General features: G+C 39.8%; 4 protein-coding genes across 24 annotated transcripts in view; 3 read left to right on the top strand and 1 right to left on the bottom strand.

Annotated features, from left to right (window-relative positions):
- Positions 1-16,633: 16,633 nt before the first annotated feature.
- Positions 16,634-80,419, top strand: PPM1B (protein phosphatase, Mg2+/Mn2+ dependent 1B). Of its 16 annotated transcripts, none has more exons than XM_052806358.1 (10): positions 33,326-33,444; positions 35,649-35,761; positions 43,487-43,631; positions 44,113-44,205; positions 48,501-48,658; positions 54,976-55,839; positions 57,651-57,768; positions 66,567-66,678; positions 70,725-70,782; positions 76,750-77,843. In XM_052806358.1, exons 5-10 carry the CDS (start codon positions 48,626-48,628, stop codon positions 77,053-77,055), a joined length of 1,491 nt encoding a protein of 496 aa, XP_052662318.1. In that variant the 5' UTR covers positions 33,326-33,444; positions 35,649-35,761; positions 43,487-43,631; positions 44,113-44,205; positions 48,501-48,625; the 3' UTR covers positions 77,056-77,843. The 16 variants fall into 16 exon arrangements, with proteins under 16 accessions (XP_052662320.1, XP_052662325.1, XP_052662316.1 ...); XM_052806366.1 differs by lacking the exon at positions 76,750-77,843 and adding an exon at positions 78,581-80,419 and having other exon boundaries at positions 33,330-33,444; positions 35,664-35,761; XM_052806355.1 differs by having other exon boundaries at positions 33,330-33,444; positions 35,664-35,761.
- A 12,820-nt stretch (positions 80,420-93,239) lies between these two features.
- Positions 93,240-111,247, top strand: SLC3A1 (solute carrier family 3 member 1). Its single transcript, XM_052806352.1, has 11 exons — positions 93,240-93,810; positions 95,032-95,211; positions 96,909-97,063; positions 98,117-98,242; positions 101,602-101,721; positions 102,739-102,863; positions 104,144-104,342; positions 105,163-105,309; positions 107,724-107,840; positions 108,666-109,513; positions 110,092-111,247. The coding sequence occupies exons 1-10, from the start codon at positions 93,384-93,386 to the stop codon at positions 109,104-109,106; spliced, it is 2,037 nt and encodes a 678-aa protein (XP_052662312.1). The 5' UTR covers positions 93,240-93,383; the 3' UTR covers positions 109,107-109,513; positions 110,092-111,247.
- Positions 111,248-111,367: 120 nt separating this feature from the next.
- Positions 111,368-134,266, bottom strand: PREPL (prolyl endopeptidase like). Of its 5 annotated transcripts, none has more exons than XM_052806346.1 (15): positions 134,137-134,266; positions 133,357-133,599; positions 130,466-130,666; positions 129,873-129,939; positions 129,003-129,206; positions 126,867-126,990; positions 124,346-124,562; positions 123,577-123,762; positions 121,939-122,142; positions 121,011-121,186; positions 119,348-119,564; positions 119,013-119,162; positions 117,917-118,043; positions 116,744-116,850; positions 111,368-111,476 (listed from the first exon to the last, which is right to left on the bottom strand). In XM_052806346.1, the coding sequence occupies exons 2-15, from the start codon at positions 133,573-133,575 to the stop codon at positions 111,396-111,398; spliced, it is 2,280 nt and encodes a 759-aa protein (XP_052662306.1). In that variant the 5' UTR covers positions 133,576-133,599; positions 134,137-134,266; the 3' UTR covers positions 111,368-111,395. The 5 variants fall into 5 exon arrangements, with proteins under 5 accessions (XP_052662306.1, XP_052662305.1, XP_052662304.1 ...); XM_052806345.1 differs by having other exon boundaries at positions 129,003-129,209; positions 130,466-130,663; positions 134,137-134,265; XM_052806344.1 differs by having other exon boundaries at positions 129,003-129,209; positions 134,137-134,265.
- A 162-nt stretch (positions 134,267-134,428) lies between these two features.
- Positions 134,429-143,842, top strand: part of CAMKMT (calmodulin-lysine N-methyltransferase) — a 235,838-nt gene continuing 226,424 nt past the window's right edge. Inside the window, exons 1-2 of one of the 2 annotated variants that reach the window (XR_008238007.1) lie at positions 134,429-134,803; positions 140,630-140,796. Coding sequence is in view for 1 of the 2 variants with exons in the window: in XM_052806375.1 (XP_052662335.1) it covers positions 134,705-134,803; positions 140,630-140,796 (266 nt within the window). In the remaining variant the exon portion in view is untranslated. The remainder of the gene's footprint in view (positions 134,804-140,629; positions 140,797-143,842) is intronic. The other variant, XM_052806375.1, reaches the window with a different exon arrangement.

Below are 143,842 nucleotides of genomic sequence, written 5' to 3' on the forward strand. Positions count from 1 at the left end.
GCAGAAACTGCCAGAGCACTCGGGAGCTTCCAACCTCCACTACCCAGGTAGCTAAGATACTAAACACAGACAGTGGCTCTGTCTGGTGGCCCAGAGATTTGTTTTTAAATGCACCTGAAAGCATTTAAGGGTGGAAAGGAGATAAACACACCTGTGGTTTTCCCTCTTGTATGCCTACTTAGTGGATTACTCGCACGGTCTTCATCTGTGTAGGTCTGGCTGGAAGTTTTTAGGTGTGAGTCTGTGAACTTCAGTTTTGAGGTTTCTCCTGGGAGAACTTGTGGTGAAAGAAAAGGAAATTCCATGCACCTTCTCCAGGCTCTGATAGCCTCTGCTAAGAGATTCTCCCTCAAAGGTAACTCAAGAATTATTGTTCGGTATGTCATCTGCTGCAGCCAAGTATTAAATCATCTTTGACAAATCCTTTGTTCTGAACCTGTTGTATGGTTACCAGAATGGATTTTCCCTACTCATAGCAAGTTTGGAAATAAACTCCCCCTAAATTACAGAAAATGTTAATTTCAGTAGCTGATGGGAAGCATAAGGAAATGGGAATTTGCCTCATTTTTTATAATTTAAACTAGTGTTCATCAACCCACTTTAATTGTAAGGAATGCTGAAGAAAAACCAATGTCTCAGAAGACTGTTGCTTCCAGCAACATTTGATAATGAGTTTACTAAAATAGATGCTACTTTACATTTTTGTATAAAATACAGCTTAAAATACACAAAGCATATTGAATATTGACTTTCTGTGGAAAGACTACATGCTAAGAATATATTCTAAAAAGATATGTGTATGTACCTAAGTGTATATTGCCTATATATATCTACAATAATTAGTTTTTCTGCAGAAGATGTTTTCCACTCTCCACTGTTTACAGTCAAAAAGCAGCAATGTCCTACAAGATTTGACTTAGAGTAAAATATTTGAAGTAAAGCCATTATTGAATGGTATTATTGAGTGAACATGGTTGAAGAAAAGTATTTCTGGTTTTCTTTGTGTGTATTTTTTGCAATATGCTAGCTATTATTAATAGATATGTTGCTAACTGATCTTATTTACAACTTGGGTTAAGTGCTGAAGTCTTGGGGCTGTGTGTGGGGAGTTGGCAATCCTGATTGCCCAGTGAGTAAAACAGCATTGGCATTTGGTAAACGTGTCTTTGAGTTTGTCCTTGTGGCTGTACTTGAAGACTGGAAGCCCAAATCCAGCACTAAGATGCCTCTGACGCTCACAAAACACTTTGCCTGCAGAACTTCTTGCAAAACCTTCAAGGGACTTATGCTCTTCTGCAAGGTGTGCCTAGGGTTACCTATCCTAATGACACTAGTTCACTCCTCAGTTCAACAAGATTCGCAAAATTGATGTTTCCTCATCCAGCCAAAAGGCCCAATCCAATAGACAAGTTCCAACTGTGGTTACTGCCTTACAAAAATAGGCAGAGGCAGCAGCACTGGCAAGTGTACCCTCCTTTACTCATTGTATAGGAGTCAATATATAATTCACAGGATTAAAAAAATAAACAAGTTTTTACTAAGACTGCGAGCACATAGCAATAGCACATGAAGGGCAATATTAATTGCCTGAAATACTAAGTAGGTGATATAGAGACAACATACCTGGGAAAGGAATTAGTTAATAAACCAAAACATAATAGTTAGGAGTAAATCCAGGAAACATCCTCCCCCTGAGAATGATGAGAGAGCAAATTCAGAATGCATTTACTAAGCTATGGGGAGAACAGGAAACAAGAGTCTAAGGCCTAAAATAAGAGGTTAAGCCATTTCTATTTACACAGATTTTAATATATCTGATAGAACCAGGCCCTCTGTTTTGTAACTAGATTAGCTGATGTAGATCTGGCTGCAGCTGTGTGGCATCACTGTAATAAGTGGGATCCAAGTGGATGACTAATTGTGGCAGTGGATTTGGTTTCCAGACTGGGCTGTGAGGTGGTCAGTCGGCCAAATAGCTGTGTACTTATATGCCTATGAGCAATCCTAGTCCATTCACTGGATTGTACACACAGCCATATTACTTGTGAAATTTCCCTAATCTTCAGCAGAACTAAAGAAAAAGTAAATATTAAAGCTCCCGAAATTAATATAGAAGGAGTGGAAAATGCTTTTCCTATGTAGCTGTACAAATTGGGGTATGCTGGGTAATTATATATTGTATATGGAATGACAGGCTGGAAAAAAATGAAATCTGTTTCAGAGGAAAATGAAATATTGAGTCAACAATTTAACTTTTCCATAGAAATTAAGAAAAGTGGAAGAGGAGAAAGCAGAAATAGTTTCAGCCTTACAAATGCTCATCTACTTTGTGTTCAGTCTTTCAATAAGATGCCACAATTAAAAAGTCCTTCGGAACAAAATTGACACTATTTTGCTTATTACACAGTTGGTGATGTCAGCTAAATAACTTCATTTGTCATGGCATCTTATTACCCCCTTGAAATTTTGAGTGATGGAAACAATTAAAATTGGAAGAGAGAAAAAGAAACTCGTGCTTCAATCAAGTAATCAGAAATCCACCTGAAAAGTAGCTGTTGCTCAGTTGTTTGTCAGTGTAATGCGACTGTGTAAATGATTTTATTTACAACCTGAGGCTTTCCTAACAGCTTTTCATATTTGTGCTAGCTTTGCTTAATGAAAATACCAAAGTAGAGAGATTTTTTTTTTTTAACTTCACATGTTGAGCTGAGAACACCTACAATATTTTAAGAAAGCTGGGGCTGTCATTAATGTCATCTAGACAAAAAGCAGGAGGATGGCATTATTTTGTTACTGTGAAATGTTTCTAAATGTACCTTGTGGATTCATATAACCGTAGGATGGTATGTCTGCTGATGACTCATGCTGACTCACCTACTGAGCCAGAATTTACTGAACCTTCTGTGCCCACACACAGTTATATGATTTCCAGTCTGAGTGAATTCTTTAAAATTTAATTTAGTAGGCTTTAACTACAGAGACAGATACACTTCTTCAATGGTTGCCTTAATTTGTATTTATGTCTTATTACATGTGTGTTCAGATTATGTTTTGCAGAATCCCTTGAAATCAATTTTTAAAATAATGTGGATAAGTGCAACTGTACTTTCCAAATATGAGTCTCTGTCTGAAAACACTGCAGGAATATAGAAGCAGTGATAACTTCCTGATGCTATGGACCTAAAGGCCTAATACATAATCACTGCCTTTTTGCTATGGCTTTAGAGCAGTGCAAGTGGGCCTCAACTGCAATAGGTCACTAGGCTTAGGCAATGAATAATTAATAAAAAGACAAATTGACCTGATTCTGTTTTTATTTTTAAGACTGAAAAACATATATTACCCCACTGAAGTCAACAGAATAAAATGGTATAAAACTAGGTGTGAAAGCAATTCTTTAAACGCTACTACAAATACCTTCAGACTGATTTTGCTTTTTCTGAAATAAATAGGAATTGTATGGCAGACTTTAATGGGAGCACAATCAGTCCAATTATTTGTCTCTCTCCAAGTTCTGGTCAAACTGATATGATGTAGCAGCCTGAAAAGTAATTATTGTTGTTACAGTACAAGCTGCAGTGACTGAAGAGATGAATACCAGTGAGATTCTCTCTTGGAACCAAATAAATCCTTCTCTTCAATCTCGTACTCTTTGATACAGACTCATATATTTGTTAAATCAGGATTTATGATAGTCTCATCCTCACTCCAGGATTCTTTCCCCTCCACACAGAGAGAAAAAATATTTTGCTTGGACTACTCCTGCATGATTTGCTTTTTAAACTCTTCTGACAAATGACTAATGAATGTTCAGGCAACAGAAAATGAGATGCATGTATCTTCCCTCAAAAGAAACACAATCAAATGCCTCAGTAAACTGATCGAGGTCTCTAGACTTTTCTCCACCTTTCCAATATTCTGAAAGAACAGTTGATGCCCCCAAGCCATGTACCCTTCCCTCTTTCTCAGGGAATTTAAGTCATTTCTCAAAAGTATGTCAGCTTTGACAGTGTTTTGGGGCTGTGTGTTTTACTTCTCTTGCTCCTGCAGTCAGTCAGGCATGATTCCTAATCTGCAAGAGTTTGTCTATGATTCTGTCTTCTCATCTCTGGGATTCACTAAATTGCCCTGTCCTCTAAATCTGAAAGTGCTGGATGAGTGGATACTTCATCCCCTGTGTTTTCTGCTTCACTGACTTCCTTGTACTTTGGGTATACCGTCCTTTGTTTTGCTTTTGGAAAACAAAAATCCCAGACTTTAAGTCTTTAGTCACACCTTCCTGCCCGCATCATTGTTCACACAGGGCTTTCTTGTTAATTCTGCGACTAGAATTCAGAAGTGGTTGGTTTTGTGGTTTGAGTTAAATGTGCTTGAAAATAGAGTATAACTTCTTCTTTTTGTTACTTCAACCCTCAGCAGTCATTAAGATTCTGTATGTAATGGGGCATGATACAAGGAGAACCACACAGCTGTATGACAAGGTTTGAATAGAAGTTGAAATACGTCTTTCTACCTCAGTCCCCGTATGTTCCGCCTATTAATGTTCCATCTCTTGCTGTTGCACTGCTAGTAAAGGTCTACACTTTATCTGAGACCATCCATGATTTCTATCAAACAGGCATGCACAAACGACTCTGCTGAACTCCTGTCGGATGCTCTGTAGTAGAGATGCCCACTTCTGAGATGCTACACCTTTCTCTAGTGACAGGAGAGGGCCATATACTGCAGTCCATCCTTTGCTGCAGGACACAGCAATTTCCTGAAAGTGCCCTCATTACTGAATATATACAACAGGTTGCTTGCAGGAAGTTTCCCATGCTGAAGAGATGAGTGGCCAAGAAATACAGCAGCTGAGAGTAGATTAGTATTGCCAAGTAATTCAGACAGCTCACTGTTGGTCTCCTTCTTTCCAAGTAGTGCCATGGACCTGTGGGGAGAAAAGAGTGATTACTGGATTAATTGTTCTGACAGTAGCTAATTTCTAAAAGCCCTCTTTCTCAAGGGGCTCTGGTCCTTTCTGTGTTTTATTGCTGGGCAGGGAAAGGGCCTCTGGAAGAAATGGTGGTAAGAAGTAGGCTACTGCCACTACCAGAGCAAGTCTTCTTGCCTACAGCCTATTCCAGAGGGCCACAGACTGAATAAATAAACTTGGAAGTCATAGCCACTGGAGACTGAATGCCCCTGCTCTTTTCAATGTCTCTGCAAGTACTGTATCTTCCTTCCTTTTACTCCTGATTTGCAAAAAATATAATGATAATGTCATAGTGACGTGCTATAATTGAAAAAAGTAGCTTTTTTTTCAAGGAGTGAAAATTCCCAAGCCCCATCTAGCAATGCAAATAAGCAGTTTACGGTGTTTCAGCTAACACTGGCCTATCTTAGATAAACATACATGATTGCAAAGCCTGTATCCAAAGGTCCCTCTCTAGCTGAATAAACTGGCATTGAGGTTTTCTGTATCTCTATAGCTTATACACTGCTGGCATCCAGTTTTAAGCATCCTACTGTGATGTGACAGTGCCAGCAGTGCGTTTGGCAGTGTCCACTATGTACTTACTTTTGCACTTATTACACTTCAGCTGTGGAGCCTCTCAATTTTTTTTTCCAAACTTTTTATGGAAAAGCTGAGCTTGTTACCATTGAAGAGCTTTGCACAGTAGTGCTCACCAGTTGTCATTCTTTCTTTTCCAGCTTTCAGAATTTTGTTGTTCTTATACCCCTTTGCAATGGAATGTAATATTTACATTTCTTTAATCTTTTTCTAGATGCAAGATACTCACTTGGCTTATCCTGGCAGCCATACACTCTGTGGTTCCCTGCGGCACTCTCGCTTGACTGTCTTGGAGTTCCACCTATTCTTCTGCCTCACCCCTCCTTCCCTATGATAAGTTGCATTCTCGGTAGTGCTAGAGCACTGTGTAACCTCCAAAAGATTTAATCTCAGTTGGCACCTGCAATTGTGCAATCTCACGTGCTCAATAAATGCTGCACTGGAAAGACTTCTCCCCATAGTGTAACAGTGACTCTTGCTATTTGTTAAGAAATGCCTTGGTTTCTCAAATTTCTCCCAGGTTGTGAGTATCCTAAAGGTACATGTGCCAACTCATTTATTTGGACTTGATCCTTGCTTAGAAATAATGTTCCTTGTGCTTGCCAGTTACTTGAATTCACTATTATTACCAGGCAAAGTTAAATAAGGAAAAAAAAAGATTATACTAGCAAAGCAAGGGCTAAGTTTCTGTTTACAAAATGGAAACAAACTTAAACACACAAACAAAAAGCACAGAAGCAAGAAAATCCAATTTCAATATGTACCTTGTTCTGGCAGTCACTCACAGCTTGCCTCTGGGAACCAAGGAACCAGTACAACTGTACTTCAGGATGTACTTCTCAGTTGGGTTTTTGCCTGCCTCCACCCAAAATATGAGGGACTTCCCTACTGCAAGGGAGGGTAAACCTCAGAACACTTATTTGGACCATCTCCCTTCCCTTGCTTCCTTCAATTTAGAGAAAATTCTAATATATTGTATGGTAGTTTTGATCAACCTGAGCTATTTAGATGAATGCAAATGAAATTTGTTTACCCTTGTCTCAAACTGAATTCTCTCTGATCTGCAGTGATCCTTTGACACACTGATTTCCAAACTTAGATTTACCTTCCTGCTTAGATAGTCAGTTGAATTATAATTTGATTTGGATCTCCATTTCCCAGACAGCATAACTTCTATTATGAACCTGTTTTTCATGGCTTTTTAAGATCTTACAAATGACATATCATAAAACTATCAACTGTACATCAGACCCTAACCTTGCAGTTTGACAAATGGATTACTTTATTCACAGGGTTCACACATGAGATGTCACTAATAATGATGATCAGTTTAGGGTTTGGAGCATTTTCTCAAGTAATTTTCATTCCTCTTACTTCCTCACTTTATAACATCAGAAGCTTTGCAACTATCATAGTAACTTCCAACTCTAATTCCCTTAGCCACAGTTAATTATAGATATCCCAGCAGTTTCTCTCGGAGTTATTTATTCCAGAGTTTCTTGATAGTTAGCAGGCTAATAAGAGGTCTTCTGGGGGCCCTTTCACTTTCAGAAATACAGCTTTTAAAATGTCAAGTACTATCACCAAGACTTTGTTGGTTTTGTTTCATTTTTGTACTGCAGAGTGTAAAATTCATGAAACTGCTCATTTCTCCAAAGTCGAACATTCACATTTAAAATCCGCTGTCCTCTTGTCACTAGCTTTAAATTATCTTTGAAATCAGAAAATCTTTTCTAATCATTTGAAATACACTTATTTAGTTGGGTAACAGCCTGTTAAAAAGGTATGCATTACACATTTCACTGACTTAGTAGTTCTCCTGTTGACAAAAACAACCTTTGCAACATGCTTATTTTAACTGCAGTCCTTTGGTGGAGTGTGGGAATAGAGTTCATAACACTCATTGTGCAGAGAGACAACATGCCTATTCTTTATATTTTCTCTTTGATAACTGCAACTACTGATTTATTTTTGTGTTTCAAAAACACCACTAGACTTTACTTTCCCTTTGAGGGGTATCAATCCTCTACTTCTTACCTGGCTTGTATTCTTACCAAGATTAGCGGCACTCTGGCTTGAGCAGAGATGAACCCAAAGGCTGTGATCGTGTTGCTAGTTTCCCTTTGCTGAAACAGGAGGGAGTCAGAGCACTTGGTACCTCAAAGGAAGTACACAGCATGCTTAATGTTGACACTATTATTATGGTTGGCATATTTTGATCATCTGATTTTCTCTTTGATACTGATGTACAGTAAAGTGTGAACATTATCTTTAAGCTGCAATCTGATTTTACTGAGCTTTAAGTGCAGCGGAGGGCAGTGTATTTTCTCTTCAGCAACAACATGAACAGCAGGAGCTCTGGAAATTGTAGTGGCAACAGCAGCCTTCTGTTGTGACAGTTCTCTCATAGGTCACCATGGTGAGAATGTATCTGAGTGTTTTGGGGTTTTTTTCTGTCCAGACACTAATATAATTTCTAGAAGCCAGAATAATAGCTTATATAAATTAATACCCTTGTCATGAATAATTTCCATGTGGATATGCTAGTAAGAAATACACACATTTTCTTTTTTAGGAAGGATTTAATAATACTTTCAAAGCTAAATACAACATTTACCTTAAAACAGTTGTTCTGTCTGTTAGTATATAATTGGGAAAAAAACCCACCACTATTAATTGAAAAAAAAACCTTAATAAATAATGACATGGAACCTGGCCTACTTTCTGCTTTGCTTTTCTTTGTGAAGATTAATTATGTGCTTATATGTTTTAACATTAAAAATGTTAATTTTTATACTGTGGGTGCAGCAAGACAATGCAGGGAACGCACCTGGATTTAGCATGCAGAAGGCTAAGTTCTTTCTTTGCTCAGAGCTTAATATTTAAATGGCTGTAATGTGACAAAGTCTCTGACTCGGGCCACTTTGATGGTCAGGGATAGCACTTATCAAACCACACTGCAGAAATGCAGAAAAGGAAGAACTAACTCTTTTTTTTCCTAACAACTTCATGAGGGGCTCCATTTGGAGTCAGTGTTATTCCTCTTGCCAATCATGCTTATTGGCTTTACCTCCCAGCAAGCTGGTGTGCAGCCTGTTCTTACTGGATGGGTTTGCTATTGGTGACTCTTTTAACTGAGTCACCACCAAGTGTTTCCATTAGCAAGTTCACAACCAGTCATGTCTGCAGCTCTGGCCTGCTGGGCCACTTCTGGGGTTGTGCACCACTGGGATGGATACCAGAGAGCACTGCTTAGACATTACAAGACTGTAAAGAAAGAGAGGCCCTTCTCTTGCTGTGGCCTTACTTTTCTTGGATTATTTGATTTCTTGCCACCTTTTCTTTCTACTTAAACTGGTATTCATCAGTTGCATGCATCTATAAATTACTCTACAGCCCCTGCTGCAGTTCAGTTCTTTAGGAAAAGGTTCAGTGACCTACTGAACATACATGAAGTTTCTGTCAGAAGATGATGTTGCCCCCCGTCCTTCAGTCTTTAAAATAAATAAATAAATAAAAAAACTTCTCAAGACCCACTTTGCTCTTCGCTAGTGTTTCAAGTGTGTGTTAGGGCAACCCTTCACGCTGTGCACAGTTTGGTTGCTGGTGGTTTTCCCCTCAGAAGAGTGATGGGTCACATCCATTCCAGTTTAACAGCTCAGCTGATCTTAACAGAATGCCCTCACCAGAAACATCCTTGAATAATATAAGCCACTCATAGATCAGATTGCTTCTGCCTGATGCGTTGCCCCATACTAGGCAGCTTCTCTTACCCATGGGTATATGAGAACAGCGTGTGTTATAGCTCCCTCTCTCACTGGGGCTCTCAAGCTGCTGTTTTCCCTCAACAATGGGGTGAAAAAGAAATGATGGTGAATGGAAATGTGGGAAAGTATTTTTACAGTGTTACTGATTTTATGAAGCAACCTTTGCCACTCTCCCAGGCAATTACTTCTCATAGTTAAAGTAGGAAGGATAAAATAGTGAATTAACAGTAATGATGATTCCATATGAATTAGGAAAATATCACAAAGATTAAGTAGGAAGCTGTTAAATTGTTGTCATTAGATTACTATTAGAGACATGCTTAGGAGAGAAGTGTAAGTGGGCAGGAAAAGGTAGCAATGGAATTGAATCAACAGTAATGTATCTCAGTTCATAGCTGCATATTTCATGATAATCTCTTCAGATTTAATTTTTTTCTTTTTGAATCTCATGCTTATTTTCATTAGAATAGTCTGTACTATATCACATTGTATGTATACAGAATTTGAAAGATGTTTGAAAATTGAGAAGAGTTACCAGAATTCATGTATTTTATGGAGCTTAAAAGCAAGCTTGCTAGCCAAACTTGATCAACTTCTTCAATAACATAACCTTAAAAGATAAGAACATAAGTACTTTACAGTTGATTACGCTTAAGATTTGAACTCTTTTAAAGCGTTTTAAGCTCTCTTAAAATGTTCTAAGCTCTCATAAAATACTTCAGTCAAAGGGTAGAAAAAGTAATCTGAAGTCCAGGTAGTCAGTGAAGAACCAACCAGGGCAGTAATAATGATGAAGACACAATAGGGATGACAGGTGAGAATAGTCTAAGCAACAATTGGTATTCTAACATCAAAGTAAAATGTTTAGCAAGATTTTAGACTGCAAAAGGAGACATATCAACAAGAAGTTAACAAAACGAATGCTGATAGTTTATCTCCCATGCTACCTCCAATACTGCATTGAGTTCTGACCTTCCCAGTAGCATGGAGGAAAAGCGTGAACATATGCTCACAACTTGATTGGGTTACTAAGGCAAAATATTGCTTGTCAGCTAGGATGCTATAGCAGTGTATAGTAGCTTAAACTAACACATTTTACTTCAGCAGCTGGACGAGCTGGGAGCATGCACACAGGCAGTTATTACAGCTTGTCTGTGGAGTAGTAACTTATTAAGCCATGCTACGTCATGGCTTAATTACAAACTGGCTTGACAGCTTGTGGCTGTCTGTCCCTACCCAATTTAACAACGTGAACAAAGCTCAAATGAAGGCAACAGAAATAATCATGGCACATCAACCCCTTCAGTTTGTTACATCTCAAAGCCAGCTCATGGCTGCCTGTGTGGAGCTGTGAATAAGTACTGCCACACTGCCAATTAAGTGCCTGTGTGAAGGCACTTAACCTGTTGCCCAGCCATGCTTAAGATTGCATTTGTCATTCTAATGCTGAAACTGAATGGCATTTCATATCACGCTGTGATAAACTAGAATATTCTGTCCTTCTTTGTCATCCTTTTGAAGTGACGAGCTCCCAGCTGCTAGAGGAAATTTCTGATATTAATCCCCAAAGGTTTTGCTTTTATACTCTTGAGTTAACTGCATTTCTATTTCTCCATCAGTTTAATTGTGTATGGTTTCCTAGTTCTCCTTACTGTTGGTACTTCTGAGCACTGAGTCATCTACAAATTAATTTCCCACCACTTTCTTGCATCAGTGCCATTAAGGAAAATATCTAGTAGGTTTAAGCCCAAAACTGATCTTGGGCAGGGTGGGGGGAAGAAAAGAGAACAACCTTTACTCAGATACTTCACCTCTGATCATTAGATTTTGCTTTATCCTCTACGGATAGTCCATCACCTCCATTAGTCTCTGGTACTGCTCTGCTAATTCCTATCATCTCCTCCTTTATCTAGAAGTTGAATGATATCATCAAGAAAGATGCTAGATTAATCTGGTAATGCCCACCTTTTGTAAACAAACATTACTCTTTCTCATTTCCTGCTATACTTACTTTAAAGAGCTTATGATGAGACAAGTGATTTCATTTGACAGTTTTCTGATTTCTGGAACGGGCATTATCTGTTCTTTCTGCCCAGAGGCTGTAGACTGTGTTTTATTTTCACCTTATATGTGATACTAGCAATTCCTCTCCCTCTTAGCTATTAGCCATCCTGCCCTCTAACCCCATGTTCAACATGACCATCTTTACTGAAAATTGAGACAAAATATGCATTTAGTTTTAGAATCAGATGGAGACTGTCTCTAAACCCACTTCTTCCTCACTGGGAAGTGACATCACTTCTTTCTTACAATATTATGTCACAGCTGGATAACATCCTGCTGGTTTTCCAGGTGTCATATGTAAGGTCTAAATTAACCTGATTTTCCAGATAAATTCTCCCTTCATTCTCACATTTATTGATGTTTGAGATCTTTCCTGAACCAGACCTTTTTTTCTGTTCTGTTATATGCTCTCTGCTTATAATTCTTACCTCTCTCTTGATGCCACTTCTCTTCCACTTATGCCTTGAAGCCTCTGCCCGTAAACCTTTTTGCCTTGTGTGAGATATAGGATCCCAATGGAATTAGCAATTTTGGTTTTAAGATGCCTAAGGCTTCTTCCACATTCAAATTTCTGTTTTCATTATACAAGCTGATTTTATTGCCAGGTCCCTTCATTTATCACAGTTTACCTTTCTGAAATTGAGAATGTTCTACTTTCTTTCACCTCTACCTTTCATCACACAACTTGTGATCACCTACTCCAGGGTTATTATCTACAGTCAGGCCTTTGAGGGCATGTTCTTGAACCATCCAAAAGCTTTACTTCTTACAGGCTCAGTGACAGTTTGGAGGAGGAATTCATTGACTACCACAGTCCAGAATGTCTGGCCCCAGCTAGAAGTAGCATGTATTCCCCAAACTATTAACTGGGAATTTGAAATCTCACTGGCTGGTTCTTTGTATCCAAGTGGTACCATCTCTTTAAGAACAGGGAGTTTTCTAGCTGCCTCCAAAACTTCCACCCAGGGGCCTGTAATGATCTCACAGCCCTCTCCTCTCAATACACTCTGTAACCATGTTTTCCAAAAATAAATTGGAACTAAATTATGAGCTGTTTTATTGCCTATGTTTTATCTGCAGAACATTGCTTCCTTAATATAGAATGTTACTACACATCTTTATTTTTACTTCTGTATTTCCTCAATGGCAAATCCCCTCTAATCCACATGTCCCAGTTAGGAACTCCACAAGTTGTGGGGTTTTTTATTGCAAGGGGGGTAGCCTGAGCTGTTTTGTGAAATTCCTCCATTTTTTTCCCCAAATGCTGGAAATAGGATAGCCACTTTTCAGTTATTACATTTTGACACAGTAACATTACTTGTTTTTTGCCTTTCTCTGTATCTGTGCCTTTTTCTTTGCTACGCATTGCACATTCTTCCTATTCCCCATTGCTGTATTAGCATTTAATCTTCCTCTTGTTGAGCAAAACCAAGGTGAAATATTACACAAATCTTTCCAAATTTTCTCTACTCATTTCTTAATATGAAGATAACCCTATTATCTGTGGTGATTTCCTTCCTTTCTTTACACATGGTGTAATCTAGAAGGGGTATGCAGGGAAGTGGTGAAGAACTTAACTACTGTTGTTTAGTCAATTAATTTCCATGGGAAGTTACTCAGCTGAAAATGAAAGAGCTTGTTTGCTTTGCAGATAAAAAAATATTCATGTACCATGAATATTTTCAGTGTCTGAGAATGCTTTCTTGTGAAACTAGAGCAGTTGCCACTTGTGGTCAAACCAGTGTGAAGGCCAGTTCAAACACCAGATGGATACATGATTCCAATGAAAAGCTAACTTTTTCAAAAACAGAGGTAAAAGTTGAGATAACGATGTGAAAATGCTGTCAGATCGAGTAGCTTCCCAAAGTTACTGATATTTAGTCAAGACCTGTTTTACACTCATTCATTTGAATGTGAAACAAATTTAATTATTGAGATTCATGAACAGCTACTCCTAAAAGGACAAATCTGTTCACCAATAGAACAATAGAACATTAAAAAAAAGGGAATTTTAAAAACTCTATATGGTAAGAACTCACTTTCATTCCTCTTAAGTGCAGTATCAAATAAAGTTGTTTGCAAATTACCTTTATCCTGTACAATCTATTTCCCATTTATTGGTTAGCATTTCTATTGTTCATAGTTATTTTCATCACCACTAAGAATCAGATGGACATTGCATGTATTAAAAAATGCACACACTTTCAGGCATGCATTACTGCCAATCCAACACACATGTATGCTCACAAGCAAATATCCTTCTTTAGTAATCCTACATGAAGCTTAACTGGGGCCAGCCACGAAAAGGCACAAAATCCCTAGATTAGCCATTAACTCCACATTGCCACATACAACCATTATTTCACCTACTTATTACTTCACCCACCGACCCTGCTGCCTGTTGCTGTGCTGCTTGCCTCTTGCCACACACACACCTCTTGAGCAATCCCAGCATTTAGTTTTAGCCCACACAGACCAGCCAGATATGCACATTTTCTAGTGATTAGGAATGTGCTGTTTACGCTGGGTTAAGGACTCGTGTGCATGGTGTAGATTTTTAGTTAATCTCTAACGTTTAAGCAGGTCATATTTGAGAAGCAGTAGGGGATATGATTTATTACATTAGAGATAATGTAGGGTAATATTTATTATTTTGGGAAGTCAATTCTGTAAAGGTTGTACTGGTAGTGAGGTGATACGATAATGAAGTATTTTATTTTTTCTAAATTTATTATAAAATGATATATTCAGTTAGAGCTGAAGGTGAAATGAAGGGGACAAGAACGAAAGCGTCGAACCTAGAAGCAAGAAGAAAGGCAAGGTCTGAAGGTTTGAATGACAACTGAAAGACTACCTTGTAATTTCCTTCAGTATTTCTGTACAGTTTTGTTTTAGTAGTCACTGTGGGAAGAATGGCTGCTTAAATTAGTAAATTAGATGGAAGAGTCAGTAGCAGCTGAGTATACCTTGGTCATACTGAGCAAAATTATCTAATGCTACCTATGGTAACTCTCTGGCAGATAGCCAAGAAGCAAAGTAGAGGGTGTAAACAGAGAACTGATAAAATTACAGGCCAGTTCTGTACCTGGTGAAATCTGTGCAAGATTTGCCATTACTTTAAAGAGTGACAGGCTCTCAAAAAATTCCTGGTGAACCACATTAAATAAAAACTATTTCAAAAGTTCAGTAAGTATCTAGGCTGAATGAATTTTACATTCATCAACCTGAAGATATAGCAATTTTTAGCCAGATTTGTCATTGCTTTAATAATACATGAATTGTGTTTAAATAGCTATGAGATCTAAGCCTGAGGGGGAAAAAAAAAAAAAAATCCCTAGCTAGATGTATAAAAGTATCTTGAGTCCCAGATCATGTGGACACTGCATAGTTAACTAGGTTGATTGGCAGCTGGGTCTGGGTGCTTGAATTAGCTTGTCTATGAGCAAGTTTTCTATGACAGAAGGCTAACTGCAGGCTCAGTGTTCTGGCTGTTTCTGAACTTGCTCTCAAGTGCCTGTGCTGAGGCAATCTAGGTTTCATTCTCAATCACTCTTATCAACTGGCAGAGAGCTGTGGGAAGCAGCACTGTCACGCTGGAGTGACCTTTCCCATCTTCTCGTTGCAGAGTACATGCACTTGAACCCACAGAAAGCAAAGCTTCAGCTCTTAGAAATGCAGTCGCATCAGTTACCTGAGCTCAAAGTGCTCCAGAGCTCTGTGTAAGGATTTTCTAACGTGAGTGGTGGTGCTGATGACCTTAAAGCTGCATAGCGTTTTCTGTACTGTGGACATAACGCTAGAGAGCCTTGGAAAAATAATCCCATAGTGTGCCTTTATTGAAGACTGGGAGAGAATGCCAACTCCAGAAGGGAAAGTTCCCATCTTTTTCAGGGCCAGCTCCTTTGCAAACACTCCAGAAAAGACAGATGGATAAATAAAAATCCTGCATAAACTGTGTTTCAACCTATGATCTCAAGTCCTGCATACAAGTGTTCATTCATACTGATGTATATAGTGTATGGGGAGGAAACACCTCAACAGAAGCGGACGAGGGCATCAGTAGACTATCATGTGAAAATTTGTATGTCATTCGTACGGATGGTACACTAAAGTTTGGGCGCTCAGGAGTGTAAGGGAAGGACACCCCTTCTCAGTCATTAGCTTACAAGGAAAGACTATAGTGTCTAACTGCAGCCAGCAGAACTGCTGTACAGGGCTGCAGAGCAAGGCAGGAGTTGGGTCCCGTTCCTGAGTGATGAACCCCAGCTGGCTACAGCCCATTGATTGGGAAAGATGGGAATCTCAAGGGATTATGAAGCATCTGGCAGATGTTCATGTTCCTTCCTGAATAAACATTTTGGTTTGGGGTGAGAAAGAAGTTAAAGGGTAGGTGAGCCCATGTAGGGGCTAATTACACCCTCCCACGGGGAGGCTCTCGGTGGAGCCGGAGGGGCCGACGGCTGAGAGCAGTTGCCACTCGCGCCCTCCGGCAGCTGCCGTTACTTTTCAGGCGGGGCGTCCTCAGCGGGCCCGGTGCGGTGCTCGGTTCTCTCCCCCCAGGCCGGCGGCGGAAAGGAACGCCGAAGACGGAGGCACCGCCAGCCTCACTCTTCACTGTGGGGAAAACGGCACCTCCGCCCATCGGGCCGTGAGCCGCCGCCGGCTTAACCTCCCGCCTCGTCCCCCCCGGGCGCGTGAGGCTCAACGGCTCCCACGGGCTGCCGCGAGGCCCCGCCCTCCGGCAACGAGGAGACGGGCCCCGCGCTCCCTGATTGGCTGGCGGTGATGTAATCGCGCGAACATACGGGTAACTCCTTGCCGCCCCCCGTGGGACAGGGGGAAGGCCGTGCACCTCTCCCCCTCCCCGCCCGCCCCGCGACCAATCGCTGTGCGGAGCGGCGCGCGGGCCGGGACGCGCTCTACGGCTCCGCCGGGGCCCGCCGGCCCCGCTTTATTGGCAGGGGCGGCGGCCAATCAGGAGAAGGCAGCCACCGGCCGATTCACGCCCGTTTCGCGAAGCGGCGGCCGGGGCGAGAGAGGCTGCGGGACTGGCGGCGCTGAGAGCCAATGGCCTGCAGGCAAACTGCGCCGGGCGGGAAAGGATGTGGCGGGGGGGAGGGAGGCTGGGAGGGGCAAGGGCGCTCGCTGACAGCCGCTTTCGTCAGTCCTGCCCAGGCTACGAGGCCGGATAAAAAACAGTGCGGAGAAAGAGCGTCCGTGCGCTGGCACCTTGACTGACAAGAGCCGCAGCCAATAGTTACCAAAGCAGAGGGAAAAGGCCCAATCAGGAAAAAGCTTTCGGGCGGGGCTGGCGAGTGAGCGGCGAACGGATCGACCAATGACGCTGAGGAAGGGTAGAGTCAGCAGGACGGGCGGCCAGTAGCCGCCGGGAGGGGACGGGACGGGATGAGCGACGGGCAGCGGCAGCCAGTAAGCTGGGAAGGACGCGAGGCGGCCCGGCCGGGAACGGCAGCGGGGCGGTGTGGGCGGGGCAGGGGGCCGTGCCCCGCCCGCCCCTCCCCTCCCGGAGCGCTCTGACGTGGGCGGTGGGGAGGGCGGGCCGAGCGGCGGCCTTTGGGACGGGGGCTCCCAACATGCCCGCGCTGCTGGCGGCGCTCGGAGTGCGCGAGCGGGCGGCGATTGCGGCCGGCGGCGGCCAGCGCGGGGCGGCCCGCGCCTGAGGCCGAGCCAGGCGCCCCTCCCCTCACCCGGGCCGGGCCCTGCAAGGGCCGCCTGGGGCCCGGACGCCGGCGCTCGTCCGCCGACAGGTACAGGGGTCGGGGCCGGCCGTAGGGCACGGGCGAGCGGGTCGCGTCCGCGCCGGGCCGGGCCGAGGCAGGCAGAGAGGGGGAAGGGGCCGAGAGGCCGGGCCGGGCCTGGGCGCGCGTGTTACCGAGCGGCAGGGCCTGCGCGCCTGCCGTGGGAAGCGGGGGCTGGCAGCGCCGGCCTGCTCCGTGGGGCCGGAGGGGCGGCGGGTGAGGCCTGCTGCGTGTGCCTCCAGCGGGGAGCGGGCAGGCGCCGCGCAGGCCCAGCCTTCGCCTCTGCCCGCCGGGGGGGGAAAGGAGGGCCGGGGGGGGGAAAGGAGGGCCGGGGGGAGAAAGGAGGGCCGGGGGCCGCGCTGACACGGCCTCCCGGCGGCGGAGCCGGGGCTGCCGGGGCAGGCGCACGGGGGAGGGACGGCGGGGAGGCCGAGCCCGCCGGTGTAGCTGGGGCTGGGGGCCGGCGGGCCCGCCCTCTGTGCGCCGCGGTGGGGCGCGCCGGGGCGGCGGCAAGGGGGGCCCGGCGACCTAGGCCCCCGCACGCCAGCCGCTGCCGGGAAGGGGGCGGGGAGGGGAGAGGGAGCCGGCGGGACGGCCGGCCCGGGCCCCGTGCGGGTAGTGCGGCGTGCGGGGCGGGGAAGGGGCCGAAGGCGGCCGGCGTGCCGGTAGCTGCGTGCGGAGCGCGGTTAGGGGGCGGCGGGCCGGGCCTGTGCACGTGCATTGGCTGGGTCCGGGGGAGTGGCGGGCCGGGGGCCGGCGGGGCCCGGTGTTGACTGACGGGGTGGGGTGGTGGGAAGTGGCGAGCTGCGGGTACGGCCCTGGTGTCGGAGGGGGAAGCTGTCGTTAGGCCTGGGTGCTTGCGACGAGCTGGAGGTGTGCGGAGGGGATGAAGTCACAGGCAGATGGGCAGTGCCTGGGCACCTTTAGCCTGGAAGGGGAAAGAAGTTGAAGGTGCTTCTCTGTTGTAGTTTGGAGCTTGCTAGCTCTGCGAACCCAGTGGAGGTAAATGTGGATATACTTTTACTATAACCTGTAGCTAGTCGAAGGGAGGGAGTCGTTTTGGTGGGCTGGAGGCAGCTGGAAAAATCTGTCTGTGTGTTGTTTTGTGTGCTGTGGTAGGTAGAGGGATATGCTTATGCCGTGGGGATGCAGATGGTGCGTGAAACCACATGTTTTGAGGAATAGTGGTGCATGAAGGCCTATGAATTTAAGAGTGGTAGGTAAACAATCTTGCGTGTGTTGTGAGAAGCAAGGTGATAAGTTGGCTGGCTTCTAAGTTGTGGAGGAGGGAGGCTTTGGGTGGTAAGCCTATGTACAACTTACAGGCACAGTGGTAACAGGTTGCTACAAGGTTCTGAACTTGTTTTGTTTGGTGGCCAGTGTGGTTAAACTTAATGTGCGAGACCTTCGTGTGTAATATGAGATGGTATGTGGACAGAAAGGCATGCATGTTCTTACTGTGTGTAAGTTGGTTTGTCTGTTGCTTGTGCTGAGCGTTGAGAGATGCCTGGCTGTCACCAACTCAGTGAGCTCTGTTTCTTGTGTGTTGAGATGGACTAGGGCAGCAAGCAATGTGGCTTGTGTCCTGGGAACATGAGAGAAGCTCTGAATTGGTCTCAGCTATGATGAAATTGAAAGTCTGGATGTTTGTTGTTTAAGCCATGGGATACAAATTGGAGAACATCTAGCAAATGCCACATGTTGGGGACATGATAGTGCTGTTTGGAGAAAAGTCTGTGCATGTCCTGGGGAGTTGTAGCACTGTAGGTATCTATATTTGTGACAGGTGTCAGGTATTGTAAATTCCTGTCTGTAAGAGAATCAATGCACTTTTCTTGTGGGTAAATTTCTGGGGATTACCATGGATTATAAGAAAGTGAGGGGGCTTGGGTGGATATTTAGAAGTAGAAGTGAATGGTGGAGTCTTTGAAAGGTTTGTGTGCATTTGGAAAGGGGGGGTAGGATGAATTTGTGGGGATTATGCATATACAGGGTAAAGATTATGTTAGGCTGTGTATACATGTGTGTATCAGGTGAATGGTATTTGTGCAAAAGGGAAACTGGAGTTTTCGTATTGCTGAGTTAGTGGGAACTCTAGTCTGTGTATGGAGAGAGTAGGCAGGCATTTTTGGCTGAGGCTATGAAAAGTTGAAATGGTGTGGGGGAGGGATGATGAACTGGGTCCGGGGTCCCAGGTGTGTCCTGAGAAGGTGGGAGGCTCTGGGGATTCTTTGCTCCTCATGGTATGGAGAGAAGTATTTTATAGTTGTGACAGCTGGTGGAAAGTAAAAAAAGTGAATGAAGATGAGGCAATTTGTGACTGTTATGAATATTATCAGATTAAAGGTGGTTACAGAATAGTCAGGGGGGTTCTGTTAAAGGCGCTTTTTTGTTTGTTTTCTTCTGTTTGTTCCACTGGGTAAATTGTCCATTAACTTTAAGGGTAAACTTTTGCTGAAACTAGCACTTATAATGGTGTTGATAGGTCAGCAGCTAACTAAAAGCACTTAATGTGGTGTAGACAAGCCTCATGTATGTATGTATGGGTGTCTATTATATATATTTATTATATTCATTATATATACCTTAACACTTTAACTGAGTGCACGTGTCCAGAAGGTATGGAGTCTTTTGGACTGGATGTATGCTTGTGTTTGAAAGAGGGTTAGTGCATAAACATTTGAGGGTCAGAGATCTGTGAGAAGACTGTCTGTTTAGAATGGAAAGATGTTTGGCTGAGGTGGAAATGATGAAAAATTGCATGTGTATCCCATGTTCTGTGGGTTTGTGATAGTATGTATTATTTGTTTACACAGCCCCTCATTTCTTGTTCTGCACAGATATTTAGAGGAGTTTGTTATATAGGATAGTGATTTAATTAAGGAACATAGTATCAAGATGAGGGGAACGGAATTAATGTAGTATGGAGAGGGCTGTATAGAGAGTGCATAGAACCCATTTTTCTTTTATTGCGGTAGCTGTGAGATGGCCAGTTACTGAGCTAGGGAACTAGAGAAAGAAAAGGCTAGTCTCATAGTACTTATCCTGGATAATCCAGTTCCCTTCTTGTCTCTGGAATTATCATTGTTCACTTAAACTTTTCCAAGGGTGGTCACTAGTGTGTGCTTCTGACTTACTAAACTTGACACCATGTCTTGCAGAAATGTCACCCCATCACGATTGAAATTAAAGCTTGTGAAATCTGTTTGTTGAACGTAGTCTTTTAAGGTGCTCAGTGTCAAGAACTACCACTCTCAGAGGGGGTGATTGAGAATAGTGAGTATTTCTTACATGAATGTGTTGCCTCCATATTAAAAAAAGGGAAAGGCAGTAAAAATCCACTCAATATTAGATGTAAAAATCTGTGTCTGTGAAGCATTTGTATTATAATAATGACTATCACTCTTGGAGCAGGGTTTATTTAGACTGCAGCAAGGGATGGAGTTGTATATAGAACAATGTTCAGAGAATACCGTCCATCTTGAATGAAGCAAACTGCAGAACACCTAGCTGAATGCTACTACCATAATGTTCCTAAGGGAGGTGCATGTGGGTTGTTTTTGTTAGTGTGGTTTTTACATAGTTGGTTTTGGTTTTTTTCCCTCCAAAAAAATCTTGAGAATTGAAATTGATCATTTGGTAGTGTCTTGGATCATCAGTCCAGTAGGAATGCTTAAATCTGCCACATAGGCCTGCAGCTGTAGCTTAGTAACTAGTAAATAGCTGTTCTTTTCCAGTCAGCACTGGAAGATAGCTAGCTAACCATTGGTTTTTGCAAGCACAGTCCCTTCCAAGTGAATGGGAAGGCCTTGGTGAAAGAATCCAAGCTGTAAACACTGTGTGGGTTGTAGAGAGTGATTACTGTAACAGGTCATGCATATCTTTGTGTCCATAGTTGTTTTTTTCCTCTAATACCGATTCTTTCTGCCTGCCACCTTAATGGTATCAAGTATGCTTTTTTTTTTTTTCAATTCTTGCCACCTTGTCCAACAAGTTTTCTCATCTCTCTGACTTAAGTGCTGCACTAGTGTTTCTCCACTTCTCTGTGAAAATGAAGAAGAATCCTTCAGATCTTGGCCCTTTTAGCAACCCAAGTGATTTTATCTGAATATTGGTCCTCTCAGTAAATTGGAGGAGAGCAATGGTGATTTCTTTGGAAAACTGTTAAAGTAAAAATTTTTGTTATCTTGGCTCCTTCTCTATTTGTCACTCTTTTCATTCTGTGCTTCAGTTGTTTATGCTTGATCATCTTCAAAATTTGGCTTATAGATGTACAGGGTGTGAGCTGTGGCTTCTTCCTTCTCACTGTCTGTTAGCAGTGTGAATGCAGGATAAATGTTATATGAAACTTCAAGAGGGGTCTGGTTTAGCCCTGGTCTTCAGCCTATCTAGTATGTATATAATCTTCAGGGAATTTAAATTCAAAATCTGGACAAGTCATTGCAGGTTCTTAATTTAAAAAAAAAAAAAAAAAAAAAAGGCCACCCAAATTCAAATAACATCAGACCATAAAAGTCCAGAAAAGAGAAGTTGTTTGCATGGGCAATGAAAGATGTGTCCCTGATGCAAGAACAAGGATGCCGAGTTTCCAAAAAGATCATCAAAACTGTTTTTCTTTAACAGACAACCTTGCAAACTCCTCAACTATTTGGCTGACATCTTTCAGTCTTGGGCAGATATCTAGCATGGGAAACTTTGGTCAAACTGCTTAAAATTTTATATTTGTATTTATATCATGTGCTAAAGCCAAACAAAAATTCCGAAGAATTAATGAGTGTCACTCCAAAAGAACACTGGTCTGAAAAGCTTTGCATGAGATGGTAAGAAATAACTAAGCTGGTGTAGCTCATCTCAGTTTCTTGAAATGAGCAGTTCAGCTCATCTCAACTTCTTGAGATGTGATTGGCATCATGAAATGTAAGGGTTGCCAATCAGTGTAGGTTAAATTAGTCTTCTGGCTCTTAGAAAAACCTGCATTGGGAGAGAAGGCACAAAGATGTTTTAATGTAGAAAAAATGATAGAAGGGAAAGCCCCATATCTCAGCGGACAACAGCCTTCCTTATAATTTCAAAGGAAATTATTCATGCCCTGGTATTGTTCTACTAGGAAGAATGTCACCCACAACTCTTTTTCCCTATGCACCATTAGTTTCTCATTAACATTACTTCAGTACGTCATTTTATGGTGTTACTACATTACTATCTCGTGGCATAGGTTCTCCCCATCTTTGATGGGAAGTAACCTTTTCATTGAGGTTTCTTTCAAGTAGTACAACTAGGTGCTTAAGTCTGTGTTCACAAGTGTTAACAGGAAATCAACTCAAAAACATTGCTTGAGGATGTTTCAGACTAGGATACTGGAGAGCCTAAGATGGCTCTTTAGTGTGTATGGTAATGACAAGTCAATGACCACAAACTTCCAGATAAGTCACAAAGGAAAGCATCAGTCTTTCCTTGCAGTTTTCAGGGGATTAGTGTGTTAACAGAAAATGTTGTCTTCAATAATCCTACTTCTGTGTCTGCACCCCAGTGTAGGAAGTTGACCTTTACTGAATGTAGAGCAAATATGGCTCTGCAACGTTAGTATATGAATTAATTGTTTTTATTAAGGAGGTAATGAAGTAAGATGATAATGATTTGTTGAGTAGGGGAGGTAACACTTTATTGTCATTTGTTCATACAATACTGCTTTGGCCTGTTCTCACCAGCTTGTCTGTCCTGGTAAAGCCAGGTATTATTTATTCAAAACTCATGATGATGTATTTAAAATTCTGTATAGCAAAAGAAAAATTGGTGACTAGAGAGAACAAATATCAAATGATAGAACTGTTTGTAAAGAACTGATATTTTGATTCAAGTGGAAAACTGAAACAATGAATATTATGTTCGTCAGCTTATTCAAAAACAAAAAACCCTTTTCTGGGCAGCTTTGTTGGTTAAGCTGATGTGCAAGTAATATAAAGCATTATCGAGCACATGCTGCTCTTCCTTTCCTATTACTAGCTACAGTGGAGCCATTGATGTGGGTTACTGGGTTGTGTTTTCACTGTTATTTAAAAAGTTTTATAAAACAGTAAATGTAGGTGATGCATGAAGTGTGTAGATCTTGAGGGTTTTTTAACTTTATTCAGAGAACTTTCCTAGATGTATCCCACTAGCTTTGGATACTCCTAACTGTAAAGGGGTGGAAGCAAAAGTGGATGAGCGGTGAGACACTGCTGCTATAGTTACTCCAGCAAAAGGAACACTCAAATTCACAGTGCAGCCGTCCTTTTTAGGGCTAATGAGGAGTGCATTGGCAGCTTAAGTCTGTGGGTTTAGTTACTGCTGCTTGAGGCTCTCTTAAATGAATGGGCAGTATCTGCCACATTGATTATATTTACAACAGCAAGCAGTATGCTGCAATTGAAGATGATTGTAGAGTGAAGCTGTAAGTTAGGCAGGCCCAGTGTCTACGGTGTGTGTACTTCACGAGGCTTTATTTTAGATGAGTTTTGGTCTGGTTCTGTGGACCGAGTATAGTCCAAACATTACTGGGTATTAGGTGTTTTCCCAGAGTTTTGGTTTAGGTTAATCTGAGAGATGTCCAGATCATGTGTTCAGAAACTTCTTTGAGATGTGAACAAAAGCACAGTAAGTGGGGTGACTCAGATTTACTTCAGAAAATGCGCTTCTGATCCAAACTAAAGTGCTAATATAGATTTACCAACTGGGTCTCTAAAAGGCACCTTGGAGCATTGCAGAGGGTGTTGAGCTATGTGGGGGACTGGATTCTGCTTTCTCTGTTCCCAAATTATTGTCCCTAGTTTTGAAATTGTGTATGAAAATGACTGGTGTTTAAAACTACAATAAATTCTGGAAAGTAGTTCTTTCATGGTTTTAATTCAGTTAATCAAGAATGAAACTAGCTGTGTGAGCAACAGGTTGTGAAGCCTGACTTCCTGTGGCTTTGTGTCTTGTGGTTGGATTTTTCTGGGTATGCTGTATTGTAAGCTCTGAAAGTACTTTCATGTGTTTGGGGCACTATCTGTCCTGCTGTCCTGTATGGGAAGTTGTTTTTGGTGACATAGCTGAGCTCCTGCTGCCCTTGTCCTCAAGGGGCACTAGTTTGGATGTCTTTCCTTGATGTGTTTATTTCTACAAAACTCATAGGATCTGATTATCTCTGAAATATTTACCCTTGTGTTAACTTCCGAATTGTGGCCAGTTTCAATAAAACTTGAAGGGGGGAGGGGGAGAACGACACACACTGTAGCTTGGCTTCCTAAGGTTGTAGTTTATTTTTTTTTCCACTAATGCTATTTCTTGTTTTACTATCTTTTTATGTTTACCACTATTTAAAATTTCTTCCAGAAGAGTTAAAAGTATTTCCCCCCACATTTCAGGCAACACATCTAGAAGTAGGGAGTTGTGTTCCTAATGGCAGCTTCTTAAGGGATGCTAAAAATCTCTTCTCTATAGGATAGATAAAATTCTTGAGAGTATCCAAAATGCTTATTAAACCACCCCCACATAAATACAGACAGGTCTAAAATTGCCTTTGATATGTATTGTAGCCTTCTGTAATACACACTGGTACCACATGCAGTAGTTTTGGACCATGATTCTAAGAGAAGTGAATGAAGGTTTTGAAAATGAATGATGCATTGAAGCCTCTGGAGTATAGCTAGATTGGATTTTGAGGGTGGTAGATTAGGAATTGGAGGGGGCAGGGATTTGTGTTTGTGATGGCCCTTGTGACCTTCAAAAGCTGCTGAAGTTGTAATGTGCTTTCATATGTTTCAAATGAGAAGTACTGTACTGAAGCTATGTGGTACAGCAGGCTGAGTTCTGAGAGTTCTGTCTTCAGTGTATAAAGCTAAAGAAATTGTTCCTTTTGCTTCTGTTTTAAGTGGGCCTATACTCAAAGCACTGACTTCAGAGAGCTTCTGTAAAGGTATGAAAGGTGAATCTAGCACACATGTTACTCAATTTCTTTCTGTGTCCTTTCTGTTCCTGCTCTCCATTTCCCTAATATAGTAATAAAATACTTCTTTTATTTGTTCTAGTTCCCAACAGGAAAATCTCATCCTGGTCAAAAGGTACTCTGCATACCAGTTTGTGCATAAGACCTCACTTCAGATATGGTACTAGTTGCAGGCACTGGTTTCTACTGTCTAACATTAAGTTTGATTCTCTGTGGGGCATTTGAGAAAAATTGTTCATAGCTGATTTTTCAAGAAAAGGGTACTCTTCTTTAGTGTGTGTATTCAAGACAAACATGAAGTGCTTTTCTTATTTCAGCTGTTGTAAAACTTGAATCCAGACCTAATAGAAGTAGTCCATTGACTCCCCTAGGTAGTGATCAGTCCTACATCTTAAAAGGCAAAGAAGCTCCATCTATCTCAATAGAGCCCCAGTGCACAATACAGTCTAAGACTCTCAAATGTCTCACTTCAGGTGTCCTCAGTAAGAACTGAAGTGACACCTCTAAGGAGGTTATTAACATTGTCTAATTACAGGTGGGATTTACAGGCATCTTTAGTGTTATCCAGTAATTGTGGGACTACTGTCTATAGGTGTGTCAAACTGACTCCTCAATTGTGATGTTTATCCATTTGCTAGCTTGTCATGTTTTCTGCGTCTTTACCACTTTTCCAGGAGACATACTACAGCAAGGGATTTTTCGTTTCACTTTTCCTTTTCTCTGAGATGATTGATGTCATCCTGCTCTTTTCCTTACTGATTGCTTAGGCTGGTGGATGAATTTATTGGAATCATCCAAAGTCTAGGTTGTGGCTGATTATGTTACTCTGAGGAGCACTTTTTCTAAAGTAGTGGGGGGTTGTGCATAAAACTTCAGATAGTAGGGGGTTTATACATAAGCAAAATGAAAACCATCTTGTGAAAACAATAGCTAGAGCTGGGGGTAAGGGGGTGGGTAGAACCTGTTCTGTAAATTCTCTGTAAGCGTATCATAATTCGAACTGCCTAGAAGTTTATAGGCATTCAGTCATTTAAAAGATGCTTTAATAATGGCAATTACTTGTTTTGTGGGAGGTTTTCCGGCCAACCCTCCTTTAGATTCTATGCATCTCTTCCAATGTAAAGAAACTGGAAGCAGTTTAAGGTGACTCTTTCTTGTAATAGTCATTTGTGGGATCAAGGAAGAGACAAGCATACCACTTTTGCAGATGATTATGTTGGAAAGAGAATGTTTCACAGCGTTTGCTGGAGTCAAATAGCTGTGCAGTCTTCTCTGGAGGCAGGCCTTGAGAGCTCATCTGCTTTCTATAAATGGTAAAAACTATAGTTTAACATTTTCCTATGTTTTAAAATTGAAATAATAATTAGGCTTGTGTGTGATGGGGAAGAAAAGCATTGTTAGAACTCTGCCATAGTGACACTGGTGTTTTGTATCCTACTTTTAGATCATAGTAGACAATAGAATTTATTTCACTTCTGTTTCCCCTGTGGTTTGCCTTATGCTGAACCGTGTCTATGCTTCTGTATGTTTTATTACTATGTTTGAGTATAAGAGTGATGGAGGTTAAGAGCTGTTGAAGATCAGTAACTAGCTTGTAACATTAAATCCAATAGAGTGACTTCACACTTTCTTAACTAGAATGCACCAAACACAAGCAATTCTAGGCCAGAGAAGAAGAACTCTAAAATATTTAATGAACTCAAAATAGTAGCTGTTGTTAACCATGACAGCTTACTATTTGGTTTTGACTATTGTTGCGGTATTGTTTTAATTTAAAGAGAAAAAGGAATGCTGTCAACATAGAATATCTGGCTTTTGGAGGGAAGGGGATAAGGTTACAGACTGTCAAAACAATTTCTGATTTCTTTTTTTTAACATGAAGTGAAGTGGGGCTTGACTTACGGAGTCAGAGGGGAAGAAATAAAATTCCAGTATAGTTCAGGATTCTTGAAATGAGCTTGTGCGCTGCTGTTGCCAATGGTAGGGAATAGAATTTAACATGGTCAGAAAAATGTCACTGGAGAAAGCACTCTGAAACTATTTTTTAAACCCTTTATTAATTTATATTTGGAAAACATTTTCCTTGAAGAATACTGTATATTCTCAGATGTATTTAATGACCATGCTATTTTCAGTCTAAAGTTTTCCAGATTTCTGAATCTTTACAGAGGTAAAGTGGGACTCCTTCTGGGAAAAGTACTGGTCAGTTACTACTTGAAGTGATCTTTTTTCACTGTTTTCTTCAGGGTTACCAGATTGAAATGTGTTTTGTATAAACAAATGTAGCAATTCCATAACTGAAGTAACTTTTTTTTTTTTGAAAGGTGTCTTAAGGTTTCTCCAGACTTGAAATGTGGTTATGTTGTCAGTTTCACAAAGAATATGAAGCTAATTTGGAAAACTTCTTGATTTGTCTCTCCATATTGTCCCTTCCTCCATAGGTCTTGTTTGTTTGTTTATTGAAGCACTGATTAAAACAGAAGCTATTGCATACAAAGCCGACATGACTGCTTAGGTCTGTCATGAATTGTCAGATTTGTGCTTGAAGCCTTTCTAAAGTAAGTAATGGTCCTGGAACACTGTATTGGAATCTCCATCATCCTTTTCTGCTAGTTACCTTCTTTTTAGTCTTATGTTACTACTAATACAAAAAGAATCAGTAAACCTGGACTACCTGCGAGCAAACTTTCTTCTGCACAGTTTATTTGGTCCAGTTTCAGAACTGTTGATACTTTCCACTTAGTGTTTATCCTTTCCTTTCCTTGTGTCAGAGTGTGATACTGTTACTGCAGGATTGAAACTGAAGTGAGGTGGGAGAGGAAATGAAAAGTAGTGTCCTTAGTAAGGAAGAAAACTACAATGCCTTCTAAAGAACTGAAGTAATAAATTCACTGAGAACTTAAGATAATCCAGAGAATACTTGAGTAGGCAGAGCACACTATTTGTCGAGGAGTATTCTTCCTTATTCTCTTGTCACAGGGTTCTGGTTTCTGTTCATTTGTCTGTTCATAATGTGAAAGATTTTTATCAGCAGATATGCAACCTTTTATTACCAAGTTCTGCTGTCTGCCACTAGCCTACTGGAACTATTTGCCTTTTAAGGGTAACATGACTCTTTGATACTGGCATGGGTAAAAACCAACAGATACAAGTTGACTGACATCTGTATTGCTGGGTGGGATGGGGAGGAGCTTTTTTATGTTAGTCTTCATTCTGTCTCCTTATTTTTGTTGGTGTGGTTTCTTTGAGCTCATTTTCTCCTGTTGTGTCCCTTAAGAAGAGTTGGGAGAGAGTGGGAGAAGATTTAGTCTATAGTGCTTTTTCCTGAGCTGTGTAAAAAGTTTGGGATTTTTTTCATCCTGAACTGTGCAACAAGTCCTGCAGATAGTGCATGGCATGACCTAATCTTATTATGGATTTAAGGTATCATGGAATTGGTAGACTTGCATCACTGTTGCTGAGGAAGCAGAGATTCCTGGAAGGTCTTTGGGTGACTGAAAGGATGTACTTGGTCTAAACTGCCATGTTCAGAGAAGGAAAGGAAAATTAGAGTGGGCTGATGTGACCCAGAATAATTTTTCCATGAAGAAGGGAAAAAGCAATAAAGCTTGTTTGGTTCAGCTGCCAAAGGGTAGTGCCTTCAAAACCCTAGAGACTGGACAAAGGTAAACCCAGCACAGTTAAAGAAGTAGCTAGGCTGTAATTCAGTTGAAGCTGAGTTTTTAATTCTGAATTTCTTCCGTGTTGGTTTGTGGTCATTAAAACTTATGCTACCGCAGTGAGAGTGCTGGGCACTAGATATATTTGCTTCCTTTGTCAGCCAGGCACTGTTGTTATTTCTTTGCAGCTGTTTAAAAACAATGGATGTAACATCTTGGAAGCTGGTTAACAATGTACACAATATACCTTTGGTTTTGTCTCTTCATTACCAGGAGTTCGTTCCCTCTACCCAAACAGCTTTCTGCTACATGCTGCCTAGGTGGTGGGCATCTGATATTCCTCTTTTTAGTTAAAAGTCCTTAGAATTGTTTGGTTTTTTACCACTTTTCAATGTTGATAAAGTACAGAAAAGAGATTTCTTGTTAGGCTTCTGCATGCACTCAGGCATTTGCTTCTGGAACCCACTCATAATCCTGACTGTTTCATTAAGGAAGACGTTCTTGTATAATTACCTAAGTATGTTAGTACTGCTGTATTTCTGCAGTCTTCTACCTCTGACCATGTGCTCCTCTTCCTCCTCATGCTGACACTTGGCGGTGTCTCATCTCATGGTGAGAGAGAGTTACGTGATGTATGTATGTTGGGTATCTATTGCTGAGGCTAGCTTTCTTTTAGTTTAGCTTCTTGAATCAGCTTGCTACATGAGGATATGAGAGCAACCACTGATGCAAAAATTGGAGTAGAAGGTACATATGGCAGGAGGAGGGTTTACAGCAGTTATCAGTTTAGCTTAGCCTAACTTCTTATAAGACTGCACCCTGAGATGTTTCAAAAGAGGTTCTTTTAAGGTGTAGTTATTAACATTGGTTTTTAACACTAATGGTTTGGATACCTGATGACCTGTCTTGTGAGTGGAAGTCCTAAGTTTACTTGGAATGTTGCTGCTGATGAAGAGAAGACCATATTGGAAGTCACATAACTGTGACAGTGTTGGCAGTGTCACCAGCCACGTTGCAATCCTAAAAAGAACATGCAATTAAATGTTGATGTTAAAACCTCTATTATAACTAAATTAAAAATGCCAATCTCCTCTTTTGGATTTTCCCCAAATGCATAGCCTGCTACAGATGTTGATATGGTTCCCTTCACAGCAGTCATTCTGGTTTAATTAAATATCAGCACTTGCTGACAAGAATATCTTTATTCTGTAGGCACATGAGAATACAACAGAAACCAAAACTTTACATAGCAGAGGTCATGGTAAGGAGTTTGTCAGAAAGTTCCTGAGCGAGTCAAGCTGTTTTTCTGTGCTTTTTGTCAAGTTTGCAAATTTCCTTAGGGGATAAGAGGACTGCCTCTGCTCATCTGCTGTGGTGTTGGCATTGTTCACTGCTTAATGTGGAGCTAAAGTATCTTATCTATTTCCTGCTTCAAGTGTAAGCTTTGGGGAGCTGCAAAGGGACTGAAGGATTTTGGGTGAAACACGAGTAATCTTATCACTGGTAGAGACTAGAGTTTGCAGTTGTTTGTCAGTCACTGACTGGTTTTTGTGTCTAGGAGGTCGTGAATTTGTTCAAGTTCAGAGGTCTTGGTAAAGTGGATGTTCTTTCAATACAGTCCGGGAGAAATTCAAACCATCTCAAAAGATGTAAGCAATCTGAATTTCAGAAATTCTTTCTAATGTGCATAATGAAACATGTTTAAGTTTTCTTGGCCATTTGCTATTCTTTTCCACTCCTTTGTCTTCCCTTTCTCAGCCACCAGTTTCTACAATAAATTTTAGGTAGAGTTACGAACACCAAGTTTTTCCTTTTATAACCTCTGCTGTTACTGTCTTGTTGCCACATACCTTGAAAATTAGCCAGACACTCAATTGCTTGATGGCTGTGCTCACTTGTTGAGACCTGCTTATTTTTATGCACAGAGTTCTTATACTTAGGCTTTGGAAGATTTGAATTCTGCAAATTGTTGAAGCCTAGAGATGCTTCCTGTTCACTGTTTCAGGCACCCTTGCTATGTTATATAATAAAGAAAACTTTCTATTTCACTTGATAAAAGTATTAAATACTGCTTTACTTGGATAGCACTATCAATAAGTAGTTTATATCAACCTGTAGCAAAACATTTCTGGGTCCTTGAAAAAGAAGGTGACTGGAAATAGTCAGCATGGCTTTACCAAGGGTCAGTCATGCTTGACCAACCTGACTGCCTTCTGTCAAATGACTAGGTCTTCAGTTGACAGGAGAGCAGTGGATGTTTTTTTACTTTGACCTTAGCAAGGCTTTTTACAGTGTCCCACAGCATACTCCTGTTTACAGTCTGAATGGGAGGATGACTAGACAAGTGAAAACTGGTTGAAGACTCATCTCAAAGGGTGGCTGATGGATTATACTCTGCCTGGACAGCAGTTACAGCTGGAGCTCCTCAAGGGTCTGCTGTGACCTACTTTTTTTTTTTTTTAAATGTCTTTGTCAATGATCCAGAGGAGGAGGTGGAATGCGCCTTCATCAGGTTTGTGGTAGACACAGAACTGGGTGGCTCAAAGGCAGGGCAGCCATCCCAAAGTACTCAAAGTTCAGAGTGGGCCTGTCAGAATCTTAGGAAGTTCAACAAGGGCACATGCCAAGGCCTGCTTCCAGGATTGGTAACCCTTCTGCAGTACTACAGACTGGTTGGGTTGTAGCTCTGCTGGGAAGGACCTGGTACTGGTCAAGAGTAGGCTAAATACAAGTCAGTAGTTCACCCTGGTAGTGACGAAAACAGCTTTATTCCCCTTCACTTGCCATTTGTTCCAGATGTTCCCAGACTGCATCTGTAATACTGTGTCCAGTTTTGCTCCCCTTCTCGGTACCCCTAACAAGAACAATGCTGATAAATTTAGGACAAGTCCACCACAATGGTCACATACTCCAGCTGCCTGACCTGTGAGGGGATGCTGAGAGCCGTTCATGGCCTTGTTTAGCCTGGAGAAGAGATGCTTAGGAGGGACCCAATAGCAACCATCTGGTATATGCAAGGATGGATACCAAGAACATGGAGCCAATCTCCTTACTGAGGTACACAGTGGGAAAACAAGAAACAGTGGTCATAAATTGAAATGGGTGGATATATGTTGAAAAATTTTTACTGTAAGGATGGTCGTTAAGAGATTATAGGAGGTAACCTGTAAGCCTCTGTGGAGGTTTTCAAGACCTGAGTGGATAAAGCCCTAAGCAACTGGGACTGAGTTCAACATTGACCGCACTTGGAGAAGGAAATTGAACTGGATGACCTCCTAGGTCCCCTCCACTCTGAATTATTCTATGAAGGAACACCCATGGCAGGGACCTAAGTAGCCAAACTGATCAATACATTTTGATTTATTTGGGAATTTCATTCCTTGTGAGTGGCATTTATTTCTAGTGCTCCTAAATAAAATAGTTTGAACATTAACAGTTACTTGTTGACTATTTTTTATATTAAGCATTAGTTACTCGAAATCTACCTATTGAGTAAGCATGGAATAAGCAAAGTACCTTCATTGAATAAGCTTATTTAATCTAAGAAAGGAAGGAAAAATATTCTTTCTCAGTGTTGAAAAAGAAGCTTTAGAACTTTACAGTGATCAGTATGTCTTGTCTCTCACTTGCCTTCACCCATTATTCTGAACCTTGTAAAACAAAGCAATTTGTAGAGCATTTGGTGTTTGAAGTTACTGAAGGGGAAGAAAGATATTGGAAAAGGAAAGTAAATCTCAGTTTCTCTGAGATTTGTTCACTTCCCTCTTTGCCCAGGCCTATGAAAAGAAACTGTCATCCTAGATGTTACATGTAAACATCTCCAAAATGGAGAAGGCTTTAGTCAGATTTGTGCTGCAGAAATTATATACTGGTATATCTAGGCATGGTAGGTTTAACTGTGATAGCCTTTCTCATGTGTTTTTGAGAAAACTGACTTTGTTTCTTTATCATAACCAAGATAATTTTGGTGAATGGTCAGGTGTGTTTCTGCTTTTGCTTTTAAAGAAATCTGTAGTGGCTAGTAACAAGTTTTTTTGTCATGGTTTCTGTGCTTTAGAATAAGTTTGAATCTCAACTTTGAGTCTTTCTTTTCTTTCAAGTCCAGGATCTGGATATGTTCTTGTAAATGATTGCATTAGTATGCCAGATTTTCCATCCTCTCTACACTTACATGTATGCATAGGTGTTTATGCAGGTGCTCTCTCTGTTGTGTGGTTGTATGTATTCCTGGTTTGGAAATAGACTTGCTTACACAATTTCTGTGAAGGTGGTACGCATTGACAGTGGGAGTTTTTTCGCAAGTAGTGGCCATTGAATGGTGTAGCTTAGATCACTTCATATTTTCATCTCTAATGAGTGAAAGGCATTCACATGATCTTTTGCTGCATTACCTTAGACGAGTAGCAACTTCTTGATTAACTTGGCCACTTCCAGTGGTTCCTATGTTTTATTAGTTCCAGTCTAGAAGTTGCTATTAAGCAGTTCTTGAGCTATAGATTTTATTGAATATTGGGTTGAACTAGGAGAGAAATCGGTCAATTCTTCCATCTTGCTACTTTCAGACTCACAGGCTCTTCTGCTTTATTCACCCCTAATATACAAGGAAGAGTCTCTAAAGTGAATCTTTATCAGAAGGACAAAGATCTGGAAGAAATTTGATTTTTGTACTACGTTCAAGGTAAGACTTTCAAAATTGTCAATGATCAGATGACAAAAAGCATGAATACTGAGGCTTGCAAAATGGTACTATTTCTGAGTTCTTGGCTTCTTGCATATTATGCTATTCCTGCAGAATATTATGAATATTTATTAAGTATTAAATACTTATAATTCTGTGGAAATACACTAATGTTCAGAGGCATATAAGCTAGCAGTGGCTGTGTTCCTTAACTGAAATAGTTAAGTAGGCTGCTACTTGTAACTAATGTTTACTATGCAAGCTGTCTTCTGGGTAGCGTAGGTGTTCCTACTTCTAAAACTGATACACTAAGTTGCATGATATAAAATGGAATGTCTTATTAAATTGGCAGTGTCTTAGTATGTCTTTTTGATTTACTTTAAGGTCCTGTGCTGAGCTTGTAATTTCTCTGTGAATGCAATATTATAGCTGTTGAGTGACATTTCCAGTCAATTTCAAAATATCAGGAAATAATTGGGAGTCAGAGGACAGGTTTGCTGCATTTTGGAAGGAATAGTAGATGCGTTTCTTTCAAAAAGCCATAGCTTCAAGGACATATACAGTTGTGATCTGTCTGCAAATTAAGAGCACCGATCAAGTGTTATGAGCCATTAACATCATTCAGCAGAGTAATACCATTGCCTTCAGCTTCCATGCACAGTTTAACAAAATGTTTAATAATGTTTGTTGTGTCATTCCCACACCACTCCCAGGGAAGAGTGAAGGATGTAACAAGGACTAGGGGGATAAAACCTGTAGCAGACAAAGTAGAATTCCCTCTGGTGGGACCAGTCTTGGGGAGAATGTTGATGGAGTGTTCTGTTGACTGGGCTAGCATCGTGTTCATGGCACTCAAAGGGAGGAACTGAAAAAGTGGTTGAGAGGAATGGAGAGGCACATAGCTATCCCTTGCAGAGATGGTAGTTTGTGTAAGAAGGGGAATACAAGGCCATGGTATCCAGCCATAGAACAGATGGTGGAAACATTCACATGGAGTCACTCAGAAGGATGTAGGAGAAGTTTTGGGGACTGGAAAGCACAAGTAGCACTTAATGTAAGCAGCTGGTTGCCTAATGCTAGCCCTTCAATTTTAGGGTGGTGGAAACCTACTGAAATTGGCATTCATTGTGCTGAATTCAGCACTTATTTGAAGGCTCAGATCAGCAGTCTTCCATTCATGTACCTATTTCTAATTTGTTGTGACTGTGTCGTTCTGTTTTTTATATAGTAGGTTTTACTGAATTATCTGTGTAATCCCCAAGCTGAATGTCTACTTTTCTTTTTAAACTGCTAAATTAATCAGATTCTTTCAGTTGTCATTCTGTAAAAGCCTGAATAATTAAGAGTATTCCTTTGTGTGCCTTGATTTATTTTTTTTAATTTTTTTTTTTATGGATACTTAGTTTAATCAAGACAGTTTGTTAAACCTAGTATAGAATACATGCAGGTTAAGCTTTACATCTGGTAAAGTGGTAAGACACAGATGTGAGCTTTGGAAGATAGAAATCGTTTTAAAGTATCTTGATGTGTTGCCTTGATAAATGGGATGATAGAGTAGAGTGTCTGCCCCCTTGCTACAATTAATGTGGGTTTTTATGCATCTTTGTGCTAAGATGTTCCCATCACCATTCAGTCCAGCAATGGCATGTCTTGCAGCCAACAGTATATAGGAGCAGTAACCTTTGGTGGAGCTGGAGATGGTGTCTTAATCTGTGCTATCTAAATTTGCCTGAAGCTGATGTCTGACCTGATGAGTAGCATAAAATGAATGTTGAATTATTAACGTGCTTGCTTCCTGGAATCCTTTTTACTGTCAAGTCTATGTAGGCCTATCATTACTGCATTGACTGCCTGTTATGCCCTTAAGCACCCTTTCTAATATTGATTTCTTGAAAACTGGAATGGTCTTCTTGCATGTTAGTTTTAACATTCTTATTGATAAAATTGCCCTTTGAATTTTTGCAGGTATAGTTCGACATGTATTGTGATACTTGCATAGTGGCAAAATTAAAACAGTTTTTACTCAATAGATATATCTGAGACTTCAGCATTGAAATATATATATTGCAAATCAAGAGAGTTTAAACTGTATTGATTAAAAGTGAGTAAAAGGGATTTATTGTGAAACTGAAGTTGCAGTACTAATTGGACAAAACTTTGAGTATTTAAGCTTGCAAGTTGCCAAATGGCTGCTTCTTGCCAAGTACTCCTCTGTTTAGATGACAAGTGAAGCAGTTCAGATAGCCCCAATGCAGACACCTGAAAAAGATTCCATGTGTCCAGGCAACGATACTGGAGACTGCTGCCAGAAAAAAAGGTAATGGAAATTTGCTTCACTCTGCAGTTCCTAGAGATAATTAGACTTCAGACTTTTTCTTAAAAAGTTTCTCTATCCTGATGGAAAAGTAGAGCATGCTGTAAAAGTTCAGGGGGGAGTACTGTGTTCTCTGAAGTAGTCTGACAAGCCATCTGTGATCTGAAACCTAACTTTCTATATTATACTGTGGATTAAATTGTATGTATCATGTGATTACAGGTATATTGATCCTGTTACAGTATGGGAGTATATCATTATATATCACATATAATCAGCTGCTTCTCTTAAGCATTTATTTATAACTGCCTTAAAAATGCTTTGAGATATGCTTTATTTGAAATGAGCCAAATCAGTTCAACTGGGTTGATTTAGGAAGGTGATAAATCTGTGTCAGCAATAAGGGAGCGACTTTCAAAGCAAATAGACCCTCTTAAAAATTTTAAGATGTCTTTACATTTCTAAGTGCTGATTCTCTTCATAATACAGTACTGTTACTGAAATAATTTTGCTAGTAGGTAGAAAAAATTTCTTAACGTGGAAGAGACTAAGGGGGGGAAAAAAAGATGTTCTAAAACTGTAATTGAGGTATAAAATTAACTATATATTTTAACAATTCCTATTTGGAGCCTTCAATTCCTGTATTATTTAAATTAGTTCTTTTGGATGATTGTGTGTAGGCTGTTAGTTGACATAACGGTTGCTTGAATTATGTCTTTCCAAGTTGTGTGCTTTGCAGTAAACATTAAAATGCACATAGCATAGTAAGTGTTAATATTTGGCAGCTTGTAGTACTGGTGTTCTTATCTTACTGATTTGAATGTGCTGGTGATTTTATTATGGTGTTGAAGGACCTTTTTTTGCATTTTATACACAAAAGGAGTTAAATTAACCTAGCAGGTGGTAACATGGCTAAAAAAAGCCACAAGTAGGTCTGAGTGGTTAAGTAGTGTGGTGGAGGTTTTATGCTTCCTGTAACTGCCTGCACAGGAACATCAGCAGTGTCCCAAGGTTTTTTTAATCTGCTGTGATGGCTCAGTTTTAGTTCATTTTTATCTGAAGACTTACCCTTAGAAGATAAGGGAAGAAAAAGAAACTTCTTAGAGGGGAAGTCCTTCCCCTAATCATCAGTATCATATACAAAGAAATAAAAAACCACTCTTGCTATCCCTTATAAATTTGATACAACTTGATTTCTGTCATTGTCCAACATATCCACATTAGGGAATTCTTGCTCTATTTTTTTACCTGGAGCTAACTGAAATACTGTAATTTTGATCTTTTTGCTCATTTTTCACTCCACTTTGTGGAGTTTAAACTCCTAAGTTTTGGTTATACTTGTGGTCTCACTTAGGGTTGTGTGTATTATACATGTAAGATAGGGAAAAATGTGGTTAGTTGGCATGCATATATTGTAATGACTTAATTCCCCTGATAGACAAAATGGGATGCTGTTGTACCTTTCAGAATCCTTTGTGGGATATTTGCTCTAAATACAGGATCTGTACAGAAAGACGTGTTGTAGAAAGCAGCTTTAAGCTTTTTTTCTGTCAGGAGCAGCAGAAATGTAAGATCTGGTGTTGAGGATTAAAAAAACCTCCTTATTGGCTTCAGTGGTAGTAGCAAGACTGATTCAAAAGCTGACTTGTTCTAAACGTGTTGCTAGCTACTAGATGCTAGGGTGAGATTTTCCACCCAGATAAAAATCAACTTTTGGGAGCTCTAGCTCTTAGCCGGTTTAAAAATCACTGAACACTGTTCAGAGAAGAATTAGTCAAGATAGCCTTCTGCAGAGAATCTGTTCTTCCCCTTTGTGAGCATTTCCTGTGAGAGACTGACAATGATATTAATCCTTTGAAAACTGTAAAACTTCCTGACTATATCGTGTAGCTATAGCATCTGGCTCAGTCCCATTTGCTGTCTTAGCAATGAAAGTAGTAGACAATTCTGTCAGGTTTCTTACCTCTTTATCCTACAGTGTTTTCAAGTCTGTAACAGTGGAGTTTATTATCCAAATGTGCATACTTGCTACAGAATTAACCCTTCTGAAATCTGTTGCTTTCTCTGATTTTCCTGACAACTGGTTCTGTAAGAGTTCTTTTTGGTCTTACACTTAAGATGTTTTCTTGAAAGGCTTAGCTAGAAAGGGCTAAGTTCTTTCTACTGCATAATCAACAGAGAAAGTTTTTATTGCAAGATTACTTCTGAATTTGAATACCATAGTTTGCTAACACCTTGCTCTTCTCCTGGGGAAAGGAATGACAAACTCTGGATGCTCTTTAATACTGCTATAGTAGGTAGAGTGGATGAGACGGTTCACTTCTGTGTCAAGTGAGGTGTGGTTTAGGGACATGCTGTTTTGGCCCAGAGGACTTCTGAATAACGTGCTCTGTAATGTTATCATATGACAGGTATGGTGGATTCTTTCTCAGAATGTTTAACCAGTGCTCAGGCTGTGATTTCTGCTTTTTTTTTTTTTTTTAAGGAGATGGATATTTATAAGTAATCCACCTAGATTGACTGTATTTTTTTTTTAAACATTGATTTGAAGGCCAGATGTTCTGAAAGGCAACAAATGGACAAATGGTTTCAAACTGACTCATTAGCTATCGCTACCTAGGTATTCTAGCTAGTAAGATGATAATAAATTACCTCATGAGGAAGCACCATAGGAATATACTCAAAAGATAGGCACTTCAGTAATAGTAAATGTGATCTTATATTGCCCATGCATATCACCCTGGTGTGTCTGAGCTGGAATTTTGAATCCCCCTCAGGAAGATGAATGTTGCAGACTCTGCCCTTTGCATTAAGAAAAAGAAATGCAAACCCATGCAGAATATGAACACATCTTCCTCAATCTGCAACTCCTGGGTTGCTGTGGAAGAAATAATGCATATCTAGAACTTTACATACACTATAGCTATAATGTAAGATATGATAAAAGCTAGTTAAGAGACTTTTGGAAGTTCTTCTCTAGAAAGTCTTAGCAGCCCCAATAAACATGTTTGTTCAAAGTAGAAGTCCTCTGCTTACAATCTCCTTCTTTGTAGTTTTAATTGAGTTTTTTGTGAAAGAACACTAACATATAAATGCAATACATTTTAACTCTTGAAGAAGCTCTCTTCTCCTTAGTTCAGCTAAAGATCAGATAACTGAAAATGAAGAGTTTTGTACTTCAGTATTTTTACTGAAGAATGTTAGATGGCCTTTCTCTTCAGCATTCCTGAAACTGGATGTTTGAAAAGCTGTCCAGCATAACTGATTGAGAGATGATTCCATATTTCTGTGCTTGAGTTATACTAAGCATAACTCTGATCTGTTACAGAAGAACAGAGGAGTAAGTGCTTGCCAGTGATCTCCCAGTAGGCGAATGTAGATTGCATACGTGTATTCTGAATTCTAGTAAGGCTGGCTTTTGGTATTCTTTAATCTTCTGCTTGTATAATTCAAGAGAGTTTGAGTTTACTCATCAGCTAGGAGAGCAGTCTCTGCTCCAGGCGTTCACTCGTACCAGCGTGACTATGTCTGTTGCTCAGCCACATAGTGTGGAAACAGGAACGAGCTGCTGAGAGCAAATAATGCTTAAGCTGCCACCGCTGCCAAGACATCTGCATAGCCATAATGTGAATTTACTGATCTAAGTCTTACCTAAAAGAGAATTGCAGAGAATTTAGGAATTTAAGAGGTACCTTGCAAATATGTATTAAAGATAGGTCTGCAGGAAAAAAGTTCAAATACCTTTTTTAAGTTGTATCAAAAGGCAGCTTTCCAATGCTGTAGCTTAAGTCCACCATTTCTGAGGTGATATTTAAAAGTATAGACCTAATTAGAATGCTAAGACCATAGTATTATCAAGCTTTTAGATGAATGTAAAATACTAGTCTAATAGTGTGTTCTTGTTGGAAATTCAGCCTTGAATAGTTCAAATGGCTAACTGGCAATAAAAGTTTGAACTGCAAACTTCAAACTGCTGAACGAAATTTTCACCAGAATCACAAGTAAATTTATTTCAAGGCATTTAGCTTTTTAAGAAGCCCTGGGTGTTACTTATAAAATGCAGTGGAAAGATACCTTTGCACTTTCTACAAAACCATAATATTAGATCAACTGCTTCAAAAAGCATAAAGCACTTAAATTACTTAACAGACTTTTTAGTTTTGAACTTTTATTCATTATCCTTCCTTTGACTGTTGTAATAATGAACATTTTAGTGCAGCTTCCATGTTTGAAGAGGGGAGAAGAAACCCCAACAGAATCCCCACGCCCACAAAAACACAAATCAAGGCTTTGTCCAGTCTTGGTTGATTGGCAATATTTTTGTATAGAACCAAGAACCACTTAGCAAATGGAGAGAGAATTCATTATCCTTTTATCACAAAGCATGAGCAACTTTCTCTTTAGGGTGAAAGTTGTACATTGTCTCAAGTAATTACACAGAAATTAACTCCTGCTATAGTTTGGGCTTTGTTGTATACGTAGGCTAAGGAAGAACTACTGCATGAACTTGCAGCACAACTAGTGCACTCCCTTGGTATGTGCTTTTATGTTCCTGGAAAAATCAGGTAACCTAATGAATGCCTATTTTAGGAGAGGGATGTTATCTTGCATTTACTGTATGGTGGGAACATGCAGTTGAGAGGGAGGTTGCAGTATACTAGCTAACCTGTGGTAAGCTTACGCTATTGCTCTTTTCCTTCTCCCTCCTAGCATCTTTTACTTCTGCAAAATCTTATACTATCTTCTGCGTGAACCAGTTTACAATTCTGGGGGATGATATAGGCAGTCGTGGTATTGTGATGTCACAAGGTCAGTTATGACACATTAGATTATAGCTTTTTCTGTTGATGTTCAGGGAGTGGGTTGGTTGGTTTGTTTACTTGTTTTAAAGCAGCAATGCTTTGGTTATCTGTGAAAGGTCAGAGTCTTAGCTGGTTGTGGAGCAGAATAAAACCAGAGTCTTTCTGGTGCTTCTCTGACCAGAGTCTGGAAACCTGCAAAGGACACAGTGTTGTAGTGGGTTTTGTTTGTTTTAAACATGAGGATTCACCTTGAGGATCATTAGTGTTTTGCTACCAGGGTTATTAAGTATGTATTTAATTATGAGGAAGAACAGCATTTGATGCCTACCCTTCTGTAAAATAACATGGTAGGGTTCTTCACATTTCTCTAGCCTGCATAACTTTTTTACATGTGCTTACTTTTGAATATTGGGTTTAGTTCTTTAGCAGTGATTTACTTATGATGGCTTTGGCTGCATAGTATTTACCTTCTGAAGAAAATACTGTAAACATGGTGAAATTCAAATTCTTTATTAGCCAAGGAATATTTAAGTTGTGCTCAGTTAAAAACTGTTCTACTGTAGGGTACTGGTGTCTTAGTAGCAAAAACTATAAAAGTTTACTGAACTAACTTAGTCCTACTCAAATATTAAGTGTTTACATACTCCAGAGATCTGAGGAGCCCAAATAAAATGCTTAATACATCTTGCAATTTTGTTAAGCCTTTAATAGGAGCATTCAGCTTTATTCTTGTGATGTAATTTATGATTAGCAATGTGGATAAGACCATTTCATTTATGTATGTGAGCATTTTTTGCACACAAATTATTGGAGGCTGGATAGAATAGCTTGTTATCCCAAAGCTGTATCATTAACCTAATTGTGTTTTCATATGGAAAAAAAATTACGCAGCTTATTTGGAGAAGAGTCACTACTGTGCAGAAGTAAGTAGGAGTCGTGTCCCCTCTTTGTGCCATGTTTAGTGGTGGAGTATATCTCTTAAGATGTTTTGGTGTTTTGGGACACTGAATACTGTATTTCTCACTTCTGAGAACTAGTGTAGATAGAATTTGTGTAAATAGGAGCATATTCTGGGATAAGATGCTCCTAGCCCAAAATATCTATCTTTGAATCTGCCCTACTCTAAGCAACCTGTCTCTGGGCTAAAAGTCAGCCTTGTCTAATGAATGCTCTTACATCCTCTGTAGAGTAGAAGAGTTTGGGAAGGGTCAAGCTTCTTGCTTCTGGGAAGCATAATGGTTGTCTTCTGCTCTGCTATTGTGAGTCAGCCACTTCTAAAGGTACTAGAGTAGCATCAGAAGAACTGAGGCTCTTGAGCACTTCATTGTGTAAGCACCCTGTACCCTCCTAGTTAAGGGGATCTTCTGAAGGTGGAAGACAGTGCTTGAAGGAAGTTGCGTCCTGGTCACTCATTCCGTGTTCATGCCCTAGTCATTGGTGTATTTAAGAAGGAGTTAGGCTGATTTGTGCAACTTTGTGAATCTGCGCTGCTTGTGGGTTTGGTTTTTTTCCTTGAAGTTCTTGGATGTGGAAACACCTTTTTTTTACTGAAACTTTTAAACTTTTTTTGGGAGGGCTTTTGCCATATAGTCCAATACAATGATTTAGGATACTTGCGGTCTAGTTCTTTCAAAATACTTTTTCAGGGTTCATTAATGATTTAGTGGATGCCGCTTAAGGTGTACTTTCACAATACTCTGAGCAAATCTGAATCGGCAGCAGCTGCTGGTTCTGCATTTCTGGCATTGGCACTTGTCTGGTCATGCATTTCCTAAGCTGGTTCAGAGAGTTCAAGTTGCAGAAAATAATTGACTTCTTCTGGCTTAGTTTGATTCCTTGAACCATCCATCCTGTTGTGGTGCTTAAGAAGAAAGAAACTTGGGGAGAATACAGGGCTTGCACCAGTGTAATGTTACAGGCATAAAACTTACTGAACCCCTACAATTCTTCAAACAGTAGCAAAGCATTCCTTCTTTTGAGCAATTTCTTGCTTATGACACTTTCTGGTAGTGTAAAAGCACTATTTAGTGTTTGGAAGAGGCAAGCCATAATGAAATGTCATAGCTCCATTCTTGGATCAGTGGGCTTAAAGTCAAGGTCTGCAGTATGTCCCCTTTATGACTCATTCAGCTCATCAGAGTGCTATAATCAGTTTAAAATCATCAGTGTTACATAGTTCCTTCTACCAGTGTACTGTCATGGTAACTTTTATAAGATGCAGTGGTTTATGAGATTAAATATGTAGTCCCTGATCCATGAAGGAATTTGGGCATTTGCATCCTGTTCAAACCAATGAGTAGATGCCTAGATGCTTTTGTAGATACACACGTCTGAATTGTTAGTTATCTGCTACTTTTACAGTTTAAGCTGAATTTGTTTACTTTTATAGAAACTACTTTTAAAGAAACATAATGATTCTTAGAGGAGATTAAATACTTTTGCAACTGAAGCTTATTGCTTTTGTTTTAAACTCTTGTGCATTTTTACATCTAAGCAAGCAGAATAAAGAGCTTACAAATTAGACATGCTGCACTTCGTGGGTTTAAGTTTTGTCAAACACTCTAGTACACTCTGTCATTGGAGCAGGTGAATAAAATTAAGCAAATAGCACTGTTAAGCTAACAGGCATGCAAAAGCTATTACTTCTGTTACTGAATTTAGGGACTTGAATGCATAGGCTAGATGACTTTTTAAGTGCTAGTCTGTGCTGGTGAAGGAAATAGGAAAAAATTAATCTGATTCTTTGTTAGCATGAATCTTTAATACGGTGTTTAGAAAGTATACTGAAAGGTCTTTTGACATCCAGGTATAGCTTTAGTTCAAGCACTTCTATTTAGGAAAAAGTTGTATTTATGAAAAAAATTCATGTACAAATCTGTTGTAAGCCATCTGGAGTAGCTAACTACTTTCTTTTGTTTCTTTCTAGGAAATACCAAAATAAAGCAGATGTTGTGTCCTGTACTGTTATCTCAAGGTTTTGCAAGTCATTCTGTTACGTGCTTCTTGGCAGCAGGAATGTAAACTAATTCTTTCAGCACTGAACTAGAACCTTGACTAGGTTGCAGTTAAAGGTAAGAACAAATTCTGCCACTTGGAAATTTATGGGAAGGTATAATCACTTTTACTTTGGCTGTGTTTTAATTTGCAATTTGTAATTGACCAAGAATTTAACAGAACTTTCAGAACAGATTGGATAAAAGGATGTGGTGTTTTTCTTCTTTAAATGCATTTGAATTTCGCTTAATCTTATTTTTAATAGGGAGGAAATATAACTTCTCTCTGCTATAGTACAAAGCACTGTTAATAAATGGAGGGGGAAAAAAAAAAGTAGCTTTTCAACACCTAAATGTGTGCTGACTCAGATTTTGAGGAAGGTATTGTCTTACACAAAAGACTGTACAGTGTCAGTCAGTAAAAATCACAAAGTGTTTTGCCACTGTGTGTTGAGGTCAGCTTACTGTCTGTGTGTGGCGCTTTTCCCCTCAAAGTCTGTGTTTCCTTAAATGTGCTAATAGCAGCAGTACTGCTTAAGTTACCTTTTTTTTTAATCAGTTACAGAAAATCTCTAAATTTTTGTTACAAGTCCACTGTTGCTTCAACTCTTGAATCACCTTTTCAAGGGTAAAAGTTGGTGTTGTCTTCCAGGTCAGTGAAAATCTTTTGGCTGCTGGTTTTCTATCATAACTTTATCTGACAATGATAGATAAGAAGGTAACTCTTGTCCCACTACTCAATCACTATCTTCTAAACTAGTATGTAGGGAACTAAAAGTTTATGTTCTCTTACTCTGACTTCTTGTAAAAAAAGAGAAATTCAATGCCACAAAACTGTATTAATTAAAAAAAATAAACCAAAACAAAAAAAAAACCCCAAAACCCCACAAAACCAGAAAACAAAACCACATTACCACAAATACCTGTCATAGAGATTGCATATTTTGGTTTGTATGTCTCTGAATAATTTATTTGTGTTTTTAAACAGGGAGTATGTGTTTTGAAGACTGTCCATGAAATAGCTTTATTGCATATGCTGAATCTCCAGAATTATGATCAAGTTAAGGCCTTTCAGTCTTGATTTCACATTTTGGTATCTTTGACAGGAAGAGTTGCTTGCCTTAGAGTGCGCTTGTCAATAGTGGCAGGACAAGAGATTAGCCTGTTGGTATCAAGCAGTCTAACATGTCTTACTCTGAAGTTGGATGATGCATAGGTCGGTGACAGGTTTGTGCCTAGGAGGTGGCATTGATTGTTCTGCTGCTACAATGAAAGAAGGGTTCAAATGTGTTTTTGTGGTTTTTTTTTTGTTGTTGTCTTGACTGCATGTACTTAATTTGCAGTGATGTAACAGGTTGAAAAAAGGCACAACTCTTCTTACGCTGTGCAAGTCATGGACTAATTTATGTTGGAATGGACCTCTAGCACTCATCTAGCCCAACCCTTGTGTCTGACTTCCTCAGATTTCTGTATGAATCAACAAGTCACCCCTCAATTTTGTAAATAATGTGTTTTACTGTGGTTCTGAAGACCTGCTGCAGAACACTTATTCTGGTCTTTCAGACCTGTTTAGGAACAATATATTGATGATACAAATTGGTGATTCATTGCTGCCCTATTCTCGCAAAAACATGTCTGAATCTTTTAGTAAACCTTCAAAAAGGTAAGAAAAGTTGTCTTAAATGCCTAATTTAGAATAAGGGATAACTCATTTTTAGTGACATACTGCTTCATGCTAATGAGTGAAATAAATTCTTCATTTTAATACCAGTAGTGTGTTGGCTAAGCATTGGTTCTCTTTCTTCAAAATCTTAGGTGTTATTTCTATAATAAAAACCTGGCTGGTGGGGGTTAGATTGATGATTGAAAAGGAGCAAACTAAATTGAACTCAAAATAGTTGATCTCTTATTGAATTTAGAGAACCTCAAAAAATGTTTCTGCATAGAAATAACTATAAACTTTATTAGGGAAGGATAGCTTTTATATAATGCTTTGTAGTAGCCAAGTGCCACGTGCATCTGTTTTGAATAGCCCAGTAAAGAAGTGAGAACATGCTTATTGGCTGCAGAAAGTATGAGCAGATACAGGCAAACAAAAAGAATTTCAGTTAATATCATGGGATATAAATCTTGTCATAGTACAGTCAGTAGGGATTAACAAGAGTACAGGGCAGTCTTCTGGGTGGTATTATAAAGCCATGCTGAGTTGCAGAGCTTGAGTTAAGGACAAAATGTGACTTCAGGGTTAATAAGCCTGAAGAGGTAATATCTGATTTAACCAAGTAGGCCCATTTCTCTTGGGTGCCAGTGCACCAAACTCCTACTTCAAGAAAATGGTACAAGAGCATGAATACTGGCTTATAAAGAGCTATCTTGGGTCTTAAAGACTTTAGCTTTCATTCTGTTCCCATGGAGGTGCTGGAAGCAGTAGTCTGCTTTGCAGTATCTGGGCCCAGTGTTGTTGTACTTGATGAACCGGCCTGGGTATTTGTGTGTCTTACCTATCACTTTTTGTATAGTTAACTCTGTAACTCAGATAAACTATTTGCAGATAACGAAGGGGATTGAATTTCCCAGACTTAGTGTTTGGAGGAAATCTTGGTAAAGAAAACCTGAAGTTGTTACTTGGAAAACTAAGATGAGTGACATTAAAGAAGACATTGACTACAGCAGAGTCTGTCTGTCTTAGAACGTCACTGCATTCCTCTTCTTCAGTTAAGTCCCTGGCTGTGGTGCCAATCTGAACTAAGGGTTGCTGACTATCAGAAGTCACACCGGCAAGCACAGAATTATGTGTAGCTAACTAGGAAAAGCACTGCATATTTTTTTAAGCTTTCATTTGGCCACAAAACTGAAGTTGACTTCTGCCACTTATCTAAGGGTGAAGCTCCATGATAAATGCTTCATGACTGTAAAAATGCATCAACCTGGGCACTGATGGCTTTGTACTATATGCTGTGATTGCAAAGCTAGATTGAGAGTCCACTTAAGAGTTTTTTGTGGAGTTCATCTTGAATATTCATCTGAGATATGACATCTAACTTTCTACCTACCAAACTGCATTCCAGATCAATAAGAAGCCACAGCATAGAAGTGTGCAACTCATCCATGAGACAGATGGTTACCATATAAGCTGAGCTTGAAGATCTGCAGTTACCTAGCTTCATTCATGTTTTAATGAGGTGCAAGAAAGCAGAATATAAAATGAACCTCTGAAAAGACCACAAGTATTTGTTTTTCTGGTGTTAACAACATAGCTAAAAAGGTTATAGCTCTTAACCTAGCTCCTGGTGCTACTTTCTTTTTTTTTTCCCCACTGTCTTCCCTGTTGAAGGTCACTGCCCCCTTGGATCTGCTGTCTAAGCTGCTGGCTTCTAAACCCAGTGCAGTCAAAGTCACAAAGTTTCAAAATACTAAAGCTAACTTTGCACCTCTTCAGTGAAATAGTTCAAAGAGTGAGGGCAAAAATGTCTCAGCTAGCAGTTCTGAAAAGAAAGAAATTGCTGGCACAATGTAGTGGTGACTAGCTGAGGTAGAGCAGAAGAGATAATGTTTTCAGGTATTGCTACTGACATTGAAAATAGATGTGAATCCACAGTGTTAAATTATGCCTGTGATTGTTTTGTACCTCCAGACCAGTTTAAAATAGCTGAAGCACATTCTCAAATCTTCATCTCCTTTTTAACTTGCTGGTTTAAAAGTAGTATGGTGGTGGAATTTGTATGTTTTGTTTATTTTTGTTAGTTTCTTTTCCCCCAACTGTTGTAACAATAGAGATGCAGAAATTAATTTCAAAGTTACAGCTGTAGCTCCTAGGTATGTATTCTACCTGGTGATGGGGATAACTTGCAAATTTTTTTCAATTCCTGGTTTAAAAGCCTATTTGGCTTCTTTCATGTCATCCTGACAGGAAAGTTTTTTTGATAGTAGGCTCTATATTAAAGGTTTATATTGATACTTAATTTCTTTGTGTCAGTATCTTTGGTCAGCCGAGATCCTTCCTAATGGTGACTCCCATGGTGACTCCCATGGCCATAGATTATTTCAACATAGCCCCCCCCTCAAAAAACAAACAAACAAACAAAAAAACCCCCCACAACAAAAAAACACTCAGCCAAACCCCAACTTCAGAACAAATAAACCCCATAGTAAGTGGGCATGAATGATAATCACTGTCCTTTTATGTAATTCATTTTTAAGTAAAAGTAAAATACTCAGGTCTTATTCTTGGATTCCAGTAGTTGCTCTTTGACTCTGCCAGTACTTGTGGTTATGTAGTTAGAGTAGGTGTTACAGCCAAGCTTCAAGTAGAGCTCTTGCTCAAAAATTCAATAACTATTTGCCTGATGTAAATTTATGTAGTGCCAGCATTTTTAAGGTCAGTAAGTCAAAAGCGATCCCAATGGGATCAAAAGTAAAGGTCTTTAAAGGTGGTTTCGCGCATCAAATGAACTTATATTTAGTATGCATGTAGTATAAATAGATGGCATAATGGAAGTATGGTGGTAGTACAATGATAGTATATTTTAAGTAAACACAAGATTAGTAAAAGATGACTTACAAAATTTTGTCACTATTTCTTGTGTAAATTGAAGGGTACAGGGAATCTTTATGAATGTCAAAACTATCTACAGTGTGTGTAGACACATGTAAGGTGTAGAGTGTATGTATGCATATACATACTAGAGGGAGAGTGCAAGTTGGAAACAGACACAAAAGAGCTTTCTACCACGGCTAAGTTTGAATTTTTTACTTAAATCAGAAACGTTATTTCTTCCTGAACTTTCAATAAGCTTTGAAATTGTTTGTCACAGATATTTTATTTATTTGTCATTTACATCTTTAATATCTAGTACAGCGTTTTCTCTGTTGAAATGTCATTCTTTTTTTATAGCGGAGCACATGTGTTTTGTAACAGGAAACTCTGGCACTGTTTCTTTTCCACAGCACTGACTTATTAAAAATGACTGGCCTGTTGAGTGAATCCTTCTGAGGAAGAGACATTTTACAGTACACTTTATGACCTAAGCCCAAAAGATTGATGTTGGACCATTCTCATTGTATGAAAAGATATGTTATTGCCTTTGGGACTGTTGGCTATCAAGGTATTAGTCTAGTTCTGATGTTCTCTTTGAAACTGACATGTGATCTGAAAATTATTTTATAGTGTCTACAAAAATGTTGATTATGGCTTTTAGACCTTTATAATCTAATTACATTTTGGCTGCCTTCATGACAACCAGCGAATAAATATTTCTGCCTGTTAAATACAAATCTATATGGAAAGGAGCATGCTTTTCATTTACAGTAGCTGCCTGTTTTCCCCTCCATGATGTAGTAGAAAATCATGGGTATCTGTAACTGAGCAAGAACCGTCTGCCCATCTGTAAGTAGATGTTGGGAGAAAATCAGTGGGTGTGGTTGTTTTAAATAGAGAAATTTAAAACTTATGCACAGACCTGATTTTAAGTCCCTTTACTATATGGCTGATCTAATACCAAAGAAAGTCTTCTTTGTGTAGCTGTGGGGAAAAGGACATTGATCACGAATTTTTCTTGCATGTCAGAGGACATGGCTTTTGTCTTCGTACTTCCATACCTCAAAAGGGTTAGATGTCTTTGGTTTCCTGAGCCTGAATTATTGCTTATGTTCCCTGTATATGAGATAAGGACCTCATGTAGGATTTGTATCAGGTAGGAAACATCAGAGAAGAATATATGTTAGGACTTCAGAGAAGGAAGCCTTGGGTTAAGTTTTTGCCCTGGGAAAGGGATGTCAGCTTTTGTTAGAGACTCACTGCCCTGAACTCTCTTGGAAATGGCATAGCTATTGATTTAAAACTAGAGGTGAAGAGTGTACAGTAGAGTGGTAGCTAGAGCCGCTGCTTTAGCAGTGTATTGCTCAGATTCAGTTTCCTCCATTGCCGCAGAGGGGGAAGGGCCAATATTTTTTTCCTCTAAAGGCCTTCCGAAAGCCTTTGAGCCTTGGTGATTATTGGCATTTACCAAGTGATTGACTTTTTTAAAAAAAATTTTCTTTTATTTTTCCCAGAGTTGGGAAGACTGCTGGAGGAAGGGAATCCTGGGTTTCCATTCTTGATCTGAAGAATATATACTGTTTTAAAGAGTAGTCTGTGGAGCACGGATGAGAACTGAGGCCTTCTCCATTTCCAAGAAAGTTTTGGGAATTACAGTAGACATGGTCTTCCAGATTTTGAAAGTTTCAGCTAAATCTTATGTGGTGTAAACATTTTCACCAGAAGGAAACTAAACTGTTTTCTCAAACTAATGTGTTATGCAATTAAATTGCATTTAAAAATGGGATCTTTGGAATTTAAATCTCAAAGGCTGAAGGGGTACTGAGTTTCTGAGCTTACATGTATTGATTAAAACCGTGACTGAATTACTAGCTTACATGGGCACTTCATCTGTTCCTCTGCTGGCTGTGTTTTCTTCTAAGACTGAATCTTGCTCTACAAAGATGTTTGGGGCTTAATGCCGTAAGTCCCTCAAGAAATGTTGAGAGGTTTTGATTGTTGAGAGGAAGCATAATGAAGTCTTTGTTAATTAACAACTTGGACAGTGGAAGAGTATTCACTCTTAGCACATTTGATACCATATTGGGGGGAGTGGCCAATAAGCCAAAGAGTAGGCCTTAACAGTAGACAAAAAGATCTTGACAGGTTGGACAAATGGTCTGATGGTAACCCCAGGAAGTTTAATCAAGTCATGTGCCTGGAATAAAGTAACCTTGTCCTTCAATACAGGCTGGGTGATGACTATCTAGGAATGAGCTTTGCAGAAAAAGAACCATGGGGTCCTGGTGGATAACCAGGACAAGTGCATTGAACATTAGGGAACAGTGTGTCTGTAGTGATGAAAATTTGGGCCATATTAGAAAAGGTTTATCCAGCGTGTTGGGAGAAGTTATTTCCCTCTGTTTGGAACTGATGAGGCTGCATCTGCAATATAGTGTGGAGTGTTGGCCCCCCAGTACAAGAAAGGCATAGACAGTGGAGCAAGTTGAGCAGAGGACCACTCTGGTACTTAGGGGCTGGAGTATGTGATCTGTGAGGAGAGGTGAGCGCTGAGTTTCTTTAGTCTGGAGGATAGATCCAGTTGCTGTGTTCCAACTATGTAATGGGAGGGTATAGAGAAGGTAGAGTTATGCTCTTCCCAGAGGTGTGTAATGAAAGACAAAGAAGCAAAGGACACAATTGGCACTGATGGGAGTTCTGTTTTCATTATGAATGTTGTCACACGTGAACTGTTTGCACAGAGGCTGTGGAATCTCCATCATTGGAGACTGTCAAAACTTGACAAGGATCTGAACAGCCTGAGCCATCTTTGGTGTTGGATATTGTATTGATTGAACTTCGAATAGGGGTTTGGACTAGATAACCTCTAGAGGTCTCTTCCAACATGAATTGTTCTATGATTCTGTAATTTGTGAATTCTGACCTGACTTAAATGTTATCTAGGTGCTTGTGTCAAGATTGACTTGTATCTAGCCTAGTATGCTTAAAATAAGACATAGGAAGACCAGGTTAGACCTATGATAGTCTATGCTTTATGTAGGATTTTTGCAGGCCAGTTTGGCTGAGTCCTGTTTTTAGGTGCTCAAGTCTTTACTGATCTAGCCTGAGATGTTAAGAGGGACAAAACTAGATGTGAGTAGCAAGGTACTGTTTTTCCACTGGAACTGTTTTCTTTTTGTAACCTTTCATTTTGGAGAAAACAAATGGTGTTTTGTTTATTGTGTTGTGGTTGGTTTGTTGTTTTGTTTTGGTTGGTTTTTTAAAGCTGCTTTGCTAAAAAAGTAAAGTTTGGTATGATACCACAAATTTCATTAAAATATCTCTGATTTACTTAACTAATTTTACATAGGTAAATACACAGCTGAGTTTACTGCTAGAGATAGTTGTGTATGTTGGCACTGTAGATGTGGCATTTGTGCATAATGCCTAATAGGAATATACTGTACTCACCTGTATGCCATGTCATTTGTTTGTTATTTTCTGTAACTTCCTAGTGTTTTTAAAATGCTAGAAGTTGTTACTGTTAAAAATGAAGTTTTTAACAGAACAGGTGTTCGTCCATTTTAAGTCTTCTTTGTGCCTACTATCACTGATAATTTTGATTGAAAACCTCAGTTTCAATGAGTCAGTGAAATCCCTGTTTCTTCCATGGTCACTGAAATGGCTTGACTTTTTCAGCTAGTCTTCAAACAGTTCCTGCCTTGTGTAGTCTGCATAATACACCCAGTGGTAGAAGGCTTTCTTCTATGTGTTTGGTGTCTTTTATAGGACCAGCTGTAAGTTGATTCCTAGACTTACTGGTTTTTTTACTGATTGCAAGTCAATCTCTGCATCCTTTGTTAAAGATTTGTAATATTTAATAGAATATTTAGAATATCAAGAATATGATTTTGAATAGTATGATATTTCTTTTCAGTTTCTTACTCCTGTGCTGTAAAAAGTGAAGCTACTTAAGACATGGGTAAAGCTAAAATGTGAAATGTGCCTCTGGTGGTTTTTTTTAAAACAGTATTTTATTTTATATATATAAAACACTACACTTAATACTGAGCTCACAGGCTTTTGCAGTTAGATAGGTTTTGATCTTTTTCCTTACTCAGTCATATGATTTCTTTCACACTTTTGATTTTAAGAACAGAAGGACATACTCAATTAAAGGAATCTCATACAAGGTCTGAAGTGTTGGATGACTTCTGCCATTTTGGCAGCATTTCAGTCCTGTATTATGTTTTTACTGGGAAGAATGTTTTTGTGTGCTTTTAAAATAGCTTTATATTAGGTGTAATTTGTGAATAAGTGGTCATCAGCTATTGGAATCCTTTCACAGATCTCCTTTACTGATGTTAGTTGAACTATTAAATTATGTGGAGCTTGTTCAGCTCTTAACTAAGAACATCAGTTGCTGAGAACACTTGTTTGTGGTGGTGTGTAGCACTGCCTTGCTTTGCTTTTATGACACCATTTGACACTGATTCTTTTTTGTTTGCTTTTTCAAAGCAAAATCAGATTTTTCAAGAGAAAGGGTTGTGAAAAGCATTTTGGCTGGGTATCTCACTGGGTAACGAATACTTCATTTCTGTTGCTGTGTGTTGTTTCCATTGATTCGCAGTCTTGCAAATATTCTTTTCAGATAAAGAAGGAAAAATAACGATGCAAATAATTCTGAGCAGAATGTAACTTACTACTTTCGCTTGCAAATTACATACAGTGTGAAGCTTACCATGCATAACATAAGGTTGTGTAGTTATTTTATCTTCGTTGCTATCCCAGGTAATATAATTAGAGGCCAGTGGATGATGAATAGAGAGATAAAGAATGAAGATAATTTGTGATTTCTTGTGTGTGGAATTCTTTAGATAATATCATAAAATTGAACTGATTGGGAAAGTGGGGGAAGTTTAGGAGGGATAGTATGTGTTTGAAAGGGCTTAATGACTTTTCAAGTTGCTAAAAGTACGGAAAGTATTTTGAGAATGTTAGATGCGGGTTTGAAGTCATTCTGTAGCTTGCTTTGTTGTATTAGATGTGCCATTATCTGTGAAATTGGTACTTCTGGTTCTGCTTCATAAAACCCAGTTTGAGGACTATTTTTATGTTTATATGGAGTAAAATCAAATTGGCAACAACCTTTGAGCATGTTCTCTTAATTTGGTTTTGCTAGAGATTCTGCAGCTGAGGATATGTACCTTGTACATGGATTGCCCAATTTGGAGAGCAAAAAAGGCTCAGGACGCTTTCTTTGGTGTCACACAATTCCTGGTTTTAATAGCTACTTAAGATAATTTACGAAGTACAAGACTCGTGTGTTGTAACATCAGACTTGGTAGTAAAAGATTGGTACATAGACACAACTAACTGTTACGCAAGCATAGAGTTTAAAAGAGGCAAAACTGGTGAGCAAACTGTTGGGGTCTATGTAGTAGTGGGAAATCTCAGCACTTCATGGAGGTCACTGTAGCAGAGAGGTAGTGTGGAGTTTGGATTATCTGGAGGAAAGTCCTCAAGTTATAGCCTAAAAAGGGAGGTGGGGTGCGGAATCTATCTGTAATCTTTTCCTCATTGCATTGTACTATTTTTTTTTTCTCTCCTGTCAGAGAAAGCTGTGTATACTGAAAATGTGTTAAGATGAGGGGAATGGCAGAAGTAAGGATTTCTTAACATCTTTTTCTGACCTGGTAACAAACTCTTAAACTAGAACTAGATTATCATGACTCTGTAGGCTTGGTGGGTGCTAGTGTGTGAGAGACCTAGTGACTGACTGCTCAGGATCAGTCATGGCAGAATTCTCTCAAATTCTTTTTGGATTAAGGTTGCTGTAACTTTCACATCCAGTCACTAAGGGTTTCATGGGGCAGTCATTATTGGCGTGATCAGAGGTTGTGGTATCTGAGTTTCTGAAGTTCTCAGAAAAGTACTATGGGATCAGTGGATTAAAGAATGTATTCTCTGCTGACTTAATAAAGTGCAAGGTGGTTTTTCAGGTGTACATAGGACAACTAAGTCTAGTACAGGAGAGGAAGTCAGAAGTCCTCTAAAGCCTTAACATAGATTATTCACATATTACCAGCAAGCTTGCTCTCTGGAGATGGTTTTTCTCGTATATTTTGAAGTGGGTCTCCAAATATTGAAGAACTTTTAACTTTCTGTGGATTATTTTCTTCCCTTAGCTCATATCTCTTGTAATTGGATACATTTTAAAATCAAGATCAACGCATTTTTGAACTTAAAATCATATGTAAGCACATGAACATCTTTTAGGCATGGTAGAAATGGAAATGTTGTTTTACAAAGGACTAAGTGTAATTTAAGAGAATTCCATGTGAAGTTTTCTTGGATGGAAGTGGGATTTGCCGCCTTGTTTCCTTTGGCAGATGGTCTACATTCCCCTATTGTCACTTCTGCCATGCTTTACAAGAATACAGAATTAGCATAGTACATGCAAAGCTAGTGAGACCAGTCAGTTCTTATTTATGAAGTATTAGATTTCCTTCATGCCGCAATGAAACTGGAAAGTGAATAGGGGTGATATGGTTGTTATTTTTCCAGCATGGATTAGTTTCTTGAGGGAAGGACAGAATTGGCAGAGCTGCAAAGGTATGTGAACTACTCTGCCTTCATATGGAGAGCCTTTAATTTTGGTGAAGTAGCTCTTTGAGACACAACACCCCACTCAAAAAACACTAAAAATGCAGACAGGGGTCTGTAAGTTCATACTTCATTTGTGTCATTTATTAATTACTTTTTTCCTCCCCATTATAGTTGTTGACTTTTGCACACATGCATGCTTTATCACTTGTTTTATAAAGAAACAACACAGGAAAGGGAGAACAAAGCTTGTATGGAGTGGTGGTTTTATAAATAAGACTTTTCTTCTCTGTTTTCCAGATTCAATATTGCATAAACATGGGTGCATTTTTGGATAAACCAAAAACTGAAAAACATAATGCTCATGGTGCAGGGAATGGCTTGCGTTATGGCCTCAGCAGTATGCAGGGATGGAGAGTGGAAATGGAAGATGCTCACACAGCTGTTGTAGGTATTCCCCATGGCTTAGAGGACTGGTCCTTTTTTGCTGTCTATGATGGTCACGCAGGATCTCGTGTTGCAAATTATTGCTCCACGCACTTATTAGAACACATCACTAACAATGAAGACTTTAGGGCGACAGAAAAACCTGGATCTGCTCTTGAACCTTCAGTGGAAAATGTCAAGAGTGGAATCAGAACTGGCTTTTTGAAAATTGATGAGTATATGCGCAATTTCTCAGACCTCAGAAATGGGATGGACAGAAGTGGCTCAACAGCAGTGGGAGTTATGATTTCACCTGAGCATGTGTACTTTATCAATTGTGGTGATTCACGTGCTGTTCTCTATAGGAATGGACAAGTCTGTTTTTCAACACAGGATCACAAACCTTGCAACCCAAGGGAGAAAGAGCGAATCCAGAATGCAGGAGGCAGTGTAATGATTCAGCGTGTTAATGGTTCATTGGCAGTTTCTCGAGCTCTGGGGGACTATGACTACAAATGTGTTGATGGTAAAGGCCCTACAGAGCAACTTGTTTCTCCAGAGCCTGAGGTTTGTGAAATTCTAAGGGCAGAAGAAGATGAGTTTATCATCTTGGCTTGTGATGGAATCTGGGATGTAATGAGCAATGAAGAGCTCTGTGAATTTGTTAAGTCTAGACTTGAAGTATCAGATGACCTGGAAAAAGTGTGCAATTGGGTAGTGGACACTTGTTTACATAAGGTATGTAACTGTTTTCTCCAAGCAGCTGTTCTAAAATGATCTTCTGTTTAGATGGGTACAGTGTTAACAGTAGTTCCTGGCCTACTCTTTCCCTTCTCCCTCTTCCTTCCCTCAAATATTTGTACCCATTTGACTATATATCCTTGGTGAAGAGTATACAGCCTCATCCTTTGTGCCTGGAGAGGTGATAGCAATTGCAAAAATAAAGGTTTATTATTTTCTTAATGCTTGCATATGGTTCCAGCTCTGAACTTTGTTTCCAAATACAAAGTTTAAAAAATGACTAAATTCTGTGCATGGTGTCATGGGTTTTTCGGGGGGTTTTCTGTTCTTTCAAGTTGGGCAGTGTTCATATCCTTTGCATAAAACCAGTGTTTGCACCATCTCTTTTTCAAGGTATGGTTTGTCTGTCATCTGAAGTGGTGTCCTCGGCTCATTGTATTAGCTTAGATGGAGAAGCACTACTTTTTCATCTGAGCTTACTTGTACTCCTCAAATTTAGAGTTTGTTCAGAGCAGCTGCAGGTTGATCTACAAACGTTTCATAGGTATACCACTTCCAGCATTCCCTGAGAAGTGCAACTCCTACTAGTGCAAATAGAGTTCTTTCATTAGGCCGCAGACCAAACATGAAATTTTGAGGAAAATATTAAAATTCAGAATTCTAACACTAAAGGGTAAGTAAACTTTTTCAGAAATATGGTATATGCTGGAATACACCCCTATGTCATATGATTGGTTTAAATGTTGTGGCTTTTCTGACCAAGCACTTGACCAGCCTTGTTAAAGGACAGTCACTGTAGTATACTTTCAGTAAAACTGAGCCCTGACCTTGTGTTTATTTTATAAAGTCAGATCCTGGATCTCTGCAGTTTGTAACGATACTAGAATGTTGTCCTCTGTCTTCAGGATGTGAATTGTACCACGTAATATTAACTGCAAAAGATAGGTGTCCCTATATGCTTGGTATGAAAGGGAATATAGAATAACTCATGAGTACTTCTGAAGGAATTTATTCTAATGTCAGATTCCTACTTAATTTCTTCAGGAGGAGTTTTTGTCATAGGTGATAGTAACTATCCAGTAGGTTGGGTTTACACAGAAACAATATGCGGTAACTAATGGCACTTAATTTTTTTTGGTACAATTTTAAGATCTTTATTTCAAACCAGGATTTTAAATTATGGTTCTGCTGGATCTCCTTGTAAGAGACTTAGACACTGTGCTTTTAAATTTGGCTCTGGGTTATAATTTTGAAAATTAAATATAAGCAGGAAAGTGGTATCGGAGCTTACTAGTGAAGAACTGGCATTACTTTCTTCAAGGTGCTATGTATGAAACAGGTGCGTGCTGATAGACTTGTAATGAATGTAATGTCTTGTGTGAATGCTCTCAAACTGAAATAAACTAGTAGCTGGAGCTAGCTATTCTAGTCTAGGATAAGTATTCTGCATTTTGTCTTGCAGCATGAGTTGTTTTTTAACTTGGCTTAAGGTAACAGTAAATGACTGTCTAATTTCTGACCTGTTTTCTTGATATTATTTTTAAACAGTTGACATGTAAATAAGTCCATTAAATATTTTAAACTTTAAGGCAAAGAATGTACAATAAAAATCAGTAAAATTAATTTTAGCGAGTATTGTTGGAGAACTTAGAGGTTCTTACTAATCAAAATACAGTTTTATTGCAAGGTTTCTTTTTTCCCAGGTATATCTATAGTACTGTATCTGGAACAAGTAAAAGTGTGACTAGAATAGAAAAATGAAAAATAAGACTAAAGATCCTAACTCTTCTTTTTTCTTTGTCATATAGGGGAGTCGTGATAACATGAGTATCGTACTTGTTTGTTTTTCAAATGCTCCTAAGGTCTCAGATGAAGCAGTGAAAAAAGATGCCGAGTTGGATAAGTACTTGGAATCACGAGTTGAAGGTAAGAAATCCATTTTGTTCACTAGAAATTATGTCATAGCCTTTTTGAGCATGAAAACAAAACCCCTGAAAGCCATCATGCCACTATATGTTGGGTCAAATTCAGGCGTGGTTGTAAGTCTGAACTGTGCGTCAGGAAAAAATGTTTTTAAGCCACGTGTTTATTTTATCCTGGTATTCCACAAGCATTTTCTTAATGTGAGCTTTAGGTTTGTACTTTATCTTTACAGGTCGAAATGCAACCTTGCAAAGTGTTATATCAGCTAAGTAAATTGTGATGTTGCTAATGTCTTGCTTATAAAATATTAAAAGGGATACTTGTGGTACTTGTTCCCTTTTTTGTGAAAGTTTTTGACAAAGAAAAAGCTGTACTGAGTTTTCATGAAGGAACAACTTATTCATCTAATAATCCAAGCTTTTTTAAGTGATTCTACTTAACACAGCTGTGACTTACTTTTCACACCGACAAGTTTTTTAAATGTACTTCGGTGAAAACAGATTATAAATGTTCAAAATACCTATGAATGCCAGAGCCTTAAATCATCCCTTTGGATTCTGAATGCTTACCAAGTATGTGCGTATGTGTGAATAAAAACCATATAATCATCTAGAACTTTCATGGAGGACTAAACTTGACTCCTAACCAGTTTCTTTTAGTCACTGATTTTATAACTCTTCATTTATCTAAAAGGTTGAATGCAACTTCTTCCCTTAAGGAGAAACAGCTAAAGGGAAGTTAGCTTGACTAAGAATGAAAGGCTTGCCCTTGTATATTTATTGCTTTACTGCAGTGTTCCTAATGTCAGAAACACTGACATTTGAAACAGGCTTTCAAATTGTTGCTTCTAATTTAAAATATTTTATCACTGGTTAAGGCTGTTCCAAGGTCTGAAAACAGTATATGTAGTGGCCTCTTGGTCTCTTCAATCTTCTCAATTATTCTACTGATCCAGGTATAGCTCAGTTTTGGTAGTTCAGGGTTGATATTGGAAGTTTGCCTCTTTTGTAATACTGTTCTTATGTTGGCACAGGTTTTTGCAGCAGCAACCCAGGCATGAAAATAACTGAGTTCTTCTAACAGTTTGTCTTGCTGTAACAGATGTTGCTAGGATAATACTGTGAAATAGCATCATTGGAGAGAAGCAGTCATCAGAGGTTTTGAAAGCCTTGTTGTTAGGATTCTTTAAACTTCTGTAATCTCATCAGAAGAGTACTGCAGCACTGTCACTTACTTATGGTGATGCAGCTTATGAACCCATGTGTTGGAGCTCTAAGTTATAGCAACAGCATTCAAGGAAGGAAAGGGTTTACTGAAGGGAAAGCTGGCTGGCATAACTTTTATCCTTTCTTGACTTGTTTCAGGCCTGGCCTAGAATATTCTGATCATTAGATACAAGTTTAACTGTGCTTGATGAAGAGGTGGTTTCTTTGTAGATGGATAATGAGCCCATGTAGCCTTCTTAAATGTTTTGTTGAGGTGCTGAGACCAGTGGTTTAGCTTTCTACTGTAGTATTGCTGTCCTGATGGTACTTTTCTGTGTTCATATTGAAAAATGTGATATTGGCAGTCTACAGGACTGTTCAGCAGAGTTCCATGAAAGTAATTTTAAATTTGGGTGCCAAGGTGTTTGGGACTTTGCAGGTCAGAACCAGCATGAAGCCATCATCTTGAGACTGTAACAAGGTCTCAGTGACATGCAGCTAGTGGCCAGAGCTGTGGTTTCTGAGCTTGAGCATTTTTTTTTATGAAAGAAGATGTGACTGACCAAACTTTCTCAACATGCATCTGGAAACTTTACAGGCACCCAAGCATGGTGTGTGTAATCTATATAGGTAAAATACTTAATTTCCTTTCTTATGAATATTTGATAAGAATTATTAATGCAGGACTCCAGCACTATCACATAGGAGATAGATGCCACTTCTGTTTCTTGTTGGTTTTGGTTTATTTGAATATCTGAGACACCCACTGGCTTTGTAACATGTTGTAATAGATACTGAAAGGACGTGCTTTTATTAGAAAGTAGTTCATATCCAAGTAAGTAGCATTAGCTATAAATCAGAAGTAATCCTGCACTGTAGGTCTGAGGAAATCAGGAATCTTCTCAGAGTGTGCAACAGCAAAAATCCCACAGCTAACCGTTCATAATTTTTCTTAACACTAGTTCAGTGTAAAATGCAACAGTGACATGGAAATGTAGATGCTGCCAGTGTAATGTGGTTGCTGTGGACAACTGTTAGTTTTGCCACTTTAGTATAAAAAATTCTCAAACTTATTTTAATGCTACAGATGACACTAACTGTAGATACTTTATTTAATTTTTCATTTGTGTGAAACAGCTGCGGAAATCACTCATGTTCTTTGACTAGATAGCTTTTTTTATTGCACTCTTAGCCAAATGAGGTAAACTCAGAAAATTTTTTTGTATTTGTCAATGTCCCAGTAATCTAGATAGTTGATGTAACAAACCTTAATTTTTAAATACATATAAGAAGGCCTTCAGGCCATGATACAAGTTATCTCTGAATGGGCTGCTATTGTGTCTCTCCCTTTTGTTTAAATGGGATCTAAATTGGAATAGCTTGCATACTTGTAGTTTCTGTTGAGAATAGAGAGAGCTAATGGTCACTTCAAATGCTAACTCTAGGCATGTTTCTCAGAACTTGGCTTGCATCCTAGGCTTCCTAGATGACACTAGTTAAGATAAATACTTGTTATCTTCCTGTGTCTGAGTAGAGTACACGAGCTGTTAATAGGCTCTGGGAGAGAGCCAGGAGCACTTACCTTTACTGACAGCAGCCAGGTGTGCACACAGTGGTTTACTGGTTAGTATTCCCAGCTTCTTGGTGGCTTCTCTCTCAGTTAGCAAACAGGTGAAAAATGTATGGAACTGCAGTGTATTTTATTGCTTTAATAAGTGAATGTTAAGAAGATTAATAGAAAAGCTGTCAAAACTTACGATCAGAGTGACTGGATTAACTGCGTATGATGTGGGAGGCACTGTTTGCTAGTAACAGTGCAGTGTTGTAGCATGATTGAGTTACTACTTTAACTTATCAAAATAACTTCTTAGCAGAAATGTATTTTAGCTATGTTGTCATATTTAACAAATACTACACACACACACAAAAAAGTGGAGAGTTTGTAGTCTGAACTGATGCAGAGCCATTCTGAATGTAACTCAAAATGGTTGTTAAGTTTAAGTGCTCCAGAGAAATGGATTGCTTCAAAGCTTGGATTTCTGTTGCTTCAGCTCTCCTTGATTGCTGCCCTCCCCCCAGCCTGAGTTTCCTGTATCATTCTGTGTTCTGCTAACTAGACAGAGTGCAAGGCCTTTAAATGCCAAGTATTTAGCAAGGAATAAGAATTAGCATATTTGACGAAATTCTGTCAAGAAGTGGAGAAAATAAAGGAAACAGACTTCAGAAATACTGAAATATTTACCTGTTTTCTAACATTTTTGCAGTCATAATAAATTCTATATTGTCATTTTGACACAGTCTCCTTAATTTAAAAAAAAGTAGGACTGCAGTTTTTACCTTATGTTTGTGCCTTGAGTATTATTAATTCAGAAATGATACAGAGAAGCTTTAACAAAATGCTTCAAACCACTAAGCAGCATGGGGAGAATTGTATGGAAAGATGTTGGATTCTTTTAAAAAAAGTAGTCAGATTTAAAGGTTTTAGTAGTGAGCAGAAATACTTTTAACTTTAAATAAAACGGGAGGCAGGGAGAGTATGATATCAAGTGTTGGAGTAGTAAGGAAAACTTTTGGAAGGTGGGAACATCTTTTTTGATCAGGAAACGACAACTACCATAGTCAGTTTTGCGTTTGCCTTTAGACTAAGCATAGTCTGGAAAACAGTGCATAAGAGAGCTGTGCCTGAAAGGTTTAAACTGCCTTTAATTCTAAAACCTTAAAGACTGGTAGATAAGTTGTGATGTTGATAATATGGATTTGTTCATCTTTTCTAGTTATTTTCAAAAGACAGAAGTTGTATTTCTTTAGATGTATTCTAAATGTAGTTTACATCTTAGGATGGTCGTCTTCAGGGAAGTATATTCATTATAATTTATTTGTAGTTTTGATGTGTTTTGAAGCTCTGAATGTGGTAAGCTAAGCAGCTAAGTCCAAGAATCTATGTTCAGTTACAGCAAGTGACTGTATATAGTGAGAATCTGTAGTAGGTTTACTAATGTTTAAAATACCAGAGTAGATTATGACTTTTCCTTTCAAAAGGCAAATAATGGATTTTGCACACAATAATTTAACATGAACAACAATGTTTCTTTATCTGTTAAAGAATTAACAGCTCACAAGTTATGTGCAGTTGGTTGAGAGCCAATAACAATTTTATTTATACCTGTAATAAAAACATTCTGAAAAAAATCAGCTTGTCTTAGAACTACTAAGCTGCAAAGATGGAGATGTCAAACATACAAGCTATGAACTTTCTTAGATACTCTCATCTTTCAGTAAGTGACTAATTTAAATCAGGGCAACATTGGCACTTAGTATAAAATCCTTTGGGACTTCCTGAAGCAATTCTAGTTTGATCAGTGGTATTTGTTCTTAATGAATATACACTGTTCAACATGGAATATTTTTTCTGTTCTCTTGTGGACCTTGAATTTCAAGCTGACTGGACTAACCCATCAAACTTTTTAGACAATAGGTTTTTTTCACTGCTACGCTTGGGCATTTTAAGCTCTGGCTTGGAGAGAGAGGCATTGTTTGAGGCATGCTTTTGTTGGTTTAAAAAAAAAAAATCTGTATTCAAAAGCAGTTTAATACTTACACATATAATATTTATAGTCTGTCTTTCTACATTCTTAAGTAGAATGTTGAGATACTGTGTATTTGTACAGTGAGTTGAGCTAGTAGTTCCATAAGATCTTTCCAGAGTTATTAAAAGAGAATTATTGTTTCCATACCAAAACAGAGTTTTTGTTTTAACAGAGTTATTAAAAAAACAAACTCAGCAAGTGATAGTTTACTAGTGGAAGAACTGTATACCAAAGCTCTTTTTCTAGTTTTGGTCTTGAGATTGACAGAATGTGTATAACTGCACTCCGAAGCTGCCAATTCAAGAGTATTCTGAAATACTTCTGAGGTTGTAGTCAGTAGCTTGTGATTGAGTCATGATGGTGAGCACAGCTGTGATTCTGTTTTGAGTCACTTAGTTGGTTAATTTCCAAAGTCATGCAGGCGTGTTGGACAGTAGTTAAGTTATGCTAGTTCAGTCTTTTCTTACTGCCACTTTCAAATGCTGCTTTCTGTTATGTTCTCTGTTGTGGTTTAACCCGGCAGGCAGCTGAACACCACACAGCCCTTTGCTCACTCCCCCCTCAGAGGGATGGGGGAGAGAATCAGAAAAAAAGGTAAAACTCGTGGGTTGAGATAAGAACAGTTTAATAGAACAGAAAAGGAAGGGACAATAATAATAATATAATATACAAAACAAGTGATGCGTGATGCAGTTGCTCACCACCTGCTGACTGATGCCCAGTCAGTTCCTGAGCAGTGGGCTACCACCTCCCAGCCAACTCCCCCCCAGTTTTATTGTTCAGCATGATGTTATGTGGTATGGAATATCCCTTTGGCCAGTTTGGGTCAGTTGTCCTGGCTGCGTCCCCTCCCAACTTCTTGTGCCCCTCCAGCCTCCTTGCTGGTAGGGCAGTATGAAAAGATGAAAAGTCTTTGTCTTAGTCAAAGTCAGTGCTTAGTGTAAGCACTTCTCAGCAACAACTAAAACATCAGTGTTATCAACATTATTCTCATCCTAAATCCAAAACACAGCACTGTACCAGCTAGTAGGAAGAAAATTAACTCTATCCCAGCTGAAACCAGGACATATGTTTTTTAGAGCTCTGAAGTTTGGTCACAAGAAAGAAAACACTAGGCACAGAAGTCAGTTCAATTCTCTGCTATGTTTCAGTTTATTTGAAAGGGTGTATCAGACATGCAATTAAAAACCAAAACCAAACCAACAAAAAAACAAACAACCAGAAAAAAAAACCCCAAAACACACTAACCCCCCAAATTGTAAATAGGGGCACATGTTCTATGTGGTCTTAAACAGTCCTAATAGTAGATGAATACTCAGTTACTACAGTGAGTTTGGTGGTGCATTTTACATATGTGGAGTATATACTGTATATAAAACTGATTTGTCATAATCGTATAGCTGGAAATCAAAGGAGATGCTGGAACACAGAAAACTTGTAATGCTGTCTGGTTGGGCACTTGCATTATATAAAATAGAAGTAAAATTTTGTCTGGATTTTCAAAATGCTTATCTCTGAGTTAAGTGTTAGGCTTTTAGAGAAAATTATTGTAGGAGTAAAGTAGTAGTGGACCTTGTAGTGGACCTTCATGGATTTGCATATATGATATCAGGAAATGATTCTTTAAGTGTCTGAATTACATTAGCAACGCAGGTATATAATTTTCTGTGATCGTGTTTTGCACGTTCAGAGAAAAAATTAATTGCAGGGTTATTCTTAACATTGTAGAGATGAAGGTGAAAACCTTGTAAATGTCTATAAATCTGTTTCTGAAAACATTTGTTTTTTTCTCTAGTGGCCTTTGTCAAACAAATCCACAGTGTGTCTGCTAATTGATGTGTAACGAAAAAAGGTCATGCTTGGTCATTTGCTTTATTCTCAGATTTTCTATTAGGAAGCTTTTTTTCTTTTTTAAGAGAGGGGACATATTCTTGGTGAAATTATTCACCCTAATATCAGGAAAAGGGAAAGGAGATGGCCAATTCCACCAGAATTCCTGATTTGGCACCTTCTAGAAGTGGAGAGAAGGTGCTCATCGTTGAGTTTAGCACTCCCTGAGAAGTGGTTATACAGTATGAAGTAAAAGTTGTCAGTACCAAGAAATATAGAGCAATCCTTAGTTTTGATTGCTTTAATTCCCTTTTAAGAAGATACGAAAATGTTATGCTTGCATTAATATTTAGTAATTGCTTACTTCTGTAGCCTTTCTTCTTACTAATTCTTGCTATTTGTCTACTTTTTGTATGTACAGAACCAGGTGTGCTCTTGGTGTAAAAAGCAGTATATGCATAAGACACATTTCCTGTTAGATGTGACTCAGCAAAATTATGTTATAGTGGTACAATCTACTTCTAACTAGGTAGAACTGCACAAAAGGATGCATTGTATAAGAGAACTTGTGGCCGATTTGTGTGAATGTGTATGGAAGAAGTGATCAAAATCCTAAGATTCAAGCATAGATACTCAGCTGTCATTTCCTTTGCTAGCCATGACTCATTCTTAATGGATGGCTGTATGATAATATTACATAAAGTTTCATGGAAGAATGTTTAATCACTTCTAGTAGTAGTATACCTAGTTTATTCATTGCAGAGATTGTATGGTGCTGACTTAAAATTGGGGCTTAGAAGCATAGTGCCTTATTTGTTACAGGGTAGTAAAACTATTCTAAAAATAGAATTGCTTTTGGAGGGCTTTCCTACAGATCTTCCTGATACAGAGTAAGCAAGTACCTTGCAAGCACTTTGTGGTTTTTAATAGTCCTGAGAGAAGCCTGCATATCACTTGCTTTCTAGATAGGTGATAGACATCAAGAGAGGTTTTAATACCTGGAAACGTGGGATGCGGTATTTAAAGTAGGTAGATGATGTGCTTTTCTACTAACTTCAGAAATTCAAATTGTAGCTGCTTCTGGCTTTAGTTGCAGGGTCCAAATCACACATCCTGAATATAAGCAATTGATTGTAAGAAATTTAAGTGATTTTGTTTATCTTTGGATAGTAGCCAAGATACAGACTGACTGAAGACTTTAGGATGGTATTTGAGAGGATTCATTCTTAATTCTTTTGTTCTGTGGCTCAAAGAAAGATTATTTTTTTTATCTAGAACAATGTCTACAGGAATCGCACTCCATTTCTTAGTTTAGTTGATTTTCAGAAAAAAAATTTGTTCTTAAAAATACATCACACACACATACAACTACAATTTGTAGGTGACTTAGTGAACCTTTTTCTGCCATGGTAGTAGTTGAATGACTAGAGGCTAATTACTGGAAGCTGGTAGTGTTATGCCTATGTGAATGTATATGCAACTATTACATGGTCGCCTTACAGCAGCTTTGATGAACAAGAACATGTGAAGATTTACTTCAGTTTAGGCAGTTATTTTCCAAGGCAGAAGAACTTACTAGCACTGAACTTTTGTGTTACTTCTGCTTTGAAAATGGAATACCATATTATTAATCATTTGTCGTCAGTTCTTATTCTGCTTTGGCCACTTGAGCAATAATGGACTATTATATATGCCTCTTTATTGCGTGATGGTCTTAGTGTTTATGCACTGGAGATTCAGGCCTTTGAGAACACAAGGTGTTACTCATGATGAAGTATGACTGAATTTCTGGGAAGCGTTGGCTTTATGGCATGTAACTTCTGAGTATGTGTTGCAATGCAATGGGAGGGTAACTGAAACAGGCTCCTAGCTGTTGTCTTTTTGAAAGAGAGCAGGCTGCTGTCTCCAGGATATTTCATCCAGTTCACAGTCTGCTTCTGAGTTTCTCTGAGAGGGAATGGCTAGAAGCATACTGGAAAGGCAGGCTATGGATTTGAATAGGTCTGTTCCACCATGCAAAGACTGTTTACCTCAAATGTAAAGAATGTTTTCCTGTTTACATGTAACTTTTTCATAATGTCTTTGTTAAAAAGAGATAGTATCTTGTATTTTAGTGTCTTAAGGAATAATGGGTGGTATTAATTCAGTAATCTAAGGACTTCTTCTCTTTTTAAATTAGAAATTATGGAAAAATCGGGTGAAGAAGGAATGCCTGATCTTGCTCATGTTATTCGTATTTTAACTGCGGAGAATATCCCTAATTTACCACCAGGAGGTGGTTTAGCTGGCAAGTGAGTACAGTACTGGAATTTCTTGAACTGTTTAGTTCACTGAAACAAATACTTTTATTTAAAGGTTTTAAAGCTTCCTTATTGTAATAGCTATACTCAAATTATAGAAAAAAGTTGGGTTTTTTATATTTTAAGCTAGTTTACCTTTTGCGCTACATAAACATTTGTCATTGTTCCCATTCCAGAATGGTAAGAGGAGGCAGATTGATCGTATTCTGGTACATAACATACTAGTTTACTATTTCCATATGGCCATTTTAAAAAATAAAAAATTCTTGGCTTTTTACTGCTTTACACTTGTTAAGAACTATCAATAATGTAACTGGAATATCGAAATACCAGCTCAATTTTGCTGATGTCATGTTCCCTCCACCACCTAGTGTCCATTATAAGTTCGGGTCAGTGCTTGTTTTCTCAGCAAACATTCTCATAAGGAAATTGTTTTTCTTTGTTTAGTCTTAAACTGAATGTTAGATAAGCAAGAATATTGAACCAGGATATGCGTTTTACAACTTAATCGAAATAAACATTCAGAAATGACCATGGGGTTCTGGGGAGGCTAATGGTGATGTTCTAACAACCTATAATTTAAGGATTTTAATGAACAGAATTTAGGATTGCATAAACAATTGTTAATCGAGAATTCCCCAAACAGTGGGACCCATTATTGCTCTCTGGCATAGGTCATGTTGTTCCTGGAATCTTTGGTTTTTTTCCAAATGTGAAGTACTGTCCTCTGAGCATTTGTGTATAGATCAATTTTCATTGCATGTACTTAGTAATAAGCACTGTTTGCCATGATTATTTTTTTCTGGCCTTGAAAGTACCTGTACATTCGGGGCCTTTTTCTCCACTTGTGTGTATTCCAGGCATTCAGAGAAGTGGCGGTGTGCCTATTCTTCTTAGTGCCTCCCAACTGCTGAATGAGTTGGTGTGTTTTGGGTTTTTGTTCATTAATAACCGCACCATGTACTGCTTCATTATTCTGGAACCTTTGCATGTAAATTCTATTTTAAATTGTGTGACCCAGGTTATGCTTTTGATGGGCTTAGGTTCAGAATTAGCCTTTTGATGCCTTTCTCTCCATTTTGACTTTTAAAGTCCCGCCTTACAGAAAACTGACTTCAGGAGGTGTGCCTGCAGCTTCTTTTAAGAGAATATCATATAGTATTAAGTTACTTTTTTCTTGGCCTTCAAATGTAAGACAAAGGCAGGCAATGATGTGTTTAGTTAACTTTACTTGCAGGATTGAGCTCCTGAATAGAGGTTTTGGAACAGTACGACTACACAACCCAAAACCTACCATGTAACTTAAAACTTCTGTCCGAACAAGAGACTATTCTTTGTCTTGAGATCTCTGTGATGTTACCAGTACATGAAGAATTCACACTTCGTCCTTCTGTTTGAACTCCAAGACCTGGCTCAAACAGGTTGCAGAAAGAGCTTGTGTGTGGCTGACACCCCTGTGTTTAGCATCAGTTATAGTTGCTCCTGGTTTTCAGTATGTCTGAGCTCGAGAAACGTAATGTGATGTTACCTTCACTAGAGTATGTTTGCAAATCTTAGGAACCTCTGAAGTAGCTCCACTTCTACTGGCATTGTATACTTCCCTTCAAGCATCTCACTTGTGTAGAAGCCCCTACTGGCTCATTCTTTGAGACAGGAGATTTAAAGGTGTCAACTCTGCTGTGGTCACTTGATGGTCGTGTTTTATCCTTTAAAATCCTATTCTTTAAAGACTCGCTTCTGGCTTGACTCGGATCCCCCTGTAACTTCAAATGCTGCCAAAAGAATGTTCATTTGTTGCTGAAGAAAACAACAGCCCTGAGCCACCCTGTCACTTGAACTTCAGTACTTCCACTCAACATCTTGCTCATGAGTTTTCACATGAAAGGAAATTACGGAGAAATACACTGTTCAAAGAAAGAAAAGTCAATTGAAAAGATAGACTCCCAAGGGCCTGAGTTTTAAGTCTGATTTAAACTGTCCACAGTGGCTATCAGCTGCTTCTGTGGCAGCCTTGCTTGGACTGTCTAGGTGTTTTCTGTTACGTTGGTGTGAGGTGCCATTGCTCTCTGTAGTACAGGCATTTGGTCAGAATTCTGCCATTCCACCATCGCTAAATGTGGAACTAAATGGAGAGAACCCTTTCCTGCATCATCTGCAAAAAAGATTTAGTTTCATTTCTCTAAGAAAATTTTCCATCAGTGCTGATGGATCCCATACTAGCTCAGCCATGCCTTCTAGATTTCTTCTTAAAGCATTGACTTTAACTGGTGTGCCCTTGGAGAAGCTGTTCTTCAGTGGACTTTTCATATTGGACATGATTCTTGGAAGTGTCACTGTCAATTTAATTCTGAACTTCTTTCCTGGAGCTCATTCAGACAGCCCAAAACCTTTGTGTGTGAACAAGCATAAATCGCATATATACCAGTGTCTTGAGGCTTCAAGTTGTCAGGTGCATCCGTTGTGCCTGCCTTCTGCTTGTCTTGGTGTGGTGTGTCTAGATAAATGCTGATTTCATCATTGACATATATTGCCTCTGAACACATGATAGCATGATGTCTTTTCAGTGTTGTAGGTTAGTGGTCATCCTGAGATTTGATGCACCGTCCCTTGCATTCACTGGTCCACAAACCATTTCCCAGAGTTCCGAGTATTTTTGGTAGGTACTGTTTTAAATGCTGGATCATGACTGGAAAAATATATTTTGCTGGACACTAGATACTGAAATTACCTGATTTATTGCTTTGAGAAGTGGACGCACTTGCAACATTCCATTCAAAAACCAAACTCTTCTGTTTTGAATGTGCTTTTGCTTGCATGGTGTGAACATAAGAACCTAGTCATACTAGATCAGACCAAGGATCATTCTAGCTCTGTGTCCTGTCCACAGGACAGCTGAAAGTAGATGCCTGGGGAAGAATATAAAACCAGGAAAATATGTAAAATACTTATCCTATCATCATTATTTTGGTTTTCAGCTTCTTACAGCTGAGGTGCTTCCTGATCTTGAGGTAGTTTATGTACTCAGTGACTTAGAATTTCTCTTCTATGAAGTTAAATATGGTCAGAAGGAGCCTCACCAAACTTCTAGCATCCTCGGTATTCTGGGACAGAAAGTTCTGTTGCATCAAGAGCAGTCACTGTCTATTTTTGAGACGTTTGCTGCTGTCTTCATCTGATGCTCTTGTGCTCTTTGTTTGGAAGAGTCAACAGTTGGTGCTTATCCGCATTCTGTAAGACATCATTTTTATAGATGTTGGCCACTTCCAGACTTGAGGGTTTTAGTTCATGTAGCATTTTTTGTTGTTGTTGAAGCTGTCAGTAACTTTGATCGTGTTTATTATACTTGTCTGAATGTTTCCCCGTTCTTACTCTGATTTGAAGATGTAGGGGTATAACCTTTTTCCTCTTAGAAGTCTGTTTATACTTTGGGTTTTATTTTTTGAGAAGCTTTTTGTCTGCCTGTGAAGGTGTGGCACTGCCAGAAAAGAGTCTAGCTGATCATATTTTGGTTTCAGTCTGTTCACACCATAGAAACACTAGACAACACATCTCAGAGGTTGTATACTATGGGCACCACGCTTCAAAAGTTCATAGGCAAGTAGTAACCTGTGTATATGTAATAAAAATGGGGAAAAACCCAACTGTCTTCAAGTTCCATATCCAGAAATAAGGCAAGAAAACCAGCAAACTTGAAGAATTTTGTTACAATAAGCAAAATATAGATTTAGATGTTACTCTTGGCAAAATCTGACTATGCAGCTGGAACTTCTAAAGATGTAAAGAGGCAGACCATGAGGCGGGTAAGGTAAGAAAATGTTTTGCCTTGCTTAGTCTTTACAAATCTTGACTTACTGCTAAATCCCCAAACATATTGGAAGTGAGTAAAGACACTGAGAGTGGGCTTCATCTTTTTAAGAGGCAGGTTAAAGGCAAAACGTCTTAAACACTTAGAAATTATTACTGTGCTCAAACTTTAAGTTCTCAATGTTTTGAAATAATTTTTTGTTTAATTTTTTAAAAAATTCTCTTTTTTTTAGGCGTAATATTATTGAAGCTGTGTATAGTAGGCTGAATCCACACAGAGAGAATGAGGGGGTAAGTTCCCATTTTGGTTGCTAAACCTCATTGTTAATGAGAACATCAAAGTAGTATCATACATTAAGCAAAAGTGTACATCACTGCCAATAAAGTATTATAAACACAAAATATGTATTGTAGCATACAGTTCATTTTGACCTTGTTTTGGATGGATCTGATACAGAACTTTATCCTCAAAGACAGCAAACTGATACCCAATTCTGAAAGACTTTTTAAACATCTTACTGGCTACTGCTTTTTCAGTCAAACCTGTGAGGCAACAATGCAGGGGTTTTCTAAATTATAGTTTATTATTGTAAAAAATTATGGTCAGCATATTCTTTACTTAACTAGCCTTTCTGTCCAGAAATAGAGGGGGCAAATACACTTCCTATTGTCTTCTGTGAGGAAGACCTTGGTACACTGAATATAAAAGGTAACGAGACTAATATTGACTACTTTTTTAGAGTTTACACTATCCTTAAATATCCCATGTGCAGTGGTCTAAGGAAAGTGTAAAGTGATTTTTGTTTGCTTGAGTTCTGATTTCTAAAATGGCTTACATTCTTCTGCCCAGTTCCTAGTAAGTTGAATTTTAAATAGTATGTTGAAATATGGTTTACTGTAACTTTAAACCTGATTATTAGGTGGTTGTTAATATTAGTATAAAGAGTAATAACTGGTGTTTGTATCAGTTGTGGTTAAGTTTTTTGTTTTTTTTTTTTAAATTTTTTTTTGAAAACTGAAGAACTGATAAAAACATCATTGCTTGTACACATGTTGTCATTTCCTGTACAGTTTATGTGAACTAATCTGTGAAGGTACCATTCATACTCTAATAAATACTTTGTCATATTTTTCTCTTCTGAGATGGCTACAAGGTACTCAGGTAGTCATTACAATGAATGGTGTTGGTGAGATGTCAACTTTTATTTTAAATACTTTGAAATGATCAATTGTGTGCCTTGAGATTGCAAATATGCAGTCTCACCACAATTATTATTGTGTTTTTCCCACTGTCATCTTCTCTTGCCTACCTATATTTGTTTCATTCTCTTAAGTTAGAAAGCTTATGTAGGTGGAAGGGGCCACTATTCTGTTAGAGTACAGATAGAGAAGACATCTCTAACTTTTATTTTTTAGTATTTGTTCCTTTTTTTAGTTTGAAAGTGATAGAGTAAACATTTTTCACTTAACTTTCAACAAATTGTGCAACAGTACCCTAAAACCAGCTAGGCAAAATCTTGCTCTTTTCAGCGGCTTTAGTCCTTCAGGAAACTCTGCACCTCTACTAGCCTGCTACTACTTTTTATATTTAGCCATAATTTTGTTCCTGCTTTTGATGTAAAGTTATTGGTGAAAGTGGTTTATTTGAAGATTACAGCTTAGGTTTTTTAAGTTGGTTGCTTTTTTTAAGAAAAAAAAGGTTGTCTAATATTCTAGAAATATCATATGCCATAGTTGCATTTATGATGCATCTTTTCTAAGTCCAAATTTACTTTTCAGTAGCCATGCAAGCTTGCTGGAAGTCCTAACATATAGTACAGCATCCTTCTGTGTATTGGCTACTTCCAGGAAATTTTTGTACATCATCCATTATAATTTAATAAAATGAGGTAACTGAACTAGATATGCAAGTTAATTATAAAAGAATATAGCTTTAACCCTTATTACCATTAATAGCTTTGACATTTATTGCCATTAGAATCACTGGATAGTTGTTTTGAGTCCTCTTAATCTGGCTTTTTCATTGAGAAATTTGAGCAGTACGCTCCCGTCTACCTTGTAAACTTGGCCTTCTGTTGGTATTCAGTGCAAATCTCGATAATGATTTGGGTGATGTGTTTTAAATACACCGGATTAAATTTTAGTTTGATCTTGTGGCAAGATGTCATTTGCCAGTCAGTACCTTTTCTTCTTTCCATCCTAAGTGATTCTGACCCAGAGCAGTTCGAGAGGAGGATGCACCACTGGGTGAAGGATGCAATTCCTGTTTGCACTTTCCCACCATGTAGGAGTTGTTCTTACTGTCTTTTGAGGTGGATGAATTTAGTGGTCCTCATATCTGAGGTGATGAAAACATGACTTCCTTGCTAGTCTTCCTTAGTTCCAGGTATATATGTGGTGATCTCTCTGTCTTTTGAACTGAATACTCTACTGCACAGGGTGGGTAAAAGGGAAGGAAGCTGTTCAGTTACTCAACATCAGACTCCCTACGATGTCTACGCACTGTGATAATGTTGCTACACACCTCACGTTTAAACAGGAAGCAAAGGTAGGAAGGAAAAATACAGTACATCCCAGTGATGACATTTCCAAGTGAGACCGAAATCTAATAATGCCCCTGTTTAAACTAGTATGAAGCAAGAGCGGATCTTCATATGAAAAATTATGAGCTGCAGACACTGATGCTGAGTCTGCAGAGTATGAAGATGCACTGACTTGCACTTGGGAATCTTTCTCCAGGTGTAGTTAACAGGGTACATCTGTCTGTTAGAGTGTGGGTATAATGCAGAATACTGCTGTTAGTAGCTGGAAAGTCTGCCTGTGGCAGTCATCTTCATCTGATGATTTTATATAAGGCTAGAACAATTTTTTTTACCTTGACAAAATAATAGTGTAATTAATTGCTAAAATATTAATGCACATGAGTAAAAACTTTGAAAGATGCCAAACCCCACAAAAACAACCCAAACCAACCAGATTAACTTCTGCAATTGAGAATGAGAATGTCTTCCTTCTAAAGAGTCTACGTTTTAGCATTGAACAATTTAAACTAGTTACCCTGAGTTACTGTGAACTGCATCCTAATAGCTTTGCAAATAAGTTCTTAGAAAGTATATAAATTAAAACCAAGGCAGTTGCTTAGAATTTTTCTTGTCATCCAAGCTAGTGATTGTAGAGTAACTTCTCCCAATTCTTCACATGTGCATTTTCTGAGAATCCTTAACATATAGCCTAAATAAGGAGATGTTGTGTAGAGTGAGAGACTGAGGAGTGAAAGAGTCCTTACTACAGCCAGTATTCAGAGATCACTAGCGTGGCTTCAGGTTATAGGAGTCATAAGTTTTTGGGTTTTGTTTTTTTTTTTTCTTTTAGGGCATCTCAGCAGAGTACAGGTATTTTGTAAATCCAGGGCTGGAGAGAGCCCTGCATTGGGCTCACAAGGAACAACTTTGCCAGTGTTTGAGCAGAGGGACTTCTGCTATAAATGTTGTGGCTTGTGCCTTTATAAGTGTGAGTGAAGTAATAGAAATCTGTTACGTATGGGGGCTTGGTGCTTTCAGATGTTTAAAGGGAATTTAAAAGAACTTCTTCATAGCTAAATAGTTGTTACCACTGTAATGGTAAAATACCACCAAGTTGTTCTAGTTAACATGTTAAAGTATTACTCTTTCTCTAATGGCTCAACTTCTTTGACCCTTTTTTTAATGTGTATTCCGAAGACTAGGAGGCTACTATCCAATTAGGCTACTTGGGTGTATACGTATCCTTAAACACAAGGAACAATGTTGAAATTACAGTGTGTTAATAGTTTCAGTGGCAGTTCTTTAAAGCTATGTTTGAATATCTTGTTTGAAACCAATCATGTTCCTCTCTTGCTTTTACTAATACTATACTGTAGCACTTTGCTAAATCAAATCATATGTCATTAAGGCCTGCTACAGATAATTTAAAAAATTTAAATGGACAAAATTCTTATGCCCTTAAACATTGTAAATCCTGTCCCTAATACATAGTAGCCCCTTTTGTATACATAATTTAACAGACTAGAACTTGTGTCAAAATTGAATGCTCATGTTAAATATAGCTAGCACAAATTTATTCTTGTTTTCATGGTCAGTAGCCCTAAGTTTAATTAGAATATGAAGGAAAACAAATGCTAACTTGCATAATAATCATAGTTTTCAGGGTCCTGTTCTAGCCACATATCATTAGAGAAATCTGCGTTATAGTGTATATATAGTGTATAGTATAATAAAAGGGGCAGTTTCTGTCCTGCTGTTTGCCTGTTGGGTTTCTTGTCTGCTAGCACTGAGGGAGACAAGGGAAGCACAAAATAGCCTGTCCTCAAACAGGTTGCAAAGCAAAGCAGGATGTGAGTTTGAATATCAAACACTAACAGCACTGTTACATTGACTCCTACTAGCGTTGGAATTGTTTAGGAGTCTCAAGGCTGCTATTACATTGCTTATTGCTTTTACTCTTCAGCGTTGCATGGGAGCAAAAGTATTCACTTCATTCTGCCAAAAGAATTTTTAAAGATCTGAATATTGTGAAATGTGGAGATTCAGGGTGTATGTTTGCTAATGTCAACCTCAGAGCAAAACTGATGGGGTGAAGGAACTATTGAATTTAGATGTTCTCTGAACTTTAAAAAAACTGGAATTCTTCAGCTATGCTGCCTTGTTTAATATTAGCTAGATAAATACATAAGTAGTATTTTATTTTTTGTCAAAACCTAAGAAATAGGATACATCTGTAGCCTCATCTTGATGCCCTGAGTTTTCACTGACTTTGTGCTCATGAGGCATTAAAACAGTCCCATTTCATACATTGAAACTACCTCCTTTAACTTGCTTCTCGTCACGGGGCTCTTGAAGAGCTATCTGAATATGAAAATGCTAGTACATGGGAGTCAAAACATCTCAAACTAAGACCAGCAAACCACACTGGAAGTATGTCTCTATGCAACAAATTAAGCTTAGAGGGATAGCTTTATATGCAGTAATGTTAATTTTTGTGGTAAAATTGTCCCCTTTTTAACATAGACTGTGCTAATCGGTGCTTCTATTCCAGTAACATTACAGCATTCAAAATCAAAACCCAAGATATTGTCTTAATACTGCTATTAGTCTTGTAAATAAGTGACTGCAACACTTGTAGTTTATGAAGCTTTTGGACTGGATGACAATAAAATGAGGTCAGCATGAGAACAAGGCAGTCTGGATTTTGCCTCTAATGTATTGCAAAATCTGCCAACTTCCAGAGATACAGTTGCATTTGTCTAGCTTGATAACTTGCTAGATATTAATAATTTAAATGTACTATTCCCTTAAAGCAACAATACTGCTTTACCACTTAAAATACCTAGTAGCAGTGTCAGAGCACTGTAACAGATGTGCAAGTCTATCACAAAAAACTCCCAACAAACCCCCCCAGTTTTTTCAACTGAAGGCTTGTAGCCAAATAGGTGGTTTGCAGAGGAGACCTTCATTCCTTAATCAGTGCTTCTTACTCAGATTTTGTGCTGTAGATTTAGATTTGACTTTAAATAACTGTTCTACCTGTTAATTTTTCTAGGCAATACACATCTGCCAAAAATAGTGTCTTATGTTGTTCAAATACCACCACGCCCGGTGCTGATAGGTAGCTGCTTCTTTCTTTTATGGCAGTATCATGCTTGCAAAAATCAGGGACTGTTTTGTAAAACACTCTGAGCATTTATTTTGATGTGATGCTTCAACTAAACTGCTAGCAGTAGAGTCCTCTATTCTCTTTAAGGTTTTCACAGAACTGTGTTGCTATTGGCTGTGCAGAAATTCACAATTAAAAATGTTGACCTGATGGCTAAAGAAGCTTAAATTTTCAAATTTTTCACTGACAGCTGACCAAAGTTGTGGGGATTATCAGCTATATTCATCAAAAGACAGTTTGAATCAAGATGGGGTTAATTGAGAGGAGGTACCATGCTGACACTTGCTCAAAATAAATAGAAATGATTAAAAATGCTGGTTTAATAGGTATAATTTCTTAAATTATTACGTTGTATAAAATAGGCAAACATGGATGATACTGTTCGAAGATGTATGTTGCTAATAAGGTGGTTTATATCCAAATAGAGCAAAGCTGATGTTTTCTCAATCAGAAAAAATGTTTTGGTTTTTTTGGTTTGGTTTGTTTGTTTGTTTGTTTTTTTAATGTCGTTAGAAAATATTCTAGTTTAACTACTGATTTTTTTGGGGTCTTGAATCTTAAAAAAAGGACCCTGGCGAAGCTGAGGAAAGTGGAACGCAGGGAAAATTGGTGGAAGCACTCAGGCAAATGAGAATAAATCATAGGGGGAACTACCGCCACCTTCTGGAAGAGATGCTGACTAGTTACAGGCTAGCTAAGATGCAGGGAGAAGAGTGCACTGCTGAATCAGCTGCAGCATCTACTTCAGATACTCATGCTGGACCCAGTGACCCCGTACCAGACACCCACACAGAATCTGGGAATCACCTTGCTGAAATACAGAGCTCAAACGAAGATTCAGGGATGAATGAGATGAGTGGTAAACAGACATAATGTTTTACATAGTGGATTTAATGCTTCGCTTCACTTAGCCTATTTTCCTTTGTTTAGATCTCAACATTTGTCATGTCTATCCTAGAAGTCTGTTTGTTTTTACTTTAGTTATTTGTACAGATTTGTTTATACAAAGCTCTTTTTTTCCACAGAAGTTCAACTACTATGGTATATTATAGTAATTGCATCTTATGTTGTGTAGCAAGCAGTTAACTTCCCATTTGAGACTTTGAATTTTTTTAAATCCTGTGACACCAACAATAGGAATCTAACATGCTAATGCAAAAATAAATTTTAAAACTTTTTCTTTTAAGCCCGTTCTTAAATAATATTGATGGTGTATGTTTGCTAATTGTAAAGTAATTCACATCTTAATTGTATCTTTTGTGCAAATTAATTGAATTATACAAATTCTTCAGTCTTTTTTTTTCCCCAGCATCATATACTGCATGTTTGTATTTGAATTGTGTATAGTTTATATTACCACTAAATTACAAAAGCTATTACTTTTTAGGTTGTCACTTATTCTTCATGAAATGTGTTGGATTTTTTCCAATTTAGATTGTATCCACTGTTCACCATAAATATTGATTTTCTAGATGACTGTATTATTACTTCCCAGGTTGTAGCATAACACATATCCAGAAATTAAAATGTACTTAGACTTAGTACCTAGTGTCAAGTTCTAAGAATTTGTGTTTAAGTGAAAATAAAGAATATGCTGTGGAATAATATCTGTATGCATATTGACTCTTTTAAGCAACTAATAAACTTCCTTTGAAATGCTATCATTCTGACATGACTTGAAACATTTCATAGCTTCTGATATTAACTTAATGATGTTCGTTAGTTTCTACAAATACTTGAGTCGTTTCTCAGGTTCGAGTTAAACATCAGCCATATAAATGAATAAACTGGCTATTCTACCTAAGTTTACCTTCTACCAAATATTTTCCTTGTCTTTTGGTGTACGACACATGTATGTATGTGGATTTGGGTAGATCAGTGATAATACTGGGAATTTACAGTGGCGGTAACTAATCTGCTAATAAGTTAAATCTGGAATTCTTCTCAGCAGTCAGTTCATAATATAACACTTGCACAAAAATTTCATTGTTCAAAATAGGTACAAATATCACTGCTTTAATGAAAAAGAACCCGCGGGAATTTCTTGAGAACCAGGAATACCTGAAGGGCTGAATTCCTTAGTATTTTACAGATTTATTTTTTGTAGTCCGTAGATGTAGTATCTATGATTTAGTACAATTTTAGATAATACTTGTTTTTAAGTCTTTATGCTATAATAGCTTTACTGGGTTCATGTTTTTATAAAAGTAAATTCCCTCATGAATTTGAGGAACAGAGAATGTTTGTGTGTGGAAGCAGGCAGGTATGGAAAAAAAGGAAAATGTCGTCTGTCTTGCACTAGTATTCTACTTAATTATGCCACTGAAATCCAAAGTGCAACAAAATGTTTTCATTTGTATTGGTGAGTAGTAATATTTCTCCTCTTCTTTTCCTGTAGGGTGCTGGAGATCTAGAAGATCCGTGGTAGCCTTACAAATCTACTAAAATGCTTTTGATTCTGAAAGGGGGAAAAAAAACTTTTAAATCTGTTTTCTTCAATACAAGGGAAAAATTCTGGTGGATTTCCAACATTTTGTGAAATGGGCAAAAAGATATTAGATTTTTCCATCATTTGTTCATTTTTGTGTTTTCTGATATTGCCACTCTTAGCATAGCCTGTACTACAGTATTTTTACCAGCCTCAGGCATACTGATTATATCCGTAATGAACTTTGGCCCTAAAAAGGAAGGAAGGAAGGAATGATTCTCTCAGCAGATCGATATATGTACCTCAGGTGCATGGGATTGTAGGTGTACTCTGAAGATATGCTATGGCTAAATGAAATGTGCAACACACAAGCATGAGAGAGTACAAGTAATTGTTTGAGACATTACTTATTTCACTTTACTGAGTTGGAAGGCTTTGCAGCTCTGTGGCTTGGAAGTAATTTCAATTGGGCAATACGCTATCAGATGTGTATTTTATTTTTTTTTTTAAATTTTCCAGTTTTACCTGTATTACCAGACCGTTAGGTTTCCCTGCGGTGTCCAAATTGTGATATGTTGCCTATTGCTTGCTTGAAGATAAGTGTATTTGGCAATAATATATGAAGATTCTAGGCATCTAAAAACAGTAAGAATTTTACGCATGTGTACAACACACCCTTAAACTCTTGCTAGAGAAAATCTTTTAAAACCAAACTGAAGAATTTATAGTTAGTAGTGACTTGCTTTGACATCTCTCACAGCTGCAGGTTTTTTTAAAAAATGCTGAAAATTTGCCTTTATTATAATGTAAATTGTGATTATTTTTTTGTTCTATATGTGGTTTTCTATAGTTTTTTGATTTTTTTTCAGCTTAAGATACAGACAGAAGTCTTGTGTAATATGGGTATAATTTTTAATTGTTTGCATTATTTTCAAAGTTCAAATTATCACTTTGAGATTACTATAAATACACTTAAAATTATCTATTTTAAATTAAGGAAATATTAGAGATATTTTCATGGGTTCAATGACCTTTCATTTTATAAGTAATGGGCATGGTACAGAGTGGCTGTCACGTAAGGTACTTGAAGATTCTTAGTTTAATTCTATTTTTGCAATAACCTTGACTTTTTTTCTGACTTCTTTGAGTTGTGCATGTAATGAGTCCAGTAAATGCTGAAAATGGGGAAGAGTAAAGTATTTATCTAAAATAAAAGCTATTGGGGAGGGGAAACAATGAATGTATCCATCTGTACATGCTTTACATGCTGTGGATGCCTTGTAAACATTTTCCTATTTGTTTAAACTGTGTTTCAGCGAGGATGTAATTGCCCTTGTGTGTAGTTTTAAGCTAATGACAGTCATCAACTGGTTTTGTGTGAAATGGAATTCATGGTATTTTTCTGTAACTTTATCCCCATGGTGAGTCTGTAACAACCACATGCTCTTTCATACTGGTGCGGAAGGCCAGCTTTCCCAATCATTTTGATTCACTGTGTACCTGATTTTTTTTTGGTCTAGAGAGGATTATTGCCACAGTATATTTTATTTATTCATTAGATTTTAGCCTTGTAAGTTAAAGTGTTCTAAATGATGATGTTAACAGGTATTTGTCCCTTTACTGGTTTTTTTGGGGGGTTGTTAAAAGATAGGGAATGAAGAATGCAAAATGGTTTATTGTTCAGACTGTCCGCTCTGGTCCAACCCTGTACTGATAGTACCTTCCCAGTATGATATTGTGATGTTTCATACAATACAGTGAACATAACCAACTTGTTATCTTCAATAAAGGATTGCTAAAACAGTGTAATATGCTTTATATTTTCTTGAAAAGAATTTATCAAGAAGATGCAAGTCTTCTATATAAAAAGACAACTAAATAGGATTTATGAGGGGTTTCTTAGTGATGGATTTGTGTTTGTCCTCTAGAAAATGTGGCTCTTTGTCACAATAAGCCAGAAGTCTCAAAGTAGGCTTCTCTGTGGGAGACAGAAGAGTACAAACAACATTTAGAGCTCATAGGGCTAATCCATCCCAAGTTCAGCTGGAATAAATCTTATTCTAGCTATAGGAGAGCGTTCATTTAAAGTCTAAAAATTCAGATTAAACTTGACTTTTTAGTCAACTCATTTCTTGAAGTTCCTTAAAGATCTGAGGTTAGACCTATACAGTTTTACTTTTGTACAGTGTTTATAGAAATTTCTCTAAGGTTAATGCTGTCATGTTAAAACTTCTACTTCAATTCTAATACCTTGTTCCACTGGTAAGAGTTGTTGTACTCCACAGGCTCCAGTCCTATGAACACTTACATGGGTGGGTTTTTTACATCATATGGATAGTCTCCCTGAAATAAAAGGGTTTATGCTTTTATTATATAGAAGTGAAGCATGCACATAGGTTTTTTCAAAGAGAAGGACCATAGCTTGCAAAGCTACAATGCAAAGACATCTTTTTTTCTCTCTAGATTAGTACTGCTTTCTGTTCTGGATTCTGAATTCTAATCATGGTTTTAGTTTAGTCAAAATACTGTTCAGATTTCAGCAGCCTGGGAAAAAAACCCATGCTTGTTGACTTTGTATTCTTAGTGTGAGAAGTCTGAATGTTTGATAAAATTTGTTCATGTATTTGCCTTGTCAATTTTAACATTTATTTTAAAATTATGTTCTCTTAAATATATTGCCACCTGCTAACTAACATAAAGATATTTCTGTAGAATGTTGAGAGTGGGGAGTGTCTCTTCCACCTCAGGTCTTTCTGACATGTCAAATTCAGCTTGATTCTTTTCTTCTCATCATTTTTATGACTTCTCCTGTATCAGAGACAAAGTACTCCATGTCAGTTCTCAAATCTGCTCTCTGATAATCTTGAGCAAAATAAAGATTTGTTTTTAACTGATCCTCAGTAACATGTTAAATGGAATAGGGAATAAAGAAATGGATGCAAATATAAGTGGTGTCATCCTGACCTTCTCAAAAGGCTCATATGAGAGGTTAACTACAATGAGAGTCTTGTCTTAATAGACTGGATCTTCATGTGCTTATTTGAGCCTATGCAAACCTTTGCAGGACTTGGCGAAAGAATCCATACTTTTCATGGCCCTTATGTGAATCTGATGCTGATGTTGCTAATTAAGTGAAGGAGTTAAAAAAAACCCAAACAAATTGTACACTCGAAATAGGTAAGATGTCAATTTTTTTAACGCATCACAGCCTAGCTATTAGTGGCTATGTAGCTTCTTGGTATCATGGATAAAGTGGAGTTAAGTCAGCCACTTCATCTGTGAGCTTTCTTACACTGTCAGCTATAATCACCAGCTTAAATCTTAAAAAGTAAAATTAGTCCCAGAAAACCAGTCATTTTTCTTTGGCACTTTAAAGGTTCATCGTGGAAAACCAATAGGAACTCGAGCTTGCTTACAGCATTGAACCAAGCTTTAGTGGGCAATTTTTACTTTTGGAAGATGAGGAAAAAAAACCAGTACTGCCTAACTTTAGGTATCAGGTGTATTCTGGCAGAAAAGCCACAGTGCCAAGCAGTTTTTAATCTGTCAACTAATTTGGGTTTTGTTGGGCTAAAAAGCAAAGTTAAGATCTAAGGATTGTCTGCTGAAGGCATGTTGCTTTTAGCTCTTTATAGTTTTTAGCTCTAAAATAAAAATTAAGTCAGAAGGAGGTGGTTCCACTGGTGCAGGTGAGCAACTACATGGGATGCTCCCAGAGATGAAGGCAATTTGACAAAACCACAAGAAAGTACACAAGTCACTGAACTTTTGCAGTACAATCTAGGTAAGTATGTGGTTTATGCAGCTGAAACTCCACCTGGGGTCTCATGTGTCTTTAACCGCTTTCTCTGTGTGCCAATCTGATCTTGTCTGGCTCATGTTTATTTGGACTGTTGTTGTACGGATCTGGCTTAGCTATGCTTTGCTTGTACCCTTTTGTATTCCTACCTAGCTGCTTCTCTGTTGATCAAAAGACGAGTAGGTTTTTCATTTTAGCATTTTAGCATGGCTGCGCCTCCTGTCTGTGTTTAGCTCACTGCTTGAGGTCATCTCTCATTTCTATAATTTCCTTTGTTACATGCTTAATTGGTGCTGCCGTGCTTTGCTCTTGCTCTTTTTACATCTGAAAGGTCATGTTACCCCAAATACCTTATCTTTACTTCTTCAAAAACCATCTTAAAGCTCTCCTTTGCTGTGATGCCTGGATTTAAAGACTGATTTCGATTATTGAGAACTTCCTTCTCCATTGATGAGTACTTCCTGCTTCTGTCCTTGGCTGTCCTTAGTTGTCTATATGCAGCTTGACTAGGAATTCCCAACAGAAAAAGCTTTGCTGTACTGTTGCTGTGATTAGCGACTGTGAATTAACATCAACTAATGGTTGCATCAGCACCTGTTTTTAAAACTTGCCAAAGACTGATAAGGATTCAAGTCATGGGAGTGGGCTTCTGTAGGAGAAAAAACATTCTCCATCAGTTTGGTAATCTTTCCCTGAAAGCAGTTGCTCTTCCTAGTAAAGGAAGAAAAACACTGTGTAGTAGGAAGATGCATTGTGAAGACCTGTGGCAGCTAATGGAAACAGTGTTGTTGGAAATAATTTTTCCTGTTTTGTCAAATCTGTTTTGGAAAGGGCTGTTACCCTGGGTTTCTGCTTTCTCAGACTTTGGGAGTTCAAGGTGAGTTGTGGGAAAGTTTGAGGCTAGGTTGTAATAGTGTTTGGTGTTCTAAGGACTCTGCCTTTGACCTTTAAAAAGTTGGAAACAATCCAATTGAGTCCGCTCATTAAGATCTTGGAAGTCAATCTGGTCTGTAAATATAGAAATACTCATTTTTCTGGCCTTTTTCAGGCAGCTTCTGGATTCTGTTGGGTAGTTATGGGATGTTTTCAAACAAGTATTTTTCAGAGAACTTCTATGCAAAGTTATGTCAGAAAATGACCAAATGGGATCTGCTTTTATCACTTTGAAAGAGCTGCAAAGCTTAAGTGAAGGAAATTGGATGGAAAATCATAGAATGAAAATTCTGTGTCTTGTGAGATAATACACTACTTTCAGGAGTTAGTGTCCAGAACTTAAAAAGGGTACCCAAAAATGTTTGGGTATGTTATATTCCTTGCAAGAGTATTTATTTCTCCTTAAAAATCTGAACTGTCATTTTTAAAAATGTGCTAAAAGAGAAGCTGGTGAAAACACACCTCTCTACATTGATGTATTTTAACCACTTTGGGGTGGGGGGCTGAACATGTAGTTTAGTAAATATCCTACATTTAGAAGTTAGTTGGAAACTTTGAAGTAAATGCATACATTTTAAAGTCTGATTGCATTAATGAAAAGATATTTCCCTTTATTTTTGTAAGGAAACTTCTTAACACCATTCCCATCAAATTCATTCTGTGAATATCATTTCTGTTTTGGCAGGTTACTCACATGCAAAAAGATGGATGTCTGCTTAATCTTGGACAGATAATTTACAGTATTTAATTTGTTGCTCTTTAGGAGAAACTGGGGAATGTGTTCTGAGATTTTTTTTTTTTTGGATCCTTTATCCAATGGTCAGCCTCAGTTCATAAACACATCTAAGTTTAAAGGTGCAATATGGATTTTGGCCTGGGTTTGTAAAGTGGATGTGTTTTTCTAGTGTGTTTAAAATAATTATAATAATGATGTCTCAGTTTGGGGAGCAGAGAATGTGTGAAATCAAACCAAAATACTTTTTCCAGCTCTCCCAAATCTGCATTTAATTTGGAAGGTTATAGTTGTAGGAAATACTCTGCTAATGCAAACGATATGAGAAGTGATTAGAAGTGTGGTGCTTTACAACAAATTCTCAGTCTCTGCTTTTGGTCATGGACACCTTTTTTCATCGTACTGGGTGAGAAATTTTTAAATGGTGAAATGTATTTTATGTTCATCTCTTCACTCCTACTTACCTTAAAAACATTTAGCAAGTTCCATACTGTTGCTTGAGAGATTACAGTTACTGCATTTAAATTCCCACTCAACTTATTAGAGGGGAAAAAATGCAGAGATCCAAGTGTGTGAGTAATTGTGGCAACTTTTTTTTTACATGCAGTTACTCTATTTCAAGTGCTGCTTCTGTGAACTAAATGAAAACAAAAGTTATATCTTGTAGATATAACTTCTAATATGGTCTTAGTAGCCCCTATGCTTTGAACTGCATTAAATAAAAGCTTTTGGATGAAATTAAGGAAACGGAGAAAAAAATGTGCAAAATGGGTATTGTTATCACTGACTTAAAGATGTTGTACACCTGTCTTTCTATTCAGCCTTCAGTACTCAAATATTTGGAAGATGTTGTTGAAATGCAAACTGGTTTTGTTCTGAGTAGATTAGAGTCGCACTGTACTCCGTACTACAGAGTCCTAGACAGCATGGCAGAGCTAAAAGCATGAGAATTATGAGAGTGTGCCTCATATAATGAAGGACAGACACTTGCTTTAATTATCCTTGGGGCGGGGGGAATGGGTATGTGTGATAGTTGTCACTCCACTACTTGAATGATTGGGGGGAGTGGGGGGCGGGATTTAAATGCACTGTGTGAATACTTGCTGAATGTGGGATTATGGTTTATACTGGTGAACCAGAGGAAAAAAGCTAAGTGCCTGAAACTGTTACACAGATACATAATGTGATATATGCCAGCTGAAGAGCCTACACAGTTCAGTGGATTCATTAAGTTCAAAATAGAAAGGCTGGTATTCACTGCAGGCAATGCTTTCTTCACCTTTCACCAAGCAACGCTTTCACCCTCGTAACTGGATCCTTGAATGCCAAGTGATTCTGAAACAAAACTTGGTTTAGGTGATGTTTAGAGGTTAGTACTTAGAATTAGTTTTTAGCAGTTCTAACTTACGGAAAGTAAGGATTGTCTTCAATTTCAGTCTTTGTATGTTCAGGTGAATACAAAATTTAAGTTCTGCTACCTATGTCCATGCTGAATGGTACATATATCTTTGGAAATGGCTTCTTAGAGTTGTGAAATGTTTCCTTGATGCAGAGGTCTAGTTTGTGCTGGCCAGAGAGCCCCTTCCTTGAATATAGAACCTTGCATGTACCAGCTCTTGCTGTGGAACATGCTAGGTCAGTCCACCTGAATCGGAGAATTGGGTTTGGGTTGTGTTTTTTTTACAGAAATGTGTACTTCCAATTCTTTGGTTTCACTCCCAATGTTCACATTGATTTTTACACGCTCCTGTGTTCCTGTTGCTGGACCGTTATGGTCTGATGTGGAATCAATGAACTGTTGGTCACAAACAGCCATTGTAAAAGCCTTGGGATGCAATTCAGTACTACAGAGTGAAGCTTTCTGTACAAAGACCGGGATTTCTGATCTGAACACCAAGTCACTCCTGAGTTTATAGCCATCAAAACTTCAGCAGTAGTCTTTCAGGGTTTAACACTATGCTGAACATTCCCAGCTCATACAAGGGTAAAATCAAGGTCCGGGTCTTTCACTGGCAAAGGTTTTAAAGACTAGGCTGGAAAAGAAAATTCTTTGAAAGTTGTCATTCTCTAGGACAGAAATGTGATGGATTGTTATCCAAATGTGATGGGTGCAGTTATGTGAGTGAGCTCCATCCTGGAGAGGTAACAAACCTAGAGTTTACTTTAAAGTAAGTTTTTCTATGGATGCATGACAGTATAGTGTTTGACCCTCTGTAGGGGAGGGTATCCAGAAGGAGTCAACTCTGCATTCTTGCAGCTATGATAACAGCAAGAATTAGAGCATAACTGTTTTCATTAAAAATAGTGGGAGAAGCTAGCCATGCTGATCACCCATGGGAAGCAGGGGCTAGGTACCTCCTTCCCCTGAAACCTACCCCTGAAATGTCACGTCGGCCAAGCAGTAGCTAATTACAGCTTTTATAATGCCATTAACTTTTAATCACATAGTCCATTAGTGGACTAAGACTATTAAAAAAAATAACAAAAAACCTCACCAAACCAAGTCACGGCATCCCATGCAATTACATTTTGCCACCTCCCAGGACGTCAGACTGCAGGTTGATGGCAGAAACCTCATGCACGCTCAGGGATGCCCAGGATAAAAGACACTGTGTCAGAAACTTGTTCCTTGAGAGCATCTCTCTCAATGGCTACCCTCCGTGTCAAGGAAGGACTTTCAGTGCTGAATGAAACATAGCTTTAAAGGTCAGACTATCCATCAGTCTTGCGGGAGCCACTGAGGAAAAACTGCCAACCATAGTGTTTGCCTCTTTATATGGGTGTAAAACTGGCCCTGATTCTGTAAATAATGAGTTTTTATTTAGAGGTGAAGTGCATTATGTCAGACCAGTTCCAGTGGTAACAAACCATTTAATGAAAAAGCATTAAGCAAGAGAACTTTTTAACAATAAACATCTTCCTATACTTAGCACATTAGGGTGCTTAATCACCCCTCTGTATGGTTTTCAGTGTAATTTGTATGGTATCGAGTAACTGGCAAGCTACTTGGCATTTGTATAGCATCAAACAGCAGACTACTTAGCCAGTGCATCTAAATAATTACATATAAGAAATACTTGTGGAAATTAACCCCTCGATCTTATAGAAATAACCACGGCAATCTGTGTGGAGATAGCAGCTATTACTGCCCACATACCAATTCGTTTTGTTTCCGTATCTTAACACTGAGGTAAACAGTAACTAGCATAGAATATGAAGTGTTTTCTTTACTATTTAATGTTTTTCAGTTGATTCTGTTAATGCAGTTGCACTGGCTAGTTACTCCTGCTAAACTATGAAATTGCTCAGGAGGGAACCATTTCAGAATTGCTTGAGAGCAAGCCAGAAGCATAATTCCTGCATACATAAAATGTATTTTAAAAGGAAAAAGTTGAAGCTCAGTAGGAATTGTTGGTGATCTGCCTCTCTTAAAATGAAGTTTACAGTTTCCCTTTATCGAATAATTTTAAGGCGAGCAACTCCTCAAGATGAGGAGAGAAAAAAAATAGGTCTGTAATAAAAACAAAATACCTGTGTGGTTTTATTTTTAGTCTATGAGGAAAAACATGTAGGAGGGGGGTATGTGATGGGTTAACCCTGGCTGGATGCCAGGTGCCCACCAGAGCCGTTCTATCACTCCCCCTCCTTCTCAGCTGGACAGGGGAGAGAAAATATAACAAAGAGCTTGTGGGTCGAGATAAGGATAGGAGAGATCACTCACCAATTACCGTCACGGGCAAAACAGACTCAGTTTGGGGAAAAATTAACTTGATTTATTACAAATCAACCGGAGTAGGGTAATGAGAAATAAAACCAAATCTCAGAACACTTTCCCTCCACCCCTCCCTTCTTCCCGGGCGCAACTTCACTCCCGGATTCTCTACCACCCCCCCAGCGGCACACAGGGACGGGGATGGGGTTTACGGTCAGTTCATCACACGTTATTTTCTGCCGCTTCATCCTCCTCAGGGGGAGGACTCCTCACACTCTTCCCCTGCTCCAGCGTGGGGTCCCTCCCATGGGAGACAGTCCTCCACGAACTTCTCCAACGTGGGTCCTTCCCACGGGCTGCAGTTCTTCACGAACTGCTCCAGCATGGGTCCTTTCCACCGTGTGCAGCCCTTCAGGCACAGACTGCTCCAGTGTGGGCCCCCCACGGGGTCACAAGTCCTGCCAGAAAACCTGCTCCGTGGGCTCCTCTCTCCACAGATCCGCAGGTCCTGCCAGGAGCCTGCTCCAGCACGGGGTTCCCACGGGGTCACAGCCTCCTTCGGGAACCCACCTGCTCCGGCGTGGGGTCCTCCACGGGCTGCAGGTGGATATCTGCTCCACCGTGGACCTCCAAGGGCTGCAGGGGGACAGCCTGCCTCACCATGGTCTTCACCACAGGCTGCAGGGGAATCTCTGCTCCGGCGCCTGGAGCATCTCCTCCCCCTCCTTCTTCACTGACCTTGGTGTCCGCAGGGTTGTTTCTCTTACATGTTCTCACTCCTCTCTCCGGCTGCCAAATACCGCCGTCCCAACTTTTTTTTCCTTCTTAAAAATGTTATCACAGAGGCGTTACCACTATCACTGGTTGGCTCGGCCTTGGCCGGCGGCGGGTCCGTCTTAGAGCCGGCTGGTATGGGCTCTCTCGAACACAGGGGAAGCTTCCAGCAGCTTCTTACAGAAGCCACCCCTGTAACCCCCCCGCTACCAAAACCTTGCCACACAAAACCAATACAGGGTACCAGATTCTCGGGCTTGTTCTGCAGGGTCTGTGGTAGTTGATTGTCCCAACCTATTTTAAGCTCCTTGGCTGTATTTTCCCTCCAGGTTTTCTAGAAGAATTTTTAGTATTCAAGGTCCAGATGTCCAGCCTAAGCGTACCTGTGCTCCACTGGTACCTGCTGTGCTTCAGCTCTTCTTACGTAGCAACAGGGAGTTGATACGAAATACCGTGGAAGTCTGACTGTAAGCAGGGTCAGTCTGACTCTAAAAACCGTACGTTTACCAAGACAGCTACTTGGTAGTTTCCAGGATGGTTTATGTTCTGGTTTAACCTTAAAATAGAGTGTGTCCCCGTATCTTTGCGTGCCCTGTAGCCACTGGAGGAGGGTTGAGGTAGTGCACACAGATTCATCTATGCATGGCCTCTGGCTCCTGCATGCTGCGTTTATCTACCACAGCAGCATAATCCTCCTTTTTCAGCCGGATGCTTGGCAATTAAGACGTGATCTGTCCTACTTAAAGTATAAGTAAGCCTTTACTGTTTACTTGGGGATCACATTAGGACAAGAGGGGCTCTTCTGAAGACACAGTTCCCGCACAGGAGGGTTCGCAGAGCAGGCGTTGGCTGTTGTGCTCCTGCAAGGTGCTTGAATAAGGGGAAAGTAACAGTTCCCAAACCACATGCACAGAGAGCAGGGGCAGCTTCTGACTACTGAAATACTAAATTGGCCTTTATCAGTTGTAAGAAGTATGCATAGGGAGGGTAACTTCCCTGTATCTCTAGATCAAGTGCACGTGTCCACGTAGGCAATTGCCACCACTAAGTTTACTGGCTTAAAGATAAAGGTGAGGGCTGAAATAACTGTAACCAGAGTTTCAACAGTGTTTTGGGTAGTAGTGATGTAGTACTTCGGTGAAGTGGGGTTAGGTCCCTGATCCTGATTCATGTGTGATTGGGGGTAAGCTGTTAACAGAATTTAAACCCTCTCCCTGTCTTTGGTTCCAGCAGCATTTGTGGGTGTGAGACTTAACTGCTTGCTACTCCCAGAAGTGAAATGATAGGACTTTCTCTAAGGGACGGGTAGGAATTTACTAAAACAAATGCGAGACACGAAGGCTATGATTTGACTGAAGAGCTGCTCTGGCAAGTGGTTGTACTTTTGTGTCCTGGCCCCTCTCCCCGTCTCCCCTCTTTTCCTTCTCTCTGTGTGGGCTGGCTGAAGCATTGGTGTGGTCTCATGGGGACCAGGTGGACTAGGAGTAGAACTGTTTGAAGAATGAAACTGGGTTTTTTTCCCAGCCAAATCTTTCCCAATCCGGTTCGCTGCGCATCTGCTTAAATACTTCACCTGGCACATGGCAGGGGGCAATGCAAGGCAGGAACAAGCAGTCAGGGGTAAGAGTTGATTAAATTAATGCTAAATGCTGGTGAATTAGACACAAAACTGCAACTTCAGTCACGGTCATGTAGCATTGCCTATTGAGCAGCTATTTGTTATGATAAATTACATGTCTGTGTCCCAGTGATGTGCCAGAGATGTCTTCTGGGACTTGCAGAAGTGCTGATCCATGTCTCGAGTATGTAAATGCTCTGACACCCACCTTCTCTCATTGTATGCCCATGCTGCAAACTGGTAAATGTGAAGGTCCTCGAACTCGGGCTGTGTTCTTTAAAAGAGATGCTGACTTGACTTGAGGCAAGTTGTGCACGGTTGTATTGGGTGCGTATGGCAAGGTATTGGTAGCGGGGGGCTACAGGGGTGGCTTCCGTGAGAAGCTGCTGGAAGCTTCCCCTGTGTCCAACAGAGCCAATGCCAGACAGCTCCAAGATGGACCCGCCGCTGGCCAAGGCTGAGCCCATCAGCGATAGTGGTAGTGCCTCTGGGACAACATATTTAAGAAGGGAAAAAAGTCGCAGGGGGCACAGAAACGGCAGCTGGAGAGAGGAGTGAGAACGTGCGAGAGCAACAACCCTGCAGACCCCAAGGTCGGTGAAGAAAGAGGGGGAGGAGGTGCTCCAAGTGCCGGAGCAGAGATTCCGCCGCAGCCCATGGGGAAGACCATGGTGAGGCAGGCTGTCCCCCTGCAGTCCAGGGAGGTCCACGGTGGAGCAGATATCCACCTGCAGCCCAGGGAGGACCCCACGCCGGAGCAGGTGGGTTCCCGAAGGAGGCTGTGACCCCGTGGGAAGCCCGTGCTGAAGCAGGTTCCTGGCAGGACCTGTGGCCCCATGGAGAGAGGAGCCCATGCTGGAGCAGGTTTTCTGGCAGGACTTGTGACCCCGTGGGGGACCCACACTGGAGCAGTCTGTGCCTGAAGGACTGCATGCCGTGGAAGGGACCCACGCTGGAGCAGTTCGTGGAGAACTGCAGCCTGTGGGAAGAACTCACGGAGAAGTTCGTGGAGGACTGTCTCCCGTGGGAGGGACCCCACGCTGGAGCAGGGGAAGAGTGTGAGGAGTCCTGCCCCTGAGGAGGAAGGAGCGGCAGGGATAACGTGTGGTGAACTGACTCCAACCCCCATTCCCTGTCCCCTGTGCTGCTTAGGGGGAGGAGGTAGAGAAAATCAGGAGTGAAGCTGTGCCCGGGAAGAAGGGAGGGATGGGGGGAAGGTGTTTTAAGATTTAGTTTTTATTTCTCATTATCCTACTCTGATTTGATTGGTAATAAATTGAGTTAATTTTCCCCAAGTTGAGTCTGTTTTGCCCATGACAGTAGCTGGTGAGTGATCTCTCCCTGTCCTTATCTTGACCCATGAGCCTTTCATTATATTTTCTCTCCCCTGTCCAGCTGAGGAGGGGGGAGTGATGGAGGCAGCTTTGGTGGGCTCCTGGTGTCCAGCCAGGGTCAACCCACCACAGCGATGCAGTCATGGTGTGGTACGAAGCAAACCAACAGCGTGGCTGGCCTTGGCTCTGCAGGCTTATGTGTCAGGTGTGATGTTACAGAGGGAAACAGAAAAAGGAAAATGAAGCACTAAAATCTTATTCAGGTGTCACTGTTAACACTTTGCTGTTTTGTCATGCATTTGTCTTCTAGCATGAGTACATCCTTTGTATTTTCTACAAATGCAGGGAGGTTGTTCCCAGTTCCCATTAGCCTGGTAGGAAAGACTTGGAATGAGCCTGCCTGGAAACTTTTACAACTCTACTGATACGATGCTATGAAGAGTCATTAGATGGGAGCCTCTTTCAAATAATTTCCCACTTTTGAATTTTCTGGCAATACTGCATTACAGACACTGAAACTACTGCCATTATCTCAAATGCTCTGGCAACTATCTGACCCTGCACAGGCTGAAGTTGCTGCCAGGCACTGCTTTGAGTAAGGGGAAGAAAAGTATTAAATCTGTCAGAGAAAAAGATGTTGTCTTAGCTTAGCTACTGCAGCAATAACACATTTTTGAATCATTTGAATATTGTATGCTGGATTTTTTTCAGTCATTAGTTTATAAACTTCTCTCATGGTTTTCAGCAAACATAATAAATATTTTTTTGAGGCCCAAACCAACCTTTTCTCCTCTGCAGTTGCCCATGGGAGTTTCCCTGGGCCCCTGACCCTATGGTCGTGGGCAGGTGTTTGCTTTTACATGTGATAAGGCAGCTCCTTGGCAAATGTATATTGCTTTGTGTTTCCTTTGGTATGCTTGGGCAGAGGGCACTGGCTGGAGTATGTCTTGGTGGATGTGGGCTTGCTGGCTTCAGGGCAGCTGGGGCTTAGGTCATGCAGATGTGTAAACCTGTGCATGCTTGTGCAGACTTTGGGCAATGCTTTTTCCTGGCTAGAGTAGTATAAAGAGGGGAAAAGAGAGAGAAGGGAAAGGTTGCTTTTTTGTAAACAAATTTAAAAAAAAAAAACAAAAAACAGTGGGCAGTGGGTTTTTCTCTTGAGTCTTGCTTGTGCCTGTGCAGAGCTATCCTGTCCTGACCCGGGGATAGCTCTGGGTGTAGCAACCTGTCACATGCTGTGAATTGCAGGATCGGTATGTGCTTATCATTACTGCTTAAGAGTTGTGGGTGGGCTGGGTTGGGTTAGTTTGGGGGGGGTTGTTTTTCTAAGCTGTGAGAAACAAAGCGCAACCGGCCTTGGTATTTTTTCTTCTTAGTTTGTATTATTGCTTTGGGGCCAGAAGTTGTCAATACCTCATTCTCTTGCTGTCCATATTTAAATTACTCATTAATGCTCAGACTGCTTCAGGCAAGGGAGACCATGACCAGTCTGGAAAGCTGCATATTTACTAAATCTTTTAGTGGTAAAACCCCCCAGATTTTCCCCTGCTGTCAAGAGGAAGAGAAGTTTGGTGTACCAGAGAGAGCAACAGTAAGCATAACTCTGCTTGGCTGGTATGAGCAATAGGCTTACCTCCCTGGAAGACTGCGCTTTCTTGTAGCATTTTGTTATTTTGCTGAAGATGCCTATTATGTGGAAGAGCAGGAGCACTTTGCCCTTTTTGTCTCTTTTTGAACTTTGACTGGTTGGTCAGGATTGATCATAAACCCAGATGCTAATGACGCTGCTTCTCATTTCACTGAACAAAGGTGTGTTGGCAACACTTCCTTGCTGTGTCAGGAGTCTCCAGGACAAGACCCATGAAGTAAAATGGTCGAGGAGGAAGCTAAGAGCTTACCTATGGAGCTGAGCGAGAAGGGAGGTGTGGAGAACAACGGATTTGTTCATAATGAGGCTTTTGTTGACAAGGAGATGGATACCAGTAGCCAAGAAGAAATGCCAAAACCACACGTTGTTGATGTGGACCCAGCGGCTATGGAGGAGCCGCTGTTGAAGCCCTATGCGGGGATGCCGAAAGAAGTCTTGCTGAAGTTCTCCAGCCAAGCCCGGTACAGAGTCACCAGGGAGATTCTCTTCTGGCTTATAATTGCCGCTGCTGTTGTGCTTGTGTGCACTACAATAGCGATTATTGCTCTCTCTCCAAAGTGCCTTGACTGGTGGCAGGCTAGTCCTATGTATCAGATCTATCCTCGTTCCTTCAAGGACAGCAACATGGATGGGAATGGGGATCTGAAAGGTAGGTGGAATTTCCATTCTTGGTATGTGCAAAGCTGTGTGGCAGTTGTATGTGTATATATGTGTGTGTGTGTATATATATACAGAAAAAAAAAAAAGAATCATCGTACAGTCCAATAGAGAAAGCCACCCTAATGGAGAAGGGAAGAAAAGTTGTCTGACTAATCATTAATGGCAATTCACATTGTCATGAATAAATTTAGCAGTTGCTTGTTCAAGTTGCTAAGTCTAAGCCTGGAGTTAGAAGGGATGTTTAGAGGTGGGGCTGAGAGCGGGCAGCAGCACAGTTACTATCAGAGTAAAGTATCTCCACAAAACTGAGGTCAATCAGGAGGATGGATGGTGCTGAGCACTTTGTCATGTTATATTGGCTGCCTTTCCACGAGGAAAACTGAGGAAAAATAAAACTGATAAAGAGGAGAGAAAGGTGTGTTACTCTGTTTTGTCCATGGTCTAAAAGTTTTTGAGTTCTTATGAATGCATTGAGAAGGGGTTCCTGATACCAAGACACAGTGTCACTTATCAGTAGCTTAGCTGAGACTTTGTTTCAGAAAGAGGAGGCTCAACACTGTAGTGGACAATAAATTTCTAAACAAGAAGTGCAAGCTATAATATACTCTGCTGGCAAGTGAAGAGAAGAAACTGTTTCTGTAGTTGCATGCCAGTTGCAACATGTCAGAAAGACAGGAAAGTCTTGGGTTTAAAAATACTAGAGGAGGCTGGAGTGAGGTGTCCTTACAGAAAACAACAGGAAAACCCTGTAAGAGACTTCTCCTAAGGTAGGGAAAACCTGGGATCTTTGCACTAAAGTTGTGCTTCCCTTTGGGTGGTCTGAGGATTAATTGATGTTCCTTGAAATGGGAAAGCAATGCTGTTGCTGCGTTTTAACAAAATATAAGACCTTGTTTTCAAAAGTGAGTGTTAAATTTATTAATGAAATTGTAAACATTTTTATAATGCAGAATAGAAATTTGGTTTGATCTGATTTTTTTTTAATTCCTGTTTTACCTTCCTTGTAAAAGTGGCTTTGAATGGTTTCCATTCTGTGGTCTCATGCCATCCCTGAAGAAATGTCAAGATTGCCCTGCTACCTGAGATCAGTGAAAATGGGATGGTTATGTATCAAAGGGACCTGTGTACCATCTTTGAGGCCACAGCAAACTTATTTCAACAAAAGCATTTTGTCTTTTCTGAACAGATGATGCTCTTTTCTTTTAAATAGGTATCCAAGAGAAACTGGACCATATCACATATTTGAATATAAAAACCATCTGGATCACCTCTTTCTATAAGTCCCCCTTGAAAGACCTTGGATATGGAGCTGAAGACTTCTATGATATTGATCCTATGTTTGGATCAATGAGCGATTTTGAGAATCTGCTTGCAGCCATACATGACAGAGGTAAGCTGCAACTCCATGCAAAATAACTATTAAAAAGATGTTTACTCATATTATACAGGTGTACTTTGTAGCACTAGGTAATGATCTAAGATTTAAGTTTGTGCATCTGGCAATTCCCCCATGGTGGCGTTGAGCAGGAGCAGATGGAGGTGCCAGTGAAGGGTATGCGTTAGCTCCACAGCAACGCAAGCCCCGTGATGCCATTTCCCACCCTTGGGTGCTGGGGTAGTGCTGGGAGCGGGAGCAAAGGTGTGGGGAGCTACAACAGCAGCATCGGGCTGCTGTACATTCTCCAAAAGGCATGGTCCCCTACAAGGGTGTTTGTGGGTGGGGGGCTGACATACTGTCTGTGCTCCCTTGTGCATATGATACTGAAAAGCCGGTCAAAGAAACTCTCAAAGACTCGTTTTGGAGTTTCAGAAAGCAGGCATTCTTTATTGCAGCGCTGGATGCACAGGGGATAATTCCAGCTAGCGTGCATGCCACAGCTTCAGCACAAACAGGTTATATGGAGTAACAATTACATATTAATCAGACTAGTATACATATACATAAAAATTATTGTAACTGATTATCATAGTACTGCCTACATCCAATCATGTGCAATAAAGAATTCATCTGAGTCGAAGGGCAGCTTTTATGACCACCGACCCATTTGAGATTCTGTTGGCTGTCCTTGAAGTCTTTGTTCTTGTCCTTGTTCTTTGATCTTGAAGCTTAACACAGTTTCAGTCACATGTGGTCAGTTTCAACATTGTTGTCATCTAGTGTACAGGAACATCTAGTCATAAGAGCAAAGAACGGCAAAACTTATGAGTAACTACCTCTGCTAGTTAATTGCTTGGCTATACTATTGTCTATTGTTTCAATCATAGTGTTAGTATAAGATTTCTAATAACTATTTACCAAATCTCACTTTTACAGTCATCTAGCAGCAAACCAGTTTCCACGACTGGTACAAAATATTAAAACCATCAAGATATTTAGACATACCATATAGAATGTATGGACATATGCTATCACATATGATATGGGCATTGACAGTCTGGGGGATCAAGGCTGAGATACAGTTGTTTCTGGCTGCATTTTATGACTGGCTGCTTTCTGAAGAAAGCAGAAAGACCATTACAGGGTTGGAAGGGAACATATGCTTCCTTCCTGTGATTGCATCCTTGGTTGGTGTGTTTATGCCTTAGACCAAATGTTTACTCAGGTGTCTCCCCTTACAGCTCTTGGGCTGAATGGAAAATGGTTTGCCAGTCCCAAAAACATTTGGGATTTCAAAAAATGTCTAGTCTTTAGGAAGGGTGAGGAAGAACGTGTGTTCACTGATGCTAGACTGGTGAAGTGCCTTTCCCACTTGGGAGGTGAGAGACAGATGTCGAAGTCAGAGTTAGTGGAAGTGGTTCATAACAGCAGAAATCTGTTCTGATTTTTTTTCTTCCCCCTTCTTTCCCTCCCCAGCAATGGGCTGGGGAGAACAGTACCAGCAAGATGTGTTGCAGCTGCTTGCAGACTCTAGTTAGTCTAACTGTGTTGGTAGTCTGGGGCTTTCTGTGGGGTTTTTTGCCTCTCTCTTTTCCCAGATTTCGGGGATGGAAGAAGCCCAAACACTTGTGATACTGCATTAAGAAAAAATGTGAACTTTGTCTTGAAAGGCTAAATTTAATAGGGTTTTTTATGGTTTGACTTTTAAGGGCTAAAGGTGATAATGGATTTAATACCAAACCACACAAGTGACAAACACCGATGGTTTCAGCTGAGTCGCAATCGGACTGGGAAGTACACGGACTACTACATCTGGCAGGACTGCACACAGGCTGCTGGTTCGGTCACTCCTCCAAACAACTGGGTAAACACGGGAAGGGACATGTGCAAATCCCAAGCTGGATGCAGGCTGCCACATAGCAAAAGCAGCTGTAACATAATTGTCCCAATGTATGCTGGGTTATAAATGACTGTTGAGACGTACAAACTGATGTTACTAAATGAGCTAGTGCAGATTAAGACTTAAATGAGCTCAGAGGGGAGGAGTTCCTATTTCAAACAGAATTTAAAAAATTACTTTTCTTTCTTTACCTCAGTGTTAAATCTTCACTCACTGAACAAACAAAAAAAGGGATAGCTGTGTGCGAGTTGTTCACACGTGCCGCCTTCTGTGTCTGGGTACTCTGCTCTAGAAACTTCAGCTCAGCTCCTCTGAAATCATAGTTGGTGGGAAGGGAAACAAAACAGTGTTCTTGGCTTCTTTCCTTTTTCTGGAGGGTGATCAGGCCAGAAAGCATGTTGCCTATTTCAAATATATTTATTTGAAATTTGAACTGATGGGTGCATGATTAGGAACTTGTGTGTTCTAAAAACTCAAGGTGGAATTAATATTTTGTACCAGCTAGTGTAATTTCTCTTTAAACTTTGAGTCTTAAGAGCTATTTTAGCTGTTGGAATCTTTTATTACAGAGATGATGATAAAGTTAACATTTTAACATGCTGACTGTTGTTGGCACTTCAAAGGGATAATACCAGATTGCAGAAAGCTCTAAGTTAACTAAAGCTATTTTTAATAAGTTTTAGGAAAAACAATTCCAAAAGAAATGTTCCCACCCATGTTTTCCCCTCTATTCTGAGTAATTCCTAGTGAAAGTCTACTTTAAAAAACAAACAAACAAAAATACCCCCAGAACATTGAACAAGAAATACATGTGGTGAAGCACAACTAAAGGGAGAGCAACTAGCAGGAGAAGGAAATGTAAAATATAAGTACCAAAATCTACTCAAAATTTAGGCCATTGATTAGGCATTTTGTGCTTTATTATATGCTTGTAATGTATCACATATTAAAGTATGCATAGGAGTAAATGTTTGTTAAATTAGGAGTTCTGATTACCCCCCTCCCTTATATGAGCAGGTGAGTGTCTTTGGGAATTCCAGCTGGCAGTTTGATGATGTGAGAAAGCAGTGTTATTTTCATCAGTTTGGGAAAGAACAACCAGACTTAAATTTTCGCAACCTTGCTGTCCAACAAGAAATCCATGTAAGTATGTAACCCACTGCTGCTGTGCCAACAGCAAAGCAGCTATTTCTGCACTTCTCTGATTATTTGTGCTACATGATTTACAATCTAGTTGGAAGTAATTCAAGGATTGCAGCATATGTAAACAATTGAAACAAAAAAGTGTCTAGACAAACATTAAGTTTATAAGCAAAATTCAAGCTTTATGCTGTAATGTTTCCAGTATTGGAGCTACTTTGCTTCAAGTCTTTTTAATTTAAAAGCAAACAGGCAACCAAAAAAAAAAAAATCCAAATAAAATTGTCCTTGAGTGGAAGTATTAGCAGCGGGTGGTGTTGCAGTCCTCTGGATTTTAAGAAGGTATGACTATTGCTTTTTTTGCTTAAGTCCCCTGCTCTCACAAGTGCCTGGCAAGATCTTGATGGGTTTTTGAAACAGGCTATTGCACTTTACAAGGAGCTCCCTTTCCCTTTTTCTTCCCACTAAAGGCTATCTTAAAATTGCTTTGGTGCTTCAGGAGCCCTCTACTTTCCAGTCTAACCTTATTTGCAAACTGTTGGTACTTAGCTCTTTATGAGTGAAACCTGTCCTTCAGCTGAGATAGCTTTTCCCACCCTTGTTTATGCTTATTTGTTTTTCAGCTCTGACAACATCCCCCTTCAGCATTTGTTAAGATTAAATGGGGGGGGGGGGGCTTTTCCAATCGTCCCTGAAGTGAGAGACTCTCTGTCCCTTTGTTTAGCCGCTACTTACTCCTTGGAGTGCTTCCAGCCTGAGGATTTTCTCAAAAGCAGATGGCCAGAATTAGACAAATTGAACAGAAAAAATGTCTGGGCAGAACCTTGTACAGTGGCATAGGTAATTCTCCCTCTGTGTCCTAGGATTGCTGTTACTTGCTTTGAAGTTGGTGCTAGTACTCAAGTAATCCAACGTGACTGCTGTCTGGAAGCAGTTAACTGCTTTCAGCTCTAGTCTCCATCAAGAGCCACGAATGAAGGCACTTAGCGCGTTTGGATGTTGTATCAAGGACAACAACTAATGGAAGGATTGACATGGATGGTAAAGCGGCTCTCGAACTGAAGCCCCTGCTGAAACAGAGCTGAATCACTCACGTGGAGAGAATTTTTTTATATCTGTTGATACAAGGAGCTGTTAATTAGCCAGTCAAATGTGGGAATAGCACCTTGTTTTAGCAAAAAGATATTTGCATTTTCAAGAAAGCTAGGAAATGCTGATTTGAATTACAAGGAATGCCTGGGCTTGTGGATAAGGGGGAGATAGTGAGTTTCAATCTGTCTACATCTCTGATGACTTCACAGGGGAGAGAGACAGATAAACAGCCATCACAGCACGAGTGAGTTACCAAGGTAAGGGGGTGGTGCTCTGATGAAACCTTATGCTTGTCTGCATCATGTCTCCCAGCAGACAATGTAGAATTCATAAAAATATAGGGAAGTGGGCCTGAACATGGGGAGTCTGACAAATGCTGCTTTTTTCTTTTTTTTTTTTTTCCCTTAAAGCTATACCCCATGAGGTCATACAGCTATCTCAAGTGTTTTGATGTAGTTCTTAAGTGTTTGCTACTTTGTACTGTTGAATTTTGGTGCATTTCTTGGCAGTAGTCTTCACAGCTGCCCAGTAGTACTGTGATGGTCTCACTGTCTCTGTGGGGCGTCTCCCCTTGCTGCGGGTACTGCGTGTGCATGAAGAAACAAAACACTTTTGGTCATACTTGTTAACTAAAGTGTGAAATGAGACTGCTCTTGAGGCTGATCCTTGAAGAATTCCACCAGTAACCTCTCTGTCTTGATACTTCCTTTAATGCCATGTCTTGCCACTTCCACCTTTTTTCCTAGTATTGCACATACTTTTCAATGGTCTTGCCTAATTTTGCTTTTTTTAATGGTACCAGATACATTACTGAAGCTCCAGTAGCAAATAGATGCTGCATTTCCTATTCAAAGAAATGAAATGAAAACTAGTAAGTTTGGCCGGGTAACACCAACCTTTGGTAAATGCTTATGAACAGTAATTGCTCCAGCATGTTAAAGAATAATCTTTATCTAGTATTTTAATTAAAAATCCTGTTTCAGAAGGTTAGGAGGACTGAGCAGGAAGCAAATGGACTCTTCTGGAGAAGCTCAAGACTTTGGTTTAGCAACAGGGCATGCAAGAGCAATGAAACTTAGCAGCCACCACGTTGTAGCTTTCCTGCATAAATAAAAATAGATTTGTTGTAGTGAGTACCACATTGGTATTTGATATTTGCACTGCTGATACCTGGTGTTTCTTTTGTGATGAGCACATGCATAAGCATGAATTAATTTTTGGTGGATTCGGTATTGGACAGACACCATATCGAGAGCTCCTGTTTTCAGAAAGGCTCTATGAGAAAGTACAGCTCAGTAAGGCAGAGTCTATTTGCCAAACAAAAATCTGTAAAGTATGAGTGCGGACTGGTTCTACTCCAGTCTGTTGAGGCAAGTGTACTGCATACTTTTAAAAAAAGGCAATTCAATAGCTGTCTTTAAAAAAACAAAACAAACAAACACCACCACCCCCCCAAAAAAAACCCCAGACAAACAAACAAAAAACCCCCAAACCACAAAAGCCCTAAACTTGTCTTTGGATGAAGAAAAGTATCTGGTCTAAAAGAATGCTTGCAGAAACCACTCAAGAGGAACTGAACTTTAGAGTTGTTTATTAAAACTAGAGCAATTAAAACTGTAGTAATATAATAGCTACTGAAGTAGGATATAATTTTACTAATAGTCACTAACCTCTGAATTTGATAGTGAAATCATGAATCGATAGCAGTTAACTTGGGCAGTTTTTCATGTTATTGCAAGTCAACAAATAAGCCTGAAAATAAACTAAAAAATTTCACATCAGTCAAATAAAAGAGAACAAATGTTTTAAGAGCTCTATTGTATAAAAAGAAAATTGGTGCCACGAGGTCTGTGCAGAACAACATATTCTTGCATATTTGAATCCATGTGTTCTAATTGTGTGCAACCATGACAGGTGTTCACCAACAACAGCGCTTAGCACTAGTCCAATTGTTTTGACGGATGAGATGAGAAACGGCTTTTAGCAAGGCATGCCCTGGCTTTGGTCTTCTGAATTACTGGAGAAGTTACAGAGACCAGTCTTTTTCTTTTTTTATACTGGATGAAATAATAAGATATGCTTGATTTAGATCTCAGTTTGACCTTAGATCGACGTGACTCACTTTAACTTCTAGTAAAATTTGAAGTACAAATTAAAAAATAAATTGTTACATATTAATACCTCCTAACAGGTTTATTTTTCTTTTTAAGTATATACTATTTTGAATGGGGTGGGCTCACTTGGATTTCTCAATTTTTACCTTTGTCTAGGATATTATCAAATTTTGGCTTGGAAAAGGAATCGATGGATTTAGTTTCAGCACTGTTAAATTTCTTTTAGAAGCAACACATCTCCGAGATGAACCTCAAGTAAACAAGTCCCAGAATCCAGTAATGTATATGTTGTCTTTGCTTTTTTTCCTGTATTTCCTACTGGGGCGAGAGAGTGTATGGCTTTACTCTTTTGGGTCTTAACTGTGGCTTTAGGAAGACTGGGTCAGCTGTGTCCCTTGGGAGGCAGGTGGCTCCCAGGCGCTCTGCAGAAGGAGCACATACAAGAAAGAAGCCCCTGGGCTGAGGATGTAGGTCAGTGAGATACCTGCAAGGAGGAGTGCTGTGGGCGGGAGGAGAATTGTCCACATACACTTCCCATTTCTGTTCTGACACTGTTGCTTTGAATTTTCTGTTTAAAATAATTTGCTTTTCAATTTACATTCTAAAAAGACCAGTCTTGTGATTTAATAGTTGATTGGTTGTCTCTGGGGAGACCACTACAGGGCATAAGCTCAGAGCTCTTGCCTGCTTGGGATTCTGTAACAGCCACTGGCATGTATTTCTTCTACATTGCTAGTAGGAATCAGTAAAACAAAAAACCTCGTATTGGCGGTGTGTCACAGTGAGAGGTGGCCAGACACATTCAGAAGCATGCACCCTGTTATTTATGCTGTTTGCTTTTGCTGAAGTAGCAAACTTGGTGACATTCCCAGATAGTGCCAGCACTAAGACACCATTCCCATGCGGAGTTTGGGATCGCATAAAACTGGTCAACCTCCACAAGTATCGTTGCCTTTATAAGTTACCATGACAATGTTGTCCATCTTCCCAGCCTGGTGTGTGGCCACAGCACCTGGCTGTGCTTGCTGCTGCAGATGGGCTCGGTTGATTAGTGCTGCGGGTGGACTCTACCTCCTGAAGGATGGGATCCAAAATAATTAGCCCTCTTCTAACATATCTTTAGAGTTCCCCAAGTGCAGTTCAGCTCTGCGCTGTTAGTGTTGGTATGCTAAACTCATTTCAGTTAAAATTTTTCTGGACTGGTGCATTGTCTCAGGAAAGGATGGGAAGAATTTGGAGAGTTCTGAAATCTAAAATATTGGTGAACTAATGGGAAATACTGTATTCTTCAAGGAGAGTATCACAGCTTATTCTCAGCTCTACCATGACTACACAACCATGCAAGTTGGTATGCATGATATCATCCGTAGCTTCCGTCAAACCATGAATCAGTTCAGCAGTGAACCTGGCCGATACAGGTAATCATTATTACAGCTAGTGAATTTCGCTCTAATATTTGTCACCCTCTTGCTAGCAATAAAATGTTTTTTTAATAACATATACCATAAAAAGTTTTCTTCCTTAAACGCAAATAGCGGTGCATAGGCTATGCTATCTCCTCCCCAATGTGTGAAGGGAAGGAAATGAATTGGTCTCGGTAGCTCTGTGGTATCTACAGACTGTACAAGAATGGGCGACCATTCAGCTCACAGAGACACCATAATTAATCAGCCCTGTGGCTGATTTATGGTATAGTATTAATAGCGCAGTTCATGTCAGACTCACAGTCAGAGATTGTTAAAATCACAGAATGATTGAGTTTGGAAGGGACCTCTGGAGGTTATCTGGTCCAGCCCCCCTGCTCATCAGGGCCACCTAGAGCCAGTTGCACAGGAATTTGTCCAGATGGCTTTTGAACATCTGCAAGAATGGAGACTCCACAACTTCCCTGGGAAACCTGTGCCGGGGCTTGGTCACCCTCACAGTGAAAAAGTGTTTCCTCAGTTTGTGCCCATTGCCTCTGGTCCTGGCACTGGGCACCATTGAAAAGAACCTGGCTCCATTGCCCTTGCACCCTCCCTTCATGTATTTACATACATTGATGAGATCCCCCTGAGACTTCTGTTCTCCAGGCTGAACAGTCCCAGCTCTCTCACCCTCTCCTCATAGGAGAGATGCTCCAGTCCCTTAATGGTCTTAGGGGCTCTTTGCTGGACTTTCTCCAGTATGTCCATGTTTCTTTTGTACTGAGGAGCCCAGAACTGGACACTACACTCCAGGTGTAGCCTCACCAGTGCTGAGTAAAGGAGAAGGATCACCTCCCTCAACCTGCTGGGAACAGTCCTCTTAATGCAGCCCAGGATACCATTAGCCACCTTTGCTGCAAGGGCACATCACTGGGTCATGTTCAAATTGGGGTGACCCCAGGTCCTTTTCTGTAAAGGAAAGCATGGAAATTGCTGGAATGGAGTGTGTGGATATGGATTCAGAAAGGCAAGACTTCAGTCAGATACTTGCAGCCTTGCATTGACTCTTGTAGATTTTTCTTCAGAAATTTCCAAGAAATATATCTTCTTGTCTCCTTGTCTGCTTTACAAAATGTTGTTTCTATTAATCTTTTTTGATGGGGACGCAAGAAGCAAACGTAATTCTTAAGGCTGTGTTATTTTATATGTATGTCCAACACCATTCCTAGCTTCCTTCTGCTCTGTGCAAACCAAGAATGAGCCAAAAAAGGTATTTGTGCACTTCTTTGTAGATTTATGGGTTCTGATGGTGATGAAAAGGAAGACATTGAGGCAACAATGATGTATTATGGAGCAACTTTTATCCAAGAAGCAGATTTTCCCTTCAATTTCAACCTAATTAACATGAAAAATCTATCAGGCAACAGTATTTTTGAAGCTGTCAACTTGTGGATGAAAAACATGCCTGCAGGAAAATGGCCAAACTGGGCGGTAAGAATCCTAGACCAACACTTACAGGAAGGGCCTGTTCTATAGGCGATAGAAACCTATAGGTGGTAGTTCCTCTAACAGTGATAGGACCGTCCCCCCTCTGCACACATGTTGATTTCAGTGGGATCAGCAGCAGCCTGAGCCCATGGCTGAGCTGTAGTAGATACCCATGTGAAACTCTCAGCTGCTGTAGTCGGAGTCATTGGCATTGGCCAGCTGGCTGGCTGTCCTGCCCTTCGATAACAGTTACACTCCCCGTGCAAGGGTGACAGAAGGGAATTTATGATCATGCCTCTCCCTCGGTGTCTAATGTAGTATGGGGCATTGGCTTAAACCACCAGTGACGATGGGATTGGTACAATTATCTTTGGCTGTAAACTGACTCAGTGCAATAATGGATTCTGGAGACAGCCTGGGGCCAGGGAACAACACAGCGGGAAGCTGAGGGCAGTTAAAACCTTGCTGGTCTTTGCTAGGGAGCATGTTTGGGATACGCAAGAGGTCTTTTCAAAACAAGCACCACCTTCACACAGTGGAGAAAACGACAGAAATCTTGAGGGAACTGTAATTGTGTAAAGTTAATTGTCATCTCTCCTCACTTCTGCCTTGTGTGCTGCTGGCAGGGCTTCTGTGTACTAAATTATTTGGGGCAGAAGTTTGTACTGGCACCAAGATAAAAAAGGTAATTGCCCTCACAGGCCTGGAGGGGGAAGAAAAAACAAAAATAAAAAAACCCCCTACTACCTTGTTAAATTAGTTAACCAATTTCACATATGCATGGAATTTTATAATGTGTTTAACAGAATGATGTTTTCTTCAGGTTGGAAGCCCTAACGCTGCTCGGATTTCATCTCAGATTGGGAAGGAATACATCAATGTTATGAACATGCTGCTTTTAACCCTCCCTGGTACTCCTGTAACTTACTATGGTGAAGAAATAGGCATGGAGAACATTGCATCAGAAAATGTAAGAGTGGATAAACTCTGATCCTGTTGTTGTTTAGTTCCGAGTAACAGATGTTTCAAAAATACGAAAACTTTTGTTTTGTTAACCAAATGCAGTCTTTCTCACCGTTTAGCTGGTTTTCTGTGTTCCCTATCGCAAAATCATTGGACAGCACATGGAAATGGCCAGGCCAGAGACAAGAACCGAGGCCTTCCTGTGTGTCTGAACTGCTAGACTGCAATCATGGTCCCTGATTTCTGTCCTCTGCCAGATCAGTCTTGCGTGGTTTGCAGTGGTGTTGCTTTGCTTCACTTCAGCAGAAAGGGCAGCAAGTGCCAACACCGAGCCTGGGCTAGTGGTTGGGAGAGGTGTGTTGCAGTCATCGAAGGCAAGAGGAATTGAGTCTCTGTCCTTCCTCCCACAGAAGTACCCTAGTCACTATGTCAAAGTCCATTATTTCCTGGCTGCTATTTAAAGGACATCAGGGTTCATGAGAGACCGTAGCTACAGTCACCATCTCCTGCTGACTGCTTTGCTCTGACTGTGCAAAGGCACCTGCCTAAGCCACAGCCCTCTACAATGTGCCCAAGCTCTGAAGAAAGGATCTCCAGAAAGGGGTGGGAGTGCAGACCAGCCCCTGCTTAGCATTGCCTGGTGGCAAGCAGAAGTGGCTTCTGCTTGTCACACAGGGGTTTTTGATTTGTCTTTTAGATCCCTTTCTCTAAAGGATTTAGGTACCTGAGCCTGGGAACCAGGTGGCTAGCTCACTTGATCATAGTAACACATGACAGGATGTTTGTTAGTTTACAGAAATTTTCAGAAGTTTATTCAAGGTCAAGGGATTAAAACAAAGTCTTTGTGCCTTTCACACTGTGCTGACCTGCATAACTTAAAAGCTTTCATGTTCAGCCCCTGTAATTTCTTGTCTCTTCTATGATCATACCTGACTTCTGTTGTGTCTCATTGCCTGAGATGCATGGGCATGACTGGAAAAAGTCATGCCCAAAAGGAACAGCTCAGCTCTGCCTCTCCTGACCATATTTGAGCACCATGAGAACATGGTCCTATGGCAAATGCTCTGGAAAGCCTCTGGTAGGGAATGAGACAGACTCCAATGACGTTACCAACACTGTTGGCTAGCTTTGTATCAAAGGGAAAGAGGTACTTCAAGAAGCACGGGATCATCACCAGGTTTGTCTGATTCAGATGTGAGGAAATGCTTCTCTGGTTTAAAAGGAAATCTCATTTTCTCTGAGAAACACCTAGGTCAAAATATCTCCTGCATTTTCTTACTGCTGACAGAATGATACTCTCCAGAGAAGTGGCTTGCCCTTGACTCCTTGGGGTTTACTCTTTTTCAGTGGCTACCCTGTGGCTCACAGCTTTGTAACAATGCAAAACCACTCTTCACTCAATCTGGAGAGGAAGATTCCCTGATTAATGAGTGTCTTAGAAAGATGGAGAGTATTTGCTCAGGGTATAGTTTTTAGCCCCAGCATTTGAAACACTTCAGGAGAAGCTTGAAGAGGTAAAGATGAAAGGGAGCATTACCGGTGTTGAAAACTTAGGATTTTTTTTTTCCCCTGCTTTTCAGAACATGCTAAAAGGAGAAACCCGTTATTTGTAATGTCACAAAGCAAAGTGACAATTTCTTTTGTTGAGCTGCTGTTCTGACAGATTGTATTGAAAAGTGGCCTTTATATGAAAAATAGTTTTCATGGAAAACAAACACTCCAAGTATGTGCAAAATATTTTATGCCCTCATATCATTAAGTGTCAGATCTTTTGGCAGCTCTTCAATAACAATGAGGAAGCTTTATCAGAATTTTTCTGAATTCTTCAAAATGAGAACTTCAGAGTTTTTACATTGACACTTTTTAATCAGCTAAGAGCTGGTTTTCAATAGTTTTTGCACTTGGAAATAATTTTATCTTTCTAACACAAACAATCCTGTCCAAATTGTACCCCTTGCAAATGTAAGCGTGAAGAGTTCTAAGGTGAAAAGTGTGATGGTTACAAAAGAACAGACACTGAAAAGCATTTACTAGTTGTTTACTGTTATTTTAACAGCATCTCTTCTTAGGACTCACATATTCACTCACTGCGTGTCTAGATATTTATCAGAATATCCCAGCTGTCATTAGTAAACTTTTATCCAACCATCTGTTGCAAGGGGAGACAATTCTACTGGAGTCATTTGGGAATTTCACATTTTACCCAGTGATGCTGTATCCATGAGACCATCCATTCTCCATTTCAGGAACTGTCTTGATTCTTATTTTCTCTTTAGATTTGGAGCAGGATTACATCCTCCTTATTAAATTTCAACATAAACCAAAGAAAGCAATACTGAAATGGCAATCATTTGAAAGATGTGAGAACATGCTATTTAAGGGGTAACTTTTTAATATACTAATTGCCACTTTATTTTCCAGGTGACCTTTCCAGAGAAATCCCCCATGCAGTGGAATGGCAAAGTTAATGCTGGTTTTACTGAAGGCAACAGTAGCTGGTTACCTGTTAACTCTGACTACCAAAGTGTAAATGTTGAAGTAGGTACCTATGTGTGACAAACTAATAGTCTAAAAATATTGTAATGTATCTATTTTTCTCTGACTTCTTTTACTTAGTGGGAATTGGCAGTAAGAACAAACTCAAGGGAAGAAAAAGCACTGAATCCTCACAATTCTTATTCGAACAGGAAATCCTTGCACCAGCAAGGAGCCTACTTCATCTATATTAATTTAAGCAGAGCAACTGCAATTATGATGCAGATGTGGCAATTTGGCTCTTTAACATCCTTTTAATCATTTTAATATGAAATTGAAATCTGGTCTTTTTTTTTTTTCTTTTCATTTCTATGACTATAGAAAGCACTGGCCTTGTAACAAGAACTTAACATAGACCATCTCTAATGTAAGTAGAGCAGTGAATCAAACAGATTTTGCTGATCTACAGTGCTGACCAGAATTGAAGACAGAAAAAAATAAGACAGGAAAAATATAAAACATGAAACAAACCCTGTGCCTTCAGTAGATTAGACTCAATGAAAAATGTTCAGTATCAAGCCTTGAATGGCTGTGGCTTTCTCCCGAATAAACGGTACTGTAAGGATGCTGTGGGAGGAAGAAACAGTGTTAGTGCTGGCGAAATTCTGTCATGCCTAGTAACATCTGTCTCTGCCACTCCACAAATGCCAAGGAAGCGCCTAAGATAAAGCAGTTTTTCAGTGGAATTTGCAGACAAATTTGAAGAGATAATTGTCAAAACAGAATCCTAATGGGTGTGTTCCTAGCAGACTGTGTGGGTGTGAGAGGTAAGTAGTATTTCCTACATTCAGTGCAACAAAATGACCCTGTTAATGCGTACTGTTGCAGATCCAGATGACCTGGTCCAACTCAACCCTGAATTTGTACAGAGAGCTAACTTTACTTCGCAACAGTGAGCTCCCCATTCATCGGGGGTGGATGTGCTACATCTGGAATGACAGTAATGTTTTTGTGTATGTGAGGGAATTGGATGGGTTAGACAGAGTCTTTATGATGGTTCTCAATTTTGGGCAGGAATCGACAATAGACTTGAAAGCTATAGTTCCTAACCTTCCATCTGAAGCTATTATAAGACTAAGTACTAATTTTAGCAATGCTGGTAAAGCTGTCAATACCGAACTAATTAAAACTGAAAAGGGAGAAGGCCTAGTCCTCGAATATAAAACAGCAAAGCCTGTTCATACTATGGAAGCTTTTCAAGGAAAATGTTTTGTGGCAGAAAAAGCTTGTTATTCCAGTGCTTTCAATTTACTCTACGTGAATTGTTAAGTGCAGGAGTAGAGTAACCAATTTTCATGTTAATTTAGAAAATGTTGGCTTCAGGGAAACGCTAAAAATTTTCAGTTTTCTTTGGCTTTTAAAACTTTGTGTACAAAATAAAAGTCCTGAAAAATAGAACAGATACCCAATAGTCTTTTATCTGTACTGGTGATGAAAAAGTATGGTATAAACTCCCCCTTAGGGTCTGTGGAGAAGAAATGTAAACCTGTCCTGTTTAAGTGTGGGTATTTTTGTGAAGAACGGCAACAGTTGCTTTCTGGGTCTGACCTTGCAGTTGCTGGTCATTAAGAGCTCCAGTGGAATCCAAAGCCTGTGGCAATTCATACTAACTTTTTGGAAGTCTGTAGATTTGTAAAACTTATTCTAAAGGGGTGGCCCTATATTTGTTAAAATAGGTGTCGTGGTTTAACCCCAGCCAGCAACTAAACACCACGCAGCCGCTCACTCACTCCCCCCCACCCAGTGGGATGGGGGAGAAAATCGGGAAAAGAAGCAAAACCCACGGGTTGAGATAAGAACGGTTTAATAGAAAAGAAGAAACTAATAATGATAATGATAACACTAATAAAATGACAACAGTAATAATGAAAGGATTAGAATGTACAAATGATGCGCAGTGCAATTGCTCACCACCCGCCGACCGACACCCAGCCAGTCCCCCAGCGGCGATTCCCCGCCCCCACTTCCCCGTTCCTATACTAGATGGGACGTCCCATGGTATGGAATACACCGTTGGCCAGTTTGGGTCAGGTGCCCTGGCTGTGTCCTGTGCCAACTTCTTGTGCCCCTCCAGCTTTCTCGCTGGCTGGGCATGAGAAGCTGAAAAATCCTTGACTTTAGTCTAAACACTACTGAGCAACAACTGAAGACATCAGTGTTATCAACATTCTTCACATACTGACCTCAAAACATAGCACTGTACCAGCTACTAGGAAGACAGTTAACTCTATCCCAGCTGAAACCAGGACAATAGGTAAAAGCAAGCAAGATTAATATATAAAGTTGTGATGGCTTACCTCTTCTCTCAACTCTTCACAGCTCTGATTATCCTCAAAGATAGTAAGAAAAAGAACAAAATATAGCTAGTATGTCTAATTCCACACTCAAGACTGCACTGCCAATTGACTCCCCCCCCCCTCCCCTGCTGCTGAGTCAGAATACATTTGCATTTGCATTCTCTTCTTTTTCTACCCTAAGGTTGAGGTGAGGTGTGCATAGGTTAGTTCAGAGTAAGCAAGTGAAACAACTCCACTGAATGTCACACTTGCTCATGTTTTGTTTTGTATTTGGTGCACCTACAGTGGTTTATGTGACACAAAGGAAGGATAAGCATTTGGCTTGGTACAGTCTGTTTTGGACACGGGGGTGATCTGGGGAACTCTGTTTTGGTTTGAGGACCTTATAGCCACATAGTGTATTTTCCACCAACTGCTTGTACCAGTTGCTGTTTCTAGGTGTGCACCACGCATCTATCTTGACAAGAAATGTGTAACAGTTTTGTGCCTTGCTCAGAGGTCAGCTAAGCTATGCATCAGGCTGCTTTAGTGGGGATGTTGTTTTTGTTTTATCCTCTGGAGAGACTTGTGGCATCTCCTCCTGGGGCATTTGTCTTGTCTTCTGGAGGGACTTTGGCACCTCCTTTTTAAGATTACCATGCTAGTTAAGGTAACTGCAAGATTTTGAATCTACTCAGATGCAAGAGCTCTGCTAAAATTCCTGTTCTTGAGAGTCCAATTCCTTTGCAGCTTGTTTGATCCCACCATAGGATCAGTACACTATGGCTGCTGTGTAGCTAGGAAGGGCAGTAGTCATCATCACCTATGTATGGGAATTAGTTTTAGAAGACCCTAGTGAGACCTTTAAATCAAATACTTCTTGGGAGTTTTACTGCCTTGTGTAAAACGTGGTCTTGGAAGAGAGGTCTTAGACTGGAAAGGCTGCCTGTACAAAGTGCATGTACTTCACATGTTAGGCTTTACGCACCAACTGTTGTGCTTCCGCTCCACTTGTATAGTGCTGCACTGATGGCTTGTGTGAACAGAACTGTACTGAACAACTTGATTAATGCAGGTGGCTACTACTGTACTATCTGGCAGGGGAGAAATTCAGCTCTTAGTTTGTATGTTTATAAGCCAGTTCCACACCCAACTTTGAATTTCTTGTCTGCTTATGCCTATAAAGCAGGGATCCAAGAGGAGAGATCCTCTGGAGGTGTCCACTTTTCACATAAATAAAAATCTGACTTGAAGTTCTTCAGGTGGTCAATGTGTTTATTAGCTATTTGCCAGATTTCATATGACGTTGGAGATGGCATACTTCCTCAAGTTCTTTGTTCAGAAAAGCAAGGTGTCTTGCAACCTAAAATAATGAAAATATTTTATTACAAAATAGAAAAATTATTTGCACTATAAACCTTCAGGTTCTTGCACAGCTCTTCTAATCTTCTTCCCTTCCCATACTAATGCCAAGCAGTACCTTGCCCTAAGACAGAATGAGGCTTTTCCTGAAAGAATTAATTTTGGGAATAACTGCCACAACAGCCAAATAACATTTGCTAGGATTTGTTAGAATTAACAGTAATAAAATTTGTATCCAACTGTGATAGTCTGAGACTTCAGTAACAATATGGCAGGTCTCGGCAGTATGTTGCTTTTAGCAGGCACGTTTGTACAAAGTGCAAAATGTTGCAACCTAATTGTAGTAGCATCCTTTGGTAGTACAGATCATGCATTTCAAAATGTAAAGATCAAACCCATCATCAGTCGGCGGCGAGGCCAGCAGAGGCAACGCTAAGTGGGCGGCTGAGCGCTAGATGGAGGCGGACTGGGAGGCTCCCGAGGCCCAGGAGCCCCGGGGCAGAGCGGCGGGACCCGGCCAGAGCCGGCGGCTCTCGCGAGAGAGGCTGACGCGGCGTGCGCGTTGCCACGGGCAACCGCGGGAGATTTGAACGGCCCCGAGCAGCGCCGGCGAGCAGGAGCGCGCCGCGGCAGGGCGCGCAGGCAGGGCGCGCAGGCAGGGCGCGCAGGCAGGGCGCAGCCCCCCGCTTCCCCACTCGAGAAGGCTACTCAAGCGGTGGGCGTCGGCCCAGAGGGAGACCCAGATATGGTTGCTGCCACTCGGGTGAAAGCCATTGTCAGGAAAAATGTGGCAATGCAGACAGAGCTCCCATGTAAACATGCAGCTGTCCAGGTCTCTGGCTGCAGGGAGTGCCTGAGTCTATCACTGTTGACAGAGGGCAGCGGGGGCACCTCTTGTGTGAGGTGTGACCAGGTGGATGATCTGCTCAGCCTGGTGGCAGAGCTGAAGGAGGAAGTGGAAAGGTTGAGGAGTACCAGGGAGTCTGAGAGAGAGGGAGATAGATTGGTGGACCTGCACACTACCATCCCTGAGGCAGAGGCAGCAGATGGAGGCTCCGCAAGAAGCGGAGGTTCCCCTGCCCTCTTGCCACCAGGCAGGAGGGGACCTACGAGATGGAGGGGAATGGATACAGGTCCCTGCTTGGGGAGGCAGGCGAATCCCCTCCCGGTCTCCCTCACCTTCCCAGTTGCCCCTACGCAACAGGTATGGGGCTCTGGAACTTGAGGACCAGGTCAATGAAGATCAGGGTGTAGATGAAGCCCTACCCAGGGGTGTGCCTAGGCTCAGTCAGGCAGCCCCATTCATTCTCGCATCCTCTGAAAAAAGAAAAGGGAGGGTAATTGTCATAGGCAACTCCCTTCTGAAGGGGACAGAGGGCCCAATATGCAGACCTGACCCATCCCACAGGGAAGTCTGCTGCCTCCCTGGAGCCCGGGTAAAAGACATTACCACGGAACTGCCTGGTCTGGTTCGGGCCTCCGATTATTACCCATTGCTGGTTGTGCAGGTTGGCAGTGATGAGATTGCAGAGGGAAATCCAAAGGCAATCGAAAGGGACTTCAGGGTACTGGGGCGATTAGTGGAAGGATCGGGAGCACAGTTAGTGTTTTCCTCAATCCTTTCAGTAGCAGGGAAATATACTGAAAGGAACAGGAAAACACACCTGGTTAATACATGGCTGAGAGGCTGGTGCCATCAGTGGAATTTGGGGTTTTTTAATCATGGGGAGGTTTACATGACACTGGGCTTGCTGGCAACAGATGGTATCCAGCTATCGCAAAAGGGTAAAAGAATCCTCGCTCGTGAGATGGCGGAGCTCATAGAGAGGGCTTTAAACTAGGTGTGAAGGGGGAAGGAGATAAAACTAGGCGCAACAGAGGTGAGCCTGGGGGCGGCATGCCAATGCTGGGGGTGGAATCGATAGCCCAGCTCAAGTGCATCTGTGCCAATGCACGCAGCATGGGCAATAAGCAGGGGGAGCTGGAAGCCATTGTGCAGCAGGATAGATATGACTTAGTCGCCATCACGGAAACATGGTGGGACGACTCCCATGACTGGAGTGCTGCAATGGATGGCTATAAGCTCTTCAGAAGGGATAGGCAAGGAAGGAGAGGTGGTGGGGTGGCTCTCTTATGTTAGGGAGTGTTTTGATTGTACAGAGCTACACGATTGTGATGACAAGATTGAATGCTTCTGGGTGAGGATGAGAGGTAAGGCCAACAAGGCAGATATTGTGCTGGGAGTCTGTTAAAAATGACCCAACCAGGTTGAAGAGACGGATGAAATCATTCTACAAGCGGCTGGCAGTAGTCTCACAGTCGTGTGCCCTTGTTCTCGTGGGGGACTTCAACTTTCCAGATGTCTGCTGGACATACAACATGGCAGAGAGCAAGCAGTCTAGGAGGTTCCTGGAGTGTGTGGAAGATAACTTCCTGACACAGCTGGTAGGTGAACCAACCAGGGGAGGAGCCTTGCTAGACCTACTGTTTACAAACAGGGAAGGACTGGTGGGAGGTGTGATGGTCAGAGGCTGTCTTGGGCTTAGTGACCATGGAATGATAGAATTTTCTATTTCTGGTGAGGCAAGGAAGGCAGTTAGCAAAACCACCACTATGGACTTCTGGAGGGCAAACTTTGGCCTCTTCAAGGCACTGGTTGAGAGAGTCCCTTGGGAGCCAGTCCTGAAGGGCAAAGGGGTCCAGGAGGGATGGACATTCTTGAAGAAGGAAATCTTAATGGCTCAGGACCAGCCTATTCCCCATGTGCTGCAAGTTGAACCGCCGAGGAAAACGACCGGCGTGGCTAACTGGAACCTTTTGCTAGGAGTCAGGAAAAAAAAGCAGAGTTTACCATCTCTGGAAGAAAGGGCAGGCAACCTGGGAGTAGTACAGGGATCTTGTTAGGTCATACAGAGAGGAAATTAGAAAGGCAAAAGCTCAGCTAGAACTAAATCTGGCCACTATCGTAAGGGACAACAAAAAATGTTTTTACAAATATGTTAACAGTAAAAAGAATCCCAAGGAGAATATCTATCCTTTAATGGATACAGAAGGGAACGTTGCCACCAGAGATGAGGAAAAGGCTGAGGTACTTAATGCCTTGTCTCAGTCTTTAATAGTGAGACCAGTTATCCTCAGGGTACTCTGCCCCCTGAGCTGGAAGGCAAGGATGGAGAGCAGAATATCCCCCCATTAATCCTGGAGGAAATAGTTAGTGACATACTATGCCATCTAGACACTCACAAGTCTATGGGACCAGACGGGATCCACCCAAAAGTACTGAGGGAACTGGCAGAGGTGCTTGCCAAGCCACTCTCCATCATCTATCAGCAGTCCTCATCAACGGGGGAGGTCCCAGAGGACTGGAGGCTTGCCAATGTGACACCCATTTACAAGAAGGGTCAGAGGGAGGATCTGGGGAACTACAGGCCTGTCAGCCTGATCTCGGCACCAGGGAAGATTATGGAACAGTTTGTCCTGAGAGCACTCACATGGCAAGTCCAGGACAAGCAGGGGATCAGGCCCAGTCAGCACGGGTTTACAAAAGGCAGGTCCTGCTTGACCAACCTGATCTCCTTCTATGACCAGGTGACCTGCATAGTGGATGAGGGAAAGGCTGTGGATTTTATCTAGCTTGACTTCAGCAAGGCCTTTGACACTGTCTCTCATGGCATACTCCTTGAGAAGCTGTCGTCTCATGGCTTGCACAAGTGTACTCTTTGCTGGGTGAAAAACTGGCTGGATGGATGAGCCCAAAGGGTTGTGGTGAATAGGGTGAAATCCAGTTGGTGGCAGGTCACAAGTGGTGTTCCCCAGGGCTCGGTGTTGGGCCCCGTTCTGTTTAATATCTTTATCAATGATTTGGACAAGGGGATTGAGTGCACCCTCAGCAAGTTCGCAGACGACACCAAGTTGGGAGGCAGGGTTGTTCTGCTCAAGGGTAGGAAGGCTCTCCAGAGAGATCTGGACAGGCTGGCTTGATGGGCTGAGGCCAATCATATGAAGGTCAACAAGGACAAGTGCCGGGTCCTGCACTTCAGTCACAGCAACCCCATGCAGCGCTACAGGCTTGGGGAAGAGTGGCTGGAAAGCTGTCCAGCAGAGAAAGACCTGGGGGTGCTGGTTGACAGCCGGCTGAATATGAGCCAGCAGTGTGCCCAGGTGGCTAAGGGGGCCAATGGCATCCTGGCCTGCATCAGAAATATTGTGGCCAGCAGGAGCAGGGAGGTGATTGTTCCCTTGTACTCGGCACTGGCGAGGCCGCACCTCGAGTACTGTGTTCAGTTTTGGGCCCCTCACTACAGGTAAGATATTGTGGTACTGCAATGTGCCCAGAGAAGGGCAACCAAGTTGGTGAGGGGCCTGGAGCACAAGTCTTATGAGGAGCAGCTGAGGTAGCTGGGGCTGTTTAGTGTGGAGAAAAGGAGGCTGAGGGGAGATCTTATCGCTCTCTACAACTACCTGAAGGGGGGTTGTAGTGAGGTGGGTGCCGGTCTCTTCTGTCAGGTGTCTGGAGATAGGACGAGAGGAAATGGCCTCAAGTTGCGGCAAGGGAGATTTAGGTTGGATATTAGGAAAGATTTCTTTACTGAGAGGGTTGTCAGACACTGGAATAGGCTGCCCAGGGAAGTGGTGGAGTCACCATCCCTGGAGGTATTCAAAAAGCGTGTAGACAAGGCACTTCAGGACATGGTTTAGTGGGCATGGATGATGGTTGGACTCGATCTTGACGGTCTTTTCCAACCTAAATGATTCTATATATGTTTTACTCATGAGGAAGATGGAAGTAAATAGCCAGTATGACAATTTTAAGCACTTAATACTCTATAGTGCAAGACTCTGCCTGCTGGTACAATATTTTGCACAACTTAAAACCTTTCATTCAAAGCTCTCAGCGCATTACAGTGGGAGTTTAACACTATTTTGAGGCTTAAGGCACAATGAGGTTCAATAATCTGGCTCTGTCACTGGCTCTTTTATATCTATGAAAATATATATTGATAAATATATATAATTATGTGTGTGTATATATATAAACTGCTGGGTTTTTTATATATATATATATATATATATATAAAAAAAACCAGCAGTTGCTCTTGCAACATTTTTTATATATATATATGTAACCTTCGTTCCAGCAGTTTTTTTTTTTCTTTTGATACTTTAAACACACATTCAATGACTGCATGAACTACTGAGGCTGAAGTATCAATCAAGGGGACAGCTCCCCCCAACATGTTACAGATGTGTGCAATAAAGGGAACATACCTCATTCAGTGAATCCTCCCAAGATGAATCACAATGACTGCCATTTGCCCGGATGTCTAAGATGATACTAGGGATCCAATTTCCTGGAACAATGAAGCTAGTGATCACTTGGCATTGAATGAATGAGGAAAAAGGTAAACAGGGATGTGAGTTGTTAAGGGACAGATAATTCTGTCTTCTGTCCTGACAGAATTTCTGTTGTTCCTTAAGAAAAAAGAAGAATCATATAGGGGCTTGCTGAATGAACTATTTGTAGTTCTATTAAAGAGGTATTTGAAAAATGTTTATATATTTAGTGTGTTTGTTCTCTGAGTCTTTTTGGAAAGGTGTGCTTTTTTCTTGCTGAGCAAAGACTGCAACAGCAATTGCAGCATCTGCTATCGTTCCTCAACTACTGCAGTTGTGCTGCTAGCAGAGAAGGGGCATAATGAAATTTAGAAAAGCTATTTCAAGATCTATTTTGGTACTGATGGTAAAAGCCTCTCCCCAGATTAGATGGTACTAGAAAATAGTAAGGCTTGAATGTACCTTTTGCTGGAAACAGTCCCAAAGTTAGTGTTTGATTTCAGGTATAGAAGTGTCTATGCCTTGGCACTGTTGTCATTCTAACTTGGACTAACACCTTCAGTTTTAGCAAACTTGGACAAGTAGGTTTTTACAGAGCAGGAAAAATAAGATTTTTATCCATGTGTTGTTCATAACTGCAGTCTGACAGTATCAGTAGCTGGACTAGACAGTATGGGTTCACCTAGCCCTGTCCAACAGTCACCATATGTTGAAGCCTAGGAAAGACTGAGCCCAACTTGTATTCTCCCAGTCTTTTTTTTTTTTTCCTCCATCTCAGAGGGTTTCCTGAGGCTGTTGTGGTTTGTCACTATTAGTATTTAACATATACGGGTTTAACTGTTTTCAGGCAGGTCTACAATAGAGACATCTGGTCCCTTTTAAGGCTCTGGAAAGTACATCTTAGAAGCTGATGTTCACCTATTTGTCAGTATGACTGCACATCTCACCTTTGCAGATAATGGAGATTACTTCAGAGCTTTAGATACTGGATTATATTGTACAAATGAATGCATTTAAGGAGGAGTCAATCTCTATGGTGTTTAATTACATGACTACTAATATTCTGGTTTAGTTAACTCCATGTATCTGTAACATTCGTATTCTTACCTTTCTTTCTTGTTCTGCTGGCATGATCTAGTGCAGCCTTCCTAAGTTTCTTAACATATCGTAAAACTCCTGTTAGTGGTATCCGTTGATCATTTTCATATGCCGTGATAAAAACTGAAGGATAACACTGAGATTAAAAAACAAAACCAGTTAAATACTTGACAACTGATTTTTCTCATAAAGTGAGTAACAAGTTTTTCTCTATTTATCTTACTGTACTACTTGTTATGATTTATCTAAAAACACTTCTATTACATAATTACCTGCTCTTAAAAAAGCACTGTTATTACTCTAACTGCAAAAAGTACTTTGGTCTGAAAAATGACTTCATATTAGCGGATCATCTACTTGCAAAAGGTAATAAAAAACATCCTCTTCCCACTGGTAAAGATCTGCTACATGTCTGCTTGCTGATGGTTGCAATAAAAGGGGAGTAATAATAATTATGGAATGGTTCACCTTAGAACAGTAGCTGAGTTTACTTCTGCAATCTTTCTACACATAAAAAGGAGTTGCTTTTATATAGTAAGCTTTTACTTAATGAAGCTATACAACACAGCTAACACATTACTTCAAATAAAGAGATTTCCTCTGAGATGACAATGTCAAAGCTATAGCTCTTTTTCCATTTCATTGTTTGCATCTGAGAAGGTATTTAATCAGTGGAAAATACCTCCTTCCTCCTTTGACAAAGTCTGCAAAACTCAGCAGAACAACAGAACCCCCCCACATAAGGAGAAGTTATTTTACCTGTTGAGGTTTGTTATACTATAGAATAATCTATTACTTCCTGTCAGTCCTGTAACAAAACAAGTTTTTGAAATCTATTGATTATTTAGAAGGTGGCACTTGGTTAATTTCAGTAGTCACTTATGACTCCAAGTATTGCTAAGATTATTACTAAAATAATTTGTATTTGCATTAATGATTCATTTTAACATAAAGCAGCAGCTAAGACAATTCTAAAATACTGGGGTTTAAAGCACTGAAAAGTTAAATAGACTTTTTTTTTAAATTCCAGGTATCCATTTTTTGTTTTCTTATAAACTGATACACTTTATTACTGTAGTATGTCACACAGAAAGCATAGTTTTACCTGTGGCTTAATATTCTGGTATGGACAATAGCTTTTGATATACTTCATATATTTTTCATCTGCTAATGGATTTCCCCATTCCTCCTGTTCTTCAATTGTCAGTGGGAGATGAGTTGTCATCATTGTATTTAGAACATCTACAAAAGGAGCCTTAGAAGTTATTAAAAAAAAAAAAGTTGGCAAATAGGACAGAGGATCTCAAATGCCTAGGTCAAGGTTTTCTCAAATAAATGAGGAAAGTGAATTCTGAATTGGAATGTTTCCAATTCTGAAACTGGTAGAATGAAACAGAAGAGTTTAATGTCATAATCCATAAAAGCTTTGCAGCACCTCACCTGTAAAACCATGGCTCTGATAAGTTCTGGATCAGTGTTGCACAGCGCTCCTGCAAGAACTCCTCCTGCACTGGCAGCTGCTAGTGCTGTGTATTTTGGCTGAGAAAATCCTAGCTGATGCAGCAGCATGATGCAAGCCTTAAGGTCATGGAGACCTTTGAGTTTATTATACTGACATCCATCTTTGTGCCAGCTAAGACCTAGCTCTCCTCCACCCCTGAAATTTAAAACAATTCAAGTTGGAATCCCTTTGGAAAATGTTAACACAGCAAAGCTTCAGATAATGAAAGGACAGCAGCAGCCACAGAATTGCAAAACCATAGTTTGCCTTCCCAATTAACTCTCTTTCTATTATTGTCTTTACCCTTCTTTATGGCTAAAATACACAGCATGCAAACAAAAAAAATCTGTGCATGATGATTGGTGAAAAGCCTAACTGCATAAGGGTGCTCCATGCCCTTGTGTTCTTGTGTCCTGGAACTCACAGGAAAAGAAGTACTTTAGGAAATGACACTATCATTGTAGCCAATACAAAATCAGACACTAATATTATCTTTTTACACAGGAAACTATTAAAATATCTAAAACATTTTCAATAATAATATCACTAACAAACAGTAGCATTTATTGAAAACAGTAAAATAGTATTCTCAGCACCACACTGAGACTCTCAGGATCCGTCTTCTGTGTAGCTTAAATTTGAGACCGTTACAAAGTGGGGGTTTTTTCTAGTTTGTGAATTTCAAATACTACTTGAAATGTTGTATTTTGTAATACAGAATTTTGAGATTTATTTGTATTCCTTTCTACACAAACACAATTTTGGTTCTAAGCCACCTGAAATTTCCTTATTCAGGTTTCAAGTTTAAAATTACCTAACTGATTAGTCTGCCAAAATCTTCATCTTTGGATGAAGAATCCATCTTCATCTAGGACTGACCTGCATCTTAAAATACTTAGAGGGGTGGGAGGAAGAACAGCACAATGCTTGCCACTGAATATAGCAGACTGAATATATTTGCATGTTGAATTTGTTTTAGAACTGGTATTTCAAACAATTGCTCATTCTCCCCCTTCCTTCCCCTCCCTAAAGTGATTCTTTTGTTATCTTCTTTACCTACTGAATTATTATCTCAATGAAAATGTGAAGCCTATTGTACATAGTGGTTTGTAGCTAAACTGGAGACAGAGGATTTAGCCAATAAAAGAACAAGAGATGCAGGTTAAATGCTTAGTTCTTGCTGTAGAAGGCAAATGGCTTTCAGAAGATGCAGACTGAACATCAGTACACAATGCCCTCAGAAAGAGAGGGAGGTAGCATGTCATTGCAATTTGAACATGTTATCAAAATTTTTCTTCAGCAAAGATGAGATGAGAAGTAATGAGATTTCAAAAGATTGAAAGTTACATACAACCATTCTGTTGATTTAAGAAACCTAAATACAGTATGTGGTCTTGAAAGTATGATTTATTTTTTTTTTCCCTGAAGTAAATTAATTTTTTTGTTAAGAACTACTTGGAAAAAAATCTAAAGAGATGGAAGTGAAAAGCATGAAGAATTAGGTATAGCTACATGAAAAAATTATTTCTTCAGTTGCATATCAAGAAATATCTGTATATCCCACAGATTAAAATCTTAATTCCATTTTATATTTTGACTTACCTAACATGGCAATATGCTAATATCCAACCCTCTTCAATTAACATCAGCTTCTCCTCTTTAAAGCTCATGTTCAAATCTATGCCATAAGCTCCATATACATGAACTAGAAGTGGTTTCCTGTGTAGCTCTTTAGAATTCATACTATGAAAAACTGTAATTGGCACCAAAGTTTCATCCTGGAAATGAAGGAGTATTTTACAATAAAGGACACTGCAGAAATCTCAATGACACATGGCAATGAAAACTTCAATTATTTATTTTAAAATGTGTTTTTTTGATTACAGTAATTTTTTTCACTTAGAATGTACAAAGCACTCTTGAAAAATAAAGCGAGAGCCTGAACCTCTGCTGTGGAGGTTTATGGATGTAGAGTATAAAATTCATTTAAGTGTAACACCTGAGGAGTTTTTAAACTACCAAAGCACCCAAGTCTTCCTTCCCTTTTTAACACCAAGAATATCTATTATTAACAAAATAGTTTACCACTTACTGCAGCAGAAACTCTTTATTAACATTTCCAATTTTTTTAAACTCAGGCTGTTAAAACTTTCCTTTCTTGATCTATACTGTGCAGCTGGTTCTGGGGTGTTCTTTTCAACAGCTGGCATCTCTTTCATTTATCATGGAGAGTATGATACCATACATCAACCAACATCTAAGTTATACTATACTAAGATTCTTGACTCGTCATGTACTGTTATCGCCTCTAGAATACCCAGGTTAATGGAAAAAAAAAAAAATCTTATCACGACTCCTTCTTGTTCTTCTCTATAGCACTGAAGAAAACACCCACTGTTTAGTAACTATAGCACCAACTGCTCTTTTCGTTTTTTTTTTAATCTCTGTTTGCTGCCAAATGCATTTTCTTTGAATGGGTGGGGAGGAAGGGAAGAATAAAGGGAATGGGAAAAGGACTGAAAAATCTTACCTTGCTTTTAGCTAGTAAACGTGTAGTGTGACAATTCGTAATAATTGGTACCTCTTGCGCAGCTTGTTCAATGAGATTATTTTCTTTAAATGAATATGCAAAACACTTAGGGGGGTGTACTGGGGAGTTGAGCTGAAAATAGCAAGTGCTGGTGGTATGTTCAGGATGAGATTCCAATTCAAATTCACAGGCCCATGTAGGTAGCTGAGAAAACATGGCATTTCAAGTGAGACCCTTACACTGCTGCTGTAAATTTTGCCTAGTGTGTCCTTCAGAGGAAAAAATTTTTTAACATCAAGCCACTTATCTTCAGTTTGTCTGTAGCACAATCTGTACTTCTTTTAAATTCAGTAATGAAACAGAGAAAAAGTTAAAGACTGAGGGGAAAGGTTTGCCAAAGGCTACTGGATCAAGTTCAACAATGACATAAAAAAGAAAAATAAATCCAAATTCAGTTTAAAATGGGCATTACTGTAGATTTTTTTAAAAATTAAAACTTTCTTTGAAATCATTCTGCATTGTTTTTATTTTTTTAGATCCTATTTCCCTTCCGATTTCCAGTCCTACTTCAACGTGTTATACAGCCAAGTCTATCTCAGTTGTTATGCTTTTGCTGTGAGTTAGCTCCAGTAATGCTAAGCCACTGAAAACCCCTGCCTCTTGACTTTGTTCCTAGTGCCAACCATTGTGAAGAACAAAGCCTTTTCCTGGCACATTCACCCTCACTTACTGCTATTATATTTAAGATTTTTAACTCTGCTAAGAATAAAAGAAATCAAGATTCATTCTTTGAGAGCAGCAGGGACATAGTCAAACCCTCTGTCAGGCCACTACTTACTTGGGTTAGGTTGCTAGAGACTTCTGAAATGGCAGCAAAAGTCCAAGTTCTCCAGAGTAACTGCAGACCCTTTCTGAATAAACAAACTACAACCATTTTCAAAAATGAAGGTTTCAGAGACCATACAGTGTACTTTGTTGAAAACCTTTTTCTGTAGCAGTTTTATAGAATGCAGCATTGTTAGCTTGTTGCAATACTCTTGCGAGTAGTTCAGATTGTATTTTTCATGCAAACAAATCAATTAAATATTTTGTCTGAATGGTCTCTGGAAATCATGGTTTTGAATTGAGTCACTTTTTGTTTTTAATCCACAAGTATTTAGCAACAACTAGAGAAGGGAAGAAATATTTTGCACAAATTGTACTGCACTATCAACTCTTCCCATTTTTATGAGACAGTGTCTATACTTCTCTTCTGAATGTTCTAATCTTTTTTCTGTGGCAGGGCCAGGCTTATTTCCTTGCTTACACTGGTAAGTGTAACCAAAAATAGGCCCAGTAAAACTCAGTAGAGTGTTTAGGGAATCAAGTCCTATTTTACTTAATCAGCTGTATTGTAAAGATCTTGACTGTAGTAAGTTGAAGAATGAACTGACTCATAGGATAGCTGCTCTCTAAGTGCTGCAATAAGCCACCACATGAAATACAATTAGTCACAATGATGAACCTGACAGTATTATAGTTTCCAAACCACTTCTACTCTTGGAATTAATCTTTGCTTTCACTATAATGTTATGTTAAAAAAAAAAATTAAATAGTGCTGGAAAAATATGAAGCTGCTTAAGCCAAGCTAAAACATACCTCTATTGACTGAACTAAATGTGAAACAAAAGAAATCACATTTAAGTAAAGATGACCAGCATTCTTCAGGAACATAACACAGTGATCAGTAAACATCTCCAAGTCTACTAGCTTGGTTTTCTTTTCCAGTGCATAAACTAACTGCCAGTTCTCCATGCCACTGGAAGCCACTGGTGCCTTCATCAACTATAAAAACAAAAACCAACCTTGCATTACTAAGATGCAGTAAGAGTTACAAATGAGATGTACAGACACATAGGTGATCTCATGCAACGTTTTTATTGCAAAAAATTATTAGTTTGTATTGGGGTGTTTTGCCTGACTAAACCTGGAGGTTTTTAAACTCCCTTTACTTGGGCAAAATGGAAAAACAATTCAGTAACATTTAAAAGAGTAAGTTCAATTCTCATAGATTAATCTATAGAAGATTATCATGCAATAAGTGCTTTCAGTGTGGCCAGCAGAACTGTAGGTGGTTTGGTCATATAGGCTGAGATCACCAACTTAAATCTTAATATAGGGGAAATGACTGTTAAAAGCATATTCATTTCTTGATGTTGCCAAAGGAGTTAGAATCAAATTGGCATGCTACAACGTGAAACTCCATGTACTACTATCAGTCTTTCAATCCATACAGCTCTGTGTAAATCTCTTAAATTATTTCAGTAAGGTGCGAAGCACAGAATTACAAGCCAGTCTTACTATTTCTATATGATCTGCAACAGGTATCTGCACGAATCCTCTGAATCTTATTATCAGTTAAAATTACCTTATATTCTGCAAGTTCTCCGTATGTAGTAAGAATATATAACTCATCATTTCTGTGCTCAATGTGGTAAATGACTCCTTTTGTTCGTGCTTGTACAAGAGCAGGTAACTTAAAAGGATGTCTACAGTCAATCAGCCAAACTTCCGACGTTGTCTTGCTGTTGCTGTTGATAGTGAGAAAACGTCTATCTTTTGTGCAATATATGTCCACAAAGAATCTGTAACGAATAATTGAAAAAAAAAAAAAAAAAAAGCTTAAACTTGATTAGTATTTTAAAAATACAGGTTGTTTCAGAATCATGGGTTTACATCTGCAAGGTAAGAAACAGCATGCCTGTAAGTAAGCTGGAGAAATTCCAGACTACTTGGTTCCCAAACCCACTCCTGCTGCATTTATCCTGGGATTCAAAAACCTACAATCTGTGCAGAACCTGAAATATGAAAGGAAAGCAGTTCATTTGTTGCCCAACTGAATCTAGGTTTTTGCATCACTGAGATAGACTGGATGCTCACAGATGTATACAGGCTTTAAAATTCAAGCAAAACTTAGAATCTCTTATTGAGCTCATAACCCTATTTAAAAAAAAAGTAATAATGGATAATTAAATTAAAATTAAGGAAGGACATCATGTGGGAACAGCAGTAACAAAAGAAAAGCAAGAGCTATTATAAAGATAAACTGATAAAAAGCCTAAGTGTTACTGACCTAACTTGGTCTGAAGCAAGTAACACAAAAAGACTACTTTTAAAAAAAGTACAGAAGCCTATATGAGACAAGACGGACAGTGTTGCAGTGATAAAGCTGGAAACTAGGAACTGGTTTTGGAACTATCTAAGAAACTAGGAACTATCTACTGGTTTTAAATGCTTCTAAAATCTAGAAACACGAAACAGAATGATAGCCAGTAGCTGGATGCTAATATTAGACAAGTTCAGGCTGAAATTCAGATTCAAATTTCTGAGTCATCCTAATTAATTGGAATGTCATGTCTTGGGACATAGCAGTTTCTTTGCCATTTTGAATCTTTAAGACTGGATGTCTCTAAAAGCAAAATTGTCCAACACAAAGATCCAGAAGATTTCATCAAGAAATTGCAGGGTGGAGTACCGTAATCTACATTATACAGATCAGATACATGACTGCAATAATGATCCCTCTAGACTTCAAAATATTTGACTGGTGAAGGGAAGGATGCTTTAGATAGCATTTTCAGTGCCTTTAATTATTTGCAGGTAGAGCAACTCCAATGTTTTTGGTACTATTTTTTCTAATTGCACCCTCTTGACATTGTTAGGGCAGGCACAGCAGGGGATCTAAAGTCTGCAAGGCATCAGCCTCCTGCCTCTCTAATACACACGAATTTGGTAAAAGTGTGGCAGTGCATTCAGTAGAGATTCCAACAGTTCAGCTCTGCTGATCTTACCTCTAAAACAGTCAAGCTGAAATGCAGGTTATGCTTCTCCCCAAGGACTCTGACCCTGATATTACAAATTTTTTTTGTCTTTGTAGCTTTTTTTTTAAGGAAGTCAAGAAATATTCATCTTCTAAAAAAAGAATATTTGATTGCACCTAAAATGAGCTGGTGAAATGTAGAACAGAACTGCTCAATGGCAATACAAAAGAATGTCTTGCCATCTCCGATGAACAAGTGAGTTCATTTATGAGCTGCAATAACACATGAACCTTTAGAGTAAGTTTCTAGTAGATTTACTGTAATGACTATGACCTTCAGAATTATGCCAACAGTTTCCCTGTGGGGAAGCGTCAGGTCAGTGCAACTTGATTTTCCAAGAGTATGCATCAAATGCAACTGGAACAAAAGGATCTTATTTATTCCATCTCAATTGCAGATTTTTTTCTGTTTTTATTAAGATTAAAGTATAATTGAAATTTCTTTACTGAATATGTAACTTGAATTAAGAACAATCACAAACGTTTATGGAATGCTGTATGAATCTACCACATGCTACACGGCTGAAAAACTAGTTCTGCACTCAATTTAGCAAGAGCCTTCTTGTCTTCCTAAACCACTGCTTAAAGAAAGGTTATTGAGAGGGTATTCAGTCAACAATAGTTCTATCTCTGGGAATGCTGTAATGATTTTGCTCATCCATTACCCAGAGCAAGGATTAGCCTGAACTTCTATGTTTTTTAAAAGATGTATCAGACATCAATAGCAGAGAAAACAAAATGAAATCCACAGTCTGATTTACCCTGTATGACACTGTCACACATTCATTAAAGGACACCCTGACCTGAGACTGACCTTGACATTTATAAACTCAGCTGAACTCGTGAGGTAAGAGAGGAAAGTTAAATCTCTGTTGATCACATATCAAGAGGAGAACAGAGCACATTCTCAGACTGCATAAGGCACTACTGACAGCAGAACACAACTTAAAATTGGCTTTTACCATTTGGAATATGATATAGAAGAATTTGTTTTCCAAACCAGTTATATTTTACATATAAAATACTCTAGAATATGTAAAGGACTTGTTATATTTTAGGTAAGTATTACCTTGCATCTTGTTCTGTATAAACTAACTTAGTATGTTTCTGATCAGTGAAAGTTGTCATAAACACATTCTGGCATTTAAGGTTCTTCTGACTTGTGTAATACAGAACATCATTTGCAGCCCATTCTGGAAAAAAGACAAATGCATATCAAATTTGGAACAGTGTATACTATTACTGATAGAAGATGGAGCTCCATGAACACTGGACCCAATGCTGAAAAAGGTGGGTTGGAGCTGACGTGGAACTGAGGACAGCACTTCTACATCCCAGAGGCCGGGGTAAGCCACAAAAAGATTTTTCCATGTTTTCTCGGAATCCCACAGAACAAGAATCTCATAATATATTTAAAAAAAAAAAAAAAAAAGGCAGAGGACAACGTTCTAGGGCCCAGGAAGAAGAAGCTCTTGACCCTGTGGGGGTTCTGGAGGTAATAGGAAAATACAGGAAGTTTGGCTGTATAAAACTTAGCAGAGAAACGGAGGTTTAGATGGAGTCAGCGAGGTCATAGAGTATGAGCACTGCACCACTACATGTGACTGCATGCAAACCATTTAGAGAAAAGAGATGATGCATGTGCCCCATGGGTACTGCTGAGATAAAAATTCTCCAGTTTTCTGTGCTTCTATTTGTGTTTACCAACATTAGAAATGTGTAAATACAGGAACCTTGCTATTCTGAAGTTTAGTAATCTGACTGATCCAGCCAAATTACTGCTATCTCTTCTGCTCCTATAGCCACCAGAATAATGTTTAATACATATGATATTAAAAAGTTACTGTATGCTGTCTTATGCATAAATACTAATTTTCAGTATAAAACCCAAGGAAGTACCACACTGAAGTAATGCAAACAATTTGCTATCTGAACAGCAACGTGGCTCCAAAGTGCACAGGTACCTGGGGGTTCACTATGAAGAAAAGCCTTTAGAAGGGAAATCCAAGTTCTTCTATAGCCTAGCATTTAAAAAACCACAGATGTAAATTTTCAAGAACTTCCATTTGTCTGTCTACTATTGTGTATCATGCAGTACAAGCATATACTTTGCAAGTGGTCGCAAGACCTAATTCTCTTGCTCATTATTGAGGTACCTCTGTACTTCATGATACCTCTGTACCTCACTTACAGCTGAGTAAGTTTGCAAAATGGCTATAATCTCTACCATTCTGATAGTAATTTTTTGTACTCTTATTATCTACCATAATCTGTTACACCTACGTAGGCAACAGGGAGTTGGTTTCTTAAATGTACTGATTCTTCCAGACAAACCTAGATAGATGTTCAAATCAAGTATAGTTAAAAATGTCACTGGCAACTTTGAAGGCCTAGTTTTCAACAGGCATTACAAACTTCAATTGTGCAAACACAACATTAAATTCTTGCTACTCTTCATTTTTCTAACTAGGAATTTTTACCTAGAGTTTTAATTTTTTGCCCTGCCCAGGCAAATTGCTTACTGCACTATAGATACTTGATAACATCTAACAATATAATCCAACATATAAGATGTGGAACGCTGTATACATGCTATTGTGCTCTTTTTTCTATATTCTTTAACATACTATTAAAAAAGAAAGATTTCCCATTCACTTCAGTTTACCTCTGCTTATTTTAACAGCAATGTAAAGCTCTGTAATCTATTCTGGAAGAACTGACTCAAGGCCTGACTGGGTTCTGAATTGTGACGCACATCCTGGAGTCCAGTTGAAATTCCAGCCAATACTTAATAGTAGGTAGCACTTGCACACTTTTCAGTGAAGCTAAGTGCCTACACCTATCAGTGACTTCAGTTGTAGCTGTAAGGGTTTAATAACTAGAACATTTCTCAAAAAGATCTTTATATTGCAAACAATTACATCAGTAAATTTTTAAAGAAGCATATTGAATTCAACAAAAAGAATGATATGCATGACTTTTCAAACATGTATAAATGCTTGCTTTTACAATGAAGGAAAACTTGTATCATGAAAGCAGTCACTTTCATCCACATCAGATAACTTGTTGTGCAGTGTGGAAGAAATTGTAAATAAGAAATAATTCAACAAATATAAAAATGTTGCTTCATTATTTTATTTGTAGACTAGCAAAAATGTTGTGTTGAAAGCTGGTGTGATCCACAGGACATTTATAAACAACTTACCAAAACTGAATACACTTGGAATTACTTTTTCCACGACAGGAGAATGATCAAGTTTCATAATAACGCAGGTTGCCTCTTCAGAATTTTCACTTTTTAAGCTGATGGCCATGTATCTCTGATCTGGTGAAATTCTGATCCGTTGAATAAAGGCATCAGAAAAGCCAAGATCTTTGATACTGAATAAAGCATCAACATTTCCTTCATCTACTACATAAAAAAGAGACAGCAAAAAAAATCCTGTAATTAAGGCAATGACAAAATGAACGTGGTTGTTAATGCCTGTATTTAACAAGTCTGCCTGCAATATTTGCAAGCATACTACTACAATTAATTATTAACAGTAAATATTTGTCTTGCAAGATATTTGCAAATGCACTTCGTAAAAATCAACAAAAAAATTACAGTTCCAGGAAAAAAAAGAAGTCTTGTAGTTATTATTAAAAATATTTTTAAAGTGTAGATCTTGGCTTCTAGTAAATGTATTAAATTTTTAAGTTCAGATACCTAAAGCACAGTTGTTTTTACTAAATACAATTAGTAATTTTTTTTTTTCAACCCCCTCAAATAAAAAAGCATGAATGTGCTTTTCCTTTTTCAAAATGTTAGCTTAGGACTCTGAAGAGAAGGGACTTCCCTCTTTCCCCTCCAGCAACTTGCCTTACTATCAATATATACTATTCCCTAACTCTCTTCACCTCACCTTTTCAGATTCAGGATTCTAGAATTATTAATCAATCATTAAAGAATTTTATAAAAGTATTTTATTTTAAGAAACAGAGCAAATAAGCTTTAATATAAGAAAAGTACACTAAGTGATAAATGTACAACATTTTCAACAATTGTACCATGGTAGGAAGAGAAATCCCTTACCATCATCTGCTTTTGAAAGAAATATGCAGCCATTCTCTTCAAAGTACACATTCTCTCCAAACCTGATCTGTTCAATACAAAACAAACATGTTTTAAGTCCAACATACAGTGAGGCTATTTCCTTAGAATCCCTATATTCAATCATTGTTCTGTACAACACAATTGTAACATACACAAATGACAGAATATAGCACGTGTATTTGATACTGAAGGAGGAATTGCACGCGTCAGAAAGGTTCTTTCAAAGTTAGGGTACCTAAGCTACCTCTACTTGCTCTAAATTTAACAAAAGGCTCAGATCACCTCCAATTGCTCTTGTAACTTCTGATGTCTTGTATTCTTTATCCAAAAGTCAGATGATTATTTTTTCTTTACTTGTTTTTTCCTATGGAGGAATTAAGGTAAATACGCTATCGTAACAGGTATAAGCTGTTCTAAACACATGCTGTTACTATCCACAATTATTAAAATACTCAAAACTCCCACCATAAATTAATCAGTAAACCAGCATTTTATAGCAGGAATGGCTTTACTGCCTTTTATCTGATCGCTGTACTCAGTGATGAGAAATGTTTGTATTTTTTGCCACTTACCCTTGGGCTTACTGAATTGAACGTATACTTGTTCTGCAATTCTTCTAATTTTTCCTTGATTCTTTCTGTCATGGCTTTGTATCTTGCTGAAATGTCATTCCAGTTTTCCTGCTCTGATTTCAGAAGATTCTTGTACAAAAGCTCTGATGTTATTATGGATGTATTTTGCTTCCTTTTGGAAGGGATTTTTGTTCCTTCCTGCTGAGTAAGGGAAGACAACAATGGCTATAAGTCAGCACTCTGTACTCCAATATGAATATACTGAGGCAATAATGATATTTCCTGAGCTATAGACCCAAACCCAACTTTGCATTATTACAATAGTATGTGCCATTAAAAAGAAAAACCACAATTGGGACAAGTTTTTTCAATTCTTCGTGATGTTTTAAGGAGACATTGTCATATGTGTTATAGTTGACACACTTATTGAGGTCTTCTCTTAAAAATTTAGGGTACTATTAATGTATGCTCTTAATTGATTATATGTAAATATGTTTGTTCTTGCTCTGGAACTAGTTTTTAATTAATTTTTATGGAATTCTGTTATTTTTCCTTCTTCAGAGGTGTTCTTTCATAATTTTCCTGTCTTAGGAGTATCGTTTCTCTTTCCTTTCCTAGACAACAACGCCGCCCACACTTCTGTCCCTGTGCCTAGAAATCCTAGCAGCTTGTTCAGGTTCTTGTTCCACCTCCTCAAAAGTGTTAGTATAAATGTTCATAATGTGCAGAATGAAGTGAAGCCATGAACTGATAGGGGTTCTGCAACAATTTTATCAGGAATAAGCTTAAGGATCTGGTCTTCCACAACCCATGAGCAGACTACTGCTACCTCATTGTCAACAAAACTGTCTTCTCTTGTAAAAATGTTAAAAATGTGTTAAAATTTCTAGAACAATGCTACTTCTTTTTGCTTGCTGTAAAATCTCATTTGATCTAATAATAAGCTTAACATATATTACAGTACATAACACTGCACGGATCACACAAAGTAGCATTATAACATTCAGTGTATTAAGTGAATGTGTCTAAACTTAAAAAGCAGCATATACTTTTTACCCCGTCCTCACTTTGCATCAAGAATGGCTGGTTTGTTCCTAGTTTGTCTTCACACATGTGTAGACTAAAAGGAGGAGAAACTATCTGCTCCAGTTACCAACCTCTCTGTGAATGTAAACCACATCATTCATGAGAGCATATGAGTGTTCATTACTGGTTCAGACCAACAGTCCCTCTAGCCTAGTATATCAAATCAGAAGCACAAGTCAAAGAAACCATGAAAGCCCTTAGAGAAGCTCTGGAGCAACTGTGCAGTTGGTCAAGGTGAAGAATTACAGGATGTGTTAGTTGTACCACCCTCTCCTCAGTCACTGGAAAAACAGCTGTAAGAAAACACCATTCCCCAAACCAGAAGGAACCAAAGAAAAACCCCACAGTGGCCACAACTGGATACTTAGGAAAGCATAAGAATTGGACAAACACAGATTATATTCCCCAACAAGTATTCCCCCAGCTTTCCAATGATTTTGGCTCAGTAATTTCCTGAACTGAATGTGGTTTCTGGATATTTAAAAAGTCTTTTTCATGTACATGTATCATCTCCCCTTACACCTATGTAAAATTTTAGCAACCACAAGTTATTCTGCCAAGTTGCACACTTTATGAATCTTTTGATGACTCCCCTCTTGTTTTCAACAGTTCCCATTGTATTTATTTGGAAATATTATACAGAGCTGGTGGCCACAGTGTAGATATATATTAGTTACCTGTACACCTCCCTGCCTGGGGAAAAAACAGTCATCTAGAAGAGCATCTAGAAAGATTTTGAGGATAGCAGAGGAACTTGGTGACAATCAGTTTGCAAACATCTGCTCCAAAGCAAACAGGCACAGCTTCCTTTCAGGTGAAAACCACCTGTTTGTACTGTGGAACCAGTGTCATAGACCAGCATGTTGTGTTAGTGAACTACCAATGAGTAAACAGAACCACACATTCTCATCCATCAAGACTTCACATGTTCTCCTTGAAACATTTGTTTATACTTCAGACACAGACTTAGGACCTGTTTACATTATGGTTACAAATAACAGGGTTACAACAAGATGATCTTTGGGTCACCATTGAAGAAACACTGTCAACTTGAAACAATTTTAGAACACCATGCATCCATCTGAAAACATGTTTACGGTAAAATAAACTAAACCACCAATCTTTTTAAACAGTACTTATGCATTATACATATGAATCAGTTTACAGGCTGTCATACTGCAGTAAACTTGTATAATACCTTTAGCAAACTCTGTATTAGAAACACAGGAACAGAAGACCTGAAATTATTTCATACAATTTTCTGACTCTGTGGATGATACATTAACATCCATTTACACAATATTTACTTACAGAAGTAAATCCAAGTACCTTTTAAAGTATAGTTTATGACATGTGAATATAATTATGAGAAGTCAACAGAATAACATTTAATATGGTGCAAACCATGACTTACTGGTCAGCACCGAAAAAGTTGAGTTTTCTTGAGCCAGCTCATGGTGGTTAAGTCTGCTATCATCAGTTTGGACACTTTGCCTCTAAACTAGCTGATCTCTCCCTGCAATCTTCTCCTGACACTTTATCTGAAACTTTCTGGAAGATACCAATTTTTAAAAAACTGCTACAGCAGGAAAATCAAACAAAATGCAGCTTTACATCAAAACAGTATAGGGAAGTTGAACAACGGTGTAAGTTCCTGAATATAACTGAAATACTAATATTTATCCCCCTGCTTCAAACCCTTTAGGAAAAATGTGTTTCCTTGACATTTGAAAAAATATGGCTGGTTTCCTTAACACATGTGCCAAGGTAGTTGTTGACATTAAGTCTATACTTAAACAGCGTACCTTGCAGGAAAATAATCTCCATGGCAGGATGCTTCCAGTTGGCAGAGTCTTATGTGTGCATGTGCTTCCTGAACAGTCCAGGATGTGGCATATTTTTTGTTGTATTTTACTATAAAGACATATTGTTTGAAGATGGTTATGCTTAGAGTAGTATTTGACACTGAAGCTCAGCCCTTGGAGAAGATTTCGCAGTCCAACACATGACATCCTAACCTTCATTTCTTGATAGGCAACCTGAAATTCCTGAAAATCCCAAACTGCTGATCATTTACACTGTGTACGTGAAATATACGTAACATAAACTGCAGGCAAAACTTCCTCTCTTTCATAGAAATGAGATTGATTCATTAGGTACATCAGATGAGAAGAAACAGTAAAACTAAAGCTGTTTCTTAACAACTGGTACACACAGCTTAGCTTGCATATTAACCTGCTGTTACTCCAAAACGTGGTTCCTGGCGGTTGAAAGTTTAACTCTAGTGAAATTATCAATGAAGAGAAAGGAAGGTGCAACTGTGGATGTTTAAACGTTGAAGAACTGAAAACCGGGAAGATGTTAGCAAGTTCCCCCCTAAGTATCGTATAACAATAAAATCACTTTATCTCAAGAGGGTGACTTGACAGCAAAAGCTGAATGCCCCTCGCAGGAAAACTGACGGGTTTGCAGCTCTGCGGGAGGAAAGCCCCCACGCGTTTCACCGCCCGCGGTCCCGTTCCCCCGTCCCACCCGGTCGAGGGCCAGAGAAGCCGGCCCAGCCTCGCTCCCCGCCAGCCCCTCACCGCCGCGGCAGGGCCGTGCCAACGCCGGGCAATGCCCGCGGCCCGCGCAAGGACTCGCCGTCGCAGGCGGGGCTGGACCCGCTCTCTCTCCGGTGGGGCTGCCTGCCTAAGATGGCAGGCGACTGGGAGCAGCTCCCGGCTCCCTCGCGGGACTGCCCGTAGCCAAGATGGCGGCAGGGCGCTTCAGCCACCCGCAGCCGGCAAGCACCGCTGATGTCAGCGAGGGCGCGCGGAGCTGCGGCGGGCGAGCGAGCACGGTCCCTACCGCGGCTTCCTCAAGTCACTCTCGTTTCACCACCCCACCCCCCAACCGCAGAGGCCGCAGGCAACGCGTTTTGAGGCGCACTCCCGCCCCTCCGGTGCGCCTTAGGAGCCGGACGTAGCGCGTCGGCAGCCTCTCTCCTCAGTGCTGCCCTTAATAAAGATGGCCATGCACTTCCTCTCCCTCAAGCCCTAGCCCGGCCGGTCCCGGCAGCCGCTAGAGGCTCAGCGGCAAGTCCTCGCCGGCTAGGCTGCGGGGGGTCTGCGCGCTCCCGCCGCTTCAGCCCCAGGCGCTCCCCGCCGCCGCATGGCCGAGGCTGCCGGCTCTCCGCGCCGCTCGGCCGCGGGCAGGTGCGAGGCGAAGGGTGCAGAACCGGCGAGAGCCCGCTGGCGGCTGCTCGGACAGGTAGGGGGAGCCCGCGGGCGGGAGGGGATGGCGGGGCGGGCCGGCGGCGCAGCATGAGGGGCGCACGTCGCTGCTGACCGCCGCTCCTGTCCCCTGGCGTGGCGGCGCCTTGGGCCGGGGCGGTTCGTGTTGCCTCCCGCCCCCCCGCGTTGGCCTACCGCGGCCCCGGGGGCGGCGGGCGGTCGCGGGCCCGTGTGGCCGGTAGCTCGCAGCGGCTGAGGGTCCGTGCGCTGCCCCCGGGCGGGGGTGCCGGCGCTGGAGGCGTGTGGAAAGCCGAGCTGCGGAGAGCTGCCCGCACCCCCGAGAGGATAGCGAGGAATAAGTATGCTGGGGCTTGCAAAGGGGTTTGCAGTCCTCCTGGAAAAACCAGTAATAATAAGAATACATACATACGTTTATAAAAATATGTACATCTGTATATATATATACACACATGCATATATACACACACACGGCTCTTGGAGGTGCGCCTTCAATAGATCCCCAAAGCAGTCTGTGGTCTTATAAGCAGTGTTAACAGGAGGAGGGCCAGCATCCCCTTGGCACCCTGCAGCTGAGAGCACTAGCTTGGGATTTTCAGGCTGTGGTTCTGTCAGTGCTGCTGGAGTTGGTTATTGTAGCTGCTTTCCAATTCCTGACGTTTGATGCCCACTAAACTGCCTTTCATGGGGAGCCGGAGTGAGATGTCTTTACCTGCAGCTGCTGGCAAGCTGTGGGGCCGTGCTTGGAGGAGGGTGAGGGGGCAGAAGCAGCAAGCGGTTACACCTGGGCTGCGGGTGAACAGCAGCTTGTCAGCTCCAGCCTTCCGTAGTTTTTTGGACCCTTTAGGAGCAGTGCAAGGTTGGAAAGGATTCCTCTGCAGATGAGCATATGCACGAAGGCTTAAAAACTTGAATCAGTTTCATTAGTTGTTATTGTTATTGGATGTGACATTTACAGCCCTAAAATAAATGTTTAGTTTTGTGCAGATGGATGCCTGGAGCTGCCCATTGCGAGCTCTCCCCGAGAAGGCAGAGTGGTGGCAGTGAGTCCAATGGCGGCGTCTGGGCTGAACAGGGCACCTGCCTGCAGTGGGATAACAGAGTGGGAGGCATGGGGAGGTTAATATTGACCTTTTCTTTGTGTGTGTTTTTGGTTTGCAAATTCCCCAGTCCTGTTCAACAGGACAAACTTCCGTTTTATTATACACTAAAGCAGGAAATGCCAAAGTTACTGGTAGGAATATCAGGTTTGTCTTTGAAGGTTTCTGTTCTAGCAGACATCTAAGCTGCACTCTGCGGCTATACTAACATTTCTTTTCAACATACTGCCTTTGGCATATCCCTGTCTCTTAAAATCATAAGGAATTTTTCATAACAATTGAATGGGGGTGCAGGGGGTGCATGCAGGTATTTGGGGAGAAGGCTTCTGTTTCTTCCTCAAACTACACGTAATCTGTGACCTTTTCCTCTGCAGATTCCCTGGGTTTTTCCATGTTCTTTAACTTTTCTGTTGATTTTTATATGGTACGATGAGCGAGGATCAATTTAATCTTACTGGTACATCTGAAGGAAAAATCAGTTCTGCACTCTTAACTACAGTGATGCTTGGATCTATCTATGGATTGGGAGAGGTATCAACCTTCCTTTATATCCATCTTTAAAGGAGCTCTGTCAAAGTGTTCCTTACAGTGCTTTTAAAAATGCTTTTCATACTGCTTATAATAACGCCTTACATGAAATCAGTTCTGTGGTGTGTTTATATATTGAATTAGCTTTCATTCAATGCATACACAAATTTATTTGCTATAGTAAGGATGCTTGAGTGTGTGCTCGCTGATTTAATTAAGAAAAAAGCCCTTTTATCAGGTATCCTATGAAGCTAGCATAAAGAACCAGGGGTTTGCATAATTACCTATGTGTTCTTTATCAATAAAATGTTTTATGTATGTACTGAGTTTGAAGTTTGGCAGTATTTTTAAACTTAGCTTGTCAGAATCAAGGAAAATATTGTTTTGCTTAAAAAAAGAAATGCTAAAGGAAGTTACATATGTACTGTGCATTTATAAGGGACTGGAGTAAATTATCTAAGGCTGTGTTTTGAGCTCTACCAGTCTATGCAACTGATGGCATTACCCAGTCTGTAGTGTTTAGTAGGGAAGTTAGAGGTATAGGCCTAAACTAAGTTGCTTCCTATACGTACACTTGCTCCCTATAGAAAGTTCAATGAAAACTTTCCTGAAATCTGTAAGTTTTATATATTTATCCTGCCTGTTACCTTCCTCTTGCTCTTCTTCTCACGGAAGTGTTGCTCACCTGGTAATGTACTTTAGCTTCCAGAAGTGAAAAATAAGAGCTAAACTGAGGGCAGGGCAGTGGCTTTTTTTTTTTTTTTTTTTCTTTTCTCCCCCCCCCGCCCCCAACAGAAGAACTTCTAAAGCAATTTTTCTTCTCTTCCTGCTCCTCTGTCTGTGAAGGGTGCCTGTGCTCCAGATATTTTTTCATGTTTTTGTTATTCTTGAGTTTGTAAATTGTTTACAGTTGAATAAAACAATTTGTTAAATAAATAAGGCACAGTCCTACTGATGGTGTTTAGAGATGGTGTAGTTATAGTTCATGCAGTAGCTGATTATGTAGAAACTTTCTTGTGTGTACAAAATACCGTGTTCCAGTCAGTGCCATAGAACACAGCAGAGGTTTGTAGACTGTTAGCTGTTACTGAATTTGGCTTTTAGTGCAACTAAGCCATACACAATGAGATACACAAATAAATACAGAGAATTTCAGGTAACTGCCTTTCTCCATATGGTTGGTTTTGTTTGTTTGTTTTAAGAGAGGTCAAACATCATCAAGTTTTATAGGGAGTCCTAAATATGGTCCTAATATTGTCATTAAATACCGATGGCCCTGCAATTGAGATCTGTGGTAATGTTTTACTAGAATCTTTCTAAAACAGGAGACAGTTTGATGATATATTTTTTTTAAAATATCTTGTATGTTAATGAAGAAAGAATTGCCTTAGAATTCTATATTGCTAGGTGAAGTTAGAGAGGAAAGAAAATGCAAGTTTCAGAGAGGGAAAACTGCAAGGTGAAAGTGTGAACTTGCATTGTTTGGGGTTTTTTTTGTCGTTGTTCTTGGTGTTTTTTTCTTTTAAGGAACCTAATTTTGAAAGACAATCTTTCATTACAGGATCTAAAATATTATTTATTTAGGTAATATTTGTATGTATGACCTGTGTACAAGCTCAACACTTATGTACACCTGTAAAGATCTTGTGCAGAAGACAGGCCATTCAGTAACTAAAGAAGATCTTAAAGAGAGTGAAACAAGGCTTCTGGAATTTTTTAAAATAAAATTATGCAGAGAAACTTAGCTGAAAGTTACTGAGGGAGGAGGTGAAAAGGCCACCGGCCCCAACCAAAGAATGGTGATGTTAGGTGATTCCAGCCCCACCATAGTTCTTCCTCTTTGCCATGACTAAAACCAAGAATTGTGTCTATTCTGCTGGGAAGCCTTTAGCTTGCTTTGATATTGGCTACTGGTTTTACAGGTCCCTGGGATGTGTTCATTTATTATGGCAGTGTGCAGGAAGTTAGGGAGTTTGACCTTCATTGGAAGGGTATCATGAAAATAGAGAAGACTATCTTTCAATGTCTTTAAAACATTATTATGAGTTTAAAGATATTTGTCACCTTTTGGTTTTTGTCAGTGGATTATCTTATAGCAGCAGCAGCATATCTTTGTAGCTTGTAACAATTGTGATGCTTTTAGGAACTGGCTTGAAGAAAAAAAAGTTTTGATCCTTATGTAAAAATAGCTAGATATAAATAATGTAACATATTCTTCCTTTGTGCTCTGTTTTCTCAGTTATATTTAGGTTTTTGAAAGATTTGACGTGCTGTTGTAATTTTCAGATCTTAGACCTCTTGATTTTAGTTGGGGCTGTGGGAGAAACGTTTTTTTGAGTACTCAAATGCTTATGAGATTTTCTGCTAACCCAGAGAATGCATTTTACAGAGCGGCTAGAAGATGTCTCTTTAGAACAAAAAACTGAAACCGGAAAAGTGTTGTCACTGTTGGATTTTTTTTTTTTACTGTTAGTAATGGCGTGCCTTTGCTTTAAAAGAAGGCCCAAAACAACATGCTTTTCTGAAAATTAGATCTTGGTGGGGTTTTTTAGTTGAAAATTTGCTCCATTTTGTTTCCAGACTTGCTGCTATTATATGAAGGTCTTAATTCTGCTAGTCTTTTAATTTGGTTCTCCTGTTTTGCTGTTTTTGCGATTTCCTTCATGTGTGTATTTTTCCCGTGTGTTACAGAAGTAGAAGAAATAGGGTGGACAGCACACAGCCATTTTTACTACTTTGATGAAGATGCCTGTGCCTTTCATATGCTGAGACCTGCCAATGAAAATAGATCCAAAAGCAATAAGCCTGATGCATCAGACCTGCTATTAGAAACTAACAGCAAAGCAAATACAATTGCTCTGCTCACATATGTAGTATTTTCAAGTATCCTGCAAAATAATAGGTCATGGCACCAAATTGTAAGGCTGTTGAATGTGAGTGCATTTCCAGTTAAAGCGCGGTTGACAAAGGTTGGGTGTAGCAGAAAAATCACTGACCCTTTATTTTGTTGTACACATCCCATATGCAAAGCTTCCATTTCAGGTTTCATAATTCTGGAGAGCTACTGCTCATTTGACTTCAGATTTAGCTCTGGTTGGCAAAAAACTAAATTGTGGTCCTCTTCTACTCAATAGAGCTATTCCTTATAGCCCTATTTATAGTGATGAGTTTATTTTCTGCTGGTTTTCTTCAGCACTGTGGACTGCTAATGCATCTTCATTTTAAAAATGCAATGGCAATTATTTATGTATTCTATCCAATGTTAGGAGAAAGAAGTTAAAACCAGGACATTTCTCCATCTTCCATCGCTGACCTAAAGAAGCAGCCTTTTCGTCTGGCAGGGAAATGCTAGTTGTCTTCTGTGCAATGATACAGCTCAAACGGGCTGGATGCTGGGTTTTCCTGAACGGAGGAGTTGATACCTTAGTCCTCAAAGACAGTTGAATGCAGCAGACTATGCAGGACAGAGAGCCGATGTTTTAATTTTCCTGAACAAGTGTTTTAATCATTTAGCTATTACACAAAATGCATATGGCCACATTCTGCTTCTGCCACTGCCTTGAATTCTTCTGTCTCTTAGTGCTGAACTTGGTGCTGTTGTGTATTCTAGGGATCATGTAAAAGTTGCCTAATGCATCAGTCCCCTTATGGGGTCCTGGTAGGGGAATATGCAGTTGTGACATCTGAAAGTATGGGTCCTTGGATGGGTAGCAATTTGGCAGCAGTTCTGCAAATCTGCAGCAGTAAACTTCCAAGCTAGGAAACGGTCTACCTGGCAAACACATATTGCTCAGGTTTTTTTAATCTATAGGGACAGTGAGTGGCACAGAAAGTTTCACAGTGGTAATGGGAGAGTAGGGAAGAACCCAGTCTGCCTCTCTAATTCTGGTATGGGTTCGCTGGAGCGGGAGTTAAAAAAGCAACTTTGTACTTACGAACTTGTGTCCTTATGAACAGAGCACATTTGCTTTACAGTTATTGAGATATAATATATATATAGAGAGACATAATAAATTCATAATTCATTCTCTTGACACCTCCCATCAGTACCACTGTTATTTTTCTCAGGCTTGACATACTTGGACTAGTTATTCATAGCTATTAGCTAATAGCATAGCTGTTATGGTTAATGCCAGACTTGCCTCTTCAGTTAAATAAGCCTGTGTTTGTTCTTGAAAGTTTTATTCTTAATGTTTAATTTGTTCTTCATTTCAAAGGTTCTGAAGAAAAAGCACTTGAAAGATGTGCACCTCCAACAAGTATCTGTAAGAAGGTTCGCATCGTTCAATCTGTTTTCAGTAGAAGACCAGAGTACAGAAGAGGAAACTGGGACCTGGGTTCAGTATAAAAGCATCTTTTATCCTGAGTATAGTGTGTCCTTAAGGTAACCATCATTTAAGTACTTCCTAAGATCTTCTACAGGCCTCAAATATAAAACTCATTAATGATTATTCCAGTGTTTTGTATAACTAGGCATAGTTTACACATGAATTGTTAGATGTTATTTTTAGTTGTTTGTTACAGTAAGCAGCTTGTTTGGGTTTTTTTTCGGTACACCTCAGTTAAGTGCCAGAGCTTGAATGAAAATGCTGATGATTGTACCTATAACAGAATGCAAATATGGGCATTTATTTTATGTTACTAATAGCTTTCTGTTTTGACATTCTTCAGATATAAATAGGATGTAAGAAAACTGAACACATTTACTTGTAATCTTAAAAATTTTAATGACATGATGTTATTCATAAAGTTCTAAAAGCTTTCTGGCAGTGATCTGAATTTTATTCAATTTTCTTCTTAATAGTTCTTGTAAAACTCAGTGATAATTTGGAAGCCAATTTGCAAAACAAAAGAACAAAAAATTTCCTTTTCCTGCAGAAATGATTTATACCTATTGAAGAAATCTGTTTTATATTAGAGCAGGTAAAACAAATTAAGATATTTGTATTAAAAAAAAAAACAAAAACCAACCCAAAACACACAAAACAAAAAACCCCCCAAGAATCCAAAACCCCTCCAAAAACTTTCTGAAGGAGTGTGAATTCTTAGTAGCTTTAGCAAAACAGAAAAGTTTATAGCTCCCATTCATTATTGTGCAGGGTGGGTTTTTTTTCCCTTTTCTCCTGCTTTGGTCTCCCTTTTACTTGTTCAGTTTTGTGCATATCTATAACTTGGTTTTGCCTCAACAGGTATCATTGCAACAGTAACTTAAGCATTCCTGAATCAATACTTGTTTTGCAGCCCCTAATTAGCCCTGCTGAGGGTGTAGCGTTCTGCATTCTGTCCACAGAAGAGGATATTCTGGAGAGCCTCGGTCATTGAAATTGTAAAGTGCGTTTTTATTTAATGGCGACCTTTAAATTAAATTCACTCTTAGAAACTAAGTTTGAACACAAACAAGTGACCATCATTAACTGTGACATTTCTGCAAGGTTATAAAACAAAACAAAAGAACAACAACAAAAAACCAAACCAAACCAAAAAAAACCCCAACCCCACAACACTACATGCAGGCTGCCTTCAATTTGCAGCTGGGTGAAAAGTCAAATATGAAATTGTTTAGAGCTTTATAAAGCCTTAATTTTCTGTTTTCCAAGCTTATACTTATTGATGCTAAAAGGCTTCAGAAGAAAACTTTTCCATTTGAAAATACTGCCTATTTGTAATAGAAGTAGGTACAGTGTTTTTTCTGTATGGACTTTTCCAGTGAACCGCTGGGGAATGCTACAGATTCATCTAGATGCTCACAGTCTACCTAATCTATTTGTGCAGTGTCTCTATTCCCTGCTTGTAGGTTGTCATGGTTTAACCCCAGCCGGTAAGTGTCACCACGCAGCTGCTCACTCACTTGCACCGCACCCAGTGGGATGGGGGAGGGAATTGGAAGGGAAAAGGTAAAACTCGTGGGCTGAGATAAGAACAGTTTAATAGAACAGAAAGTAAGAAACTAATAACGGTAATAACAACAATAATAAAATGACAATAATATTAAAAGGATTGGAATATACAGAACAAGTGATGCACAATGCAATTGCTCACCACTTGCCGACCAATGCCCAGTTAGTTCCCGAGCAGCAATCCCTCCCTGGCCAACTCGCCCCAGTTTATATACTGGTGTCCTGGTTTCAGCTGGGGTAGAGTTAACTGTCTTCCTAGTAGCTGGTACAGTGCTATGTTTTGAGTTCAGTATGCGAAGAATGTTGATAACACTGATGTCTTCAGTTGTTGCTCAGTAGTGTTTAGACTAGAGTCAAGGATTTTTCAGCTTCTCATGCCCAGCCAGCGAGAAAGCTGGAGGGGCACAAGAAGTTGGCACAGGACACAGCCAGGGCACCTGACCCAAACTGGCCAACGGGGTATTCCATACCATGGGACGTCCCATCTAGTATAGGAACTGGGAAGTGGGGGTGGGGAATTGCCGCTGGGGGACTAGCTGGGTATCGGTCCGCAGGTGGTGAGCAATTGCACTGCGCATCATTTGTACATTCCAATCCTTTCATTACTACTGTTGTCATTTTATTAGTGTTATCATTATCATTATTAGTTTCTTCTTTTCTGTTCTATTAAACCGTTCTTATCTCAACCCGTGGGTTTTGCTTCTTTTCCCGATTTTCTCCCCCATCCCACTGGGTGGGGGGGAGTGAGTGAGTGGCTGCGTGGTGTTTAGTTGCTGGCTGGGGTTAAACCACGACAACCGGGCATGATGTGACATGGTATGGAATAACCCTTTGGCCAGTTTGGGTCAGCTGCCCTGGCTGTGTCCCCTCCCAACTCCTTGTGCCCCTCCAGCCTTCTTGCTGGCTGGGCAGGAGAAGCTGAAAAATCCTTGACTTAGTCTAAACACTACTTAGCAACAACTGAAAACATCAGTGTGTTATCAAGATTCTTCTCATACTGAATCCAAGACATAACACTATAGCAGCTACTAGAAAGAAAATTAACTCTATTCCAGCCAAAACCAGGACATAGGTCTTCAGAGGCACACTGGTAATAGAAAATGTAAGGCGTTTAGGTAGAATTTAGGCTGACCAAGACTGCAGTCCTTTATGCCGCAGTCCTGAACTTCTTCATTCAGTCTCCTTAGTTCACTACCATGGTTTGCAACACTCAGTGTCACTTACTTGATTTACTAGTTATAGGAGTTTTAAGGTAGGAGGTGAGCTAAGGTTCACCTGTGCCGGCAGTACAAAAGCCAAGGGAATGTCAGACTGATCTTGCTCTGACATTTGACATTTGTTCAATTCTGTTTCCATCACTTCCCATGTCATCATTTTATTTAGTATTTTTTATTTGGCTAATAGTAGTTTCATTAATAGGACACAGCTCAAATTGTAGACTGCGAACAAGCATAGTTTTTTATGCATGATTTTATTATTGGTGATCATTATATAGTGTCCTAAGTATGGAGATTTTGTTTTTACCTTTTATGT

Source organism: Harpia harpyja, chromosome 13 (genome assembly GCF_026419915.1).
Source record: "Harpia harpyja isolate bHarHar1 chromosome 13, bHarHar1 primary haplotype, whole genome shotgun sequence".
NCBI classification, from domain to species: domain Eukaryota; kingdom Metazoa; phylum Chordata; class Aves; order Accipitriformes; family Accipitridae; genus Harpia; species Harpia harpyja.

Excerpts from the sequence above, each read along its gene's own strand:
- SLC3A1 (XM_052806352.1), top strand. The coding sequence starts at position 93,384 with ATGGTCGAGGAGGAAGCTAAGAGCTTACCTATGGAGCTGAGCGAGAAG. Across the intron at positions 93,811-95,031 it reads TGGGAATGGGGATCTGAAAG|GTATCCAAGAGAAACTGGAC; the intron begins GTAGGTGGAATT and ends TCTTTTAAATAG. Across the intron at positions 97,064-98,116 it reads TCACTCCTCCAAACAACTGG|GTGAGTGTCTTTGGGAATTC; the intron begins GTAAACACGGGA and ends TTATATGAGCAG.
- PPM1B (XM_052806360.1), top strand. The coding sequence starts at position 48,626 with ATGTTATTGCCTTTGGGACTGTTGGCTATCAAG. Across the intron at positions 48,659-54,975 it reads TGGGACTGTTGGCTATCAAG|ATTCAATATTGCATAAACAT; the intron begins GTATTAGTCTAG and ends TCTGTTTTCCAG. Across the intron at positions 66,679-70,724 it reads GGAGGTGGTTTAGCTGGCAA|GCGTAATATTATTGAAGCTG; the intron begins GTGAGTACAGTA and ends TCTTTTTTTTAG.
- PREPL (XM_052806344.1), bottom strand. The coding sequence starts at position 133,575 with ATGAAGGTTAGGATGTCATGTGTTGGACTGCGAAATCTTCTCCAAGGG. Across the intron at positions 130,667-133,356 it reads GGAGATTATTTTCCTGCAAG|CAGGAAGGAACAAAAATCCC; the intron begins GTACGCTGTTTA and ends TCCCTTACTCAG. Across the intron at positions 122,143-123,576 it reads ATTTAGTTCAGTCAATAGAG|CTACCTACATGGGCCTGTGA; the intron begins GTATGTTTTAGC and ends ATGTTTTCTCAG.